Below are 144,179 nucleotides of genomic sequence, written 5' to 3'. Positions count from 1 at the left end.
ATAATCATATGGTGGTTTCGGGACGTTAAACACCACAAATCACTAGCTTCACAAAACTTCACGAAACTTGGTATTACGTGACGCGTATAAATGATGATGGCAAATGACGCGTGCAATATTCAGTCATGACATAGGTTCCATGTCATGGCTACATGCCAAACTCATGATGCGCTGGTGGTCGTTTCACATTCACCAAGTTTGGTAATACGCAACGTGAATTGATGACGAAGATATGTGACTGGTGCAAACATAAATGATGAGATGCGTGTTATGTCACAACATGACTACATTTCACGCTCATGATGGGCTCATGATCGTTTCGCTAGCTTCACGTATACTAAATTTGGTATCACTTGACGCGAATGGGCGACGAAAGTGCGTGACACGTCCAATTAAGATAATCAGGACATGCATGTCTTGTAAAACATGACTACTTGCTACGCTCACAGTGCACTTGCGGCTGTTTCGCTAACTCCACATATAACGTCACGTTATACTAAACTGCGTATAACGGTACATGAAATGAGGACGAAGGTAAGTGACACGACCAAACATGATAATCATGACAAAGAAGTCATGTGCAACATTATTTATGTCCGCCTCGTAACATTGTCCTTATTTTTATGTGACATATAAAGCGTCCTCATTTGTGCTTCACATATCCCCCATTTCCACTGTACGTGGGATCAGCCAATTTTTTTCAAGTAAAACAAGTCTGAATTGGTCTTGTAATAACTGATTCAAAGAGAATTTTACCTGCACTAACTTACTTTTGGCTTACATGTGCATGCTTCGGGCGCATAAACACGCTCTATTTCGGATCTCTGTTGCAATATTGGCATTGAGTTGTTATAAATTGTCAACGACACCCCTCAGACATGGTCGAACCACATCGGAAGCAAGATATCCTGCATCGTACCCGCTTTCGACCTGATCATATACATTATTTTGTCCCACTCGGTGTTTTGCTTCTGTTCTGAAGCAATGCTACTAGGCATTAAGGAGCTCGTTTCGCAAAAATTTTGGTGTTGATGCCGTTGGTTGTGAAGAAATCATCATCTTGTCAATGACCAAAAAATATAGAAAGTTGCAAATATAGAAAGTTGTATTTATGGAATAAATAAATATTTTTGGGCCTGAATGAGAATGGAACCCAGGCAGCCTCAGCGGCAACAAGATTTTATGAAACAAAGCCACGCTATTTCTTGAAACTCTCTTGAAAAAAAAGAACACAAAATGAATGTCATGTAGTAGAACGAAACTCCTTAGCGTGTTTATTGTTTCGGGTCAGATGTTCCAGGGGTTAGGACAAGTAAATTGAGAAACTAGTTTGTATTTTAAGAGCCCTTTCTCCACAAAAAACTCATTCATATTTTGTCGTCATCATAACTAAATGCATCAACCACGTGAAAAACTTCGTAGGTTCACGTGTTTCCTTACAGGCGTGTGGGCCCTTCACTGATTGGTAAAAGGAACACTTATGGCACTCTAGGCAACTAACAAGTGCACCTGCATTAGGCAAGGTAGAATAATTTGAAAGGACCGATGGTGCGCGTAGATTCGTTCGTACCTTTGCAGCATGGTAAAGGCATGAAACGAGAATCGAAGCGAGGCTAGTACATGAAAATGGGATGCGCACGAGCTCCAATTCCGCTGCTGCGTTCTTTTCTTGTGGGGGAAGCTCAAGCGTCCTCCAAGTTTTTTAAGACGTTTGACTTGACTCGCCCAAGCAAGCACGAGGACAAAAAAATGACAGCATATCTACGGAGTAAACGATGATGAGGGGGGCGAAGCGTCTGTCTGTCTATCCGTCCGTCTATGCGTGGCTACGTGCGTCCAAGCATTCGTCCATGCTTTCCTTCGTGCGTCCATCGGTCCGTGTGTGAGTCTGCCTGTACGTCTGTCCATTCATCCTTCCGTCCATCTAGTGAACACTCCTTGTTTCCCTATCTCGCAACTTTTCATCATATATTCATCTTATGCAAGTACCGCCATTCAGCGGTCATTTCAAGGACTAAACGAGAGGTGGCTACCTATTACATATAACTCGGAATTCAGACGCGGAAACGTAAGCATAAGGAGCTTCGCCCCTAAAAGTTTAAAATGAACCATTTCTCCCTAGGGAACCCTGAAGGGATACAAAGCAGCAGTGGTGCGCACAGCGTTTACCTGGTTGAAACAGGCGTCGATGCGGGTGCTAGAACAGCAGTTTGAAGCGAACACAGTGTAACGTTTACTCGAGTAAACGTTTCTTGAAAACTCAGAGACACGTGTTGGTGTTGGGTTTCATGTAAGTTCTATCGCAGGTAAATGAGCCGAAAGAGAACACAGATTATTCACGTGTCTGCGGCAACGGTAGGGATGCAACCTTTTATAGCCATTTGCAATGAGAGGCTACGTCCATACGGCTACTGCGGACGCGCAACTAAATCTGCCTAGTGGTTTCACTCGACGTGCGGACGAGCGTCGCAGGTGGTAGAGAGGGGGAAACGAAAGAGAAAAGTGTGTTTCGAGCGGGTAGAGAAGCCGGCAGCTATTGCGGGTGATTGAGAGAGCGACGTAAGCGCGCTGCTGCGACATGACCTACTTGGCACCGCTCCAACACGTGTGGCAAGGAGGTTGTGCGGAGACATGGTACAGCGGGACACAGGCTAGTCAAAAGCTGCTTTGCAGCTAAAATGATTCAAGGGTAAACAAGCACACAGACCTTGCTGAATGTTGTGCAACCCTGAATCTTAGCTACTTCCCTATCGAAACAACAACCGTTTCCAGTATCTCCTAGTGCACTGCAGCGTGCTGTTTGACACTGAAAACGCTGTACAGTGTGCCCCGGTGTACGACAGCGCACTGGAAGCCACTGGGACACACTGTACAGCGTGACCAGTGTCACCCAGTGCGCTGAAACGCACTGAACCACACTGTACAGCATATCCCAATGTTTTAAAGCACACCGGGAGGCACTGGTCCCGCTTTACGATCTCTACCGCACGCTGGGAACATTAGCGGCACCTCAAAAGAAACCAGACGCGATCGGCGCACTTTTTGTAAGACTTCACATTGTCACAGGGTCGTGACGTCAACAAAGGCAGCTGACAGGAGGTTGAATATAAACTGGTAATTAAGCCGAACTTGTTCCTACGTGTAAAGAAAGTCAGATTACAGCAAGATTCTGCCACTGAAAGCAGCGAGCAGAGCATCAACCATCGCTCAACTGACAATCAGTGAAGGATGTCGGCAATTGTACACTTTTCGTCGAACATTCTAGCATTATCACTAGCAGCGACGTATGTTCCAGAATAATATGAAATGTTTGACAAAGTGGGCGTAATCTGAACAAAACGATCTACTCTAATTGTGAACTTTGTGGAACGAGGTGAAGTTTGCGGTAAGCATTCTATACGGGATTTGTGACCGGACTCCGAGTGAAACAAAATTGTAATTAAGAAACGTTCATGGCATTGTTACGGTCTCAGAAAGCATCATTCCAGTGGTTAAAACGGAACACCAGCGAAAGAACAATAAAATAACGATAAAGCTGGAAAAAATACAAATAATAATAAGTACAAGCATTAAAGTACAAAAGTAGAGAAATATTGATAAAGAACACAGTCATTAGATTCGTTAAAGTACATGAAACGGCTTGAGGCGCACGACATGAACTACTCAAGGTCACACACGCTGCCGTTGAGAGTTCATGATGCTGTCCGAGACAACCTCATAGTCGAGTGTACCGAGACGTCGAACTACCCTGTACGGTGTGAAGTACCGCCGCAGAAGTTTTTCATTGAGGACATGTCTACGTATCAGCGTCCATACCTATACACGGTCACCGGGCTTGTGTTCCATGAAATGTCATTGTAGATTGTGATGGCGGCTGTCGGTCATCTGTTAGTTTTTTGATGCGGAGGCGGGTGAGTATTCGGGCTTGCTCGGCGCTCTGAAGATAGACAGTCACACCAAGGTTTTCTTCGTCAGTGACGTTTGGTAACATGTCGTCGAGCGTCGTGGCCAGGTTCCTTCCATAGACTAACATATATGGCAACATCTGCGTCGTCTCATTTGCCACCATGTTGTATGTGAAGGTCACGAGTGGACGGATGGCGTCCCACGCCTTTTGTTCGACATCGACGTACATGGCCAATATGCCAGCGATTGTATTGTTTAGCCGCTTGGTGAGCCCATTTGTCGGTGGCTAGTGCGCTGTAGTCCGGCGGTGGACTGTCTGGCTGCATGCCAAAATCGCCTGAGTATATTCAGCCCTGAAGTCCGTACCTTTGCCAGTGATAAGGATCTCTGGTGCTCCATAACGCAGGACGATGTCTTCAACGAAAAACTTTGCTACCTCGGTTGCACTGCCTCTAGGCAGGGCACTTGTTTCGGCATAGTGGGTGAGGTAGTTGGTGACGACAACGATTTACTTATTCCCACAAGTTGACGTAGGAAACGGTTCTAGTAGGTCCATACCAATTTGCTGGAACAGTTGGTAAGGTGGCTCGATCGGCTGAAGGAAGCCTGCTGGTCTTTTTGGTGGTGTCGTTCGTCGTTGACAACCTCAGTGTGTCCTGACGTAACGAGTGACATCGGCGACAAGTCGTGGCCAATAGTATTTTTCCTGTATTCTCGCGAGCGTACGGAAACACCGAGGTGTCCAGTCACCGGGTCATCGTGTAGGGCTTGAAGGACCTATGGTCTCACTGCTGAGGGGACCAAAAGAACGTGTTTCGCTCGAAAGGATGAGAAGTTCTTTAGAAAAACTTTTTGCAGAAAGAACGACGCCAGTCCTTTTTTGAAGACCTGTGGAACAGTGGCGCTGTTACCCTTGAGAAATTCCATGAGGATCTTGAGTTCCGAGTCGACTCATTGTCACTCGGCGAAGTCATCAACACTTATGTTTTCCAAGAAGCAGCCATCATTCGGGTCGTCAGACGGAGGTGGTTCGACGGGGGCACGGGTCGGGCAGTCGCCATCAGAATATTTTCTTCTACACTTGTGAACAATGAATACGTCAAGTTCTTAAAGTCTCAGACTACACCGTGTGACGTGACCCAAAGTACCTCCACCAGTTGTCACGTGGTTGTGACGTTGACGACGGGAAGAATAAACTGTTTATTCAGCAGAGCTTGTGGCCACGTAAAAAGAAAGTCAGATTACAGCAAGACATTGGCACTTATAGCGGTGAGCAGAGCGTCGGCTGTTGATCGACTGGCAAGCGGAGAAGCGTGTCGGCATATATACACTTGCCATGAGACATTCCAGCGTTATTGTTAGCAGCGTAGTAGGTTCTACAACAATCAGAAATGTTTCACGAAGTGGGCGTAACATTAGCAAAATGATCTACTGTAATCGGGAACCTTCTGGAACGAGGTACAGTTTGCGATAAGCACTTCTAGATGGGCTTTTTGGCTGGATTTCAAATAAAACATAAGGGTAAATAAGAAACGCGCGTTGCAAAATTGAATCGCGAGATGTCGAGTGTAAAAATTACCGAATATGATATATTATATTATATGTGGTACACCAATCAAGTTTTAGTTTTAGTTAGGATATTGATGTGCGAGTACGCTAAAGCAATCATCTGTCAAGCGCTGGGTCAGGGGCGCAGCCTGGATTTTGCTGATGTGAGGGGGTGGGAGGTGGGAAGACCATTGTGTTCTTACAGAGAGTTAAGGAGGCGCAGAGCCTATGCATCGTTTTTCACTATGCTTTCTCATGGGGGCCAATGTAGTGGGGCAGGCAGTAATTTTGAGAGGGAAGGTTCCAACCCACCTATGCCCCACTGGCGCGGGTACGCTTTCCTTGAAGTGTGATCGACTTTCGTTATTGTATTTCATTAACGGTATCAATAGAACTGGTCACTCACAACACGGTATGACAAAAGTATTAGTCAGGCAGTCAAGACCAACTTACTCTAGCAGTGCGTTGTTCCGGCTCGTACCACAGAAAGCTGAACGTGCCCGGCAGCAGTTGCAAAGTTAGCTGCTGCAATGCCAAATCTAGTGTTTTTAGCTTACGATTTGTGTAATCGAAGGCGAAAATATGACCACTCATGCATCAGTTACGATCGAAACTATGTATACATTTTAACGGTTATGAGGATCTTTCTCAGTGAATATCTGCCATCTTCAGAACAACCATGGCACACTAAGTACGGCCCTAAGCCTAATGGTCGTTACGGCCCTAGAGTAAAGTGCTGCGGCTGTCGTACGCGGAATGTAAACGAAAAAGACAGAAAATACTTTTAAACGAGTGACGAAATGTACAGCGTTCAGTGAGCAGCGAAGAAGTACGCTTTTTATTTACACTTGATATCACTAACCGCATAGTGAGTCACGTCAATTGCCGAAACACATCTGTGGTTACGTTAACAACTTTTGCGGCAGAACGTACCAGACAGATGTGATCTAAGGTGACCTGTAAGAGAAAAAAAACTAAGCTAACAATCACCTGTTCAGTTGGCGCGAGCACGCGTAGAGCCGAAACTCCACGTTTCTAAGTGACAATATTAAAATAATGGATACCTGAATTTGTTCTAACATCAAAAAAAATTACACCTGTTTTCTTCTTTAGGTGTGGTGTAGTGGGCTGCCACTCAAACTCAGGTTGTGTGATGCGTTGAGGTGGTAGTTCCCCCCGACTCTGGCTGACTTTTTTTCAATTTTCTTCTTTTCTTTTTTTACTGCGTTCATGTTTCAGCATGATTTGCGATGTGCGCGTGACCAAAACTTCAAAAAAAACTTTTTAAAAGCCGGTTTTCAGCCTATAATGGGTGTCCCAGTGTGCAGCGCACCAGCGTACCTCAAGCACCGTGCCCTTGCCCCAGTGTACAGCACCGCACTGGTTCAGTAATCACGTGTGGCGCTAGGACAGTGCACTGGGTTTAGCTGTAGGGCTTGATGCGTACAGTAGGTTTCTCAATAAGTTATGTGCACAGTTTTTCTTTGATCAGTACGGATTGTAGTGTACGAAAGCTCCTTAATTTGCAACCGAAAGATCTGCTCTTTTATACGCGTAAAGTTGCAATGAGTGTGCCAAATAATATCAAAATTGTAGGCACCAATCTTTACGCCTCGTGTTTCTTCTTCGAGCTAACTGTTAAGTGTGGGAATTGTTCACTGTAATTGGGTATACCGAAAAAGTCGCAGTGAAGCATTAACGAAATTTGTTTTTTTTTTCACCTCAACAGCCTTTTCAACCAGCTCGCCATGAAAGTAACACAAAAAAACTAGCTACTAACGGTAATAACACTAAATCTCTAGAACAAATGAAGCACGATAAAATAAAACCTCCAGATTTATAGATAATTTCATCTATGTTCAGGACTATAACCTCTGTTCACTTATCGCCAAGAAAATTATGCTCAGAGAGAGCTCAGAGAGAGCAGACCGTAGTATCATGGACTTGCTGTTTCGCTCCCCCGTAGAGTGTGCATTCAAATAACAGGTAGCTTTCTTTTTGGGTTGCGTAAACTGTGCCTTAACGCAGCCATCTAACCCGCTAACTTTTGTGATGCAAGAGATCATCAATATGATTGGCAGCCAGCTACTGCTGATCTCGGCACAAATCTTCGCCGGTGCGCCACGAGAGTGCGCATGGCCATGCTCCGCAGCGGCGCCAGTATGCTACCACCTGTCGCTCGGGAGCAGTCGGCCCAGTATGATCGTCCGTCATTGCAGTTGTGGCTATAGAAGGGCCTAACGCATCATAGACCGCCACACCTTCAGCGACGTCAACAGCCTAGCCGCATATATAAGCACATCTATCAAGCAAGTTTGGATGATGATGATATGTGGGATTTAACGTCCCAAAACCACTATATTGTAGTGAAGAAGAGAGCCTCAGCGGCATTTCTCGGCGCCTCAGCGGCATCTGTCACAAAACGAGCGCTCAAAAAGAGCGCACCGCCAACTCCTCGCGACGAAACGCCAGAGTGACGCCGCGAGGTCAACGATAAAAAAAAAGAAAACAAACATCCAGACTCTCCGGGCACGACTCTCTCCCTCGGAAGCGTAGATTCGCCGACGAACCTCCTCACTCCACAACGGCAGCCCAGCAAGCACTTGAACTTTCTAGATGAAAAGGGGCGTGGTGAGGCCGGGTTGAGTCATCCATCGTGGACGGCCTTCGAGCCGTCTCGTCCTCTCCCCAGCCTTCGCTGCGTATCGCGCCGACGAAATGACGAGAACTTTCTGGAATCTCGCGCGGAGGGTATTTCATCGAGCAGCCGAGGTGGGAGATCAGGAGAAGATGGAAGTTAGCGCCAGAGCGCGTAGGGATTCCGCCGTGTAGTCGGCGAAGGTTTTGTCCGTAGAGACAAAGCATGAAAAGAAGAGGATTTCCACCTGAGGGGTGACGACTTGAGCTACAGGCAAGAGTGTGTGTTTACCGCTATCGAGCGAAGACACGCGGCAACAGCTGCGTGTGAAGCCGACGTGTTTCGGCGAAGAAGTTTGAAGCTTGGAGAGTGGCCTATTGAAGACGTGAGGTTTCCTGGAAGAGAAACTTCGGCGAGGTTTCCTGGAAGAGAAACTTCGGGGGCAGCAGAACGACAACAACGCTGGACTTTGAGTGAGTGATTCTCGGAAGAAAATCATCGTACTTTTGTTCTAAGAACTTTAGACTGAATAGGTTTTCTATCTCTTTTGTCTTTAAGTGTCTTGGTTGTTAAATGCATGCGACTGCATTGTAGTGCGTATTGTTGTCTGTGTCCGTTGTTTCGAGTGTGGCTGATTGTACTGTGTAGCACGTTGTTTGTTTGGTGACATATTGTACTAAACTATTGTGGAGTGTGCATACTTATGTGTTGTTTTCATCTGCCATTATTGAGAATATAATTTCGTTTGTTTATCAACTCTCGGCTCTGACTTGTTCTTTCGACCACAGCCGGCGTCCGCTGGCGCACCAAATAGGACCACTTCTAAATTGTCCACGCTTTCGTGGTGCGGTTTGGGGGGCCGATACCTCGGTCTTTGAAATTAGCCCGGCGATCGCCTCCCTAATGAACGGGACCTGTGTGACAATTAATCTGGCGTCCGCGACAGGACCTTTTGGTGCACAGTGTGTCCAAAGTAGTGAGAAAGAGCCTCGAGTGTTGATAGTGCTATCGGAACGATTTTGTGTGTTGTTCAGTGTTCTCGTTAACGAGTGCAGTGGAGTGTTCCGATAGACTGATTTAGGCAGATACTTTTTGCACGCGGCAAGACTTCATTTGCGAGACACAATGGATCTCGAAAAGTTAGTAGCTCTTGGTGACACGATGGGTCTTTCTGGCGCCAAACTATAGAAATGGGCAAGCCAGAAAGAGAAAGAGGTGGTGGAGAGAGAGAGGTTAGCAGCCGACAGGGCGAGAGAAGAAAGAGAGTCAAAGGAGTGACAGCTGAGAGAAGAAAGAGAGCTGAGATTGATGTTGGAGCTGGAGAGAGAAAGACTGGCAGCTGAGAGGGCGAGAGAAGAAAGAGAGGAAAGGGAACGGCAGCGACAGCACGGGATATAACTAGAGCGACTCCGTTGGCAACAGCGAAGTGAAACTCCGGATCAAGCTAGAGTTGAAAGCAGCGAACGAGAGCACCATGGTTTCCCCTTGAATCCAAGCAAGCTGCTTGTAGCGTTTGATGAAAGGAAGGAAGACCTTGACGCGTACCTTCACCGGTTTGAGACGATCGCGAGGAGCCAGAATTGGCTGGAACATCAATGGGCAACTGCTTTGAGTACTTGCTTGAGTGGTGAAGTGCTCAGTGTGTACGGTAGGCTGACGCCGACTGATGCAGCCAACTATGCATAGGTGAAAGCTGCTTTGCTGAAGCGATTTAGATTTACTGTGGAAGGATTCCGAAACAGATTTCGGACAGGAAAGCCAGCTGATAGGGAGACGGCTACGCAGTATGCCGCCCGACGTTGCCATTATTTCGACAGATGGATTGAACTTTGAGGGACAGCACAGGAGTACGATAAGCTTAGAGAGCTCCTTATTAGAGAACAATTTCTTACTAGTTGCCACCCAAACCTGTCTCTGTACTTGAAAGAGAGGAGAGCTAAGTCACTTGAAGACATGCTTGAATTAGCTGATCAATTCTTGGAAGCGCGAGGTGGCACTAATTCGGCCAAGGTCAAGAAGGAGTGTCTTGAAGATTCGAAGAAATCGGCTCCCGAAGAAAAGAAGCGTGCACCGGAGAGCATTCCGCGATGTTTTCTGTGTAACCGTGTGGGTCACCGTGCTAAAAACTGCCGAACTAACTTCACGAGCCCCACAGTTGTAAAATGTTTCAAGTGTGGTCAGACTGGGCACAAAGCAGACGCATGTCGAAAGGGAGCGAGTCAAACTCACCAGGTATCCTGTGTGCAAGCGGCACCGAAATCCGATAATAATGCCGTCACCGATGGATTCGTAGAGTTGAAAAGTGGGGAGAAAATTCCTATTGTGGGTGCTGTAATGACAAAACAGCCAACCGGTGGCACGAAGGGAATGCCAACGCTGCCTGGAAAAGTTGCGGGCAAGAAGGTTACGGTGTTAAAAGATACCGGCAGCTCCACTGTTATCGTGCGGAGAAATCTGGTGCGGGAAAGTGAGTTAACAGGCAAAACGAAACCGGTTTGCCTAATTGACCGTACGGTTCGGATGCTTCCAGAAGCAGTAATTGAGGTTGAAACCCCGTATTTCAGCGGGAAGGTTACTGCTTTATGCATGACGACCCCCCTGTACGACCTTGTCATCGGAAACATTGACGGCGCGCGGACCAAATGATCCGGAATGTTTGGGAGAGGAGCCTAAAATAGAGCCCTCGCAAACCCAGCGACCGCGAGATACAGTGGAGCAGCAGCCCGTGACGGATCTCACTATAGCCCAAGGTGCAGCCGCTGCGCAAGAGACCGCGAACGAGAAGATGATCGTGCTGATTGAGTTCACGTGCTGGGCAGCTGGACTTACGTCGGCACGACCTCAACCGACCGACAGTGTAAAGGTGACGGAGTCGGCCAGCCAGGCCAAATGTCGGGAAGTGTGAATAACCGGGCAGGATCGGTTGAGCGTCATGACCCGTTAACGGTGTCGCAAGTGAACACGATGGCTGAGACGCCACCTCAGATACCGTCGTTGGGAGGGGCTCACCGAAAAAGAACGAGGAAAAACAAGAAGAGGTCGAGCGAGCACCGCAAGAAAGGGCGCAAGCGCCGCTCAAGGTACACGGGATAAGTGCTGAGGTGGAATCGAATTGTGTTTGGCAGGGCTGAGTACTATATGTTGTGTTAATGTTCTTGTTATCCGGTGTCACAAGTGTCGAAGTGTTTGTGCTGTGACGTGATGTATAGTATTGCACAATTGTGGTAATGAGAGCTTTGTATATTTGTAATGTTTGGAATATGTTATGGAGCATTGTATTCATGTACCTGTGGCTATACTCTATGTGTTGTGAGATTGAATTGCAAAGTACAGTTTTATTGAGTGATCTTTTGTGAATGTGAAGTGTCATGAGCGACGGTTGGTGTTACAGTCTTTCAGAGTGCGTGGAGACTGTTCACGCTCATTTCTGTGGTTTTGAAGATTATGAGATAATATTCTTAATGCAGAGGGCAGTTTCACAAAACGAGTGCTCAAAAGGAGCGCGCCGCCAACCCGCGACGAAACGCCAGAGTGACGCCGCGAAGTCAACAATAAAAAAAAAGAAAACAAACATCCAGACTCCCCGGGCGCGACTCTCTCCCTCGGAAGCGTAGATTCGCTGACGAACCTCCTCACCCCACAACGGCGGCCGAGCAAGCACTCGAACTTTCTAGATGGAAAGGGGCGTGGTGAGGCCGGGTTGAGTCATCCATCGCGGACGGCCTTCGAGCCGTCTCGTCCTGACCCCAGCCTTCGCCTCGTATCGCACCGACGAAATGACGAGAACTTTCTGGAATCTCGCGCGGAGGGTATTTAATCGAGCAGCCGAGGTGGGAGATCAGGAGAAGACGGAAGTTAGCGCCAGAGCGCGTAGGGGTTCCGCCGTGCAGTTGGTGAAGGTTTTGTCCGTTGAGACAAAGCAGGAGAAGAAGAGGATTTCCACCTAAGGGGTGACGACTCGAGCTACAGGCAAGAGTGTGTGTTTACCGCTTTCGAGCCAAGACGAGTGGCAACAGCTGCGTGTGTGAAGCCGACGTGTTCCGGCGAAAAAGTTTGAAGCTTGGAGAGTGGCCTATTGAAGACGGGAGGTTTCCTGGAAGAGAAACTTCGGCGAGGTTTCCTGGAAGAGAAACTTCGGGGGCAGCGGAACGACAACAACGCTGGACTTTGAGTGAGTGATTCTCGGAAGAGTATCATTGTACCTTTGTTCGAAGAACTTTGGACTGAATAGGTTTTCTATCTCTTTAGTCTTTAAGTGTCTTGGTTGTTCAATGCATGCGACTGCATTGTAGTGCGTTTTGTTGTCTGTGTCTGTTGTTTCGAGTGTGGCTGATTGTACTGTGTAGTACGTTGTTTGTTTGGTGACATATTGTACTCAAATATTGTGGAGTGTGCATACTTGCGTGTTGTTTTCATCTGCCATAATTGAGAATATAATTTCGTTTGTTTATCAACTCTCGGCTCTGACTTGTTCTTTGGGCCACAGCCGGCGTCCGCTGGCGCGCCAAATAGGACCACTTCTAAATTGTCCACGCTTTCGTGGCGCGGTTCGGGGGGCCGATACCTCGGCCCTTAGAATTAGCCCGGCGATCGCCTCCCTAATTAACAGGACCTGTGTGACAGCACCGCCATCAATATAAGCTCGTGCTTGCTGCGCTTGACCGGACGCTGCTGACTGCTTTGCCTTCTGCGTTCTGCTCTGCAAATATACCCCGTTTCTAGTGGTAGAGTCTGATAGGTTTCGATCACTCTGAAGCTTCGGAATCGCATTTTACGGTCCATTATGCCTACCGACGCAAGCGCAGCTCCAACGCCTCCTCCGGCACTGCCTACTGATCTCTTTGCCGGTTCTCTGCGTCTGCGAGATCACCCTGTTTTTTCAGGTACTGGAGACAAGAACGTTGATGACTGCATTTCAATGTACGAGCAAGTGAGTATTCACAACAAATGGGATGACGCGGCCAAGTTGGTCAACGTCTCCTTCTACCTGTCGGACGTGGCCAAGATGTGGTTTATAAACCATGAAGTAGAACTTCCTACGTGGTCTGTCTTCAAAACGAGCCTCACACAAGTTTTCGGATGGCCTGAGGTACGCAAACGCCGTGCCGAACAACGCTTGCATACTCGGTCCCAGCAGCTTGCTGAGAATTTCACAAGCTATATTGAGGACGTTCTGGACCTTTGCAAGCGAGTCGACGAGTCAATGTCCGAAGAGCTTAAGATCAAGCACATCATAAAGGGCATTAAAGATGACGCTTTCCAAATGTTGCTTTCTAAGAGTACTCACACTGTCCTAGAACTGACCGAGTTATGCCAGAGTTTTGACGAGTTGCGCAGGCAACGGCTGCTGACCCGCAGGCCACGGGATCGAATCCCAGCTGCGGCGGCTGCATTTTTGATGGAGTCGGAAATGTTTTAGGCCCGTGTGCTCAGATTTGTGTGCACGTTAATGAATCCCACGTGGTCAAAATATCCGCAGCCCTCTACTACTGCGTCTCTCATAATCATATGATGGTTTTGGAACGTAAAACCCTGCATATCAATCAATATTAAGGCTTGTTTGTCACGCTCCTCCCATAATGGTGCTCTTTGGCGTTTGTTATAGACCACCTCCGACTGGATCTGACATCTACATGTAGACACCTGAACAATAGCCTAAGACAATTTGTTGCCACTTACCCCGACGCTCACATTCTTCTCCTTGGTGACTTTATATACCCGGACATCGAATGGCATAATCTAGGCATTTCCTCTTTACCACGCCATGCTGAGGCTAAAACCAGCATTGATGTATGTTTAAATTTTAACCATAGTCAGTTAGTCACGAAACCAACACGCGTTGCACAAAAAACAGCAAACATACTAGACCTAACACTTACCAACTGTCCTGAACACGTTTCATCCATCACTTACCTGCCAGAAATCAGTGACCATAAAATCATACATGCCCTATTCTCATTCATTTTTGCTCCAAAGTTTACATCCACCAAAACAATATGCCTTTACGACAGGCGAAACTACGATGCAAATAATGAAGACCCTAACACATTTATTTCGCAATGCAGATCGGTTTTTCGTGCTTGAACAATACACAAGCATTCGTCAATATCCAAAAGCAAATTGAATGTACCTATATTATATTCGTTCCGAGGGTTACTTTTCGCACTAATAACGGAAATACAAGACCTTCTGTACATTTAAACAGCTAGAAAATAAAAACGCGTTTGGAAAAGCGTTCGGTGAAACGCTGTGACACTCAAACCGATTGGGAAAGTTTTATTGACGTAGAAAAAAATTTATCTGGCAGAGATCCGGGACACCTAGCATGAACATTGTAATGACTTACTGCACCTACTAATCAGTAGTCCAAGGCTATTTGAGCAAGTTTGAAATCAAAAGCACACCAGCGATATCCCACAGAATAATGAAGCACACAAACCAGTCACATACCATGGGCATTGGTAAATATTTACCAGCTCACTTGCATCCGTCTTTACAAATGAGCTTGACGCACATTCACATTCGTGATCAGTCAACATCGATCAATTTATGCAAGCCATCAGGATTTTTGATGAAATAATCACATCCATAATTATTAACTTTAAGCTTTCGTCATCAGTTGGTAAGAGCTAAATTAATTCTTAAGTACTGAAGAATGTAAATCAATTTGTACCACATTATTCTGTTCCATTTTTTTCACTTTCATTCACCTCGCGAATCATTCCAGATAACTAGAAAAGGCAAAGGTCATTCCAGTGTAAAAATCAGTGAACAGAGACCCAACCTTGATTTACCACTCTATTTAGTTAACTAGGGTACCTTGCAAAATCATGACACACGTCATTCACTCTCACATAGTAATTTTTTAGATTCCTGTTAGTTCTGTCCATCACAACACGAATTTCAAAAAGGGCTCTTTTGCGAAACGCAGTTAACGCTCTTTCTTCACGACTTGCACAATAATCTTGACGGTAACTAGCAGACTAATCTAATCAATCTATACTGTGCTAAAACCTTTAACAAAGTTTCTCACCACCACCGTTTACAGAAACTTTCGCAGCTGCACCTACACCCTAATATTCTTTATTAGAATAAACAATATCCAATCGTTCACAGTTAATCTCTGTTAATGGTAATCTATCTAACCTCCTCATAGTCACATTAGGTGTTCAAGGATGTGTATGATATTTCAGACGCTGACCACGTGCGAGCCCAGAACCACCACATGGTGTCGCGCTGCCAAGCAAGAACGCCTCCTCACGCGCTATACACAGGTGTGGTCGCGGCTGTACGTTTCGATCCTGTTCGATATAGAGGGCGGAATGAATAATGTCGCATGTGAAGTGAAGGTGTAGCCATGGTTGCCTGAAAGATTCCGCAACATTATATTTTTTTTTTACAGCGACACCTGTATATGGCTAGGATAGACGAAAAACCATTCAGCATTGGTGTTACGAGTGGTCTCCTTCGGCTGTAGTATCTGTTAAGTCGTTCTTACCGTCCTGCCCAAGCAAGTGCGTCATTCGCTGCGTTCTGAGGGACGTCGTTCATCTCGTCACAGAAGGGGCGCCGAGCGCGTATGCATCAGTTTTTACTGAAACATTCCACATGGGTAAGCCACGGACAACTCTAGGTGAGCGCTGAGTGACAGTAGAAACGTGAGAGGGCTCGCATTCGTCGGGCGGATAGAACAGTTAGGGCCCAAAATAGGCCTGGGAGGCTGAACGCCGGCTGAAACTGCGTAACGATGATCGAGCAGTCTACCAAGCTGCGCTGAATCGCGACATGAAATGCAAGTGCTGATGGCGGGCGATTCTTGCAAACCACGCCACCGATTTAACTCGCAATGTCAAACGCTCGCCTTAACGCCTCGCCGAAGCACCGTTGCGAAGCACCCCGACCGCATCAACTTGACCTTTGCAGGAGCACGTTAACCAAGATAAACCAATGTCGTCTAGATCTAGGTGGCATTAGGCGAAGGTCCGCTTTCTCCGAGAATATTTGCAGCAGCACGTTAGGTTCTGCTGCGATGTCTATCACCGCCTATAAATTGAACAACCTGTAAGGTTAACACAATGCAAAACATCTTTAACCGCTCACAACAACTTTTCATTACCATGATTGTGCAAGGCAAATGTACGCGGGATCGAATCCCGGCCGCGGCGGCTGCATTTCCGATGGAGGCGGAAATGTTGTAGGCCCGTGTGCTCAGATTTGGGTGCACGTTAAAGATCCCCAGGTGATCGCAATTTCCGGAGCCCTCCACTACGGCCTCTCTCATAAACATATGGTGGTTTTGGGACGTTAAACCCACATATCAATCATCAATGCAAATTTGCGGTATGGTAAATAAACACCTTGGTAAACTCAAGTCAAACATGGGTCTAACATCATTTAAAACGCGCACGAACACGTAACCAATTTTTGTTAAAGGCTCCAATGCTGCATCAGTTGAACCTACGGCTAAACACGAAGGCCGCGCGTTTCGGCTTTCGCTGGTCAATCATTTGTACAGGTCGGTTCACTGTTAACAGAATATGCGAGCGCGTGGCCAGCACTGTGCGCCAGCTGCCTACAGCACCATAAGCCGACAGCTAAGAAAAACACGTTCGCTTTCGCCGTTATCTATTGCCAGTCACAATAAGGGATCATGCCCGGTTTACAAGCGCTGCTACAATACACTCCACTCCGTCACCACTTGCGCGGCCAGCAATGTCGGGTAATGCCTGCAGCTTGCGCTGTGCTCACTCAATACGTTCACTTTGTTGGCAGAAAACGACGCACTTCAGGTATCACCCTCTAACAGTTGACCTAACTGTACGTAGTACTTGGGCGGTGACTTCTTAACTGCATTAATTCGGAAGTTTGAAACAAATCGGTTACCAAGAAATCATTTTATATTTTCTGAGTGGCCGTGCATAACGATGTATTTTCCGCAAGACAGCTTTTATCAGACATCGCGAAAAAGATGCGCTTTCACTCGACAAGGATCACACGCGTGACGGCTGCAGTGCGCCGTGTTTTCACGGTAGATCGTCACGTATTTAGACAAAGCGGAATGCCGGCAGCGTAAACAAAAGGTCACCTAAAGACGCAAACACGACGCGAGACGCTGACTTGAAGCGGCTACGCTCTATCGCTGACAAGCCCGAACACTCGTAATCCTCATGTTCAGGTTATGATTCGCGGCGCATCTGCGAAATATAGTGCAACGGAACGACTGTGGGCAGCCAATGTGCACGAAATAAAAATGCCCAGCTCGGTGTGTAAACTTGCCCTACGCGTTCATTCCGAGATTTCCGTAAATGCTGTGATTTTGTGCTCTCACTTCGCACTACGCTTCAAAAAGTACATTTAAGCACGAATAAGCCCATAAGGGCGTTTAGGCAGGTTATGTGCACTTTTTTCACCGTGCCAGAAATACGAACGCCCTTGAAAGGAGGGAAATGGGCTGAAACAGCAGTTTTACCATGATCATCAAAAATCAGAAAAAATGGAAGTTGAGCCAGCCTAAACAAAGAGTGACTAATAAAATCGGCATTGGGCAGAATGGTGTCAAATACGTCCATTTATACAAGAACAACCCGCTAAGATAAGAAGCCGCAATTGAATCCCGGCTGCGGCTGCTGCATTTTCAAAGCAGGCAAAAATGTTTGAGGCCCATGTACATAAGCTGAGGTGCACGTTAAGCAGCCCCGAATGGACATTATTCATGGAGCCCTCCAATACGGTGTCTATTATATTGTGGTTTTGGGACGTGAAACCCTAGATAATGGCATTCAAGAAAATAATTGCTTTATTATGTCGGTGTAGTGCAGGGATCAAAATGCAACACAAAAATTCGACTTAGCCCGTACAGCATTGCCCCACTTGCACTTGAAGCAGCTTCGCCTCGCATATTGCTTCACAAGAATAAATTATAACAGTTCATTTTTAACGGCACGAGCTATACACATCATCAGGAAGTTGAACTCACTGCAAGTCAGCCTCTCACCTCGAAGATGTCGAGCGTGTGAATAACAAGGCTAAAGCAGCTAAAGCGCAGTCCCGCTTCGTGCATACAAAGGGAGGGCAAGTCGATAAGGGGGAAGTAACGGTAGACGGATCAGTGACGACCGTGGTGCGCCCTCATGCGGCTGACAGAGAGAATGGAGTCCTCTTTTCGTGGTGCCCAACTCAATTTCTGCTGTGGGTCCAAACATAGTTTGTACAATAAAAGCTGTGCAAAACTAGTTGTCACAGTGATGTCATGTGACGACAAGTTTACTATGAATTTCGGGAGGGTTATCAGCCCTGCAGGTGACTACTTGCTTTCGTTTTTTGTGTGGTTGTCTGTGATAGAGCATTCGTTTGTGTTTTCAAATACTCAGCCAGAAGTTATTCTTTTAAGTGGCATGTGTTCACGATATTTGCCATCAACTGAAGTTTATCTGCTTTATAGATGCTGTGACTACGTTGAAGCCGGAGAAATAAGGAATTTTTTGCGGTTTGTGGCAGTGTAGGCACAGTCTTATCATGATATCTATCGCAACATCATACAAGTGGGCGTAAGCTTTCAGTCAGACACACTGCTTCCTTTCTAGGGCAATTCCCCTTGGCGTTGCTTTTTTGTGGTTCTGCTACGATTTCGCATTGGCATCTTCAGTCATTAGTACGGCCCTATGGTATGTACTGTCCTCTATCTCAAATCCAGCATCTGAACCATTTCTCAAGGTACAGTGTCCTACACTCTCCGCAACATGTCTACGCGCAAGATCATTTCACTTCGCAACTTGGCGCGCAAAGTGGTCGAGAACCTATTGGCATAAAGATCAGAGCACTCAGTACGATTGAAGCGCGTCTGGTTAGGTATAGGCCGACATATCTAGAATAAAAACTCAATGTAGTTACGTTGAAATAGTGTCACAGGGTCGTGACCTAAACAAAGACTGCAGCTGGTGTTGAGTGCAAGCTGCAAATTTATTTTACGGGCAGTCTGACACGTCACAAAATACCTTACTGCCTACTTTTTTATTTTTTGCTCATGTGTCAGGTATGGGGGGCGTGCGTTGGCAGTCCGAAGCATACGAGACCTGGTAGCGAAACCTCCGCAGGCAGACATGGGTCATGCAGTTGGCTACCGTCGCGATCTACGTTTTTCAAGGGCAATTACACGTCATCAACAAAAAAAACCTTAAAAACATGACGTCACAACTTGAAGTGGTAACAACGTCACCTATTTGCAGTGCGTGGCGTGATAATGTGAATAAAAAGTGCTGCTCTTTTACATATTTGCGTCCTAAATGATTTATTGCGTCTTCGTGGCTCACTAGTAGTCGATGCGAGAGAAAAAGGTTGACAAGAATGATATGAGAAAGAAACTTAATTTATTAATCGGATATTTTTCTTACGATATACATCAAAATATTCCACTGATGAAGAAGCATTCTGGAGCTCCGCACTCCAACACCAACAAAATCCAGTCTAGAGGGCCCAAGAACTGTCTGAACATCACCACGCTTCCACCTTCGACCCGGGCGTCGCCTACAGTAGCGGCTGCTAGGATGTCTGTCTTGAACCCCCTTCTGGCTAGCACTCCTAAGGGTCTCCTAATAACGTTCTTGACTGGCTGACTGATCAAAGATTATGATGATCGGTCTCACAAGCTGAACAGTGCAATCGCTATTAAAACTCCCGTTACGCTCAAGAAAAACAACTGGAACGAGACAGTAGCCGTAAAAGTGTCACACAGGCAGCCTTACACAGCACAGTGTTTCTTCGCTTAGCAAGCCGCATTCATCACTGCGAAAGGCCGCAAAACGACGTCGGCCGTGGTCCAGCGAAAGCATTCTGAAGTCACAAGAGCGGTTGTCTCCAATTCTGTGAGCTACTCCGGCTTCTCTAAGGGTCACACCTGTAATATATATGCAATTGAGTAAAAAAAAGATAATAATAATAATAATAATAATAACCTACAAAAGCTGTGCGCGCTATCACTGCACCGAAGTGAGCGATTCTTCGACAGCCCGAACATGTGCTTAACTAAGCAAAGGCACACATTAGTGAACTGCTTGCAGACGCCCCCCTTCGTGACACTCGACTGCAAAACAAAATAGTGTGTAAGTTCTTTCAGCAAGTTCTAGATAAAACGTATTGTAAGTTGCTAGCTTACATCGGGAGTCTAAAATTAAAAATATTCGAAAAACAACAGCCAAGTATGCACTAAGCCACCCAAGCCTCAAAACATCGAAACTGAACGATTACGACAGCTAATCAGCTTTCGCTAGAGCTTTAGCTAGAACGAACAAACGCCAGGTTGTAAAAAGGTGGCAAAGTGATACTCTTGCGGCTGCAGTATCACACCCATGGTATTCTTCGATTGCTGGAAGTGAGTTTTAGAGATATTGCGTTGTTCGTCTGTGCCCTTGATCACATTCTTTTTTTACAAGGTATTTAAATATACCTTGTAATTACGTGATTAGGCTGATAAAATAGGCTTGGTGCCAAAAATTTTTTATCGATGTTCCACTTGCACACACATTAGTGTACCAGAAAAACTTAACGAAATCGCCTAACTATCAAGGTCATACAAAAAAGAGGCAATTTAAGAGAATGACAATATCGCTTCAGTAACGCACATTCGCGACGTCACTACCACTTCGATTGTGACGTAATTGCATTTTTATTTTTTCTTGCTTTTAGTTCTACGCGCGATACGCAGATGGCGATGGTGTCAATGAGCTATCAAAGCTTGTGACACGGGCTTCTACGAAAGCGTGACTACCAGTTCCCGCACAAGTTGGTTATTGCTTGCGCGTCATTGTTCAGCATTCGGTTTACTGTGCATCTGGCATCATTATCGAACAAGTGCATCGGTCCAACTACTCTCCAGAGTGTCGTGGAATGGCCTGCCAACCAGCGCCGATACAGGAATGCGCAGGGCCCAACGACGAAATACGGGAGAAAATCGTCAAGCAGTTGGAGTATTACTTCGGCGACTTGAACTTGTCTCGCGACAAATTTCTTCGAGAGAAGATCAAATCCGGTTTTGGTTGGGTGGATATTGACGTGCTGCTGACATTCAAGAAGCTCAGGAGCCTCACTGAAAACAAAGAAGACATTGCTGACGCAATCCTCAACTCAGCGAGCTCGCTTTTGGAAGTGCACAAGGATGGGACGTTGGTGCGTCGTTGTCGCGAACATCCGTTGCCCACAAATAGCGAAGAAGTTTGGAAGAAAACGGATGAGCGAACGGTCTTTGTCAAGGGCTTCCCGCTCACGATTTCCATCGATGAGCTGCTGGAATTTTTCGGTCAGTTTGGCCAGTGCATCGACGTGTACATGAGACGCCGTAAAAAGAAGTTCATTGGCTCTGTGTTCGCGACCTTTGCGACCAAAGATGAAGCTGATGCTTTTCTTGCCAGGGATAGCGTAAAATTTGAAGAGCAGAAGCTGATGAGAGCCCCCAAGCAAACGCACCACGCCCTTCGACTCCTGGAAGATGCCAAGTTCGAAGCACTAGCTGTATGCTCCAAAGAGCTCAAGTTCGTGCCCGGCTGTTTGATGCGCGTCACGGGAATTGATAAAGCCACGAAGTGGAAAACCTTGAAAGAAGCGCTCACGCCCTATGCCGAGGTGGCTTTCGTTGATTACTGTAGAAGCGAAGGCGAAGCCGTGCTTCGTTTCGTCGAGAAAGGCTCTGCCCGTGCCGTACTTGCCAAGCTTGAGGAGCAGGGCGAACGCTTGTCTATCGACGGTCAATCCGTCACCGCCAATGCCCTTGAAGGAGGTGAGGAGGTCGAGTACTGGAAGAAGCTAGCCGCCATAAAGCAAAAGCTGAGGGGCCGTCGGGGTCGAAGCCGAAGCAAGAGCGTCCAGAGCGGCAAGAAACGCAAAATTGAGAAAACAAGCGCCTGAATGGATAACAGGATGGTATAACTGGTAATAAAGTGTTCTTGTTCTAAAACTTGTTAGTTTATATTTCGGATACATGTTGCAGCGCTATGTTCTTGCTAACAAGCTTGGCAACAGAAACCATTGCAACGACGTGCCGAACGTGAAGCGATATATCCGAGAACTGTGCCATCTGTTTTACTTAGAGCATCGAGTTGCTGCGCTTCAATTTTCAGCCTGATGAAGAGCTTTTTTCGCGCACATTCTCGCTCTCGGTGGCGCATGTTGTGAGCTAGACGTAGGCCTTGTCAATGAGGCTAAATTCGAAATTGTTGCCATAAACAATAAAAAGTATTGGTGCAAATGAAAATTGAACTCGGGGCTTTTGCGTGGCGATTGGGTGTTCCACGTGGTCGACAAGTGCCACGCCAATGCTTCAAGTTGATAAGGAAGAAAGCCGTACACAAATAGCGTTTGGGGCGAGGAGTCTCATTAACGCATGTATTATTGAGTGACGGCAGTTCAAAATTGTAGCATCCCACAAGGCATCGAGACAGGCGAGCAGCGCAAATAGCAAGTGATTTAAAGGCCGATAGGCGGATTGAATTGGTATTACTAGCACCAGTATATCAACAAAGTTCGCACCTGCAGCAGGAACTTTACGCTAGAAGATACTGGTAGGATTGCAGAGCATATGAAGAATAAAAGGCAATGGGCACCTAAAACTCTTACTGGCCGTAAGCATGTTAACGACCCGTGTTAAAATGTTTAGTGATCCGATGATCCTTTTCTTGTGGCAAGGTTTAGGTATTCAGCGAGAAGCGAATCCAGGCTCTTGATTCAGACGATGATGTGAAAAAAAGCCCTATGGGGCTAGCGCGTTTAATTAAAGACGATAATGCACCGTCCTCCAAATTTCTTAATGCTATTTTGCGAGAATACGTGCAAAAAGTAACGATATCAGTAGCACGACAATCAGCGGTAATCTGGTTTTTTGAAGACATGATCACACAGATAAGCCTGGTCTTGTATGTGAAACAGCGTAGCAGAGGGCGTAGGCACGCAAGTGTGCTGTTCGCGCTGGCGCATGAGGTATACGGAATCTGGTTACTTCTCGACTCTTGTATGCGGTAACACCTCAGCATCCATTGTCGCGCAATAGAGGTAAAGCTTTTGAAGGTTTATGCTGTGAACTGTTTTGTGCTGTAAAGGTTGCGATGACTCTAATTACACCCTTGACACCGCCACAATGTCTGACATTTGTAAGTAGTGTATTGTCGCGTTTGCACCTTCCCTACACGCGCATTTATTTCGAGGGTGGGCGAAAGGCATCTACGGCTTAGTCAAGTTGGTTTATCTTCAAAAGAAGTGGAACTGGTAAATACAACTTCAAAAAAGGAGTAAGAGCGTTTCTACCAATGTTACACCTATTATATTGCTGTGAAACGTTCATACGTATCACCTGCCGAAGGATACAATTACCACGCGAGTACATTGCAATCTTTCGGTGAAGAAATATTGATGTTTGAACTTTTGTTTTCGTTTCAGTGATCACTAGTCGAGATACATCATGCTATGTGCTGTGCTTCATTAATATACCGCACCACCGTTCTTTGCAGTATATATATATATATATATATATATATATATATATATATATATATATATATATATATATATATATATATATATATATATATATATATATATATATATATATATATATATATATATATATATATATATATATATATATACAACCCTAACTTCAGAGCGCTTCAGAGCTAAGCGCTCTGAAGTTAGGGTTGTCTTTTCGGCTCCCAAGAAGTTGGTCAGCCTTTGTGGCCTTCATGACCGTGACAGAAAACCCATAGAGTGTAGTAAGAAGCATCGAACTGTTTATGTTTCCTGCATCATATGCGTTGTTTATCGTATCCCGCTTTCTTGTGGTAAATAGTATATTGGACAGACGGGCCGTTGCCTTAATGATCGATTAAGAGAACATTGTAATAATGTGAAAAACGGCCAGGGGAGTTGGTTGGCCATACGTTGTAAATCCTGCGGCTGCGCGCCGATATTCAATGCATGCACAGTTATCAAGAGAATGTTTGATAAGCTTACTAGAGAGATTATTGAGGCTGAGGCTATCGCTTCACTGGGGTCTAAGTGCGTCAGCACTCACTCTCTTACGCTTAGTGATAAAGAATTGTATTTTCTAAGACTTTAATTTTATGTGCGCATCATTGATGTCATGTGATATATTTTTGGTGATATAGGCGAGCGTGCGGTGGTAATAAACATTATGTTGGAAGTTAGCGCCTGTGCCGTGTGTCCTCTTCTTGTGTCCCCGTTTCTTAGCGCTATTTTCAGTCGTCACAATGCACCAACAAGCCCAAATTTCGACAGTGTTGACCAAACACACTACCAGTCTTTTTCTGACGTTGATATTCCAGCATTCTCTCTCCACAGAATCAATACATTTTGACTAGAAAGTTGGCAAGATCATTCCCATTTTGAAAAAGGCAACCAAACTCCCCGTCCTTGCTCCTTCCTTGCTCCTCCTCCTCATGCAAATCCTAGTACCTACTGCCTAATTTCTCTCACCAGCGTCTGTTGAAAACTAATGGAGCCTATTTTACACTCACACATTGCCAATTGTCTGCCATCTGTCAACTTCTTTCATCCTAGTCAGCACGGATTTCACAAAGCTCACTCTTTCAACACTGAAGTTGATTTATTCATGCATGATTTACATTCCGACCTGGCTCAAGACATTGTCACTGATACTTCCTTCTGGGACTCCAAAAGCTACTTCGATAAAGTATCGCACATTCTTGTCATGCAAAAAGTTTCGAACCTAAGCCTAGACCCCAACACAGTTAAGTGTCTACGTGAATTCCTGGACGATCACCGTCAATTTGTTTTCACCAGCTCATATTCCTTCTTTCAATCCTCTCTTTTATCTAGTGTGCCGCGAGGCTCTGTAATTGGACCGCTACTTTTTTTGCATATAATAATGACCTTCCAGTACATGTATCATCAAATACACGAGCGATAACAAGCTCCATAGATTCCTTCTCTCTCCAGGATGATCTTCTCGAAATCCAGACATGGTGAAACCGAATAGTATGTGTTCTCTACCTTAATTAAGTGCTGCCACATATCCTTTCTATCACCGCCGTAACTACGCAACGTCTTCCTACTGCCTGAACAACAACACTTTGAAATAATGACGGAGATTTAGGTACCTAGGAGTACGTGTATCTAGCGATCTGTCCTGGACCCATCGAATACACCAACTAACCAATTTCTGCAATCGCTTATTAGGTTACCTACGCCGTAACTTATCGTCAGCACCCCTACAGCCAAAGTACTTGCATATAAAACGTTGATCCGATCGAAACTAGAATATGCCTCTACTATCTATGACAACCACGAAGTTAATATAACTAATTCTAATGGATCGGCTCAGAACCATGCTTCCAGGTTTATTCTTTCAGACTATTCCTACAGGACAAGTGTATTCGTCCTAAAAACCTAGCTATGCATCCACTCACTTTTTTTTTCTCACCGCAAGACTGCTCGTCTAATCTTACTTTTAGATGTTTTAATTCGTTATCTCCAGGAAACCAAATCGTCATTTCCGCAGATCGCTACTCTAACCACTCGCACCCAAATGCTGTGTATCTGGCACGTGCACACATGACCGCCTATCAACGTTCATTTTTTCGGCATACTGCAGGAGAATGGAATACCTTTCCTTCACATATCGCCCTCATCACTGTCATTGCTGAATTCTAAGCCTGCCGTTGAAGACCATATTTCAAGTCATCAAATCTCACGGGACCCGCCAGTTTTTTTTTGTTTCACTCACCCCTCATGAAATGTCCTATGTGGTACTTTCGAAGTATTATGAATGAATGAATTAATAAGCGACGCAACATGACAGAAGTGTAACGTGACATGTGGCATGGTGACTGGCAGCCTTATATCTGCGTCAAAGTGCACAGAGATATCACACGTTCGTATGGCCGCACGCAATTTAATACACGAAATGAAATCGTGTGTTAATAAAATCCTGCAACAGAAAAAAGTGCACATTTTCTTAGGTGTTACCAGCGATCGCCGAGGGCAGCTATATGTCATAACCACGTTGTAATAATACACAAAAACAGGTACTGACACTCTCCTCACAACGCGTTGAAAAGCGCGATCCCAGCGCATCGACATAATGTTCGGACCGTTATCAATTATCTTGCAGAGTCATCAGTTCCTTCTTAGCTGACGCTGCAACGAGCGGGGCAAGCCGTCTCAGCAGCACGCTTGAAAGAAACGCGCGTGCTGCTGATTCTGTGTCTCTTTGCTGGCCTGTGCTTATTGCCAAACTGCCATTCTGGCTATCGGACTAATGCGCAGCGTGTGCCTCTCTTCGAAATGCCGTCTGACAGTGATCGTCTGGAGAAGTGGCACCGTGCGATTTCAATGGCAGATCAAACTATAAAGCCTATGGCCCATGCCTGCGTCAGGAGTTTTCAGAGGACATGATTTCAACCGAATTTCAAGTGGAGTTAAAAGTAAGAGTGTTACTCGATGCCCCAAAGTGGCCTGTTTTGTCGATAAAGGTCTTTCTGACATCATTTCTGAACTGCCTCAAGTACCTCACCTAGTCAAGTACAGCTGGAGCTATGTGGTGGTACAGCTATGTGGTGATTGCCTCTCCCCTGGCCAGGGAGAGGCAATCTTCTGTACAAGCACACGCATTTTGTCCGGAGGAAGTCGACAGCCCCGAAGTGACGCAACTGTGCGTGTGTACTCAGAAACTTGGTGTCTGTCGGCCCGGTAACAGCCTTACAACCTCCGGGGAAGCAACAGTATCCTGAACCAGCCGCAGTGACATCCGGAGCTGTTTAACATTCACCTGCATCTAAGCACGTGGGAGTTCCATGCATTTTTCCCCAACGGGAAATATTTTGAAGGAGAGATAGCACGCTGGCTAACGTTATTTTGTAAGATTTTTTCTTTGCACTGAGAAATGTCGTGAAGAATAGAAAATACTAGTGCGCGTGAACAGAACTTAGCTTTGAATACTCCATGATTCATTCGTGTGGACGAAGTCAAACCCCTGCAGAATGCTTTTTCTTCGTAATGAATCAATAAACATCGTAAACTTCTATCTTTTATTCTGAAATAACAAATTAATTTCGCCCTTTAAGTGTTAATCCCACCGCTTGAAACGAAAACATCGGGGAGGCAAATGAATTTCAATGCGTCAGCGCCACTTCGCTGGGTACGTTGGCTGCGACGTCTGACGGCTCGCAGGAGAATGCTCCCGTGAGACGAACATGATCTGGCCGCGCAGGCGTGCTTAGTGTTGACGCCTAATTATCCTTACACCGTGTTCATAACGAAAAAGGGGGAATTCTATTTAAAACAAAGGGATGGCAAAGCTGGAGCGTGGACAGGATTTTATTATTCGGGCGAAGGGAAGGAGGTTCGAGCCTTTTTTTGTGGAGGGTCCCCGTTTCTCAATATGATCACGACGCAGCGTGTCAACGCTATGCCGTGCGCCGGCTATCACGGTGCGGCCTCGCATAGAAGCTAAACAGCACAGGCGTACAGGAGCGACATATTCTTTATCTGAGTGCTGGAATGAAGTGCTTGCTTTGCTGTGACGCCCACCTAACTACTATCATGCTCGTCGTGACTGAGCAAGCAGCAATTGTGGGAAAGCGCGTTTTCTTTATTGCTGTCAATTGCGCAGTTTTCGTCAAAAGACAACTGGGCGATTCTTTTTTTTTCCACGAGAATTCATTGCGTGAATTTTAGGGGCAAAGCTCCTCTCAGTCCAGCCTTGTCCTGCGCCAGGTGACACCGAGAGAAGAAGCGACGAAAAAAAAAATGGAATTCAGTATCCACCAAACAGTATAATATACGGCGCTGTCTCATGGAAGTACAAACAATCTGCAATTAAGTGAGCATATTCTAGATTACATTGTACCGCTACTTTCCGATAAGCTGCTGCGCAGGTTTTGCCTGGGTGCGCGAGGAAGGAGCACCTCTCTCAGTCTCCTGGGTTGTCACCATACGTGGCGGATCGTTGGCGGGGCATGGACGAAGCAGAGGGGTGGGCGTGGAGCGCTGCGGTGGCTCGTGCTTGTCGCCAGACATACAAAAGAACATACATACATACATACATACATACATACATACATACATACATACATACATACATACATACATACATACATACATACATACATACATACATACATACATACATACATACATACATACATACATACATACATACATACATACATACATACATACATACATACATACATACATACAGATGGACGAATGGATAAATGGATGCAAGCAAGGATGGACGGATGGATGGATGGACAAACGGACAGACGGTGCACGCACGAACGAATGGACAGTTACTTCGCCCCAGTGGTCGTCATTCATTCCGTCTATATGCTGTGACTTTTCCCCAATCATACAGTTCCTTTTACTTTTCCCTTCTGTCTTTAAGAAGCTCCCCTCCACCAGAAACAATTCCTACGAGTACAACACCGCCAATGGAGGAGACCGCGTCTGTCTATTCATCTCTCGCTTTGTCACCGACGGCTAATAGAGGTGAACCAACATCGCTACGGAAGTAGCCTCCTCCGAACCTCACGTACTTCATATGCAAACTGCCCCAACTGGTGAAAACGCTGCCCAGTCAAAGAAGATATTTCTGTGCCGCCTCCCAGCTTCACAAACCGTCTTCGCGGGAGCAACTAAACAGTGTTTTATTTTTGTTTTATTTTTCAGCCTCTCGTGTCTGTTTCGGTTTACGCTATTTAACAACGAAAAACACCATATCCTGTTAGAGAAATACTGTGAAAGGCGGCACGGAACACTTTCGACCCACTTCTTGGTTATTTCGTGCACTGACATAACGTAACAGCGCGCTCTGTCGACGAAATAGAAAGAGCCCGACACACATAATAAATCCTCATAGTGTGAGGATAGGTCAGTCGATGAAACAAAAGAGAGAGAGAAATAATTAAAAGGAAGAGGCAGGGAGGTTAACCTAGACGACCTGGTTTGCTACCCTGTACGGGGGTGGGGAAAAGGGTCGGAAAGAGGATAGATATAGAGAGATATAAAATAAATTAGAAAAAAACAACATGCGCACACATTCATGGAGTTCCGATCACAGTTGTTTGGACAGGCCGGTTGAACGAAAGAAGCGCAGGAGCGCCTTCACAGCCTTTTTCTGCGACATAAAGTCCTGTCGGCCGCGCAGGAGTCTTTCTTTCGAAAGAGGCTGGTTGTCCAGTTCACCTAGTGCACCGCAGAGTGACTGTCTCTGCGAGCAGTATTGTGGGCATTCACACAGAATGTGCCAAGTTGTTTCATCACTGCCACAATGGTCCCATGCAGCAGTGTCAGCCATTCCTATGCGGAACGTGGACGCATTGGTAAATGCGACGCCCAACCATAATCTGCACAGCATAGTGGCGTCTCGTCGGCGTAATTCCGGAGGAATTCGAAGACTAAGAGTTGGGTCTAAAGTATCTAACCGTGCATGGATGAAATGTGACTCGTTCCATTGCGACGTGGTGCGCTTGCGAGCAAGCATGCGGAGTCTCCGTGCAGCGTCAGTTCTTGAAAGCGGAATTGATATTTCATCGCTTTCAGTATGGGCAGAACGGGCAGCTCGATCGGCCCGTTCATTGTCAATTATTCCACAATGACTTGGAAGCAATTGAATGACTATTTCATGACCTTCCTCAATGAATTGGTGAGTCTTTTCTGCAATCTCAAATACCAGCTGTTCGTACGGGCTGTGCCGTAAAGGTGAGAGAAGGGATTGCAATGCCACCTTTGAGTCACTGAAAATTGTCCATTTTTGTGGCTGTTGATCGCTGATGAATTGCAATGCGGCACGAAGAGCTGTGAGCTCTGCTCCCGTTGATGTCGAAAGGTAGGAGGTCTTGAATTTTCTCGTCGTGTCTTTTATCGGTATAACAAATGATGCCGTTGAACTCTTCTGTAAAACAGAGCCGTCGGTGTATACGTGTATAGAGCCTTGATACGTCTCGTATAACAAGAGCAGAGCAAGCTGTCTGAGAGCAGGTGACGACATATCTGCTTTTTTCTTGAAGCCAGGTATAGTTAGCCTGATATTAGCCTGAGTCAGGCACCAGGGAGAAGTGGAAGGCCTGGTGGCGGGTGTGAAGCATGTTGGCAAAGAATCGCGGTATGTGGTGACCGTTTGGCGAAATGACGAACGTGGTCTGTCTTCTGGTAAAGAGGCTAGGTGGTGGCAGGGTGTCCGAGCAATATGCCTTATATGTGTCCTGAGTGCCTCAATGTTGACATGTGTCGTGATGAGGTGGTCACCAGCGATAGCTATAGTAGCCATTGTTGACGCACTACGAGGCAAGCCGAGGCAAATCCGGAGTGCCTGGGACTGAACACTCTGTAGCGTTAGAAGGCTTGTTTTGCTTGCATTGGTCAGTGCCGGTAAACTGTACCGCAGGAAACCGAGAAAAAGTACTCTGTACAGCTGTAGCATTGCACTGGGAGACATTCCCCAAGTCTTCTCTGCAAAGAACTTCAGTATATTACAGATGTCCAATAACCGTTTCTTCATGTATGAAACGTGATCGCTGCATGATAAATTCCTGTCAATTATGACGCCCAAAAACTTGTGCGATCGAACGTATATTACAGTTTGACCATTGATGTTTATAGTGTACTTATCCATAGGCTTTCGTGTAAAAGCTACGAGGGCGCATTTCTCAGAAGAAATTTCCAAGCCTCGATTTCGGAGGTAGCGTAATGTTTCAGTGGCAGCTTTTTGAATTCTCCCTCGTAACTGCAGGCGTGTTACAGCCGATGCCCAAACACAGACATCATATGCGTACATTGATAGCCTAACCGTGCTTGGCAGATGCTCAGTGAAAGCAATTAACGTAAGATTGAACAGCACAGGGCTGAGTACGCCACCCTGGGGAACGCCACGGGGGCTGTAATGATGAGAGGTTGGACCGTCTTCAGTGCTCACAAAGAAAGATCGCATTGACAAATAATTCCGTACCCAGCGATACATCTGACCACTTACTCCTATATCTTCGAGAGTGGTGAGAACAGCTTTATGCGTAACGGTGTCATACGCCCCTTTGACGTCTAGGAACAAAGATGCGCAGAGACGCTTACGGCCTTTCTCGTGTTGGACATAAGTGACAAGGTCAACTACGTTGTCGATCGATGCTCGACCACGCCGAAATCCTGCCATGGCATCTGAGTAGATGTTGTTACACTCCAAGAACCACTCCAGGCGTCCCAGGATCATCCTCTCCATAACTTTGCCTACACAACTGGCCAATGCGATCGGACGATAAGATGAGAGGTCCCACGGTGACTTGCCTGGCTTCAGTAGTGGAACTAGGCGACTTGTCTTCCAGCTTGTCGGAAGCGTTCCATCTTGCCAGGATTTGTTGTACAACTCCAAAAAGAGGATTCTCGCGCGTTCACCCAGATGACACAAGGCCCTATAAAACTTATATCGGGCCCTGGTGCCGACGTGCGTCCACACAAAGCTAGTGCTGCTCTGAGCTCCACGATGGAAAAAAGGCATATCCATGCAGGAATCCAGTGTTTGTGGACAGTTAGTCGAGGGAAATAGGCTATTTGGCACTGCGAGTGGCCCAGATACTGTGGCACAGAAGTCTTCTGCCACGTCAATGCCGCGTCTCTGTTCAGAAAGTGCGAGAGCCCTGAATGGTGACCACTGAGTGGGTTTTGTGCGGAGACCTCGTACCGTCTTCTACAATTGGGATAAAGGTTTTCGTGGGTCAAGTGACTCACAAAAAGCAGTCCAACGTTGTGACTCGAGTTTATTTATCCGGCGCTGAATCTTCTTTTGTATACGTCGAGCAATCCGTCAGTCTTCTATATCCTCCGTGCGTCGGTATCTTCGTTCAGCACGCCGTCGGATTGCTGGAAGTCGTTCTAGCTCGATGTCAAATTCTGTTACTTTGGGAGAGCAGGTGAGGGTACACGTAGTATTGTGTATTGTGCTTTTAATTATCTCCTCTAAGTCGAGGGACATGTTTGCTTCACATTGTTCTTCCATGCGAGACTGGAACTTCAACCAGTCCACTCTCTGAACACTATCGCGTATCTTAGCATGGGACAATCCTTCGATTTTGACGTAAGTGGGAATGTGGTCACTTCCAAGCGTTTCTATGTCTGGAAACCACTCAGCATGCCTGAGGAAGCCTTGTGAGACAAAGGCTAGGTCAAGGCAGCTGCTATACCTTGAACCACGTAGGAACGTTGGACTGCCATCATTTAGCAAGAAAAGTATGTTGTCCGAGGCGAAGGACACCAACTTTCTCCCTTTAACATCGGTCTTAGAACTGCCCCAGATTGTATAATGGGCGTTGAAGTCGCCAATTATAATGCATGGGTGAGAAGTTGCTGACAGGATACCTTGTAGTCTAGTATGGTCGAAACGGCTTGACGGAGAGAGGTAGGCACCCACAACCGTGATGGTAAGTCTCCTTTCACTGTTCTACTTATATATTGATTGTCGTTGTGGGGTGACACCGGATGATTAATGTAGGTGAGGTCGCCGCGAATAAACATCAGAACTTTGCTATTGTCCGCAGTTGTAGACGACATGAATAACTCATAACCAGAAAGTTTGATTTCTTTCTGCAAATTTGGCTCGCAGGTGACAAGGATGGCGAACTTATTGGTGTACACGAACCGAAGGAAATCGGCGATGCGTAACCTCCGTCCCCGGGCATTCCATTGAATAATCGCTGTTTTCGGACCTCTTCTCTGAAAGACAGTGGCTGGTGAGCCATTATTTACTCAAGCGCTGGGAGTTCTAGACTCAAAGCGTCCAGTAATTGCAACGCACTTCTTGCTGATGGTGTGTGCAAGTTGCTTAACAACAAGCGGATGGCGTTAAATAAAGGTCGCAGAAGAGCTATCACTTGCTGATCTGTGTTCCGAAAGTCCTCCATTGCAGCAGCTTGCTCTGAAGAAGGCGGCTTCTGCTGCGGCTCTTCTGAGCGTTTGTACGTGTAAGTGGAGGCCACTCTTCTGTAGAGACTGGTCTGTCCCTTTGCTCTTTTCCAACGGCTGTGTTTGCCGTGCTGTAAACTGCAGCTGGCAATCTTTCCTGATGCGCCGACTTATCGCCTGAAGTTGGCGCTCTCCGACGTGAAGACCTTCGACGGCGACGTCGTCTTCGCCGGATTTCCTCGGCAGCTTCTTTGTGGGTTGAGCTGTCTCGTACCATTCGCTTCAGAATAGAAAATTCTTTCTTTATGTGCGGACATTCTTTCGAAGAATCCTTGTGAGCACCCTGACAGTTAGGACACTTCAGTGTGGTAGCGCTACAGTTGTCTTCCGCGTGTGGTTGGGCGCACCGGGGGCACGCTGCGGAGCTCCTGCAAACTCCCTTTACATGGCCGATCTTCTGACAATTGAAGCATTGCACGGGTTTAGGAATGAACGGTCGAACTTGTTGACGAAAGTGGCCAACCTTCACATATGCGGGAAGACAGTCACCTTTGAACGTTACTCTCACACAGTGTGTGTTACCAAGCCGTCCAATGCTGACAATGACGTTGTCTTGACTCGCTGGTTTTATAAGTATTGGAAGGTCTGCGTTTGGGATTTCCGTGTTAATGTCGTAAATGACTCCTGATGTGGTCACACCATCGGCTGGTATGATGGACCTAACTGCAATGTTTTCCAGTTGTGTTACTTGTTGCAGCTTGCTCAGCGCACTCGGGTGCCGCACATCGACAGCCAGGATGTTTCTTCTTGTATTAAGTCGTAGGTCCTTAATCTCGTTCAGCACAGTGTTCTCAAAATAGAGCGAAAGCGCTTGCCTGTTCAAAACACGCAGACTTTCGGTAGCGTTCTTTGCCACAAACAGGATGGAATGGGGCCATCGCTGGGGCGCCGTTTTCATGGTGGCTGTACTTGACACCGGCGATGGATGAAAAAAAAATGCCCACAAAAGTACGTGAGGTGGTTTGAGCGTTTCATGTAGTATCCTCGTGTTGGGAACGTAGAGCCCAAAACTATGCATTCTTATAAGAACAACAGACAGAGGGCGGGAGCTTATCCTGTGTCGCTACTTTTTCTAATCGTTTGGTTCAGCGCTCTTATGCTTTGAAAAGTGGATTTGTTTAGTTAATCGCTTTCATCCTTATTTTGATGAAAACACAACATACCTTTTTTTATTGCGATAAACACTTGTCTTCAGAGCATACTATTTTTGCGAGTATGTCTAAGTCATTCGTATTTTTTTAACATTGTCACAAGAAAAAAAAACGGAGTGCCACAGCTATGCTAGCACCTAGCACTGTAGCTTTAGAGATGAGCTTGGCAGGGCGCGATACAACAGCTAGGGAGGAGAGGTGGCGACAGAATATTTTATGGGAAACGGGAGATGGAGGGGGGGGGCAATGAAAGTCCAGTCTTCTTTAATGGATTTTCTCGGTCATGAACTCAAGCATGCCCGTAATGCCAATGAAGGCTATGTGCTGTATGTGGTTTCTAATTCAATTACTTTTCATCCTGGGTCACTGTTTCGACTTGTTTTCTTTTGTGTTTTTTTACTGCGAAACCTATAGAAACGTACAAGCGAAGTGGATAATATAAAGCTCAATCTCCACATAACAAGGCAGTTGAAACAGAGCAGGGCATACCCCGAGTGATCGAATGTATCCAGAACCCTGTTTCGCAGCTTGTGCAGAATAGGCGGCGTCTCTCTGCGGTGTGATATTCCCTGCACCGAACAGTCTTGAGCGATGTGCGAAAAAAGCATCCAATTTACACAGATTGGGGCTGTGTAAAAGTAACCACTCAGTTGCAAGCAGTAAAATTTGCCAAAAGTGGGGCTTCTTTATCGTTTTTTGCGACCTGTGTATTTCCTTGACACCATTTCTATCTAGAGTAACTTGTGTGTTTCCTATATCCTAATGTTTTCTGTGTTTCACACGCTGTAAATACTGTTCATTACATATTTCACATTTGCTTCACAGTTATGTTTCAATCTCTTTTTGACAGTTTGTTCTACACTTTCTATCGGTTAAACCACCCCTTCTTTGGCTTTCATAGCAAGCTGGCCGTATGAAATAAATAAAAAATGGCCCCGTATTTGCATGTTACACTGCAAATGTCGTCAAAAGACGATAGTCTTTCGTCTGGAGAGAGAGAACAAAACGTTTATTTGATGTTCTGCGCAAGAAAATTGGTGAACCGTATTCTGGACGCGCTGCGTTAGAGTGTCTCGAGCGTGCGGCGAAGGCGAACGAGCACACGTCACGTCACACGTGAGACATGAGAGCTATCTGGCAGTTATCTTGGAAAATGAAGCGCGCGGCGTGCGTGCCTGTCTCCGGGATGATAAGGGGTAGAACGCAAGGCGACGGATAGGTGCCACCACCGTGTCGTCTTAGCAAAGCGTTGGAAACACTTGCCTTTTCGTGCAAGCGTTGCATCGTCACTGAAGCGTGATAAGCGCTACGGTCCTTAGAAAAACTTATGTATGTCTTTTCTTGTAAATAGACAGACATACAGAATATTGAACTGCTTTTGTGGTGCCTCATATATGCGTAATAATTGCTTTCTAATTGACAATCTCACAAGTATGAACGCTGAATCTTGAGCGATATTGGTGGGTGCTGCGGATGGGGTCAGCCGCTAAGGGGATCGTTAAGTGCCGTTTGAAGTTTCGTATGGGCAGATAAACAGACAAAAGTACAGACCAACAGGCAAACATTTACGCGTCGAAGGTCCCCAAGAAAGACTATCGCCTTTAAAATCTGCACAAAGCGCTGCAGCAAGTGAAGAGTTCTTTTCCGGAATCCCTTCGCTGGGCGCTGAATCGCTACAGGCAAGCTGACAGGTGTGTTACACAGCAAGGCAAGCACGCTGTATCTGCGCTTCAAGTGAGCACACGCCAGCCCTGTGCACATTCCCCGCAAAGCATCAATGCACGGCGGCACCGTGTCCGGTGGCGTTCAGCCAGGGTGGCGACTCCGCGTGAAGTTCGCATTGGTTGTTGAGGACCCTTTCGTTTTTTCGTGATTTCATAAGTGTGCATTTACAAACAAACATCGAAAGAGCGAAACTACCTAGTAAGGGTGGGGTGGAGTCCAGCTCCCAATCCTTCCACAAACCTCACCTTCCACTGCCTATGTGTATTTTGCACAGAAAAGATAATTCTGTTCCTGAATTCTCAAAAAGACCTTCAAGACCAGCCTAATCTAGAAAAGAAAAATGCACATCTCAAAGACGATGCAGTCACTATCTGCGGTCCCAGTACAAAAATTAAAAGACGCTATGAAAATTTTGGTAGTCTAAAGGCAGCTGATCAAGCCTTAAAACATTTCTGGCTTGTTTTTCTGGCATTGTATGCCGCGGTGGTGTATAGCTGTTATGGTGCTCGGCTCCTTACACGAAGGTCGCGGGTTCAATCCTGGCTGTGGCAGTCGCATTTAGATGGAAGCAAAACGGTAAACGATGGTCTACTCTGCGATGTCAGCGCAAGTCAAAGGTGCACCAGATGGTTGAAATTTCCGGACCCTTCAACTACACCATCTCTCACATACATATTGTGGTTTTGGGGCGTTCAACCCTTGATGTTATCTTCTGTCTTTGGAGCCTTGCGTTATGAGCACTGACGAAAAGCCACGCTGCTGAGGTATGCACAACCGGCATTATGATACCGATCTGAAAGACAGTGCATTGCCGTCAGGCGCTGCGATAGGACCAGTACGCTGGTCAACGGCGCACCAATTTTGTCATCAACACGTGACCAAAGGTCAATTCATATCAGAGGCCAAAGGTGGAAAAAAAAGTGGTCGAAAACGTATTGCACCCCGCCGCGGTGGTCTAGTGACTAATCTACTCGGCTGCAGACCTGCAGGTCGTGGGTTCAAATTCCGGCTGCGGCGGCTGCATTTCCGATGGAGGCGGAAATGTCGTAGGCCCGTGTGCTCAGGTTTGGGTGCACGTTAAAGAACCCCAGGTGGTCAAAATTTCCGGAGTCCTCCACTACGGCGTCTCTCATAATCATATGGTGGTTTTGGGACGTTAAACCCCACAGATCATCAAAACGTATTGCACCGAACACCTGAATCTCGTACGTATGAAGCGTGGAAAGGTGAGATTGGAACAAACAATTATAGCCAAACATGATTGATATGTGCAGTTTAACGTCCTAAAACTCCATATGATGAGAGACGCCGTAGTGGAGGGTTCCGGAAATTTCGACTACCTGGGGTTCTTTAACGTGCACCCAAATCTGAGCACACAGGCCTACAACATTTCCGCCTCCATCAGAAATGCAGCCACCACAGCCAGGATTCGATCCCGCAACCTGCAGATCAGCAGCCTAGTATTTTAGTCTCTATAGGCAACCGCGGTGGGGCATGCGAAAAAACCAAACTTGAAGGAAAGTTGCTTCCACAACTTTTTATTTTAAACTTGACAAGATACACAAGCAAATCGCTTTACTTCTCACCTGACACTTCGCTAAATAGCTTGCGGTCTTTTGTTTCTCTAGTGCACCACCAGAAAGGGGAAAGTGGGATTTGCAAGCAGTATGCTATATACTTTGGGCTTGCGTCTGGTCCGGATTTCTGTGGGGTAAAGAAATCATCGCTCGCTTTTTGGAGTGACCTTAAGTGTATAATCCGTAGGCTATTTCATTTCTTAAGTGTGCTTTCATTTATAGCAGCTAAATTAGCTGAAATGAGGCTTAGATGATCATTTCTTTTAGCGTAGAATGTTTTGACTGGCGCACCACTGCTAGCGTGCCCTCACCTTTTCCTGACACTGCCCGTGACCCTTTCAATAAAAGGACGCTGTGCTGTGTAATACGCTGCCAAGGTAATACGTTTATGGCTACTGTCTCACTCCGGCGGCTTTCTTCGATTACTGAACGTTAGTTTTTGATTTATTGCACTTGTGAATCGTTATTACCCTGATATTTTTTTGCTCTATATTGCAAGCACTCATTTCAGCAGCATACCGCTAGTTTGTTTTTAAAAACCTTCTTGTTCATCCTCTTTTTCTTTCGCATACGACTGTTAGCGAACAATAAAGATGCGAAAAAAAAAATCCGTGGTTTTAGAAACTAAGTATAAAAAGCAAAACTTGTAAAAAATTTTTTTGGCGTGCTTCATAACTGAGTGACGCCGCAACCACTTGGGATTAATAGCGTGCAATCCTAATTTCATTTTTATTATGCTGTTGTCCCCGTTATAGGCAGATGGAGACGGTGGCAACAAACCGCCAAGTTCTTGACGCTTTTGTTTCTATGGAAGCTTCTCTGCCTGTTCAAATATAATTTGTCCGCGCGGCCGCATTCAGCCGAGGGTCATTGCATCCGCTGCACCCGAGCACCAAATCGATGCGGCATAGGTACACACAAGATCGCAGCCCTTGATGTAGTATAGTAGTACAGCTAAGCAAGAGCGGCCACACAGCCACGGTGCCCAATACGGAGCGGCATGCTCGTGTGCTGAAGCGTACGAGGCGTAGTATGTTCCGTGGTACCTGGGTGCGTACAACGCTACGCTATGATGCGTGGCCCCGCCTGGTGCGCCGGCGCTCAGCGGAGTCGCATCCACGCTGAGCCGTGCTATCCTGATAGTTAATATAATATCTGGCTTTACGTTCCAAACCACGATATCATTATGAGATACACCATAGTGGAGGGCTCCGAAAGTTTGGCCATCTGGTGTTCTCAAACGTGCGCTGACAACGCACAGCACAGGGGACTCGAGCTTTTGGCGTCCACTGTATTATGACGACCACGTCTAGGATCGAACCTATGACAGCAGCCGAGCACCTTAGGACAACGCCTCCTAGAAAAACTATGCCTTGAACGCGGCTTTCTCTTCAATTGAGAGGTTTCTGCCAGCACAAAATCTGGGAGGCCATGCCTCCTACCGCGTGTTGCGACCGTCCGCCGTGTGGGACCTCTCACCTCCGTACCGCTCTGTCATGTGACATCACAGCCAGCTGCTCAGAGGCAACCGTGAGAGCATTGCTGTGTTGGCAAGGGGCGAGCGCCACAGGCGTTGGAGGGGGAGGGTAAAATCCGAGGGTAGGGCGGCACGTTCGCGGCTCACGCTCTAGATATGATTTTTCTAGGAGTCGTTGCTTAGGCGCATACTGTGAGAAAGTGTTGAACAGTAAATAATAGTGTAGTAAATAACTTAATAGCATATAATCTATACAGATGCGCACTAACCACAATTAATGAAGCCTTAGACATGAATTCTGGCAATACGCCTCTGTTGTGAATCGCTGTAGTAAAAACATGATTGCCCGAGAGCAAGCTGGTGTAAGGGTAAGCATGATTGAAAAAAAAGGAAAAAAAGGGGGGGGGGCAGAGCTCGGCCTAGCTACGAACATGCAAATTAGCAAATTAAACCTGCTTAGTATTTGTTTTTACGAAGACCGCTATGTCGCCAGAACAGATTTGTGGCACGATAACCTGTGGAAGGAGCGCAGTGTGCCTGGCCCCCGCGTCTGAATCCACCCGTACATACACGGTGCCATATCACCGCAACTAGTTTGTGAATCGTGTATTATTAGGAAGTGTCCGATGGGTTCATAATTTTCGTGCATGCACTTACGGCCTCAATTAAAAGTGCTTGACTGTTAGCTGTCGGGCTGTCCTGTGTCAACTCATTGAAGTTACAAAGAATGAATTGACGCGAAAACATTCGCAAGAATGAAATGAGTGTCGGAAAAAGTTCGTTAGGCAGCTGTAGCGGAGAAGCGGTGCAGTGATCTGGCAAAGTAAGCAGCAAACATGGTAAAGCGAAAAATGCCCTCAATAACAGAACAGTACACCTGCCGTATGAGTTTTACGCGTTTGTTTTTTTCTTTTTTACTGGCGGAAACAGGCGCCCATGTAGTGCGAGCACCGATGGCCGTGACACACGTGGCAAACAGTAGTTTCTTCATACAAGCGTCCAGGGGGCGGCACTGTGTCTTTTAAAATTCCTCTTTGAAGGACAACATATCGCTCGGTTGCGATTGCAATTAGTTCGGTGGAGTGACGTCGAAGAGTGAGGTAGCAGAGCATCATGCCCGTAGAGCTGTATCTCTTTCAGGGTAGCGCCCCTTGCACATTTGTGCAAATGGTAGCTAAGCACATTGGCGTTGACCTCTGTCTTAAGGAACTTGATTTTCTGAAACGAGAGCACGAGGCACCGGAGTTCACCAAGGTACGTCTTGCTGCTCTGTGAAACGATTACAATAGCTTGATACTTAATGCTGCAAAAACTGCTGTTTTTAGGGAAGCTATCAAATAATAATGAGCACTAACTGAATACTCCCAATCTAGCTTGGGCGCGAACGTGTAATATTGTGTAGTATACAATATATTTACCGTTTATGATGATACCTTTTCTGCGTAAGCTTATAGAAACCAGCTTTGCATTTAGGAAAGCAATGTAAGGTGTTTAAGTGTGGGTCAAATTGTTTTGCATTGTTTATATTGCGTGGTATTGGATGTTTCTCTGTGTATTTATTCACATGATAAACCAGAGATGTAGCATGACCCACCTAGCCTGCATACGTCTGGGGAATCTGTATTGTGATTTGGTGCCCGATGCCTTTTTGCCGCAGTAGCGTTCACTCAATTCACCACTTCACCGCACACTGTGCTTCCATATCAAATATCACGTTGATGTCTACGTGTGTTTGGAAGTGTTTATATACATAGTAAGGTGTACTTTCTATGACAGTATTTTCGCACCTCCACTTGCTTGGGAATCGGTCTTAATTTGAACATTTAAAGTCTTGAAGGCTGAGAACTTGTTTTTTTTTGTCGAAGTAGCGTCGTTCAACTAAACGATAACAGTAATGGAAGACAGGTAAATATACACTTGTGAAAACGCCACCGGTGTACTGGTAGGCAAAAAATCTATGTAAAAAAGTTTTACAGAAGGTAGCCTTTGATAGACTAAAACGCGAACTCCTGGGGTTCGAATTATTCTTTATATCGAAAAGTGCTCCAAAGTGGCACAACATGTTTGCACATCAACGCGCGAGACAGTGTACGGCTACATCGAACAAAAACAGCCGAGGTACTAGGTTTGTCGAACAATAGGAGCAAGCAATTTCCTTTTCTTCACAAAATCAGACATTCCTGCATGCAATCAAGATAACCAGCGGAAGGGATAAGGGCAGCGCCGCGTGGAGCAGGTTGAAACTACTGCTTGTCGTGCCATGCTTTTCCCTATTAACCCTCATCGCGGCACCGCCTACCTGTCGTGTGCGTTCGCTTCTTCGTTAGTTTCGTCAACGCAATGGATTCTGTAACACAGAGGAACCCATGGTTCTCCGCAAATGTCATGATAGCATGTACTTTCGGATTTGGAGAAAAGAAGCCTTACGTCACCGCTACGTACCGCATCCCAGCAAAGCAGCTCAGTGCCTCTTGGGAAGGAAACATCTAAACCAAGGCAGACGTTTCTGGCACTGGATGAGAGCGCACAGCTCTCATCCAGCGTGTACCACAATTTCTCGTTTAAAACTCACCCTCGCACAAATCTTTTTTGTAGTGAGCAGGGCCGTGAAGGCAGTGCGCACCGAAATTCGCATTCAACACAATATATTTCAATAACATTGCATGTTAAGTAATCCTGTATATGTAATAAACTCGTGTATTTTCACAAGGTAAATATAAGCGGATTTGACTGTTGGATACCAGTTTCTGAATTGCATAACACCAATTAGGTCAAGCTCCCAGCATGCGTTTTTTTGCTAAAAACAATATAAAAACGTGGGAAGCTAACAGCTAAAATGTGCCAAGTTTGACGAAACATTAGGTTATAAAAGAGCGTCAACCTACGGGTAAAACATGATATGAAAATATAAAGAGAAAAATCCGAAAAGCGAACTTTTTTGTGAAAAGCTTGTGCCACCTTTTTATTATTCATGAATACCTCGAAGTTCACGTTTCCGAAACACAGATGTATAGGTGCGCGAGACAGTTATAACCAATCTAGAGTGTCTTTATTACTTCCTTTGATCTTTTTTTTTCTAACTGGTGACGCTTCCTGAAAATTTCGTGTTAAATTTTAATCGTTTTCTCCTTCCCTTCAGATCAACCCGTTTCAAAAGGTTCCGACAATAAACGACTCTGGATTCATTCTCTACGAGAGGTGAGTTGGAGGAGGCCTGCACTAGTCAAGAGATTTGAATTTATTAGAGAGGGCGAAAAGAACAAAACTTAAAAAACACAAATTGCACAGCTTTCTCTAATTAGAGCAAATCTGGGTCACAGAAGAGCTGGTGGGCACGTTTCCACTTTTCTTGTCAACCATCTCTACCGAATGCTTAAGTAGTCATGGAGCGCGTGTTGGTTCGTGATTGTTACAAGTTTCTGCTTCAGGCTGCAGGCCTCGATCATAGCATCTTTGGCGTGAAATGCCTATTGTTGTTCGGCCACTGCAGCGCTACTTTTTGACAAGCTCCTGCCGATCGGACTGTTACCCGTCAGTGAGATTCATAAAGCGCGCAAGTGCCACAGAAATTGGGGAAATCACACTTTGTTTCAGCATCTATAGCAAATTATCTATTGAAGTTGTTTGGTTAAGGATTGAACACATGTCTGTTCAAGATGACTAGAACTCTCTGTTCATTAGACATGGCACTCTGGGAACATAATGGTTGTGCAGTGAAAAAGCGCCGAAATAATCGTTACTGCAGTGCACATGTGGTTTTGGGATAATAGCAAAAATTTTTGCCGTAATAGCAAAAAATTACCGGATATTTTTGTGGTAAGTTGTCATTCCTGAACTCTGTACAATGCTTTACAACTTGCACAATCTTCCAACTGCTGCACACAAAGCGCCCTTTATAGTTTGTTTTCTTGTTATCATCGCCTGCTTGCTTGCTTGTTCCTTTCTTTTGTGGCTCTCACCCACTAAGGGGGATTGGCCAAGAAGCCGGTGGTTAATGCAAGTCAATACCTATAGATTTTCTAGATTAGGGGAATATGATTACTGTGTTTTGACTGTGAAATTAATTTGGCGCAATGTCAAATTGTTTCAATAACTCATCCTCTTTCTTTTATATATATGATGATAACTAGGGCTTAACGTATGAAAACCACCATATGATTAAGAGAGACGCCGTAGTGGAGGACTCCGGAAATTTCGACCACCTGGGGTTCTTTAACGTGCACCCAAATAAGCACGCGGGCCTACAGCGTTCCCGCCTTTATCCGAAATGCAGCCGCCGCAGCGGGGATTCAATACCGCGACCTGCGGCTCAGCAGCCGAGTACCTCAGCCACTCACCACCACGGCGGGGCCTTCGTTTATATATAGTATATAGATGATATTCTGCAGTGGGCGGGCAATGGCACTTGTTTGTCCTCAGCCTCAATCCCGTCTCTTGTGTATCTATCCCATTTTCTCCGTCCACTCTCCTGTTCATTAAACGAAGAAATTCCTAATGTTTTTCACACAACCCACTTTTACGTTTGTAGGTGAACGACTATAGATGCTACATCGGCTTCCGATTCAGTATACCACAGGATAGAATTTCACTGGTACAAACTCAATACACGTGCCAGTATTGCTGTATATGCCAGCTGTTGATAACATTGTATTATCATAATGCATCTAACTGGCATTACATTTCTTAAAGAACGCATACTCATTCAGGCATTTTTCGGAGTGTATAAGTCGCAGAAAAGCCAAAAGCATTTTACCAGGAATAACGTGTAGCGCGGTAGATGCGGCCTCTCGCTTAGAAAACTCTGTGAAGTGCGGCACAATGGAAGAATCACTTGTACGCAGAAGGTACGCTCGGCCTGCTGTGGTTTGCCTCTTGTTTAAGAAATATGTCATGCGCCCTATATGCTTTGCCCTATGTGTTTATTCATTTTGTGATAGAAATATGTCCCTGCCTCTCCAATTACCTGCAGCTCTGCCATCGCTTACTACCTGGTGAACAAATACGCACCAACGTCGGATCTCTACCCGAAGGACGTCAAGAAAAGAGCACGCGTTGATCAAGTCCTTTCTGTAGTGTCGACACACATTCAGCCAAAGTTCTCGGCATTTTCGGTAAGAATTACGATTGGCAGTTCCAATTCTGCAATAAGCTTATATAAACGTCTTATTTTTCGGAGCGCCTAACAAAACGTTCTTCGAAAACTGTGGCTTACACTTAGCTGTGAAAACATGTTCTCTGGTGCCGGGTTATAATCAGAGTGTTTTTCGGGAGGGAGGGGGAAGGGGGCGGTGGACACTTTTTTTATTTTTTGCGCTTTAGTAAGCCGTAACGAAAAGAAAATAGGGAAAAGTGGGGCATGGGCCTAGTGTGCCATCCCTGGTGTCTGCACAACTGCAAAATTCGCATCAATTAAAGCACATCTTGTACACTTTCTCTCAGGTACGATGGTTGTGCAGACACCCCTGTAGCATTGTGGTCCAACGATACTGCGAGCCGCAGTACGGCTTCCATACTTCCCAATGGGCATGCTAAGTAGGCTTACATCGTAAAGCGAACTCAATACTCGTAGCCTTGACATCAGAGCAACAAGACTTTCCGCCACTCACAATCTGCTGACATACACCTCGCACCTTTCTCTTTCTTTCAACAACTGCCAGCCGAAAAGGCGACCACGTGCTACGTGGTGATGTGGCAACAAAAGAATGCAGGATGTATTCGGAGGGCCAAATTCAAAAATAACTTTCGTTCTTAAGAAAAAGTATGATTTAAAGTAGCCTTCTTAATTTGAAATGGCCTATAACACCGGATCGTGGGAAATTTTTCTTTGACAACATCAGTACTAAATTTATGGTCAAATATGAAACAAATTGCATATTTTCGCTGATATAATTTTTTTCTGGAACATTTGAGGCCTATTTGTAACCCAAGCACGTCTGTACAAAAATAAACATTCCTGTACACTACACTGATACTAAGATAGCTTAGAGAAAGTTCCAGCTAGCGTAACAAAGGTGAAATTTGATGGTGATTGTTGTTTTTGAAGAGGCCTAGCTGGTAAGTAAACACAAAACTTTCAAAATTGTTTGGTTGCGAAACTAAACAAAACCTCTTTATTAGCTCAAGTGCCGCTTTGAAGTGGCGCAAGCATATATATAATTTATGTACATTTCTCCTGTTGTGCACACTTTAGCAAAAGCAAGCGACCTTTGAGAGGGGGCCAAGGTCCTGAAAATATTTATCGAGCAAAAATGTTTCGCGGTCATACTTCACGAGGTATACGAAAAACACGTAAATGTTATCGGCACAATCTGAGATGGTCTAGCGCCACGTCTGGGACACTTGTCATGACATAACCAACAGACAGACAGACAGACACACACACTTTTATATATATATATATATATATATATATATATATATTCGAAGGTCACAGGTTCGGATCTTGCCCACGGCATGTTATCTTTTCACCCACACTTCTTTCTTCACCTTTACGTTACCATTGGCCTATTAACTACCCCTATACTTTCCTTGGCATTATTGTCTCTTAGATCTCATTAATACTTAATACTGTGTGAAGACGAAAAAAAGAGCCCTTAGGTATACACTTGTTTCTCTTATTCATTAACGAGGGTCTCGTACTGGCAGACTTGGTGCATTTAGGCTGTATACGAGGGACTATTGGTCAGCTGCCAGTTAGTACTAAGATCACGTCTACGTGACGCCAAACAGGCTAATAAAAAGTGTGCCACACTCGTCGCCATGGCTACTAGCGGCGCTGACTTACACTCCCACGTTTATATTCACATAGATACCCAATAAAGTGGCGGGGGGGGGGGGGGTAGCTGTCGTGGTAGCTCAGTGGTAGAGCATCGAACGCGTTATTCAAGGTCGCAGGTTCGGATCCTGCTAACGGCAAGTTATCTTTTCACCCACTTTTCTTTCTTCACATTTACATTACAATTGGCCTAGTAGTTAATAAAAAGGTTGATGGTCGCGTAATAATGGTGTTGGTATCCGCACCAGTTCACAGCTTCCTCCTCTTCTCCTCTCTCGGCTCATACACGTAGCAGTATATATATATATATATATATATATATATATATATATATATATATATATATATATATATATATATATATATATATATATATATATATATATATATATATATATATATATATATATATATATATATTGTAGGCATCTAATATGCGCTTCATCCTCATCTGAATAGCAGTCAATCATCATCATACGTTCTGGCTGACAATCATCATCTTCTTTGAATGTGCGCTTCATTATCGGGTCTGTTGCGCTTGTTCGTTCCCGAGTTCACGGCCAATAAACCTCGTTACAACCGAGTCGTCATACGTGGTGGAGGTGGATTGACAATCCCAGTACTTCTCCTTACAACGCCTATTCGCTGGAGCTCCGTTCACGCCGCCGCTTGGACCCTCAGTCCGCCAACATGTCTCACAGTGAGTGGGTGGATGCCCTTTCAGCTCCTGTCTCTGTGCCGCAAGCCCCTCCTCTTTACATCGTAAACCACCAACGTGACCCTCCGATCTTCGCTGGTCTCCGCGGCGAAGATGTGGAGGACTGGCTCGATAACTACGAGCGAGTAAGCGCAACTAATCACTGGGACGACTCTAACAACCTCCGCCGAGTATCGCTTTATCTGACGGGCGTTGCCAAGACATGGTTCTTGAACCATGAGATCAACGTCACCGACTATCCTGCCTTCAAGCAGCAGCTTCGCCAAGTATTCGGCACGCCAGCCGTTCGATCCGCTCTAGCGAGGAGGGCCCTAGATACTCGCCAACAACATCCAGGCGAGTCATACATATCTTACATCGAGGATGTCCTTGCGCTTTGCCGGCGCGTCAATTCTTCGATGTCCGAGTCGGACAAACTGCGCCACATCCTGAAGGGCATCGGAAGCATTGCCTACAATGCCCTTGTTGCCCAGAATTCTTCTACTGTTGCTGACGTCGTCTCTACATGTCAGCGTCTCGACGAACTTGATTCTGTTTGCCTTCAGTCGGGCAATAGTGAACACCGTACAGCAGACTGGGACCTGCGTGACATGATACGGGAGATCATACGCGAAGAACTTCGATCAAAGGGCATCTCACCACCTTCTCCATCTGTCACACAATCTTCAAGCATGGCCCTGCATGACATCGTAAGGGAGGAACTAACATCATTTACCGGTCCAGCCTACGTACAGCCACTTCCGTCTAGCCCTCCAATGTACGCACAAGTTGCGGCCGCGCCTCCTCGCAACGTAAACTCTACTTCGCCGCTGCCATCATTCACGCCGGTTGCTGCTGCCTCACCGGTCCACTTCTGGCCAATGCCACCCGACCCTCCGTCTGTCCACTTGAGTGCGCTATCTCCCGGTGTGCCGGACGCCCCCTACTACCTGCCTTGGCGCCCGTCTCACCCAACATGCTTTTACTGTGGATATCGTGGCTATACATCGCGTTTCTTCCGCAAGCGCCAGCAAGACGAGCGTCACGAGTACGACATGCGCGAACGGGACTTGTCCAGTGGGGATTCTTACGCTTGGCGTTATTCATCTGGACAACACAACAGCGGTCTCCATCTCAACCCGCGTCGACTGAGACGTGGAACACTTACCGTTCAAGCCGACGCCGATCACCTTCGCCCTTCTGTCGCTCCTCCTCTCCTCTTCGGCCAGCCTCGTTTACGACTGACAACCGGTCGGAAAACTAAATGATGCAGTTTTCGGAGGAGAAACTGCATGTAACAGTAGAACTCATATTCCTCCAGCACGCCCATTCAAAATGGTTTCTGTTACGGTGGAAGGAGTTCTCGTGGACGCTTTGGTGGACACTGGTGCTACAGTTTCTGTGATTAGGCATGATTTATGCAAAGCCTAAAAAAAGTAATGACACCTTTTAATGGACCCAATCTAGTCGAAGCCCAGGGGAAAACTATCCGCCCTTTTGCTCTTTGTACTGCTCGTGTGTTTATTGATGACATTTTGCATTACATCGAGTTCACTGTGCTTACCCGGTGCTCTCACCAGCTAATTCTAGGGTGGGACTTCCTATCTTCTTCTTCAGCCGCTATATGTTGTGGTGAACGGATTCTGCACCTAACTAATACGGACTCCATGTTCGACGAAGGCGTCTACAAGCCACTACGCCTGTTCGCTCGCGAAGATCTCGAACTACCGCCACATCAAGAACGAATTGTGACACTGACCTCTAAGGACATCGACCACGGTGACGTCTTGGTGTGCCCTTCGTCGACTTGCGTCGCTAAAGGCGTAGCCCTTGCATCAGGTGTCGTACGCTTTCACCATGGCTCCGCGCTCGTCATTGCTACGAATGAAACGCCAGAGAAAGTTCTCCTACCAGAAAGCACTGCAGTAGCCTGTGTTGTGGATGCTGAGCCTGTCAGCGTCACGCCACTTAAACCTGCCTCTACCAACGACCGTTCTATGAGTAAGCCTGGATCATCCTCTCCCTTCACAGCCCTTATGAGTGATGACTTAACAGCTCTGCAGGCGCAGCAGTTGCTTGCGTTATTAACGAAACACGCCGATTCTTTCAACATCTGCTCCTCAACGTTGGGCTGAACTACCACTGCAGCGCATCGCATTCAGACGGAGGAAAAATCTATTGTACATCGCCGCCCGTACCGCGTGTCTCTCGCTGAGCGAAAAATCATCGAGGAAAACGTCGCTGACATGCTCCTACAAGAAATAATTCGTCCATCAACTAGCCCTTGGTCATCCCCTGTTGTTTTGGTACGAAAAAAAGATGGCTCCGTGCGCTTTTGCGTTAATTACCGGGCACTTAACAACATCACACGCAAGAACGTATACCCCATGCCACGCATCGACGATGCTCTTGATTCACTGCAAGGCGCCGAATACTTTTCAAGCCTTGATTTGCGTTCGTGATATTGGCAAATTCCCACGCACGATGACGACAAAGTAAAAACGGCATTTGCAACCCCCGATGGCCTATACGAATTTAACGTGATGCCTTTCGGGCTCTGCAATGCACCCGCGACGTTTGAACGGATGATCGACACCGTCCTGCGGAGTCTCAAATGGAAGACGTGTCTCTGCTACCTTGATGACATTATAATCTTTTCATCAACGTTTTCATAAACCTGAGGCGCTTGGATGACGTCCTAACGTGCCTCGCCGTTGCGGGTCTGCAGCTCAACACTAAGAAATGCCGTTTCGCCACCAAATTCATCAAGGTTCTCGGTCATGTCGTCAGCAAGGACGGTATTCGCCCTGACCCCGATAAGATCGCTGCCGTCCTTCGATTTCCACGCCCCACAAGACTTAAGGATTTGCGAAGTTCTCTTGGCCTCGCATTCTATTTTCGTCGCTTCATACGAAATTTCGCTTCAATAGCTGCGCCACTTCACAAAGTACTTGCTTCTAATGCACTCTTCGTGTGGTCCGAGGAATGTCACTTGGCGTTTGACCTATTGAAGGAAGCTTTGACGTCAGAGCCTGTACTCTGCCATTTTGATGACACCGCCCCAACACTCCTGCATACCGACGCCAGCGGTTGCGGTATAGGTGCTGTTCTCCTCCAACGCGATAACTTTGGACAGGAAAGGGTCATTGCATTTGCTAGCCGAGTGCTTACTTCTACGGAAAAGAACTATACCATCTCTGAGCAAGAGTGCCTCGCTGTGGTTTGGTCCGTACAAAAGTTCCGTCCTTATCTGTACGGCCGTCAATTCACCATCGTAACGGACCACCACGCCTTATGCTGGCTTTCTACAATGAAGAACTTGTCCAAACGCTTGGGTCGTTGGATTTCACGCCTACAGGAGTATCAGTTTGAGATTATTTTTAAATCGGGCAAAAAACATCAAGACGCCGACGCTCTTTCTCTGAGCCCACTACCTACGGCTTCGTTCGACACTCCAGCTGCCACCTCCAACGACACCAGTGCAGACGTGACTCCCACTTTTGTTGCCTTGCTCACCTCGCTGTACCAACCGTCAATCGACGATGAACAACCCTTCAGTTCTCGCCAGCAGGCTGACCCGTATTGTCGGCGCATTATAGACCACCTTTCAGGAGCTACGCGTCCACCCAATGCACGCCTTCGTCGACAACTCGAGCACTTCAAATTTCAGGACGGTGTGCTGTATCGTCACATATATTATCCTGACGGCCAACGCTGGGTGCCCTTTCTGTCACGCGCTCTTCAACATCATGTGCTTAACGCCTTTCATGACGATTTGACTGCTGGCCACCTCGGCTTTCACAAAACCTACGACCGCATTCAAAGCCGCTTTTATTTACTTGGGATTTCTACCAGTGTAGCAAAGTACGTGGGTAACTGCTCTCCGTGCCAACTTCACAAACTTCCGACATCTCCCCCGGCTGGTCAGTTACAGCCAATGACGTGCCCTACAACACCTTTCGAGGTCGTCGGTGTCGATCTTTATGGAACCCTTCCTGTTACTAGCGCTGGAAATAGATGGATAGTCACCGCCGTAGACCATATGACACGCTACGCCGAGACAACTTCAGAAGCTACTAGTTCAGCATCGGATGTTTCTGACTTTATCCTTCAGGCCATAATACTACGTCATGGTGCTCCTCGTGTACTTCTAAGTGACCGTAGAAAGGTGTTCTTATCACAGCTTTTAGGTGAAGCTCTTCGCGTTTCTGCTAATACACACAAGATTGCGTTCAGCTACCATCCTCAAACAAACAGTCTGACCGAGAGATTTCATCGAACCCTTGCCGACATGATCGCCGTATACATTCAACCGGATCACAGAAACTGGGATAAACTTCTACCGTTCCTCACTTTTGCCTATAACACCGCTGTTCAGCGCACAACCGGATTCTCACCGTTTTATCTCGTTTACGGACGTTCACCTACTTTCTTTATCGATGTTATGTTTTCTTCTTCACCAGCAATGGCCCTCCATCACCATCTTCTTGCGAAGATTATACTTCTCGCCTTGCCCAGTGCCGTCAGTGCGCTCGTATGAACACGGAAGCTACGCAACAAGCAAGGAAGGCCATCTACGATACCTCTCATCGTGGGGTATCATTCCGACCGGGTGACGAGGTGCTGCTATTGACACCAATTCGCACACCTGGTCTCTGCGACAAGTTCCAGCCTCAATTCATCGCCCCATATGTTGTTTTATGTGAGACTTCACCTGTCAACTATCGTGTGACGCCTCTTGTCATGCCAACTGACCGCCGTTACCGCAGCACCGAAATTGTACACGTTTCCCACATGAAGCTTTTCCCACGACGTTCTTCGTCACCTTGACTACCCGCCCGCAGCGGCCAGGCTGGCCGCTTCCACGGGGGGGGGGGGGGGGATCAGTGTAGGCATCTATTATGCGCTTCATCCTCATCTGAACAGCAGTCAATCATCATCATATGTTCTGGCTGACAGTCATCATCTTCTTTGAATGTGCGCTTCATTATCGGGTCCGTTGCGCTTGTTCGTTCCCGAGTTCACGGCCAATAAACATAAACCTCGTTACAACCGAGTCGTCATAATATATATATATATATAATCAAGGGCATTCCGACTCCGACCCCTATCGCTTTCACAAACAACTAACTCTGTGCCAAGACGGAAGACCTTTGACCATTTGCAAAAAGCAAAAAATCAGCAAAAACGCCCAAAAGTACACATAACGCGTATCAAAATTGAAGGCCCTTGTCAAGGCGCTGTGGAAACTTGGCACACTGGGGGGGGGGGGGGGGGCACAACTCCGTCAGCAGCTTTACATCATAGCAGAAACCCACGTGCCCAACTTAATGAAAACCACGACGCAAAAGAGTAAGTTACAAACAAATGGCAAGCCATCCCGAATGCCCTAATCAACCACTTATTCTTTGCGTTTGGTGCGTGCAGTGTTTATTTTGGCTTATGCTTCCCCCAAAAAATCGCAGTTCTCACTTTTTATTTCGCTGCAAAGCTTGAAAATAGGTGGCAGCCCCGCAGCACTACCCCTGGTAGAGAAGCAAGTGTTTCTTTCGAGTTTAACAAACAAACCAACAATTACTCAACAGCCATCGCAAAAAAATATACGCTCCAGTAGAATATTTGAAACGGCTACCGTTCTTTCGTTCACATTGTACTGAAACATACCTCTTTTTATTCAATTACGCCACGTGAGTTTCTGATCTGACCGAACCACCTGATTCAAGAAAATCCATTTGCGAAGAGGAAATTGACTCGCCGTACAACTCTTTGCAATAAACAACGGCTCTTAGGTGAAAAATAAAACAAATATTTACAATTTTTTTGCACTCACTCATTGGGGAGCAACTAGGTGCAGCAAAGCTTGTTCACCTTTTCGTAGAAATCATTTGCATAGAGCAGAAGGGTCTCACTCCTATATAATTTTTTTTTGAAAAATCTGCATTTTCTAGAAAAAAAACACCCTGTATGTTGTAATATGAATCAGTGCTTCATATATTCTTTTTTTTTTTAAGTGAAGCAAGGCATTCATGTTTTGCGCACAAATCTGACCTTTCCATCAAAATGACTCGTGATGCACATGACGCACCCATAGAAAACCACAACTTTCCTTTCAAATTTATACTGCATTTTTTTACCTATTTCCGTAGATACCATCGTTCAGGACCAACAAGAAACCGAGCGTTGAGAGCTTCAAAGAATTTGAGGAAGGAGTCGTCAAGGCTTTCCAGCAGGTTATCGGCGACACAGCAACGTTTGTGGCGTGCGATAATCTCACCCTCGCGGATATTCGTCTAATTTCTCTCCTGGCCTGCATTGTTCCGGTGAGCAGTACGCCATGTATAGCCATTTTACTTTGCCAAAAGACTCGCTCTGCCTTAGTTGTAGCCTCACAACTCAACGCTGAGTAAGAATACAACTGACAGGCAGGGGCGATAGTCGTCGGTGTTGCTATTTATTATGACGAAAAAATTGACCAACTATATTGCCCTCAGCAGTATGTCTCCACGATCATTCCTCATTACTTGCAGCGTCTATTTTCACCTGAACTTGAAAAATGTCTGTGCGGAAAATGCTTTCGCTTTGTTGATTAAAACTCTGCACATCTTGCAAAAAAAAAAGTGGGACCGATGGGTCATTTTCACCGATTCCAAGGGAGCACTACATGTATTGTTCAACCTCTCAAAGAAAACAAATTCTCACCCCGTTTTTTTCGACATAGCATACTTACGCTGTCTGGCTATTTACACTCTTAGTTTAGTCCTGGCTAGACTACACGCCTGCAGGCCGGAAATCAAGTCAAATTATCGCCGCTTCTACGCGGCTCCATAGCCGTGTCCCAGAGAAATCAGCCTGATTTCAAGCGGCCTTCCGAATAACCGGGACAAGGATTAGCCGGGATCTTAGGTCGAATTTTTCTGGCAAGATAAGGCCAGTGGTTAGGCGTGACATTTCTGTAGGTGGCCCAGTCCTGACGCAGTGGCGTAAAAATAAAGCAATATTTTATGCTTTAGAGAGCGGTTTGTCGCCGTAATGCGGCGGATTTTATGACGAAATGTAAATAGAAAACCATAAATGTCCCAAATATCTATATTTGCGACATTAAAGTGCAAATCACACATGAGCCCAGAAATCGAACTCGGGACCGCAGACACGTGAAGCAGATGTCTTACGCATTGCACCACAGCGACCCCGCATGTATGCGAGTTTTTTGTGGGGTTTATATATCTACCAAGGGACATTTTGCAAACCATCGGCGGAACCTTGAACTGTTTTTCTGCCATATTCATGCATTTGATGAGCGAATAGATTGTAGGGCTTCATGAACTCGAGGCAACCACGGTGAGCGCTTTCGGCTCCGACTTCGGTTTATGGTGCGCCGTTCCGCAAGAACAATTAACGTGTGTTTATGCGTCGCTTTAGTGTTTTCCCGTGAACAGCGGGTGTTACGCTCACCGAAATTCACATACGAGGCTGTGTTCGGCTGTCCAAACCTGCGTATGTTTCTTGCACGTGCGTGTGCTGTGAGCAATTTCGCCGATTTGTGTCGGGAGGTACACGCGCGTCGGTGACAGCAGCCTATTGTCAGCTGTTTGAGGACAATGCGCTTTTGCACGTAAACGTCACATGGGTGTTTTAGCGTGTCTACTCCAGCATTTGCATTGCGTACGCGCGAACTGCCATGAACTGCACGCCGGGGCAGCAGTGCCTGTTTAGCATTTCGACGATTACTTATTTCTGCAATTATAATTGATGCGCATTACTTCGTAATATACACACTCATTTCTTATTTATGGGGAGTGCTTACTCTTACATTTATCTACCGTCACACCGCTATTGGAGTGAATGCCGAAACGCGCGCCAATGTCAAGTATGACGTACACAAATTAGTGACGGACAGGTCAGTCTCCCTCCAAATAAATAATGCTTCTGCACATCTCCATTGCCAACGTCCGCGTGTAGTTGGGGTCAAGAAATAGTGCAGAACGAACCCCAAAATCTTTATTGTTACTGCATGCAGTTGCTCTTTTGAAAATGGGAATTTGTATAGCTGGTACATTATATCCACAGCAGTACGTTGGTTGTCTTGGTCGTGGTTCACTGTTACAAATCCATGTTGGAATATGAGAACTGTACCTATTATTCAAAACATTGAGCAAATGTTAGTGAAATACGCTCTCCTGCTGACTTCTGCACTTCATGTTCATTATAAAATTACGCAACCACTAATCGAACATCAACCAATCAATTCCTAATATTGATATTTCTCTGTATCACTGCCTTCGGCTTGTTTCTTTTTTGTCATGCATTTCTAAAATCATCAGTTCAATTTGTTTAGTATAACACGATCAGCAACATACATAGGCCGGTGTTTCAGTAAGTGGTCGCGCATGCACTAGTACTCTTCTATTTAGTGCATGACACAATGGCATACCTGGACAACGGATAAACGGAAAGTTGTTTGTACTATTTTATTGAAATCGAAAGAGTAACACTCGGACTGCACATCCCAGTATATGGCCAAATGCAGGGAGATGTAAGATATCTTGAACAAAGTGTGCCGTATGGCATTGGCTTTGAAAAATATTTCCGTCCCAGACCATATTGTAGAAAAATGATCATCACAAGACAGCGGGGCGAAACCGCGGTGCACAAATGCAATGACATGCAGGTGACGGTGCTCGTGATGATAGCGCCGCGCCGTGCTGGCGAGGAGGTGACAAAAAGGGGGGGGGGGGGGGAGGTCGTTTCTTTCTTTTTTTTCCGCGCTCGCGCTTCAGCAGGGCTATAGCCAGCACCTTTTTTTCCTTTCCCAGTGCTGGGGGGAGAGGAGTTTATTAAAGGAGACGGTTAGGTTTCGGGGTTTCACATGAATACCCTTTATATACATATGCTCGTGCGTGGGTTTGCGTCTTCACCCCCTCACCACACGCCCTTCTTTCGCACGTGACTGTTGAGATTGTTGCTACTGTTTTACAAAAAATTAATACGACTTAACACAACATGGTAAAATCAGCCGGAAGTTTCGATGGACGCTCTTTGCTCTCAACTTCTAATTACAACATCAATGACAATATCGTAGTTAAAAGTGAGTTTCTGCGATTCTATTAACTTACGAGGCGATGAGACAGAAAAAATGAGACGATTGGGCACAGAAAGACGAAAAATGAGGGGATCTTTAGGCTCGATATTACATGGTGTGTTGTGAAGTATTTATACAGAACAAGTGTGTTGGTATAACCCCCCCGCGGTGGCCTATCGGCTCGGGTACTCGGCCTCTGCCCTGCAGGTCGCGGGATAAAATTCTGGCTGCGGCAGCTGCATTTTCGACGTAGGTGAAAATGCTGTAGGACCGTGTGCTCAGATTTGGGTTCACGTTAAATAACCTCAAATGGTTGAAATTTCAGGAGTCCTCCACTACGGCGTTTTCCATAATACTGTGGTGGTTTTGGGACATTGAACCCCACACACAAACTAAGGGAAGAGGTGTATTAATGTGTGCGCCTTTTGTAGTTGGTGACCTGCTTTAAACCATGAAGTAAAAATTATAATCACATGTTCTAACACACGATGGCTATGTACGCTAGTACAATGCCTCATACTGCGATATAACGTGTCGTGTTGTGAAGCACGATTACAGGACGAGTGCGCTTGCAGAGCTTGAAAGTTACTTTCACATCATTTTCAGGCAGAGTGTGTTATGTTTACTTTAATTTCAAGCACACACGTAGCTGTGTAGCAGAACACCCATTTGCCACGCAAGTGATCTGGGTTAGAACCTCACGCGCATTCGGAATTTTAGGTTGTTTGTTTCATTTGCATCTTTTTCCAACTTTAGGTCACGCAAGAGATGTTGATTTTTCGCTCACAGCCAATGACGTGGACGCCCAATTTTCAGCGAAAGGAACTCTTTATCACTCTCCGGTTAAAAATTCAGTGCATTTATCAACTCCTTGTTATGCAACTCGGCACGGCGAAACGCCTGCCACTATCATTTTACTGCAAAATGATGGAATGAGTATACTGATGATAGCTTAGGTGTAAGGTTCGTCGTATATGGCTTCCCTATTTTTGTGTATACTCGGTAAGCTACAAGCCGCTGAAGCACAAAGTAGTCGCGCTCAGGAATATAAGGCGCAGTTCACAGAAATTCTTAACTATGAAAAGATATAAGACAAGAAAGAAATTAAGCTACTGAAAATATATGAGAGGCTATTTGTAGTTTTTAGCTGTAATCTTATTCTACAGTCTATTACATTAACGGCTCTTTGATTTATTCAGGTGTGTCTGAGAAAAAAGTGAGCTCTCAGTCGATTGTCCTTGTATTCTCTCTGTTTAGTACCTGCTATTTCTGATGATTCCTTCTAAATTGATCTATTGCAGATTTACTGATATATGAGGTTTAATGTCTCGAAATCACCATATGATTTTCAGAGACGCCATGGTGGAGGGGTTCGCAAATTTTGACCACCTAGGGTTTTCTAACGTGCACCCTGATCTGAGCACACGGGCCTAAAGCATTTTCTCCTCCATCGAAAGTGCAGCCACCGCAGCCGAGATTTGATCACGCGACCTGCGGGTCAGCAGCTGTGTACCTTAGCCACTAGGCCACTGCCGTGGGGCTTCATCGTAAATTGCGGTCTCTTCGTTGTTGTATATAAGCATACACTGTCTGAATTTATATTCTGCACTCGAAGAGCAGCATTGCTTATCAGCCACGCTTCATAGACAGTCTAAGTACCAACATAACGCATGACGTGCTCGGGAAGAATTTTCGGTTAGGGGGGAGGGGGGGGGGCTAATAAAAACTGAAGACATTTAAAACAGGCCGCCGTTGATAAATGCGAAGTGCTTATCGGCGTACTGCAGGCACATTGAACATCCATCCATCTGTACATCCGTTCTTCGTTCGTCCATCCGTCCATTCATCCATTCATCCATCCGTTAATCCATCTGTCCGTCCGTCCATTCATTTATTCGTCCAACCAGTCGCCTACGTCTAGAGGCTTTTGTGAACACCCTCTTAACTTGGGGTAAACCAAAATCAGAGCTGGAGAGTAGGATGGTTTGAAGAATACGACGTGCTGGTTATGACATGAATGCACAATCCTGGCTGATACGTCGTCTACTCTTTTTTGCCGGACGCGTGTGCCACATGTATCCGCATAAAATAAGCTGGTATGTGCCGCGGGTATTCGGGAATGCGCCACAAGTGACTGACAGTTCATGTATACCAATGAACGGTGAGAACAGACATAAGCGATTTTAAAGCACGAGGGTTGAGAAAATCTTAAATCGTAAGCACTTTTCGAATAAACCATGATGTTCATGAAACGTCAGTTGTGGTTCCAGTGCTGGCTATCCACTTTTATAAGCATTATATATGTACACCTAAAATACAGCCGTCATGTCGGGTTAACATCAGTTGTAATTAGGCACCACCCATTGCGGTGCATGTAGGTAGCAGTGCCTAGGGCTACGATCCTCGCGAGCAGAACTGTTACATATAGGCTTCTCCTTCTATTGCTAATACCAATGCTTCTGCTAGCATCATTGCGCAACTGTGAACAGCTGCTTATGTAAAACAATATCTCACAAATGAACAGTTGTCTGTGCGTACAACATTTGTAGATATCTTTACCGTCATTTTGTAACCTTGCGCTCACTAAAAAAATACAACACAATATTTCCCCACCCCACATGCTTTGCATAACATCGATTATCAAGGTGCATAGATCTGCCAAAATTTGTTCAGTTGTTTCAGCTCGCAAAAGGGCAATTTAAATGCTGAACCAGCTGCGTTATCCGTAGGTGAATATTAGGGGCACAATTACTGGCTTAGTTTCTCACTTTCTTCAGTTGTTATGCTTCTTTGCAGCTGAAGGATCTTTTCGATGGGTCGAAGTACCCGAATGTGGCAGCCTACTACGACCGAGTGACCACGAAGATGCCCTATTTTGAAGAGCTTTTGCGACGCCACATTGAAGATCGTTCCAGATTTTGGGCCACCCTTCAGTAAACACCGAAAAAGAAGCCAGCGACGAAGCCTAAAAAATTATAATAAAGTGACAGTCATGTCCACCTCTAAAAAATCTTCCGGAAATAAGAAGGAATTTTCGGATGATAACAGGAGACACACAAAAAAAATTGAGTATATGGCGCGTCTCTACAGGGCCCATTCGGTTTTGTACTTCACAGTTTTACAGCGACAGTAGCACACGCATCTTTTCGCAGTGCATCTCCGCACATGAACTTCTTTGTTAGGCCTATCAGGGTCCACCACGGTGTAACAGTGCTTATGGTGCTCAGCAGCCGATCTGAAAGTTGCGGGCTCGATCCCAGCATCGGTTATCTAATTTAGAGGGACGCGAAACGATGTAGGCACGTATAATGTGCGTTGTAAATAGGCACGTTAATGGAGACCAATTTGTCAAAATTTTCAGAGCCCATCATTTCGGATCCTTCCAAGATGATATCGGTGTTTCGAGACGTGAAACTGAAATATATTTATTATTAAACACTTCAGGAGTGTGGCTAAACCAGAAAATCAATCGATGCGCCTTCGGGAAGTTCAAGCTTGTTGGCATGTATCTATTCAAGCGTATAGACCGCGGCATAAGTCCTGCACTTTCGCAGAAAGCACATTAAAATAAGGCGTAAATTATTTGATGCAAGATTGAAATACCGTGAATGCGAAGAGAACGGTGTATTTTTTTCTGGCAGGGCTCTTTTCAGAGTGTCACTTTTGAAAGCTTGCTGTTTCCTCTAGGCGAAAGCATGACCGTGTGGAGGCAGTTCTGGCCGAAAATTTGATCGCCATAGGATTTCGCTTCGCGGTTTCTATAAGCGTAGCCACGTTTTTTCTGAGAACGAGACCACTAACTTTCAGGGCAATACTTGTGGTGTGCCACCAGTCGCTTCAAAAACCGCAGCGTGCTTGTGCCTATTTGAGTATCCTCATTCGGAACCTTCCGGCAGCAAGGCCTCGTTTTGATGTCTAAACCAACCTGTTATGACACAATTTTAGAACAGGACTATGCCTTTTAGCTGCCGTATGATTGCGCAGTACTGCTACTTGTTTGAGTTCGCGCTTATCATGCATAACAGTAATGTTTTATAGTCGTCAGTGACACGCATGAGAACAGATATACCAATACCTCTTTATTTAAAAAAAATATAAGTGGCGGAAAGCCAATCATTTCGTTTGGACCAATGCAATGGGAACTTTCTAATGGTATTCAAAGCTATCGTGCCGACACACACAGTGCCGTAAGCAGGCTAAGGCCTTATCACCCTCCTTCTCTCGCCTCCGCACATTTTTGCAAACATTTTAGGCCCTCCTCGAATGCAGAATACACAATATAGATGGATCAAAGCAATATACAATGGTGGGCAATTAGTTTCAGTAAAACTGCCAACCGCAGAAAAAAAGCTACTGGGAATTCTTTTCCCGATTGCTAATACTTGCCAATTTTTCAAGTCAATCAATAATTATTTGTGTAACTTCTGCTACATGTAAGACAGGTTGGCCAATCAATGACGTTCAAAGTGAAGTACTGAAGTGTAAACTTAGAGACACTATTTCTTTGTTAGGCGCAGTCAGTAGTAAAAACTAACATACAATGATGCCAAGGAAAGCATAGATGATGTTACTGGAAGTAACTGTAATGTATACAGGAAGCAGCGGCGCTGGCAGTGAAATCCCTCGCAAACTACCTCAAGGCATCAAACCGGCGCAAACTAGACCATTGCTATGTGTGTAAGCAAGAAGTGAAAGCAAAAGAACTAGTTTCCTTTCACCGAAACTGCAGCCTTCAAATTGCACGTTCGATGCTCTACCACCAGGCTACGGGGGCGGTGATCCTTCCGTGCACTAGATAGGTCAACTTTATAGGCCATTTATTTGCACTTACACGTGTGATCACCAGTCACCGCCGCCTACAGCGGGCGTTGGCCCCGGCGAACGCACTCCCGCCGTTGCCCCGTTGAGGCTGTTCTGTCCTCAATGCTGCTTCATCGGCTCGCCGCTTCCATTTGGCTCGGAAGGGTGCCAGATCCTCCGTGCGCAGTTGCTGCCTGTCCTTTTGCCAGGACTGCTGCATCGGCCCGGCGAACATGGTTTCCCTCTCGGATCTGCTGTCGGTGCCGTTCTTCGCATGTTCTGTGCTATATAGGTGTTCCTGCAATCTGTGCCCCCCCTCCCCCCAACGTAGAAATTGTAATTTGAAACTTCTGCATGAGAACTCAGTGGCACAGCTGTAAAGGGTTAAATAAAAATTTATGGCATATCCAATAGCCACATGCACGGATACGACGCAGAAAATGGTGTCACTAACGGCGCCGCCAATGGCGTCCATGCTCACATGCGGCGTACCTAACGACATCACTGAAGGCGCACCCAATATAGGCCGTTAGCCATACTCGTGAAGACCATTTTTTTTGTTTCACGTACCCCTATACAGCTTTCGCTGCAAAAAGTTCCTCGCCATGTTAGATTCAAGTCCGCACTTACCCATAATCCGAAGACGAGCATCGTGGGTACTCGACTATCTGAGAAGACTAGTAAATCAAGAGATTGTCTTCTAAATTATTAAATAGCGATCGGTTTGGTAAAAAAATCTAGGGTGAGAAGCCAATAAAAAGTAGAACATATAGACAGAGAGATAAACATAAATAGTGAGAAAAAAGGGAAGAAACGCTCAATGAAAAGGACAGAGAGAGAGCCATGGGGGCGGTGTATTGTTACTTGTGCGAAGTTCTTTGAAATCTGCTGCCCTCGACATCCAGTGTGATATTGAATCTGTTTGGTGCACGATTACCCTAGATGATAATTCTTCGTTCGCTGTAGGTGCATTTTATCGACCCCCAAACTCGGACTACAAAACACTTCAGTCGTTAAATGAGATTATCTCGGAAGTTTCAAACCGAACATTCCTTCTTGCTGGTGATTTTAATTTGCCAGACTTAGAATGGCATGATGATGGAATATGCGTACGAGGCACTGGGTGCCGCGCAAACATAGAAATGAAAAATATAATAGACAACTACGGCCTTACCCAGTTTGTTACTTGCCCAAGTAGAAATAATAACCTTCTTGACCTTGTGTTCTCAATGTCACTCAGTTTGGTGATTAATGTCAATGTTATTCCAGGAATCAGCGACCACATGGCTGTTGTGGCAGAAATAAAAAAAAATAATGTAAAAACACCTCAAATAGTGCGGCAAGAAAGGTTTTTCTGTTCAGTAGGGGTGACTACAACAGAATAGTCGAAAAGCTAGAAGATTATTTGCCCGTGTTTGAATGCCTAGCTGAACACTACAGTATGAATTATTTATGGCTTAGCTTTAAGGACAAGTTGTTAGCACTCGTAGATAAGTATATACCTGCGAAACAAGCCGGAAAGCTTCGTAAACGCAAGAAGCCATGGATGACGTCAGGTATTTTGAGATTGATCCGGAAAAGGCGATGGGTTTTTGGTAAATTAAAGAAATCTGGAAGCAGTGACCACGTGAAAGAAATACAAGCGTTAACGGAGCAGTATAAATCATGTGTGGAAAGCGCAAAAACGAAATATTTCGAAGGGCTCAGCAATAAAATGAAAACTAATTCAAAGTGTTTCTAGCATTATATCAAAGAGTGTGGGTCTGATCATGTTGGAGTGGCTGAACTAAACTTTAATAAATGGTTGTGGTTGATGAGGAAGCAAAAGCTACCTGTTTAAACAAATATTTCCAGTCTGTGTTCTTGCCCAAGCTTGACGTTCCTTCAAAACCACACCCAACCACGATTCCGCCGAGGCCACCGGTAGAACTGAGTGTCCGTGTCATATGTTCTCTTCTAGAAAACCAAGATGAATCCAAAGCAGTTGGCCCTGATGGCATCTCTCCTCGTATTCTAAAGCGATGTGCACTGCCAATTTCCCTTTACCTTTATATAATTTATTCAAAATCCCTTTCAACAGGAACTCCACCCGAAGATTGGAAAACTTCTCATGTTGTTCCGGTTCATAAGGGTGGCTCAAAAAAAGATGTAACAAATTACCGACCCATTTCATTGACGTCAGTGGCATGCAAAATTTTCGAGCACATTTTATCCAAGCACATATTGACCCATCTTACTGCTGATATTATATTAATAAATGAGCAGCACGGTTTTCGTAAAGGTTTTTTTTGTACGACGCAACTTGTAGAGTTCTTTCACGAGCTGGCTTCCAACGTTAATGAAGGTGGGCAATTGTGTGTTTTTAGATTTTCGAAAGGCCTTTGACACCGTGTCACACTCCCTTCTTCTGGCTAAATTACAGACTCTAAATTTCGACCCAAATGTGTTCATCTGGATAACCAATTACTTGCTGAACAGGCGTCAATGCGTTCTTTTAAATGGGAAGTGTTCATCCTATGTTAACGTTACATCAGGCGTGCCCCAGGACTCTGTCCTTGGGCCCCTCTTCTTATTTTTGTAAATGATATTTCTGTGGGTATTTCGTCGCGCATGCGTTTATTTGCCGACGATTGTGTGTTATATCGACCGGTTCAGAACGAAGGTTACTGTGCTTATTTGCAGAACGATTTGGATTGTATTGTACAGTGGTGCCAGAAGTGGCAAATGACGCTAAACCCCAAAACGTGCGTTCATATGCGTGTTTCCAAAAAAAAAGAAACCAATAGTAATGGCGTACACCATAGATACGCATACTGTTATTACCGAACCAACATGCAAATATCTTGGCGTTGTTTTGTCGCATGACTGCTCATGGAATGCCTATGTTGACCACGTTGCTGGCGAAGCGGCAAGGGCTCTAAACTTCATTCAGAGGAACCTAAGATTGGCACCCCGAACATTAAAAAATACAGCCTATCTCACATGTATTAGACCGATTTTCGAATACGCATGTCCTGTGTGGGACCCGATGCAGACGAACTTGATTGATAAGCTTGAAAAAATACAAAACAGAGCTGCGCGGTTTGTTTTAGGGCGGTACGAGCGAAGAGACAGCTGCAGTGCTATGAAAGCTGAATTGGGTTGAGAATTGCTTTCTTTACGCAGGGAAAAACTGCGTTTGAAGTTTTTCTTTTCTGTTTTTCATGGGCGGACTGGGATTGACCGTCATAACAATTTCAGTGAACCCAGTTACATATCTAGTCGACATGGCCACCAACGCAAAGTGAAAGAGTATCGTGCAAGAACGACCATGTTTTATAATTCCTTTTTTTGTGATGACCATTAGAGATTGGAACCGGCTGCAAGACAAGCAAGTGTGCTGTATAAACGAAGAATTGTTTTATTCCAGTCTGTAACCCCCCTGCTGTAACGCCTTTTTGAGCAAAGCGGGGCACTCACCGAATAAAGAATAAAGAATAAAGAAGAAACAGAAAGGAAGAAAGAGTGAAAGAAAGAGTGAACAAAGAGGGAGACAAAAAGAGCAAGAAAGACAAAAATACATATGTATGGACAGACGCAAGAGAAATCAAAAGTGACAAATAACAAGAAAGACAACAAGCCTAGTCATGCAATGCATTGTATAGCAAATAGTGAGGAACAGGAATTCGATTGAATAATATGTGGAATTTATTGTTCGAAACCCACAATACGAATGTAAGAGATGCCGTAGTGAAGGGCTCCGGAAATTTCGGTCACCTGAGGTTCTTTAACGCGCACCAAAATCTGAGCACACGGGCCTATCATGTTCGCCTGCATCGGAAATGCAGCTGCCGCAGCCGGGATTCCAAACCACGTCCTGCGGGTCAGCAGCCGAGTACCTTAGCCACTATAGATCACCGCGGCGGGGCACAGGGGAGGAAGAAGGTGAGAATATAGAAGCAAGTAGCAGCCATTCACCCACCAGCTATTTTGTGACCAACTTTCGCGCGACATGGTGCGAGCGGCGCATTTTTTTTTTACGATAAAGTTTTTTACTAGTAGTTGAAGAAGTGAGCACTTACCGCGAAACTAACTGTTGATCACTTTTTGTTCTTCGTCTGCCCACGCAGCAATGAAAAAGGCTTGGATTCTTTAAAAGCATAATGAAAGCCATGACATTCCGGACTATTTCACGGAGCTACAGAAAATCATCTGGAAAGCTGTAAGACTAAAAGAGGTCGTTTCATATGGAGGAAAGGCTAAAAAGGTGTTACTAGAAAGCATAACGAAAGCATCAATTCTGCTAGAAAGCATAAACCTCTAACGTACTGTTTAATAACGTGATGCTACAGGCCATATGATATCTGGGTCCAGACTTCTATTATAATTCACGAGACTTTGAGGGTGAATTGGGGCACCTCTACTAATTTAGCGCAGCTATTTTGCAGCACCCCTACTATGCTGGCTTTATCTCGTACAAGAAACGCATCATCATGTCGTTACTACTCTATAAGCAAGCACACACTGGTATAGAGGTGTTCCTTCCGGAGGCTTTTAGAGTTCCTTCCTTATCCTCTCAAGAACACAAGGCTTCGGGTGCGCATTACTTGACATCACCAAACGTTTCGATTCTTGCAAGCACTGGTGGTTACGGTGAAAGATCAACGCAACTCATTAACACTGATCGCGTTAATAGAGAGGCAATCGCCGGGCGGATTCCAAGGACTGACTTATCGGGCCTCCGAAGCACATCATAAAAGTGCGGACTTCAGTGTTGGGCCCTTTTGCGTGTCAGCGAACACCGTTTGTGCTCCAATCATTGAGTCAGAGCCGAGAGTATATCACAAAACGAAATTTATTCTCAGATAAGGCAGTACGACCTACGCACAGACATGCGCGCTCGGCAGGTATCAAGTACCATGCAACTCAGAAGTTACTTCGCTGCATTCAAAACAACGAGCACAAATAACAACTCATGCTACAATGCAATTTGTTGCACCAGTTTTCTAAAAAAACTTATGGACTAGAATGTTCGTCAAACGTATTCAGTCCAAACTTCTTAGAACTAGTCTGGAATGCGTGTCTTCCAGAAAACACGCTCACTATATTCAGTGTTGCTTGTCGTCCAGTTCGTCCGCAGTATTTCTTCCAGAAAATGCTCTCCAAAACTTTCCCACTGACGGGGTCTTCATTCGATTCTGCCAGATCAACTGATCACACGTCAACCTCAAAAATTCTTCACCGACATGACCATCGGCCACTCACGCATTGTCACTGCAGGAGAGGCCTTCGCACGCTGGTGAAGTCACACAGAGAGCCGCACTGCAGTGGTCTAATGGCTAAGAAACTCGACTACTTACCCGCACGTCGCGGGATCAAATCCCGGCTGCGGCGGTTGCATTTCTGATTGACGCGAAAATATTGTAGGCCCGTGTGCTTAGGTTTGGGTGCACTTTAAAGAACCCCAGCTGGTCGAAATTTCCGGAGTTCTTCGCTACGTAGTCTCTCATATTCATATGATGGGTTTTGGACGTGAAACGCCTCATATCAATCAAATCAAGTCACACACAGGCTTCCTGTCTTGTCTGCCCCCTTCCGTCACTGCCTCATATCCACTCATCCCGGTATTCTCGAAGCACCCAGATTTATCCTCAGTGCGCATCACAGCTAACGCTAGGTAAGTGGCAAAATGTTTCTCGTGATCTGCACTCAAGGCGACGTAACCCGGCATTACGTCAACCTTTCTTTCCATGTGGTTTCGGATTTCACTCGGCGTTAGATCCGAGAGAGGCTGTTGTCGGTGTGGTGGCAGTCGTTTCGAGGGAAAGAGGAGCTGCACATGCAGCGTCATTTGATGCTTCTTTCTTCGTTGCGCCTGTTTCTGTCACGTCATGTCAGCGCCTGGTAATAAAGCAGCTATCGGAAATCCGACACGCGTGCATTCTTGAGTGCTCGCCTGTGACAGTCAGCAAGACTCTTCGTCGTTCATTCATTGTTTCAGATAAAAATCGAAGAAAACGCTCTAGCCATTTCTGTAATACCATGATGATTCATAGCCAGCATGAGTGCTTCATGTTCCGCATAGAGCTTTGACGGCCTTTACGGCATGCAAAGAGGTGGACATCGGCATAATGAAATGTCCAGCAGCAACGGCACACGGTGGAGTTGCTTTTAGCCAGTGCTATAGTTAGGATTTTTCCAACTGACTCAAATGATGATCAAAAACTTCCAAACGCTTCAAGCGCTCTATTAGATGCGAAGCGACTCTTTGAATAGCCTGTGTCACGCTGTGCCTTTGTTCGCACTACGCTCCTCTGGCCGCATGTGTTGGGGCGGTGCCAAGTAGGTCACGGCTTTTCTAGCAGTACGTGTACGTTGACGTCACTCTCTCCGTAGCCTGTCGCCGCTCGCCGCGTGTCATTTCACTCGCTTCATCCTCATCCCCGCTCGCAACGTTGGAGGAGTCGATGTTTACGCTAAGAGTCCGCGTGAGCTACGAGCGTTTAATGTCGACCTGGAAGCACAATCTGCAACCTCTCGAAAACGCTCCTGCTCCGAGTGCGTCACCGTGCGTGTCGGCAACGTCACCATCCTCGCTCTGTACTTCGCTCCCAACCTGCAAAAGGAACAGCTTCAGCACTGTCTGGAGGAGACACTGACTGATTGCGGCGAGGCGTGTGAAATCTCACCTATTATAGTCGTGGGAGACTTCAACGTTGGCTTCAGTGGAGAAAAAGAAGAATGACTCATCGATTACAAGGGTGACGTGCACTCGCTGAAATGGGTGTCGGTGCAACAAAAACTGTCCACCTTGATAAGGGGAACGTGCATCGATCTGGTTTTTGCCGACCTCCACGTCGGATGTCTGCAGGAACCTCTCAGCGTGCACTTCACCGACCACAAGCCCGTAGTAGCCAAGGGGAAACGTGCGCCAGCTCCGGTCCAGTGCCAGTGTCCACTCTGAAGAAACCACAAAACCTACGCCAGCCATAGCATCAAACGAATCTTCCAGCACTCACCACAGCACCCGCGTTAGCGCCATTCAACCCGTGACGCCACCCGTGTGCAACGCTGCTGCTTCGCATCTCATCAGGGTTCAATTTGGGGAGATGTCGTTATTTTTTTTGTGTTACTACAAGTTGTATGACCTATCAGCCTTTTTTACCCGTAATTTGTCAGCGTTGACCACGTTCTTTTTACGGCAGACAAAGCGGATTAACTGTGATGTAGTTAGCAGAAGGTGAACTTTATCCAGCGTCAAGACTACTACTTTTCAAAGTTTAAATTCGGGAAACACTTGAGACACATAAACTTCTTGGAAATACCTGCATCTAAACTTTTTGAAAGCAATTTCGAAAACGCCAAAATTGTGGCTACACTGAAATAAATGTTTAGAGATGCCAAAAATTTGACTATCTCTCAATGTTCACATTTCCGTGATAAAGTTCCGTGCCGTAATAAGCACTGAAGCTAGCGATCACAACATTGTAAACCGCGCGTATATAAGGACACTGCTTATTCAAATAAAGAAATTCCACCAGACAGAAATAACAAAACGAAAGCACAAAAATATACTGAGAAAATTGGTTATGAATCGGAACTAAGCCGCACAACCGTGCACTCTGATAATTTCAAACTGATACTGAGAAAGTATTCGAAAGTACTCCTTTTTTTCAATATGTTTTTTGTTTGGATCACCTCGAACCCCATACAAACAATAGAGCCACGCCCTTCAGATAGTGAAAAATCAGATAAACCTGAAAACCAGATAATACTCACAGTAGTTTTGGCCTCCCATCACAGACGCGTTTTATAATGAATAACAGAACTGTCGCATTAATTAGGATATCATCGCCATAATGCGTGTGAATTGAGAAAATTGCCTTTGATGCTTTTCCTGCACTGTGTTCTTGAAGCAACCAAGGATATCATTCTTCTAACTACGCAACCATAGGTGTATACGTTAGTTCTAGTGGCACTTTGACAATTCCACCGCTCTTTCTAATATATCTCATTACAATATCAAATTCGCTGATAAAATTGTGGCTACGCTGTTAATAACAGATTCTGCACTGAAGCATGTGTACCTGCACATGCCAAGTGCTTATTCCACATCCGGCTGAATGAGTAACAACAGCCAGACAATGAAAGCACCCGAGAACGCTTTTGACACGTGCCATGCGGTGAGATGACTCACTCGAGCGTGCCATGCGGTGAGATGACTCACTCTGATCGGGGTTGAATCACTTTAGGAAGAACATGTGTGCACAAGTGGTGCGTATGACAACCTGTACAGATTTCTTTTATTTCGCTTGGAGTATAACACGCTTGTAAATAAGAAACTGCACCAGCTAACCAAATTAATTGTCCTTTTTTCTTCTTTAGTAAGATTTATTGAGCACATTCGTGTATCTTGTTTTGTTATATGTTCAGTTCAAGTACTTCGTGCGACCTGGTGTAACCAGAAACACGGCTGGGGAAAGCGATTGTATCAGAAGCAGCGGGACAAATTTGTCACATCCTTTACTAAGAGTTATATTTGCAAAGCTGTCAAACGAAATGCCTCCTAAAAGATTTACGAATAACTCATAAATCGATATATAGTAATCTGATGGACAGTATAACCTACAGCTGCCAAAAATATGCTGCACATGGAAAAACTTTAAACTATTGGCGTCGTTTGTGGTATACCCCTTTTGGTATTGTACAACAGTACTCAATCATTGTATAATTGTTTGTAGAACACAGGTCAGTTCAGTTCAGTTCAGGTTATTACCTTGAAGGCCCCCCTTTCTAGGAGGGGCATTAAATAGGGGGTGGGGCTTTATTTAGGTTAACGATAAGCAGTAAAAGTTGTTTTAGCATTGAAGATGATCAATTATACGATCTTGAAAGGAAGAAGATGAGGCGATGTTGGCGATGTCCCGGGGGAGGCCGTTCCAGTCCATGGCTGCTCGAAAAAAGAACGAGGCAGAAAAAGCAGTGGTGCGCGATGATGGGCGGGCAACCTCAAATGGATGACTGGTTCAATGAGATATGCGTGCTGCGGCTGCTATATAAGGTGGCTGATTGAGGGAAGAAAGAAATAATTTGTGATAAAGCACGAGAGTTGCAGTGCGGCGGCGCAACGAAAGGGGTGGCAGTCCAGATTTCGCTTTCAAAGATGAACTACTGATATCGTATGAGTAAGATGAGTGAATGAATCTGGCAGTACGGTTTTGTGCCGCTTCTAATGAGTAGAATAAATACGCTTGATGTGGGCTCCTTATGGCATATGCATATTCTGATTTCGGTCTGATTTTAGATTCTTACGCAAGTAACTTTACATGTAGGGGGCTAGGCGGAGATGGCGTTTGAGAAAACCAAGTGCTTTATTAGATGCTGAACTACATTAGCGATGTGGGTACGCCATGATAAATCATAGGACAAGGTTATTCCAAGATATTTATAAGATGATACTGATTCAATTGCGGCGTTGACGATGGACTACTGGAAGTGATGTGGGCTGTGGCGACAGCAAAATGACTCAAGTTTACATTTAGAAAGATTAAGGGTCATTAAGCATGTGTTACACCAATTAAGCACGCTGTTAGGATTGGTTTGCAGATACAGGTGATCATGCTGGTTACTGATAGTGTGATAAATGGCACAGTCGTCCGCGAACATGTGGATTCTGCAACATATATGATCGGGCAAGTCGTTAATATATATTAGGAATAGAATGGAACGAAGTACAGATCCTTGGGGAACGCCTGATGTGACTGGGAGAGAGTTAGATAGGTGACCATTAACAAAGACTGACTGAGAACGGTTAGTGAGAATTGATTGATATGTGGGGTTTAACGTTCCAAAACTACCATATGATTATGAGAGACGCCGTAGTGGAGGACTCCAGAAATTCTGACCACCTGGGGTTCTTTAACGTGCACCCGAATCTGAGCACACGGGCCTACAAAATTTCGGCTTCCATCGGAAACGCAGTGCCGCAACCAAGATTCGAACCCGCAACCTGCGGGTCAGCAGCCGAGTACCTCAGCCACTAGACCACCGCTGTGGAGCAACGGTTAGTGAAAAACTGTTCAATCCAACGAAGAATGTTAGGGTCTAGGTACAGGTGTGAAAGTTTTAGCAAAATGCGGCGGTAAAAAACTTTATCGAAAGCTTTCGCATAGTTTGGAAAAATTACATCAGTCTGCATGTTATGGTCCAGGTTAGTGTGTAAGTCGTGAAGAAAGAGCGCTACTTGTGTTTCGCAGGAGAGACCTCTAAAAAAACCGTGTTGTGATCGATGACAATAAATACATGAGTCCAAGAAACTTGCGATTTGAGAGTAAATGACGTGTTGCATGATTTTACAGGTTACATTAGTTAATGAAATGGGGTGGTAGTTCAAGGGTGAGTCTTTGTTACCTGATTTGTACACTGAAACGACCTTCCACGTTTTTCAGTCATCTGAAATGATTCGTGAGGCGAGTGACTGTGAAAAAATCAAAGATAAATAGGTGGCACAAATTCATTTACCATTCTTCAGTAGTTTAGAATTGATTGAGCTCATACCGGCTGATGATGAAAGCTTCATGTTGTCGATTACGGACGCAATGCCATCATCGAAAAACGAGATAGTTGGCATGAATGCTTCGATGTTAATTGATGGTGACTGTGAAGGTTCGTCAAGTTCTTGAGTAAAGACAGATGCGAATGCAGTGTTAAATATTTCCCCACTTTCATGGTCTGTCACTGGTTCGTGCGCGTGGTTGGTCAGTGTGATGCCGTGAGTCTGCTTTAGATTTAGAAGTAGCCAAAGTTTCCTGTGGTTGCTGGTTAATAGTTTTGGTAAGTCATCGTGATAACATGTATGCTTGGCGTTTCAGATCTCAACTATATATGATTTTTTAACTTCGAAGTATTCATCCCCGTCACTCCGGGTGTCACGGCGTTTGGCAGAACGGAACAGCCGTTTCTTTTTATTTTCCAGCCGGTTTAAACATACAGAAAACCATGGCTCTTTGTGATTAGTATGAAAGGTGACCCTCGGAATGAACATGTTAGTGAGCACACTTAATGTATTTGTGAATATTGACCAGTTTTTAGGTATTGTGCTAGTGGGAAACACTGATTTGTACTTAGAAAAAAAGGTGTTATGGTCTTCAGTTATTGCATCGTAGTTTCCCCGGTCGTAAAGGCATATTGTTTTTGCGGATATGTACTTTGGAGCGGAACTAATTGAGAATAGGGCATGTATGATTTCATGGTCGCTGATTTCCGGGAGATAACTGATAGATGAAAGGTTTTCAGGACTGTTAGTTAGTAATAGGTCTAGGATGTTTGCTGTTTCTGGCGTAACGCGTGTTGGTTCCGAGACTTACTGACTCAGGTTAAAATTTAAACATACGTCAATGAAGTTTTTAGCCTCTGCATGGCATAATAATGAGGAAATGCCTAGGTTAGGCTATTCGATGTTCGGGTAATTGAAGTCACCAAAGAGAAGGATGCCAGCATTGGGGTAAGTGGCAACAAGTTGCCTTAGGCTATTGTTCTGAAGTTCTGTCAATACGGCATCGTTTCCGCTAGGGCCAGGGTTAGTTTCCACATCTCCTGACAACATCAATAAGGAATGAATAACGGAAACACATTCGGCGGCAATGGCAAGACAGCACCATGGGCTCGGCAACTGCACCAAGACGTAATTGCTACATTTTTTTTTGCAAACAGCACGTAAGATTTACTAACCTGCATGGCAAAGATTAGCGGGTTAGATGGCTGCGTTGAGGTGCAGTCACCGAGCCCACGGGTTGGTGCCGGCGGCGGGTGCGCTTTTATATGCAGCGAAGCTGTTGACGTGGATGATGATGTGGCCGTCCACAATGCCTTTGGTTCCGGTAGCAACTGCTCCCCTGGCGGCACGGTCGTCCCGGGTCAGCTGTTGACGAGCGACAGGTGGTAGCATCCCGACGCCGCTGCGAAGCATGGCAGTGCGCACCCCAATGACGCACCGGCAAAGATGCACACCGAGGTCAGCAGTAGCTGGCTGGTGATCATACGCAAGATCGTCTGCATCGCAACAATTAGCGGGTTAAATGGCTGCGTAGAGGTGCAGTTACAAAGCCCACCAGGTGCAGTCACAGAGTCACACAGACGGCCACATGGAATTTCGACGACAAATATGTCATTGCTTGTGCATTTTCACGCTATCTTATGGTGCGTTCATACCTTCTAGCTGCCCCGCCGTGGTGGTCTAGTGGCTAAGGTACTCGGCTGCTGACCCGCAGGTCACGGGATCAAATCCCGGCTGTGGCGGCTGCATTTTTGATGGAGGCAGCAATGTGTGCTTAGATTTGGGTGAACGTTAAAGAACCCCAGGTGGTCGAACTTTCTGGAGTCCTTCACTACGGCGTCTCCCATAATCATATATGGTGGTTTTGGGACAATAAACCCCACAAATCAATCATCAATCAATCAAAAACCTTTTAGCTCAGGTTTCCTTACTACTGTATGCGAACAACAGTGAATTTCGCCGTTGATCTAACAGAGTATTTACTATGAATTTCATGAACAATGGCGCCTGTGGGATGGACATGAGCAAAGTACGACAGATGCCAAATTGTGCCATCTTGGAAGTACATCGAAAATCTTCGGTCACATTTTGCGGTTGGTGTGCAGCTTATAATGACTTGCGGGTTTATCAAGTGAGTTTGAACACCTCAACTGTCCTGACTGTTTTAATATATTTCTCCTAAACTTGGGAGACATGACCCTAAGAAAATTAGAAGCTGGTTTTAAGAAGTTCAGTAAATGCATCATCAAAGACGCAAAATTTTGATCAATGTCGCGTCAAATCATTCTTTTTTCGCGGAGCAATGATATTGCAACCTCCTTACAGAGCGTATTCAGCGTTGTTAGTGGTACTTAATTCTTCCTAGGTCTGGAAGAAATTTATCTGAATGTACGCAAAACATTTCGCGTGCTTTTCATTATTTTTTTGAAAGACACTTCGTGGCTAATGATTCAGAAAATATACAAGAAGTCTGTCGATTTAGAAAGACTCTGCGTTTTTAGAATAAATTATTATCTTGTTAACAAGTTGAAGCAATGTGACAGTGTCATTATACCTGTATTTTTGTATTATCATATTATTTGTGAGAACTAACAGGTATCATCTCAAAATGAAAGATAGGGGATGCTGTTAGTAGTAAATGCGTGCGAAGAAAAAAAGAAGTGGACTGAAAGGTTATTTGCCATCCAACGCATCCAATGCTCCAACAACTGAGCCACCATAATGGTCATCCCTCGTCCACGTTTCTGTAGTATATATCTGCATTTGAGATGGGGGCGCTGAATGCCCATTTACTACTGGCAAAGTCAGTTCATTAAATGACAGAAAACGAGCCCCAATAATTTTCACTCATTTTCTTCTTTCTAAGATCTTTCCACTTTAGTATCATTTTATTGGTGCACAGTACAATCAGATCAAGTGCAGGCTCATGTATGAAATCATGTTTTCTTTTCTCGATGCCAGTGCTGCTTTTGAGGGCCCGAAGAAACGAAGCCTACTTGGCACAACATGCTACAGCGACATTTTATTGTTATTATTTTTCTCCCATAGCATGGCAAATATGGCAAACAAAGTTTGAATAATATCCAGCACAAGCTTCTGGACATTGCTGTCTCGTTGTAGTTTCTTTCAAGATATTATTTCCTTTCTTTTTTAAATCGACAGCAACTTAACAAGAATACGCGCATTTACTTGTTCGCTATCAAATGAAGAGCCGCCGATACAGCAAACCAAACCAACATTTAAGGCGAAAGCATGACGTGCCCTGTGGAGGGCCCCCAGAGTGTAACGCGGTTCTAGAAAAACCTTCTTGGCCCCGCCGCGGTAGTCTACTGGCTAAGGTACTCGGCTGCTTACCCGCAGGTCGCGGGTTCGAATCCCGGCTGTGGCGGCTGCATTTCCGATGGAGGCGGAAACGTTGTAGGCCCGTGTGCTGAGGTATGGGTGCACGTTAAAGAACCCCAGGTGGTCGAAATTTCCGGAGCCCCCTACTACGGCGTCTCTCATAATCATATGGTGACTTTGGAACGTTAAATCCCATATATCAATCATCAGAAAAACCTTCTTGGGCAACGCAACTGATGACGCCACGTTGAGACGTCATCATGACGCCACAGATACCACCCACGTCTGACGTCATCACATGACGTCACATCATGGCCCCGTCGCATGGCTTGATCAAAGGCGGACTGATACCGGGGTTTCCACGAAAGCAAATGCGGTGCAGAAAGCTTTACGAGAAGAGCTAGAATGCAATCGAGACAAAAAAAAACATCATGTTAAAAGCACATTTTTGTCCCGTTGAGGCTTGTTTTGTGTTTTAAAAATTCGGCTTCATTTGACTGCTGATGAGTTTACTAAAAACCCATCTTAACGTCTCGTGCATACTTCTGCTTCTGACAGGTAAATAGGTTTACTGGACAATAATAAAATGATTTACAATAACGAAGGGCTCACTGATGCCTCCTGGGAAGCCGAAGAGGAAGCAAAGATAGTCTATCCCGAGGAAGTTTGCGATGTTGCTTCTGAACGGGCTGGCATGCTTTGTAGCTGACGTAGTTAACATAATGTCTAAGTTCGTTTAATTTCTCCCGTTTTCTCTGCTTTTCTGTCATCGTTTTGGCCCGTAACCTTGAAGAATTACACAATCACCCACTAAATATAATCATGCGAGGATGCGAAGCAAAGCTGTTCAGGTTCCTGTCCAGGTTTGCGCCTGTCCAGGTTCCAGGTACTTTGCACCAGTGGCATGTGGCGAGCTTCCCGTCCGGGCCTTTAGGTTCACATCAAAACAGCGCATCATGTCATAGGTAAACAAAACTGAACGAAACCTTTTTTTTTTCGACAATTTTATTCACAAGATTTGAGAATGGTAAGTATAAAAACCATTTCTCATTTATTTGAAGCATTCAGAAGCATGCATAGTGTGAACACCTAAAAGATTTGAAAGTGACGCACTTTAGGTCACAACACTGACCAGAAAACGAACATTCGCACCGCACTGCTCCTCAAAGGCACACGGATATGTTGATACCAAATAAAGAAAGTTTACTGAATACTGTCAACGAGGTGTTGCGAAATGCCGAGCTACACAAGTGCGGGGACGTTAGTGGTATACCTTTACTTACACCAGCGAAGGTTTCGTGCAGTTCGATGTGAAAATCAGCCAGCACTAGACAGCTTCTGTGCTCCGGACATCTTGCAAGGCGCTATGCGTAGTATGTACCTTGTTTGCACATGAAAGCTGATGCGTGCATATTGTTCACTGCTGAACATGCTAAAACACTACTTACGTGGCTTTTACTTTATGTACGCATCGATCGATTGACTCGCAATAAAACGAATTATTGCTGCAAGCTTTTGGAATCAGCCTTGTCATTTCGTTCGGCATGTATGTGGCATCACAACTTTGTAAAGTAAGTATGCAAGATACTTGTGAGCTTGTAAGTAGTTTACTTCAATCTACTATATGGAAACGAGAGAAATTGAGAAAGGGCGCTGCTGCTGTGAGTGGGGGCAGCCATGACATAGAAGCATACAACAATGGTGCCGTTTGCAATTAGGTATGCCAGCCGCCTTATCAAAACGCCCTTGTGCTTTCGGAAACTATTTCATGTTAGTAGACACTTCCTCTGTGGGTGCTGTGAAGCGAGAGGGGGAGCGTGGGAGAAGAAAGACGTTGCGCATGCGTAGTGTGAGTGTGGGCGGATATGCCGCGGGACATATACAAGAGCAAGAGATGCTTTGCATCTAAATATTTTATCTAGGGACTTCAACCCGTAAAGACACGTCCCACCACTTCATATTGTACCGTGAAAAGTTGAATTGGTGGCGTTTTCAAACTTACGATTCTAAAAGCGTGCGCTTCGCTTTTCACATCACCTTGTGCTTCTTGATCACGTGACCTAGTTCACATTGGCAGCCACGTGAGCGCATCCGTGCTAGTACCCGTAGCGATCGGCCTGCTAGTCTTTCACAACACGCTGTAGTCTTTTGTTCAGTACTTCTCGTTAAAGAATCGCATTTGACAGTTGCATGAAGGACGCGAGGCGTTGCGCTTGAAACACGTTCACCTTCTCTTTAGAATCGCTGTGGGTTTCAGGCCTCTTGTACGCTCCAGAGAGTATCAGTGCAAGTACGATGAACGTCAGCGCTTCCATAAGCGCTAGGGTGCGCGTCGCCGTCGAGGCAGTGGCACCGAAGACGATGAAGCTAGTGCAGCTAAACGCACGCAGGAGGAACGCTTCACATCTCTGCTTATCTTCTATCTTTAAAAACAGTCGGGCCCCGCCGCGGTGGTCTAGTGGCTAAGGTACTCGGCTGCTTACCCGCAGGTCGCGGGATAAAATCCCGGCTGCGGCGGCTGCATTTCCGATGGAGGCGGAAATGTTGTAGGCCCGTGTGCTCTGATTTGGGTGCACGTTAAAGAACCCCAGGTGGTCAAAATTTCCGGAGCCCTCCACTACGGCGTCTCTCATAATCATATGGTGGTTTTGGGACGTTAAACCCCACAAATCAATCAATTAAAAACAGCCGGAAGGGCTCTCAACTTGTAAAATTTTGAGTCGACAATAAAACTTTCACTCAGGATCATGTTCTCATGAGGCTGATGCACTAGGATTATCGTCAAGTAGACACACGCTTAATGCGTGTCAAAATATTTCACTATGCAAGCCCACTAGAAGATCTACACGTTGCTTATCAACACATCTTTGCGCATTTTTTTTCCTGTGCCGTGAATGCTGCTGATGATGATGGAGATGGCCTAAATGCATGACTTACACCCACTCAGGAGGATTGGTCAAGAAATGAGTGCACGCTTGCGCTAAAGAAATAATGTTGATTGCGCATATATATTGATAGATGGATTGATATGTGGGGTTTAACGCCCCAAAAGCGCCAATATGATTATGAGAGACGCCGTAGTGGAGGGCTCCACAAATTTCGACCACCTGGAGTTCTTTAGCGTGCAGCCAGTTAATTGTGCATATAAATGAAAGACAAGCGGTACGACATGAAGCCATCTTCTCTAGTCTCTCGGTGTAAATGGGACAATTGAAAACAGGAACAATAACTAATAAAATACAACAACTAGGAAGGCGGAAAAATACAACGATGCAGGAATCGGCAACAAGCTTCCTGGGATTTTGCTTACACAATCAATTGTCCTTGGGAATTTCATTGAGATCTTGAAATTGCATGCATTTTCAAAAACTTTTCACTTTGACTACTTTCTCGTTCTCTACTGATTGCGTCTCTTCAGCCCTAAGCATTTATATGTCAGGCAGCTCCCATGTTTGTCGCCCATCACAAGTCATCGTTCTTCTGCCACTTTATTTACGTTTAAAATGCCAAGTGCCGCTAATATGCAAATGTTATACGCATCTCACATGAAGTTTAATGGTAAATTAGAATTTATGTTTGGTAAGTGCGTGCCAAATCTTCTCCTCCCCATTGTTATCCTTAAGACCCCTGGTTAAGATTTCCGGACAATATGAGCCCAATGTAGATATATTCCCTTATCACTTCCAGTGCCTCGCTGCCTATACCACAATACATTGTGATATTCTGAAAATTGCCTTGCTGAGTAACTGAGGTGACGATTGCTAAGTCATGATTAATAATTAAAGGGACAGGGACAGTGAAAAGTAGATTTCAAGTTACTTTGCAGAAAGGAAATAAGTACTGTTTAACACTCAGAAGAAGTCCGGGCTATATAGGCAGACGTCTTCTTTTTACTTTAAGCCAAGCATGACTGCTGGGCCGTAGGTAAATAAAACATAATTTTAGGCTTCGACATCAAGAATTAGCCACCGCTCAGCCTTTTCCTGTCAATATTTGCTTATAGTTGACCGCGTGCCACAAAACAAAATTACATAGTATAGAGCCCTCCAACCACCAATAGAGCCGAACGCGGTGTCTTTTTCGTCTTCCGTCTTCATCGACCTCGCTCTCTACTCCAAAATGTAGCGTGTAATTTACTTGCCACAATGAGAGATGGTTCGCGTTCGTGCGTTGGCGCGAGCAGCGCACTTGGTGGCAGCGAGGTTTCATGGTAGTATAAAGATGAGCGATCGTGAGTTTTACGGTTCGGCGTGGTGACCAACGGGTAGCTCCGGGAGAATTCGTAAGTGCGAACGAAACTCGTTCCCACGGGACTGTCGTGATGAGTCTGACGTCAGTAACACCGCAAGCGTGGTACCCATCCTGCCTCACGTTTATTTGTGTAAGTGATGTCCTCTCGGTGTCTCTTTATTGGTAAGGTATCTGGTTGTTTAGCGTGTTACTAGTTATGTATAATGTTCGACAGGCGAGTTCGCCTTTTTTAGGGTAGTTAGTAAATGAACACTCTTTTGTGGATCTGTGGTAAAATCGGCAAGGAAATGTACGCGGGCAAGTTCATTGCCCGATGGCGTCACTGTGGCCATATGTTCCGCGAGCGCGGCTATTTCTATCCCCACACTGTAAGCTTATGTTATTCGTGACCTGCTGATACTATTCAACATTTAGCCAACACGTGCCATCATTACTTAACAAAATGTGACACTTGACTATGTGTTGATGTTGTCTTACGAAACGCTTCTGTCACGTAACGCATTTCTTGCCGTTTAGGTTTGTCACGTATGTCCTCATATCACAGCAAGATATACGGCTATGATAAGCTCCTATTTACGCCATTCATAATACAACATGTCCAGAATCGCACCATGTTTGTCATGTGGGCGTACATATTATTTCATATATGAAATTGACGAAATGACAAAGATCGATCCACAACTAATGCTTCATGTAAGCTGCACATACTTCACTATGACATAGAAGAGCTGCACATCCTGTCACTCATATTTTGGTGAAAATAAACAGAGAATGTCACTGAAGCAATCGTTTCGATCAGTTGACTTGTATTTGTCAAAGTGGCAAGCACCTTGATAACACCTTGCATGGTATCACGTCGCGATGTCATTCAGGTGTCTCATGCACGTTATGTCATGCTCATTCTGGTATACAAAGTAGTGAAAGGACTACTACGGCATGACAATGACTTTTTTTAATTTACGCCATGTATTACATCGCGTGTATATCAATATTTTTTATTGACTTGGAATTACAGCTTTTCTACAATCGTGCATACCATTTCAAGACAGAGAATGAAAGGATAAGTGAAATTCAGGCAATAAAAGCTCTGACATACACAGACAATCTGGAAACTCAGAGGATAATGTGTCCACCTGATGGCTTGAAAGACCAGTGTGCCATCTCCGCAAATTATGGATGCAATACACATTAGGAACACCAGATGAATTGTTCGGCCATTGTTAGACTACCACGCTAGTTAGCTCAATGCCGATAGGCGGAACTATTAGCAAAATAAGTGACCGTAATTTTCTATCATTTCATCTGCACCATGTCACTGTTGCCTCTTTATATCGTGCACAAATATCTTCAATGCATACCACCTGCCTTAATTTGTCGACGTTTCTAAAGACAAACATTCATTATTCCTTCGATTTCGTTATGGATTTCACCTGTCGTTCATCTGTTGTGAATACAAGCACATAGAGACATCGCAAGAATGTGTATGAAGATCTTTTCATTCGAATGCTTTGTTGAAAATTGCTGTACTAGTAACGTGTATACGCATGCAAGTGTAGATGTTCTAGTTTTAATTTCTTTTAGTTCTCCTATACATAATTCGTTGCAGATGCTATTGGAACGGTCACAGGTTACTTTCAAGTCTTAGGTACGAATGATCCTTGTATACGCAATTCGCGTTCATTAAATCAAGCTACATTGATAAATAAAAACAAACGACATGCATGCGATTGACTACTACAGACAAGTGAAAAGTTTTGGCACTTTATTCTACACACATTAGCGTCACACAAAAATGAATTTCGAGTGCACGACTAAATGACATATATACAATGAAATTTGTGCGTATGTTATAAAAGCCGTAAAGATACAGTATGCATGAAATATGATTTCACCTGACACAGAACAATATCTGACACAAACCACGGTCGGATACCATGTTGTAAATTATTAGCGCCTAACATTGTGTCAAGAAAATAAAAAAGCTGAAAATGAAAGTTCTTCTAAACACAATAAAAGGGGCTAACGACACTAATCATGATAATCATATATTGCAGGAAAATGTCTTACTCAATTGAGCTTTCCCGGGATATCCGTTTTTTCTAAAGTGAGTTCGCGCGCTCATATTTCTCTCCATTATATCACTGTTTCGCAATGGTAACATTGCCATTATTTTGTCAAAGCATATAAAAGGATCTTCTTAGGCATAATTTATTTCCTAAGCTGGTAGAGGTATCGCTAAATGTTTCCACAGAAAGGAACCCTGTAGAACACATTGTGGCCGTACTTGAACGATGCGTAGTCGCAATGTCTAGCGTCACTTCATAGTAATGATTGTACTGGACGAATTTAATATATGTTGGTAGCAGGATAATGAAACGTGCACCTAATTATTTAAAGTGCAGTACCTTCTGAAGCAGCTACAGTCCTTGTGACGTGTGCAGACAACGATACCAGTGGACAACATACCACGCAAGCACTGTCATATGCATTCTGTCTCCAGAACGATGAAGTAAGTACGTGGCTTGCACCACCTTTTGATATAAAGTATAATGGTACCATCGTTTCACATACCAATAGTGTTCCGTCGAAGACCACATGACCACAAAGTCTACGTGGTCATGTGGTCTTCATGGTCAGGAGATCACGGCTAAGTATTAGTGCTGCAGGGCATGCAAAATTCATTAAAGCGTCAGGAGTATTTTTGTTTTTTTATGAAGTGATGCTGAATGATCACAAACACCCGTAAACGTTATTCCTTGCATTCACAATAATGTATCGAAATGGCGTTGAATGTCCTCCTGGTTTGACTATATTGGCCCAGCCAAATTTCTTGGCAAATGTTATCAACAGGTGTCTCAGCTTAGACTTAATAGCATCATGCTGTGAAAACAATGTGTTTCCTTGGTTGGTAGTTCAGCATAACAATAACACTATGACGAAACCGAAAAAAGATTGCAAGAGTGTGGTTGTGGTCTATCATTAAAAACTAAAAATTTTCCCTCAGATTGAAAATCGGGGCTGTATAAAATGATCAGGTGACCATGATTTACGTATTTTTGCATATAGAAGTCATCGCAGGCAAAAACCAGCACCAGAAACTTTCACGCGAGCGGGGAGGGAGGGCAGTGCACCCACGACTAGAGAATTTGTTCAAGGGGGCTGATGGGCTGGTGACTAATCTGCTATATTTAGGCTATTGTTGTTTGACGGGGAGGGGGGGGGGGCAAAAGATGAGAATCGACGAAAACTTCAGGTGGGCCACAGACTTCTGCCCGCCTCCTTTCTTGTTCCTTGCTGGCACCGCTTCTGACCGTAGACACTATAGCGCTCCTACTTGTGTAGTGACTTCTAGAATCCAAATACTGTTAGGTAGTGGACCACGCACCCCTATTAACTGAATAATATGTTTTTTGTATTTTCTTTTTTATGAATTCTATATTCCTCTTTCGCTCCTAAGTGAGCACCATAGCAAATGAAAACATCTTTGGTCTACTTCATCATACTCAATTAAAGAAAGGTGGGTTCAATCTCACCAGACTTTCGTAAGATCACCAGTCAACATACATATGTGAAAATATGGGTGCTATATACGGTAATATATACGTTCTCTGAGAACAGCCTAAGGTTGTGAAGAATACTTCCTCTATCTAGCCTTGTTCTTTTAAATTGTGTCGCATGACAGCCATCGAGAACAAATGTAATAATTATGAGCACTACTAATTAGGCCACCTGGCCTGCGTCACGATGGATGATGAAAATTATGGTTGTTAGCAATGGCCTGCCACCTGCCAATGAGATCACAAATTACGCAGTGATGGCACTAGATCGTCCACGCAAGAACAACACACCACGCAAGTGTTTCTTCACAGCGGGTGTCACAAGTTCTGAAGAATTCTGACCACAGCCAGTCTTCGCTTCTTCCTTTTCCACGAGTCGCTTACGTGCCACTCATACGCGACCACTACGAGCCAGGAGAATCCCAACAGAAACAATATCACAGACATCATCTGGAATAGGCCATCGTAGGACTTCTGGTAGTCCCGGAAGTAACCTGAAAAGAAAAGGTGTAAGGAAGATTCAGTATATCGCATGAAGATTGCTCGTAGAAAAAACTGTTTTCTGCTTAATGTTGGATCCATTTAGGCACGCTATAAGAAGGATCACAGATTACATGAGCAAAAAACCAGAGATTTTGCATAGTTAAGAGAGCTGAGCAAAAAGTTTTACTCTTTCGTTGCCGCTATAGCCCCTTCATATTTATTTGTACCGAGGTACGAGCCCGAACAAAGATAAACTGTAATGCAAATAGAACGTGAATTCGTGAAATAAAAAGTTCACTGCACGACATAATTTTACTCATCTCAGAATTTGCGCAAAAATATTGATAAGGTACAGGGACCATGTGTCTGTACGCCGATTTCTTTGGGTAACAATTCCACGGGCATCGTACGAGAACAGAAGTTATGGAATCAGCGACACACTTCTAGCTGTAATGCATGCCTCTAGCACTATTTGTATTAGCCCAATACAGCCAAAGTTTTGTCCATAACAATGCGTATTGCTAGGAGTATGTACATGTTTCTACACACAGGCCAATAGTAAGTTGGGAAACTTCAGACAGTTGCGCTAGCGTGAACAATTCCCATTTGACAAAAAATCTCGTCTTCCGTTTAAAAAACCCACTTCATCTTCTCATATGACTTTTCCTTCTCAAAGTGCTATGCTGCTGCTGGAATGCACACATTCAAGAATGACTATCGTCAGGGGTAATGTGACTCTTATCTCGCACTTTGTGTGTGATCCTAAAAATACCACACTACAACTATGCACGCAGAGGGTGAAATAACTTTGCTTTACATCTTTACGAAATATACTTACCGATGACAAATGGCTTGGCGATGAGCAGGACTCCCGCGACGAATCCCGCAGTGCCGTACGAAACCGGCAGTCGATCTTGACGAATGTAGTCAGCCTGCAGCACGCCGTACATGGCATTGCCACAGCCCATGAACATGCTCAGCAAGAGGCACATGCCCACAAATGGAAGGAAGGCTGTCATCACAGGCAGGAGGGCCGTAGTGACTCCGAGGCCGAGGTAGGCAGTGCTGAGAAGAGCGCTTCGGCTAAGCAACCCTTTGTCTACCAGGGCTGGGAGACCAACGCCACCGAAAATGTCCGTGGTAGACAGAATGGGCAGGATAGACATTTTCTTAAGAAAGCCCATTCGTTTGTCTGTTGCGTAGTCGTCGATAGTGCCAATGAAAACGTCGAAGCAGTAGTTGAACAGTATCCACGTGATCACTATGACATAGTACATCGGGAGGCGGAACACCCTGCCTTCTCGAAGAATAATGTTTGTGTGCGAGAGTGCCCCTACACTGGGCAGTGCGTTCTCCACGTTGACAACGCTTGGAAAAGATGACGTTCTCGCATCACTGGTAGACTTGTAAAGACTCCCCCTGGGTCCACGCCTAGAGAAACAGTGGAAGACATGCGTCAAATTAGTGCACCGGCTCTTTCATTTCACCAATTGTGTGGCTTTAAAGGAGCTCCAGCCAGGATAACAAAAAATCTTGTTTCTAGGCCTCACTTATCTATTTATTTAGGCATCCTTACCACTAGCTGAACCTTCTCTAGCTGGAAGCTATGAGTCGTATAAGTCACCAATGAGAATAAACTATGTAGGTATATAGTTTTAAAGTCTGACATTCGCTCCCTAAAGGCAGATGCAAGCGAGCCTCCGTAAATGGGCGGGCGCTGCGGACAGACTTCACGGCCAGTGATTGCGCCATAAGAGCGCACTTTAGCGGTGCGCGAGTGGAGCTGTAAACCTATAAAGTGATTTTTCCTGGCCACCACACTTCGTTCATCAGAGTGGGGCCACACAATACTTCTTAAACTGTATGCAATTGTGGCAGAGTAGCGTTGCGAGGTGGCGTGATTTTACTGAACCAACGTCCTGTGCCACTGTAGACTCATATTGACTTAACTTGGTTTTACTCGCATCAGCTTATTGTATACTGTGTTCATAACTAATTTAACGGTTCGAAAAAGCACAACCTTAAAAGAGGGTATGGGACAGATGCTCTGCCTCGTATTTCCTCTTTTGTTTTGTTATTTCGCGCCTTAAAACAAGTATATCAACATGCACCAACTCTCCCAGTAAAGAGTTGTTTGAAGAGATTGTGAGCGAGACACTTCTTGAGTGAGCAGTGACGTATATTCAGCAGCAAATAAACGCTCAGACACCGCGAGTAATGCCAGACGAACATTCGCAATCACGGTATCTGTCTACACCGATATATTTGTTTGTGGCACGTATCGTCGATTCGCTTCTTGACGATTCAGTGACGATTGTGTGCAAAACGTTCTATCACATTACATTTTATGTTTGCGCTCTGGCACTCTTCTGATATCACGTGTCATGGTTCGTCGCGAGCTCACACTATAGCGCATGGTCGGGGTAACAAGTCTTTCCAATTCTCCAACTGTTTCGAGGTTGCGATAGGCTTACATACTGTTTGCTGTGTAAACGCAATTTTTCCTCTGATCAACCTGATGTCACATTGTACCACGATACATATCTGTATTGTTTCGGTGCTGGTTTTTAATAATAAAACGTTGTTACATCGTTGGAAGTTGTTTTTGTGAAAGAAATCTCACTTTTTGTGAAAGAAATTTCACAAAGCAGCTTGGTGAATACAAAAACTCGCATGGTACCTCACTGGCATCGACTCATCTTCCACGCAAAGCTTTTATAGCTAACTAACTTCAGCGGCTGCAACCCAGCGAGGAAGCCCAAGCCGGCGAGCGTACCAGAATGTCGCTATTAAAGTGCGCATTTTTCAAGCGTATCACTAAGCCTACTTTCCAACAATTGATGCGATTGCGGCCATGTAGGTGATCCGCCGTTTCTGAAAGGCTAACCTGATATGTTATGAGGGCGACTTGTGGCTTCACGTTGCCCAATTTAATTATTGCCTGGATATAAACGCAAGGCCATCGTTCTTGCTTTTAGCAATTGTGTCGTGCATGAAGTTTGTATTTCCATCCCTGACGAGGGAGCATGACGCAATACAAAGAAACAAAGAAAGAAAGAAACAAAATAAAGAAAGAAGGAAAGTAAGAAGGAAACACAGAACGAAGAAACGATAGGCTAATACGCAAAATATCTCTTGCTTCCAGATGTGCTATGTAGCAAGGGTTTCGCAATTTTTCTGTCAGACGTGGTGGCCTGCTCCAACAAATATACTGCGACTATAGGCCCTTCTATTTGCAACAATCTATTGAATAGGAGGACACTGTTGTTAACATCATGAACGGACACGTTCGATATTCAGTAAACTTGTCTTGTGCCTGTTGTAACAGGAGTCGTTTGGGGTCATCTTTCATTACCACGCGTGTGGTAAATCATATTGAAAATTGTGGAAAAATACTGTGACTTTTGCGAGTAAGCAGCAAAAAACTTATAAGTTCACTAAGCAATATGAAAACGAAGCCCGGCACAAAAGGTCGGACGGAAATTAGGCCAGGAGCATAGATAGTCTTCGTCAGTGGTATTTAACGGTTCTGTAAAACTATTCTGCGTTTACTTTCTTTGTAGGCCTATGCAAGGGTAACATCAACAATAAATGCTATTGATTGCGAATTATTATTGAGCGTCAGAAGGAGGAATACACATTAATATAAGAAACCAGCAGGTTTAGGTGGCCGGGCCTAAGCCTTCCATGAGGGGATGCCCGTGAGGTATTGTCGAGGCAAGCCCTTGAGCGTAAGAAGACAATTTTTTTTCGGAGCAAGGTTATGCCTAACTGATTAGTTACAATGCAAGCTGAAATCATTAAACCTAATGGTGGTATGGTCACGGGGAGGCATGCACATTCATCTGAACGAGAAAATTGATCCATTCATCTGCATTTTTCGTTATGTTCCTTGCTGCTGTATCTCAATGAGTGCAACTTTGTAAGCTGTCACTGTGATTACAATACAAACATTCAATACTCAAAATATTCTACAACATCAAGAGCTGTATTTTGCGATCAATCGTCCCACTTTGCACTGTTTTCGCGTTTTATTTTATGCCAAAGCGAATAGTAAAAGACGTTCAGTGCATAAGTAAGTTATCAGAAATAAGATCCCGCTGCCTTTCAACTAAATTGCTATGTCACAAGTCGTTCCTAGGGTTTGTTGAATGAAGTGGTAGCGGTGGAACAGCTGGTGTTACACTCTCAAGTGGAGACGCACAAAATTCAAGGGATTTGGGCATAGACGCTACGAAGTGAGACCCCAGATGTCCCTCTTACCTTTCTGCGGTTCCGTCAGCCCAGGAGTTTCTGTCCAGCAGAAGGGTGATGATGGTGAGGTTGACCAATATGAGGCCGAAGATGACAAGGCAGAGGCGGAAGCCAAACATATGCGTGGTGTACTCAAGTAGATAGGGGAAAACCATTGCGGAGGCTGCTGCCCCGGCGTACATAATCCCATGAGCTGTTCCACGGTATTTGCTGAAATTCTGACTGAGGAACACTTGCAGCGAGCTGAACACCAGCCCAATGCCAACACCTGAACAAGAAATAAAGATTGATAAACTCAATTGAAGTATTCTCGGCTCTAAAGGCGCAGAACATACTTTGACATGACAAACACTCAATCGCAATTCACCACTTTACCTCAAGCAGCACTTCGTCTTACGTCTACATTCTCAGTTTTTCTTTTTGTATATTTTGGTACTATGCAGCTGTAATTATTGGCCTGGCATTGCAGTAGCGAATAACAAATAAATTGCTCGAAGGTAATAATCATTCAACAGCCGGCTAGAAAAGACAATGGATGTAAATGTCACAGCAGAGCATTTGCTTGCTCAGTACGCTTAATTTTTGCACAACTGCATGCTTTTCCATCTGCCATGATGTCCCCTTGATATGATTTGACAGATTGATGCTGAACAATTTTCATGACGCTGCACTTGCAGCTTTGTAAACACCTCGCTAATTTGTTGCAAATCCAAACTGTGCATCATGATTTCGTAAGGATAAATATCATAAGCGTATACTACGTGGTTGTTCTTTCTGCAATGTAGCTCTTTCACAACAAAGTTCAGTGACATTTTTCTAAGTGGACGACTAATGGAAACATTTATAGACATTGTATATTTATACAGTGAATTTGTATTTATAGAAACTAGCTTAGCGAAGAACCACTGCAAGTGGTCTGTGGCGCTTATTATAAGAGACTCAAGTTGCAGTTGAATTTCTCGATGAAAAAAAAACGAAAAAAACCCCTCATGATTGGCAGTGAACTCTAATGTTCGTTTTGTCAAGCACTGCTGTAAATGTATGGGCGTACATCGTAGTGGCAATAAATCACTATGTATGCAATAATTATCGGTACGACATAATGACAGAGTCGTCGCTGGCGAAGAAATGATAATCATTATAATGAGGCTAAAGTGAGGACATAGAGTGATGAGAAATGTGTACACCGCTAGACCGCTGTACCATAACATCTCCGGAATTTCGTTGTGTCCCTGTTCACAACGTTGTACACTCCACGCTTACGCATACCAGACAGTTTACTTTTTGGTGTCACTTGTTGCATGGTGCTTTCAGCTCATGATTTCCCAGCGCACGTTGCTGCGACAGTGGCTCCTATACGAAAGCCGGTGAACTCTATTGAAATCTTTAGCTGATCCACTTCGTGAAGTTGGGTGACTATCAAAGCTGGGTAGCTCACAAAGTAATTTTGTCATTGTTTCAGTTGTTTATTTCTACATTTACTTGTAACTTTTAAACTTGGCGTATGATGTTTCAAAGTATTATCACCGCGGTTTTGTTAAGCCAAATGTGTAACACGCTGGTTATTCATTTATGGGCAGTTTAAACTCGTAACATCAAAGCCTGATATGAAAAATTGTCGGTTATATTCAACATGATACGGACTTGAAAAAATACAAAACAACCGTGTGCCGTTGTACTGTTGCCTATATTGATGAAAAATTTTGCTTCCATGAGGCTAGAAACTTGAGATATAGCCTAATAGGCGAAATATATAATTGCACATTGCTCATCGTCATATTTTAGGTGAGAATATGGCACCATAATTTCGCCTCAAGTGAGGAAGTATTCGTCTTTAAAGAAGTGGTAATGTAGGCCTCTTTTATTAGACGAACTTTGTTATGTTGTAATGTCAACCAGTACTTCGGTATGTTGAGTTTGAAACCACACAGATACATATTCCTGGGGGCTTCAAAGCCAAAAATACTTTTCAATGTAAAGTTTCCGCTCGAGCCTAACTGCCAGTTGCTTGGTGCCCATTTGTTTCTCGGCTCTTGCAACGAATGTCGCATATAACGTACTAATTTATTGTCGCCTGGCCTCTTTCCTATTGCGTGGATTGTCTGTATTGACTCAGTATTTCAACAGTGAATAGTTTATTCTTTATTCATTTACTATTATGTTACGGATGCATTCATTTGCTTCTGTTCTTTTCTGGTGAGGCTTGGTCAATTTTTGGAGCACATATCACTACGCTTTTCTTTGTAGTGGACGTAGGTTTTCAGTTGGTCTTCCCCAAGTTTCAAAATAAGTGGTTACAGAAGGATTCGATCTGAAAACCAGTGTTGATTGCTAAGCTTCCTTGCACATGGCATATCAATTGCATATCATGAGGCAAAGGGTACTAGGGCCCCATGAAAAGTAAAAGTTGACTTCCACTTTTTGTAGCAGAAAGTGTGGTGCAGATTCATGCATACAATTATAAAACACTTTTACTGGCTTTGTTATTCACTGCGCTTTTAAAGAAAGCGCACAAAAAGCGCGTTAATTTCATTTAACAATTACCGATCAGGAGAATTTCGCTTCAGTGGAGGTGTTACTGAAAAATTCATGCAAACTACATTTTCAGTTGCTCCAGTAGACAGGTGAGTGAATTTTCTTTTGCTATCTCTGTTCGCTTAGGTGACAACCCCTTGCAAACTTCATATTCCCACGAATAAGGTTTAGGGTTCACTAATAAGTAGGGCTCAGTAATTGTTTTCGCTTTTCCTCATTCATGATGCCACAGGAAATGAATGTGTCCTCAGATTACGTTGCGAAGCATGAAATCTTGAAATCTGAATGAAAAGCATGGCATACGCCTTAACCCACTATATTCTTGGCACACACCAGTGCTGAATAACGTCTGTGTAACGTCGTGACTTATTTTTTTCACGGTAAAGGTATGACTCAAGCGTTTTGCGTAGGTATTTTAAACTCTACTACAGGCGGTATGAAGAGTTGGCGTCCTAAAAGAAACCCTTTTATGTATTTAAATGCCACTGATGATGAAAGCAGTACATTATAATTTTTTAAATGGCTCCAATACTAGCCCTTTCGGCTAAAAGGCGATACAGCGCTTTCAATCCATTTGTATTTATCTCATACTAATAAACTTCAGACTTGAAAAAAAAACGTACTTGAAGCAGTCTTTCACCAAATTTAGCCATCTGTCTTATTAAAGGGTATATGCACAAGCCATGTCATGGTGTAACAGATATACGTGGTATACTATGAGTCCTACTTTTACATTTAGTCCTACTTCTACATTTAGGTGCTGGATTGAAAAAAAAAGCTCATTCCAAATGAGAAAAGCCATGAAAACATCAAGTCCTACCGTGAGCAACGCCTAGCGTGAGTGATATCCAGACGATACTGGGTGCCAAGGCAGAGCACATCACACCCGCCCAGGCAAAAATGCTGCCGACTGTCATGACGCTCAAAGGGTTGACGTGCTCGAAAAATACCGCCACGAGAAGACCTGAAAGAAATACAGATTAACACCATTCATCTACGGCACGGCCGCCATTACAAGTGTCTCGAGCACAAGCTGAAATAAAATGTTTGATTATTTAATTCTACCTTGAAGCGTTGAAGAGAGTGAAGGCGCAGAAAGAACTGCACATCCTAAACAACTTGACAGAAGCATGCCGCATTTCGCTTGGCAGTCACTTCCCAGGAAGGCATACAAAATTTATCTGCTAAACATAAGTCGGCCTTAATAAACTTATGACTCACAATACGTCTAGTTAGTCTCATGTAGTATCACGTTGTTCTTGATTGATATGATTCATATGTTGAGTTGAACGTCCTAAAACCACCATATGATATCACGTTGTTCTAATCTCATAAACGAATGTATGGGCACAAGCTAGTTCAGAGGGCACGCAATGGCCGCAGTCACAAGTTCGTGTCACGGGACATCCCCTTACTAAGAATGTTTCTACCTTAATATCAATGCGTAAAAAAAAATAAAGTGAAATCTGCTTTCTCTGGCAGGAGGTTTTCGCTTAGGATGATAAGAACAGATTACACGGGTGAGTGTTTCCATGCGGCTGGCAGCTACCTTCACTGCGTTTGCTTGTAGCGCCAAGTAACAAGTTGGGAGGCTTGTTGATTTTTTCGTCTTCTCGTTCTCCTCAATGTATTCTCGTTCAAGTTTCCTCACTTATTACTCAATGTGCACTGTAAGCCACTTAGCTCACGCTGAGTGCCCGCACAGCCAACCGCGTTGAATTTACTGAGCACACTTGAAATTTGTGAATGCATTGCCAGCCTGACGGTTCCATAGTTACAATGAAAACCGCAGCAGCTATTACCTAATTTGCCGACCCAACTAAATTAATGAATGCATATTAAAACAGAATTGATTTTGGAATCTAAATTCATCCTGCATATGGAAAATTGCTATAAGAACTAAATTGAAGATAACAGCAGTTGCTTTGTCACTATCAGTTTCAGATACCCTAAATCAATGACAGCATAAAAAAAAGAAAATCTGGCAGAAATTCTCTGAACATTCTGTCATAAATACCAGTGGAGACAATAATTGAACTCCAGGGTTCATGCCAATAGTGTACTTGTAATGACGTGAGTTATTTTGAAGCACTACCAGAGATGCATAAAATATAGTACTCATATTTTTCATTGAACGCATCTCGCCTTGTACGGTAAGTGCATTGGTAATGAGAAATGTTAAAATGCTGCAGCCCTCGGCTTTTTTATGTCCATATTTTCTGTATATTCATTGTTTGTTTCTGTAAATGTGATACGTACTTCCAGGAGTGCAAGCAGAACAATGACTTACCGGCCATTTCACTGGTTGCGTCGATGAGCGTGTCTGGCCACGACGCTGTGGCTCGACATACCCGAAACTCTTCCATGATGCTGACATAGAAGATGCCAGAGGAGCGAATGGATGCCGAGCCGAAGAAGAAGGCAGCCGCCGCAATGATAGTCACATGCCAGTCCTTGTCGGTTTCGTACATGTGCCCTTGCAGGGGAGCCTGCTCGCAACATAAAAAGAAATTTGAGAAAAACGGTTGTTCTTCTGCATGACAGTGGCACTTCTGAAATAAACAGAGTGGTGCCAGGAGCCATTTTACCCTAGGAGTGCGCATGACTTCCACGTTCATTTCCAAAAAAAAATGCTTGCAGTTCACCTGCGAGCAAGTACATAAGACTACTCAACCCCTTACGTTATCATTCATTTGAAGCGGATTCACCCACGTGAGAGTCACACAAGATGAAGGAAAGCAATCACTGCTCGACAGCAGTGAAACTACGCGAGTGAGCATTGAAAGTAGTTTCTCTGCTACGCTCCCTTTTACTCATGCTACGTATGCCGCCTCCATATTGCAGCTTTTGCGTTGCGTCCAGAAATTCGCGAATAAAGGTTTTCGTCATGAGTAGCAACAGAGCGCTTTCTGTCATTCATTGCGCCACAGCTATGTGTCACTCGCAACTGCCGTAATATGGAGTCACTTATTCTATGAAAAAGCATACCGGCCTCCTGCTATTGAAAAAGGCTCTGTAATTTTACCACGACCTTGTTATGCAGCGGTTTTTGTAAGAAAAGTAACAGTGATATTCTTACGCAGGCAGCTGTTTGTTTATAGGAAATGCCTCAAGTACTGCAGGTTATTTACCTAAGCCGTCATGCTGCAAAAGTAAAATAAAAGTTGTCTTGGAAAACTTGCAAAACATCTAGAGTATTTATCCAGGCTAGAAGAGTGTCCCCGGCACATTTAAACAACACTTGCGCTAGTCTTTATTTGAGCGTAATTCGGAAACTCGCGATATAGTTTAAAGAAGCTGTTGTTATCGGTACTTGATACTGGCACACTCCTTTCTCAAGTTTTCTTATCGTCTTATTTCACGTCCAAGTGCTCTCTTGTGCAATCACACCGATTGACTAAAGAACCATGAAGATAACCGTAGCACCTTCTGATGTGAATACACGCACATCGGGAACATTTCAGATCGTTTTTTTAAAATTACATGGCCGCTAGCATTATCACTGGAATTTTCAACTGCACATGTACAAATGCCGACACGCGTCATCGCTAGTCATTAGCTTGACAGCCGATGCCCTGTTCACCGCTATCAATGCGAGTGTGTTTCGCTGTAAGCTGGCTTTCCGTTTCGTTTTGAGCCCCACCGTGGTGGTCTAGTGGCTAAGGTACTCGGCTGCTGACCCGCAGGTCGCGGGTGCAAATCCCGGCTATGGCAGCTGTGTTTCCGATGGAGGCGGAAATGTTGTAGGCCCGTGTGCTAAGATTTGGGTGCAGGTTAAAGAACCCCAGGTGGTCAAAATCTACGGAGCCCTCCACTACGGCGTCACTACGGCGTCATAATCATATGGTGGTTTTGGGACGTTAAACCACATATATCAATCAATCAATCAGTTTCGTTTTGCAGAAGTCCCTGCCATCGTCGACATCACGACCCCGTGACAATACACTCACAGTCCACAATACAAACCGAAGCTGTCGAGGATTATTTCTGCGTGCGGCTGCCCTACTAAACAATTCGCGACAATTTAAGCTAGCTAACAAAATAATATGCGCACAGGCATGTACCAAGTAATGCTCATACATACGTAGCAAATATCTGGACAGCATATGACACGTCGATTGGAAACATACTATATGACAACTACTCTGTTATATACTAAAGCTATTCAGACGCTGTAGACATCTAACCTGCCGGACGATGCTTTTAAGTGCGGAGCACTGTAGTGTACTTTGTGCGTTTCTCCCTTTCGTTCGTTTGCCTTTTCTGAGAATCTAGTCAGTAATCCTTAATGACCAGTAGTTATCCTGCTTACGTACTACGTTCCTCACCCATGTTCATTTTGTCTGCGTGATTTCAACTGTGATATCCTTAAGCCCACTTTCTTTAGGCCTGTGTGCTCAGATTTGTGTGCACGTTAAAGAACCCCAGGTGGTCGAAATCTCCGGAGCCCTCCACTACGGCGTCTCTCATAATCATATGGTGGTTTTGGGACGTTAAACACCACATATCAATCAATAAGCCCGCTTTCTTCCCTCGCTCAATCTGGTGTCGTTTCTTAAGGTCACACCTCTCATTTTCTTTTTCATTGCTCGCTGTGTCGTCCTCAATTTCAGCTGAACCCTTTCGGTAGGCTTCGAGGTTTCTGCATTATAGGTAAGTACCTGGAAGACGCCGCTGTTATATAACTTCAACAGGGTTAAAGGCAGATTACTATTCATGATATGAAAAGGGTTGCTGAACATGATACACCCCATCCTTATTCGTCTAGTTACTTAAATAGCATGGTTCAGCTCCGTGGTAAGCAGGCAAACTCACGTACAAAAATAGAAAATAAATGTGCGCAATCAAGGAATAGAGAGTGAAAGAATAGAAAAAACTATAAAAAAGTACTGAAATAAATGAAACAAAGAAAGAACCAGACAGAAGAACTGGGAAGATTACTGCAGATCCACAAAATGGTGGTGATGGAGGGAACTTAGGTCGTAAGATCCTTGTCTACGTTGAAGTCGCCGACTAGTATAAAGGAAAGAACGAACAGATGGACGGACGGTCGGATGGACGCAGGGATAGACGGATTCACGGACGGGCAGTTGCACGAGCAGATCACGGTCTATGTTTAAACTATACGCACGGTATGTACGATCTGGAGACGGCCTAACGAACAGATGTTTCGCACCTGTGCTTCGACTGGGGACGACGGCAACGGTCGGACATCATAAGCTAGCCTAAGAAGCTTCACTGCAAAGAGAGCATAAGCAGGAGAGAGAGGAGGAAACAGAAATTGGAAGAGAAAGAAGGCTGCCCAGCTCCAAACTTTTGTCCGCCTTTCTACCAAAAATGTGAAGCTGCCTTCATTTTTGTTTTTGTCCTTCACTCGTAAGTTTTGCTGGTCCCGAACGACTGCGTTCGTTTTAACGGCGAGCGATGCGCTACAAAAATTCTTGTCTTTTATCGTCCGCGGAAAGACGTCATTGTGGAGTCTCCAGCAACTAATCACCAAGCTCTGCATACCAGCCCTTACCACTCCGTGAATAGTTCAATCCACGTATAGCTCTAATTTCCTGGTCACGTCAATTTTCAGCGAATTCCGTAGTTTGTCACACTGGGCTGGGTCCAAGCGGAGGACGTCTGTTGCGTGCTCGATAACGTTGATGAGCTCTTAGCTGCTGGCACTTTCAATCAAAATATGAGACACAGCACGTCTGTTCCAATGAATTGGCGTTGTTACTTGTATGCCTGGATTACCCCATAGGAATGCCGTGTGGATTGCAGTTTTAGTTAAAAGCACTGCAGCGTATGTCTATGCTAAAGTAACGTAAATACGAAACGAATGTAAATGGGCAATAATTTTTTGACTAATCAACGCAAGCATCATTTTTGTTTTAAAAGCTTGTGTTAGTACATCGCTGCAATCACTCAGCTTCCGACCTACGCTTTCATACAATCTCAAGAGTTATGGTACCATGAGCCTGTCATTCGATAAAACTGCATGCACCGATTTGGGGTGAGATAAACGCGGGAAGTGCGCACAAAGAATGCCTCCTGTATTTTATCAATGCCAGCTAGATGCACCTGATTCAGCCGTTCAACACCATCTCCTGTAATATTTTCCTTCTCTCGATCATCACCTATCCTTCACGTGTATTTTGCGGTCATAGGAGTGAGAGCCTCTAATGCAGTGCCTCATGACAGAAATTATGCGAAGTAATTTTCGATCATTTTTGTACAGATCCGTGGGGCAGCCTCTTGCATGCCTCGTGTTCACAATATTGGTTGTCACGCTGACTCGGTAAACACTATGTTTTTTTGTGTCACCGTTCGTTGCGCTATGCGGCCAACCAATGGGGAAGCGTCGCTGCAACGCTCCTGCGTGCGCCGACTTCAAGAGCGTTGTGATGCGGTGGCAGCACGTCTTCGAGCCACATAAAAGAAGCATGAAGGAACGTATCTGACAGACGTGTGACATTGCAGAGGGAAACACGTCTACCGCATCTCCAGGGAAAAGGGATCGGACACGCGTGTCACGAAGGCAGCGCTACACATCATCTATAGCATCGCATCGCGACCACACTCTGAACCAAGACGGACCGACGGTTTTCGTTTAGAAGCGCGTGTTTGCATTGGCATTGAAATAACTGAAGGAGGTGCCAGTACTAATAATGTATCTGGCCACTTAACGATACTTCAATGGCAGGTTGTTCATCTGATTGCGCCAGTCACTTTGCCTTGCAAGAGAAGTGTCATCACACTAATACGTTTTGCAGTAGTGCAAAATGAAGAATCGTGCTATTCCAGCAATACGCCTTATTTTTAAACTTCTCAAGTCACGGAGATAATTAGAGCAGTCAAAGAGTGAACGATACTCACTCCCCGATAGCACCAACTATAGTAATAAAATATAGCAAGTGCGTCACATCCGTCGGTTATTTAAATCTCGCTTGTCCTAAAAGGAGGTGATAACCCTTATTTTCACGTGAGCAAATTTTGCGATGTGCACCCATTTTCGTGACGCGTATGTAGCGTCACCACGAGATTATATCTCAGCACCGCGGGGCACAAAAAAAAACAATCACCCAAAAGCAGTACGTACAGAACGGGGCAGGGGGTCATAAGTTCTTGGACCACTCTCCCATGTATTCCTGTTTAGGCATGGCCTAGGAACTTTTAACCCAGACTTTACATCACGAGATCATATCTTGGTGGCAAAAGATCTGGGAAAGTTTTCAAAATATTGAGTGCACTCTGAAAAAGTCTCACCATTAGCGATGGCATCGTCGCCGCAGTGACGGGTTTAACAAAGACTGGCGTTAAACATGTAGGTTTGTGGGTTATTTATGACCCAAGCACAATATTATTTATGCTGTGACGGCTCCTAAAATCTCTTTATATTCAACCCTTTCCTCATAGAAATCATACTCCGACTATTCCATCCTCACTAAAAGCAAACCGCACGCGGACTCACTGGGTTCAATGGCTATGTAAGCTGCAGCGGCCGCTCTGAGGGACGCCGCAGTTGGAGGCTGAAATTACATTCGGACCAGCTGGTGTTCGCCGACGTATACTGCAAGCGAAGCTGTAGACCAACTTTCTCTCTCTCTTTATTTTGCATTCCTCCTGCAACAGAGTTCCTTTGCCACTGTCCCAGCATTGGCATGGCGACCACGCGTTTGACATAACAGTCGTCAGCAAACTTAACGCGAGCATTCCACAGCGTGTCCTGAAACAGTTTGATTGACGCTAGCGCCACATAACTTTTGGTTCTGTGGAAGAAATGTTACCCACGCATGCCCACATATAAATAAAACTGTAGGCATAGATAGAGGATGAGGGGGTGCTGGAGGAACTGCAGAATGGGTTTCGGAAACACAGGAGGTTGGAAGACAATCTGTTCTCACTGACGCAGTGCATCGAAATAGCAGAAAAGGAACACAGGCCACTGCGGCTAGCATTTTTGGATATCAAGGGAGCTTACGATAGCGTGGTTCAAGAAACCTTGTGAAGAATATTGGGCACACTAGGTGTGGAAGATGGAGTCACTAATCTTTTAAAGGATATTTATAAAGGTAACAAGGTAGTTTAAAGTGGAAAAACAGGTATCCAAGCCCACGGAGGTGAAACGGGGGCTTAGGCAGGGGCGTCCTCTGTCGCCCTTGTTATTCGTGATGTACCTACAAGGAGTAGAGACCAAATTAGAGGGAAGTGGACTGGGCTTCAACCTCTCTTTCGTCAAACAAGGAAAACTCATTGAACAGGCACTACCAGCATTGATGTACGCAAATGATATAGTGCTAGTGGCCGACAGTAAAGGAAAATTTACAGACATTGATGGACATCTGCGGTAATAGGGGAGATAGGTTAGATTTCAGATTCAGTAAGGAAAAATCAGCAGTCATGATTTTTAATAATAATGAAGCTAGTGAGCTTAGAATACATGAGGTCACACTAGAGATAACAGATAAATGCCAATATCTAGGCGTATGAATAAGCAATGTGGCCGAGTACCTAAGGGAACACGAAATATACGAGACAACTAAAGGTAACAGGAATGCAACAGTGATGAAAAGCAGGGCACTGTGGAGTTACAATAGGTATGATGTGGTGAAGGGAATATGAAAAGCGGTCATGGTTCCTGGTCTGACATTCGGCAATGCGGTCTTGTGCATGAGATCAGAAGTTCAAGCAAGATTAGAAATTAAGCAACGTGGAATAGGTAGGCTTGCCCTAGGAGCTCACTGGAATACACCAAATCAGGGAGTACAAGGTGTTATGGAATGGACATCATTTGAGGGCAGGGAAGCTAGCAGCAAGATGAAATTTGACAAGCGATTGAGAGAAATGGGGGAGGAGCGTTCGGCTAGGAAGGTATTCAGCTACTTGTACGAAAAGATTGTCGATACAAAATGGAGGAAGCGAACCAGATTTTACTGGTGAATACTTAGAGAACAGCAGGGGACCAAACTAAAAAGAATTATCAGTTAAGAAGAAGGTGAAGGTAGCTGAGACCAATACGTGGAGAATCGGCATGATTAAAAAGTCCGCTCTAGAGATCTATCAAACTTTAAAGCAGGAAATTGCCAAGGAAAAGATCTATGATAATACTCAGGGTACATTTTTTTCTGTTTGAGGCCAGGACGGGAGTATTGTGAACAAAGACATGTCGGGCGAAATACGAAAGGGTAGACACGGTATGCAGTGCGTGTGGAGAGGAAGAGGGAACCGCCGAATATTTGATGATGTTCTGTAAAGGGCTTTACCCAATAGTTCAGGATGATGGCGCAGAGTTTTTCAAAGCACTGGGGTTTAGAGACAGGGAGGGCAAAATAGACTTTAAGTGGGTAGAATTAACTAGAAGGAGGTTATCTTATTGGTTGCTGAAGTCAAGGCACAAGTGAAAATTAAACCCTTCACCGCAAATTGGTTCACTAAGTATTACGGCTTGATGGCGTTAGCCACCGCCCGATCTAAAGGGTACAGCCATATCAACCCATTCATCCATCCATTTGGAAATACTACCACTGGATGACGTTAGTAGTTTCCGTTTAGTTGACGAATAAAGAGGACAGATGGCTCTGTTTTATTTAGAAATTCATAGCATATCCACGGAGTGACTGATGATAAGTGGAGCGAAGCACCCGTCCGTCCAACGCGCCATATTGAGAGCAACCGGATTGACGGATGGATGGACAGACAGACACTACGTTCCACTCATCACTTTTTACTCAGTCATTATGGTGCGACTTTTTTCCCCTTCCTTTTGGGCTATCAACTGCTCCCCTAAAGCCGTGATCGTTTCACACATAACCAGAGATGCCACGAAGCCTTGCTTAATAATTAAGTCGCAACATACAGCACACGCATATTATGTCGGAGATATTCTGTGTTAAAACAACTTCTCATCAAATGAATGCAGCAGTGACTAATGCCTTATCTGTCATCTAAGATGTCCAAAGCCAAACAGGGTCTTCGCAAAAGGAAATCAGAAAGAACAGAAAAAAAATACGTGGCTAATCCGTCCGTCTAAGAATCGGTATAGCACGAAAGTGAAACTTGTCTTCACAGAGGTAGTTTACCGTTTATTGAACATGGTTTTGTGAATAGGCTGAGGGAATTAACGCTGCAGTGACGACTGGTATTGTAACGTGAGGAACGGCAAGCAGCTTGTAGGTTGCAGCGGGCACCTCAAGGAGAAAGCACGCACGACTTGCGCATACGCATAGGCTGGATAAACAACTGTCACAGCATGGCACTTCAAGCGCACTGTTCAAGCAGAAAGAACTACGCGCAAAACGAATACACAAGTGTACGCAATGGGTGCGCAAAACTGTCACAATTCGATTTGTGAGAGCATTGCGCTCCTTTTGTAAACGCAGCCGTGTCAGCGAGTGAAGTGACCTTCGTGCTCCCTTACCCCACTGTAAATTCATAGCAAACTTGCCGTGAAGTACAAGATGTACACAGTGCCCGAACCACGAGATAAGCGCGCGCGCTCGGTAAACGGCCTGTGGAGACGTGCGCATCGCACTGCTCGGGACGACGCCCTTCAGAACGCACCCAACGTGCGCCTTTCGGGCCATCTTCCTAATGTTGATGAAAACTCTTATGTTGCTGAGCTCTGAAGACTGCCAACGCAGCCCCGCTGCGGTGGTCTAGTGGCTAAGGTACTCGGCTGCTGACCCGCAGGTCGCGGGTTTGAATCCCGGCTGCCTTTCCGATGGAGGCGGAAATGTTGTAGGCCCATGTGCTCAGATTTCGGTGCACGTTAAAGAACCCCAGGTGGTCTAAATTTCCGGAGCCCTCCACTACGGCGTCTCTCATAATCATATGGTGGTTTTGGGACGTTAAGCCCCACATATCAATCATTCTGCCAACGTTATATGGTGTACATAAATGGCTCGCCGTTTGCGAGCTGGATATCATACGCTGCGTGGCCAATTGGTTACGCGCTGTGGAGCAAGGTGTAATCAAACTGTTTCTACTCGTTTTTTGCAAGCTGTTATATATATTACAACGTCATATCAGTCACAGAAATACGTTCGCGGAGCCGTAGTGGACTCCGGCGTAAAATTCCTGCCTGAAAGCGCACCGAGAGCAAACAAGAAAGTTTGTTATTTTGGTAACCATGGCTGTATGCTGTGTTTCAAGCTATATGTGCAAACTGAAATTGTGAGCAAAGTCACTGACCTAGTGCCGGTCATATGCATGCATCATGTATTTCGCCACCACATACACATATTAGTATAACGCTTTATTAGAAAACTTCGCTAAATCACGAATCACTTTTAAGCAGAAATATTTAATAAGTCGAACTGCTTTCATTATATAGGAAAGACAGAACATTGACTGATGCAAACCGAGTGGTGAGCACGCAACTTGACCCTTTTATTGTTCTTGTCAGGCTGGTGATGTCGTAAACGCTCGTTAACACAGCGAGCTGTAAGAGTGAGCTTGTGAGGTGGTTAAAGAAGTGATATTTCTAAATTAATACGAAATAAGACACACACGCCTCACATACTTACATCCTATATATATTCGTCACTATTGGAAGCAAGAGCGTCTTTCTGTTTTGATTTGCAGGCGACTACGCATTTCAACTACCGTGTACTTCATATATCACCTAACCTTAATTTAAGGTTGTAGCACATGCGAGTGTGTTTGTATTGTGGCATATTGTTTCACGATCTACCAATTCAGAAAGCAATAGTGGACCTAAAATAAGCAGACCCTCACGACACTCACTTTCACTTCGAGTAACAGACTGGCGTATTACACTTTTAAATGTGCGTGACTAGACGTGGAGAGTGTAAAACATGCACACGCAGAAATAGCGCTGATGATGTTGATGATGCTCTCATATTGCTGGCAGTCGCCCACAAAGGGTTATCGGCCAAGAGCCGAGTGCAGGATCTTTAAGTTAATCAGTTATGTATCTAAAAGCATGCTATATAATTTTAGTTTAAAGAAAACAAAAGAAATATTAAAAAGTGCATGAAAATTCTACATGAGCAAACGGTCAGGCAATCAGATAGTCTCGGAGCAGAAAGTAATTTTAACAATCGAGTAACAAGACCATCTTTTATGTTACGTTATGTACGCAAACACAGCAGAGCAAACCTACATGTGGCTATAACCTAACGTAATTCCTCCAAAAAATAAAATTACTGCGACGTGTACTCCTAAACCTAGCTTCTCAATTCGCTCGACAAGGTATAGACTTTCTTTTAGTAAGAATATCGGTGACAACATAAACTGTCAACTGGAAATAATTATTTTGATATGCACGTGACGCATATGCGAGCTGGTGAAAAGGAAACAAAAAATAGATGCCGAACAAGGACCCAAACGCCCATGTTTGTTGACATCCCTTTCCTACCAAAGTAGGCTGACCATTTATTAATTCTCACTTGCTCGTTTAAATTAATCTTTTGTTTGAATTACAAACTTGCGCGTTTGAACAGCGTACATGGCGAACTGCATGAGCAGCACGCCGGTCAGCCGTCTGCCAACATGCTCGCAACTTCGCGAAGCCGCATTTGAAGGTTAACCGCATGTTTTTTTTGTTTTTTGTGTCTCAATGCGCACCAGCCTTCTAGTATCGGAAAAAAACGCCCCATTCATCGGCTGACACGTGACACATACGTATCAACTGTATTTGCTCTGCAAGTAATAAGAGAAATGGCTGTTTAGTGCACCAAAGCACAAGTTCCAAAGCAGTCAGTAAGTAGGCATATCGCCATGCTGAAGTGTTGGTTGCCATGGCATGTCACCATGCTGAAGTGTTGGTTGACAGACAGGGTCGTATGCAGCTAACTTGGTGCAAAGTAGCCACAAATGGCAATATTTACTCCAACACCCCGGAGTACACAGGACCAGTGTTGGTGTTGCATAACAGATATGTCTAAGGGCCGTATGGCTACTGGTACACGAGCATCTTTCAATATGTCAAGGTTGCTCAGGACTGCCACAGCTGAGTATGACTAAATTATGTAGGCTTCCTTGCCTTTCACTTACGTCCATTGTTATTTTTAAATTTTCTTCATTATGACTTAATACGTACGAGATGTTGGAGGTTTCACACGAGATCATGTACAAAAGCTATACTGCCAAACAAAGCACAGAACTGGATGAGGGAGAGAGTTTAACAGTTGATGCTAGGCGTGGCTTAACCAGCAGAACGCGCCTATAGTTTGCATGGACCAACGCTAACGCTGAACGAATTTTCCATATCCAGTAATGTGCATACGACAACGCACAGTCGACAGCAAAACTTTTCGGGATGTGCAGCGGGAGGCGGAGCGGCGGTAAACTGCATTGCTGCGCCGTCTATCGTGACGAGAACCATGGTGTTGAGGTTATCGGTCATGGTTTCCAAGATTAGATGCAGCAGGAGTGCGTTGCCTAAACGCGCTGTTGCAAATCACCGAGGCCGCGTACGGTAGCCTCGACACCACGCCGCATCACAGTAAGCAGCGCAGCCATGCAATTTTCCGCCGCTCCGCCACGCGCTGCACATTCCACAAACTTTTGCTGTCGACTTCACATTAACAATGTCACGACAATAAGCACGTGTCATGGCATGGCGCCAGGTTCTCTCGTTCATTTGAAGCAAACTACAGACAGCGAGAAGTTGTAATAAACTTTCATGATGCATTGCGTTAGGATATGAAAACCGTGAAAAAGCAGACATGATGCTTTTGCAAAGCCGAGGTCAAAAAAAAAAAAAACGCCACGTTCGAACGTAACAAGCAGCCCAAACACAGTGTAAGCTGAAGCGATAGACTTCAAAGCCTATAACTTTGTTAAGTGGGGTAGTGGAACTGTAGTTGCAAAGTACTAACTGTGGGGTATTCGCAATCATTTTTCTCTATTATACTATGCGTCTGCAAGCAATGTGGCGCCCTCTCACATCATATTACTCTCTGATGATGTTCTTGGTAAAGCTGAGGATGATGGTGAATAAGAATTGTAAACGTAAAATTAACGTCTTCATTTGGACCCTCCACCCAACATGACGCCTGTATATGTTGGCCATGTCATATTTAGCGCGTGGGCACGCACCGCCGTGCCCACACCATTAAAACATCTAGGGATGAGCAGGGGAATGATAGAGCGGCAATTTCAGGTGTAATGGCACGAAGGAAAAGTCAAGAACGGCAAACATTAGGGAATAAATAAATATAAGCATAGTGTACAACTAGTGCATCACAACGTTCTTAGTGTCCGTTTCGTTTTATTTCTTAGGTTTGTATGCATTTGAGTGAGGGATAGAGCACTGGAACGCGCCGGTTATCGGTGCTTCTGTAGACTCGACATCGCCTAACACGATTATGTGGGTTTGTGCGTTCATTTTATGCGATCGATGACAGACAGAGTTTGAACGTGGGAGTTGAAAAATATACTTACGCTCCCCATCGCAATATCTCTCGTGGTTTACGAATTACGATGATAGCCCCCTTAACATTACGCTTCCACGTAAGCTGGGGATCCGGATAGCATAGATATACCAGAAACCTGCGCATACAGTTATCCAGTCACAGTGCCTCTACCACTCACCCAAAAGTTCATGCGTCATATAATTGAATTTAGGTACCCATTAAAGACCCACACGTGGTAGAAATTGCTAAGCCCTCCACTACAGCGTCGGTAATAATATTGGGACTTAAAACCACAATAACTATCATACCGAATCTCGGAATAGGACAGAACACGCACGAACGCAGGAAAAAGGCTTCTCAGGCGAAGTTTCATCCTTAAAAAAAATAGAAAGACAAAAACTCATTGTCGTGAACTTTTTAGACGTGGGCAAAGCTGCATTTCAGAATTATTATGAAGTTCACAGCTTCTGGAAGTGCAAAAAAAGGTAATGGAAATAAACTGCGCCTCACCGAAGAACAGAAATCTAGTGCTCTTTTTTTTTCGCTTTCAGGAGCTATGAATCAGTACCAGCAAGCCCGATCTTAGCGCTTGTTAGGTCACAAATAGCAGCATCTTTGCTGAAACGCGTATACACTTTTTTAGTTGCACTCGACCGTGGCAGATATGCAAATACACAGGTAAAACGCCACATGGCGTTTAGGGGTCTTTGAAAATTGCGCCAAATCGCTGCTCATCGTCCGAAACACCAGCTGTGCTCACTCACCCTCGCCCGCTCTCTTTGGAGGTGGTTGTTAGGATCCGGCATTGCTTTCCAGGCGAAGACGCTGTCACTGAGCCCGTGTTCGATTCGGGTTGATTGGCATTCCGGCTTGTCGCCTTTTCAGTTTTTGTCGCCCGACGTTAATCGTGGACGTCGGGGGACATTGCTGACGCTGACGCCGTTGCTGTGAGCGCTGTCGGCATTGATGCGCTGCGTGCGCGGTCGCCGCCACTCGTGTCTGTTGTGTTCTGCTCTTCTGCCAGCTGCTTTAAAACAGCATCGAGAAAGCGGCGTGAAAAGCGAACCCTTTCGCAATGGCGGCGTTATGTTTTCGAATGCGCGGCCATACCGAGCATAAAACTAATAATAACCAGTGAAATGCAGTAGTTCGCAACAACTGTGCCGCATAGCAGATTGCGCATTCAGTTCTGATTGGCACTTGCACTCAAATCGGGAACAAAGTGGATATGCGAAAGGCGTTTGCTAACCATATCTTTATGAGCAGGTGAAAAAAAAAATACTGAGGGAGATAACAGCGGTGGCAGGTATGCATCTGTCGTCGTGACGGTGCTTTAGAATTTTAGAAAGGAGTTGAGGGAGCAGGTTACGCACCGACTTTGTTTAAATATCACGATAACCGAGTGGACATATTGTTCTCTCATGCTTATTCAACCTGCTCGACCAAGTGACGCCGGTCGCACGCAGTATGTCTACTGTATACTGATATCGCTTGGTTTCAGGTATCAAAGCGTGTGTCAACACACTAATAAATTCAGCATTGTATTTTCCTTTTACAGCATATCCGTAATCATAGCAGCAATCATCCGTGTTTACCAGCAATGACGCCGCATTGATCGCTGAGGAATCTTCGAAGAGGTGCTGTTGTAGTCTGCATTTCAAAAGTATATTTTATTTGTTTATGAGTAGCATCAGCCCATATGTTAAAAGAATTCGACGTGTTACTGATATAGGAGCGTTGTCATGCAGTAATCACTGAAAAAACTTGCACGTTAACTTGATGCAATTATCGTTGAAATAGCGCTAAAGTTATCATAATGTAATATTAACGAGAAACTATGTAGCGTGTCTAAGTTGGGTCCACCATTTTGTAATTGCAGTCACCTCACAGCAAATTTTTTATCACTCTGTAACTTTTAGAGCAGTGAAGAACATCGATTCACTTGCAAGAAACATACGGCCCAGTATCCTGCTGTGCATTGCACCAGTGCTGACTGGTGCATGCTGCTAATGATTTTTGTCACTCCACAGCACGCTGAACCAAACATATTATGCCCTACGTGTGAGATCGTTGGAGGCGCATCGGCGAAGCGGGTGACCGCGGCGGCTGGTGGTGGATGCCAGACAAACAGACAGACATACAAAAAAAAACAGACAGCAAACAGACAGACAGACACGCAGATAGACGGAAGCACGGATGGACAGACAAACGGACGCACGGATATGTGGACGGATGGATGCTTCGCTCCACTCATCATCATTCACTCCATGAATATCCTGTGAGATTTTATTGGCGGGCTTAGTTTAGCAAAAGCCTACTTCCCTTTTCTGCAGAATTACTGTTAACTTCTTAGCAGTTTTCGTACCGCCGTCATAGCTTTTTTAGCCCCTCTGCATAAAAGATTGCCACCTGGGAATTGAACCTGCAGCATGTTGCCGACCGTGATCTTGAATTTCTCACAGCCTTCAAAACATTCTTCCCAGAGCCACTGTTTCAAGTGAAAGAAGGGGAAATAATCAAATGGTGCTCTGTCAGTACCGTAGGGTGGGAAATCATTGTTGCCGAACAAAGTTTTGGGTATACCCATTGTTCTGGATTTGGTGCAAGGATGCACGTCGTTATGAAGAAGGACGATTCCGGATGAGAATTTGCTAGTCATCAATGTTTATCGTACTTTCTGTTCAGATGAGCATTTCATAGTACAGATCAGCCGTGACTGTGGCCCACATTTCATAAAATCAAACACAAGAAATGCCATTTTTGAGTTGAAAAACGGCAGCCCTCATTTTCTAACAAGGGTAAGGCAATTGCTTTAGATTAGTCCAGTTTTGTGAAGAAATATGATGGCATAACTGTTCTGATTGCCTTGTTTCTGCAATTGCGTGCACTGTCAAGTGCCGTCACTTGTACAACAATGTGTGCAAACAACATATGTCTGTCTTATCGGTAGTACTTCAAAAAGGTCCTCAACATGACATCCTTCGTTGTTTGAGTTGGTCTTACCGATCATCGCATTTTTGATACCCAACTCTACCAATCTCTGGGATAAACTTGCATATCAGTTACTAATGTGCCAATTGTAGTAATACCAACAAGCGAAACATTGTCTTACAGGCAAATAACTATTTGTTGTTAATCTAAATGCAATATCCAGTCCACTTGAATAGTTAAATTCGTATAGATGCTTTGCGTGGCGCGCTACTCTTTGTCTTACACAATTGAGGAGCCATTCCAGAAGTCTCAACACAATGTTCTACAACTTGTTTCACTCGTCCCAGTTGGCACATACTCTAGGCACAGCTCCCCATAAATTGTAGAAGCAAGAAAATATTTTTCATATAAAACTTTCACTACGTTGCGTGCCCCAACACAGGCTGGTGGAACAACAATCACCAACGTTTTCTTCTTCGATCCGACAATCAGATGACAATGGAGCTGAAGCAAACACTTTACTACTTTCGCGAAGAAGTAACAGATTGTGCTGTGCATATATCTGTTTAGTCTGAGGTGCAAATATCCAAAGATTAGAAAATGACCAGTTCTTTATAAATATTCATCGTGAAAAATTTCGTTATACAGATCTGACTGCCATGATTACACAATCTCGTTTTTTTTGAACATTGCTACCGCGACTTCCAGCACTTCTCAGCTGTCTTGTGTGACGTTACTAATGTTCCATATGGTCCCTATCGTAGGCGTCTATGTAATGCGCAGTGTATTGCGAGTGCTGACCATTAGCGCATAATGTATTTTTTTACAAGTGAGTGCTTTTGGGAACACCCACAGGCATCCTCCATCTAGTGCGTCAGCTGATAAACAGCGGGCGAGCAAGAGCAAGAGTTGCTCATTCTCTGAATTTGTCATCTGTGGTAGTTTTCACACGAATGTTCCCTTGCCGAAATGTTTCACTCAGGCTAAGACTTTCATTTTTTGCCAACTGTTACTCAATTGAAGTGTCTGTCCCTGCAACCTTTTTTTTACTTCTTTTCAAACATAACTTTCTTTTTCGACGTGACCTTGTAAAGTATGTTTTTCCAGGCTTAGCACAATTGAAAGTTCGTCTTGTTGGACGGAATCGTTCATAAAAAGATCGGACGTGCAGGCACGAACACATAGATGTAAAACACAATGTCAAGAACAATGTTATATGCAAGGATACCTCGCACAACAGCGTGGGGTCATTTTTTATACAACGTGATGTGCACCCATGGCCAATTTATTGTCAAAAACATTGCGGCTCAGGCTAATCTTACTGACACTACACGTTTAGAAGGCATCTGTAGTGAGAATGAAAACGGGCAGCATGGTACGAAGTACTGTATAAGAGCCACCCGGCGTGACGAGAGACAAAGTTGCACAATTTCAGTGGGTATATTTTAATAAATTGAAGGATATTACTGTTTTGGTATGTTTTACTCAACTCCGTGGCTGGCAGTGTTCCTTGTTCACATTTATACTGCTACATTCACGATTGTCAATAAACTATGGAAGCTTACTTGCTTGGCCTGTTTTTTACCAATTGAGGCCTCTCGGTCACATGACGACATAGCGGAAATATTTATAATAACGTTAGGTGGTCGTGCACATGAATACCACCTCGCAACAGCAGTGAGGAAACGCCTATAAGCCTGCGGGCGCGCACAGGAACCATCCGCTGGGCCACAGCCGCCACCAATGTGGCCGCTATTTTGACCCAACGCAATGATGATGATAGCTTTAGCAGCAGCATCTCGAGGTCGGAAAGTTAGCTCACAACGCCATCACTACTGTTATATCCGTTGCACTCTCAAAGGTGCAGTTTACCTTCTTTAAACGTAGGTATATAGGTGTTCTGTGATGGCGCTCGCAGCACCGTCCCTTCTGCACTTTTTCCGCCACTCTTCTACGTTTGGCGCTCGCTTGCGTCCGTCTGTAGTCACTTAGTGGGATCCCACAGTACTACATGCATTTGCACTGGCTTGCTTCCCCCCAGAGCGTGTGGAAATAAATGCTCTAAACCAGGATTTGGCAGACTGTGTCCGTTCACACATCCCATAACATTACATAAAGTGTTCTGAACGCTTGCCGGAGCACTGCACACCACTCGCAAGACGAAAAAAAATTGTTGCGAGCAACTTAAACGAAGACGGAGAAGAAATGGAAGAGAAGAAACAAATGCTCGTCTGTGTATTCTGCGTCGTGGCCTAGCTTCCACAGGAAAAAAAATCAAAGTGTATCCGCGAGGTGAATGATGACGAAGGTGCTCCCTACAGCACGGCGATGGCGTTGGCATGGGGCTACTCTTTGCGCATGGTTGAGATTGTGGTGAGATTTTTGTCAAACCAAAAGCGGTCACACACTTTGCAGCTGCGGCGGAAACTGTGGTCTAGGAAACAGCGCTTAAAGCGTGCAGTAGTGGCGCCACCAACTTCTGGTGGCGACCGCTGCAGTTGCTTGGCCGCTGCATCCCGCACACGTGGTGATTCGATGTTCACATTCCGAGGCTTCCGCACTGCTTCTGCTGCGTGGGCCCTCAGCTCGGCATCTTCCTGTCTTTGCACCCACATTGCTACGACCTCGAGGACCCGTGCCGCTTCCGGGTCCGCTTGCCGATGAGCCCTTTTGGCTTCGGCATCGCGAGCCCTCCCGCTGCCGCCGCCTCGGTGCTGGGAACCGAGGTGGCGGCAGCCGGTGAGCGCTCCTGTTGCCTAAAGCTCTTTTACTTGAGAGACTTTACTGCCACCAAGAAAGCGTTCCCTTCTAGTGAGCGCTCTTGAAATCAAAGCAACTGCTGCGCCTCTAACGGAAGCAATGACAACCAGCGTACACGGTGGGAGGGACAAGAGGCAACACCTCACAAAAAAACAGCAAGCTCCTAAATGTTTTTGCTTGCTACTTAGCCCCCCCCCCCTCCCTTAAAGGGCCCGTAAACCATGTCCAATAATTTTTCAAGCATTACAAGTAAATGCGCGCATCGTGTGCAGAATAACGTCGCGATCAATTATTCCGCACGTGGCAGCGCTACGAGCCACCGGTGCTCCACAAATTCCAAGAAACAATCCTTCATCCTTTCCGGGCCTTTTGGGCCTCTGCGTGACATCTATGGCGCACTGAGTCAAATACACCAAATACGCTGTCGAGCAACAGACTACGACATCCGGCCAGTCAAGCAGCTGTCCGCGCTGCTTGTTGTTCGTCGTGTTGCTGCGTGCGTGTGATACGTGTGGGGCATTGCGTGTCCCCGTGCGAGTTAATCGCGTTGGCAATTCTTTGAAGGCATGTGCGCAACGCGGCTAGATTACATACCGGCTCGATTACGGCAGCCACGGTTCGCCAACAAGCACGCAACGGACGAAGTCGACGGTTAAATTAGCTGCAACCGGAAGTAGACAGTGTTTCAAGCAGCGCGTCAGCGATGGCGTATGCCACCCCAGATTGGGAGGGGCGCTCGGCGAGACGGAAAGACGGCGTGGCAGAGGATGCCAGCGGAGAGAAGCGCAGGAAAGAGCGAAAGGTGTGGTCGTCACAGTTTCGATAATCAAACGCGTCTAAATACGCTATTACTGCACCGTTTCAAAAAATACTCACGGCTTCGTGCTAGTCGTACACGCCTGCACAATTTCCCCACAACAACTGAATTTCGACCTCTGGATGGTTTACGGGCCCTTTAAAGGAAATATTGATTGATATGTGTGTTTTAACTCCCGAAAAACACCATATGATTATGAGAACCGCCCTAGTGAACGGGCTCTGGAAATTTCGACCAGCAGGGGTTCTTTAACATGCACCGAAATCTGAGCACACGGGCCTACAACATTTTCGCCTCCATCAGAAATGCAGCCGCCACAGCCGGGATTCGATCCCGCGACCTGTGGGTCAGCAGCCGAGTACCTTAGCCACTATAGACTACCGCGGCGGGGCCCTTGAAAGAAAATAACCAACCAGTTTGAAAAATATTTGGAGTTTATGTATTTTCTCTCTGGTGGATAGAGCATGGAAGTTTTTCTAAACCGTGAGTCAGGTTGTCCAGCAGCAACGTTCATTAAGCATATTCTAAACACCACAAAAAGCGGCAATCATAGAAAGTTTACTTAGTCAGCATTATTACGTCCATTATTTTCAGTTAAGAACAGCTTGATTTCATTTTTCTTTAAATGCTGCGCTATTATTAAAATTATTTGCTAAGTATTCAAATACTTGTAAAATCACGAAGCTTTCTCGATTGCAATTGATAAGAACAATTTCACGCATCATGATAAAAAATGTTCGCCTCTCAACGTTACTTTCATTTTCCTGTGGTTCAAGTTTGTAGCAAAAACAGTGCCAGTACAGATGCGGGGGAAGTGATCCCCCGCGCGAAACACGTAAAATGTTCTAAACCAAGTGTAATAATGTGTTCTAGTTCTAGCTAGCATAAAAGAAAGTCTGTGCTAATTGCACTTTCCCGCACAGGCTATCTGAATAAAGAAAATTCGTTCGATGATAGAGGTAAGACGTAATGCCTCCTGGTGTCCACAAAAACAAGTGAAAGGAAATGAAAGAATTAATATTTTGGAAACATGAAATTATCAGAGTAGCATACAGTGAGCACACAAGCAAGCATTTCATTGTGTACAGGCGGCCACGCCACCTTATTACCACAACCAACTGACATTCAAGTTTGTCTTCGAGGCTATTTCCGCGTATCTTTGCTCTCCGTGCTACAACACACCAGCCGCAGTGGTTGCCCAATGGTTATCATGCTCGACTGCTCAACTTTAGGAAGTAGTTAGGCCCTAGTTACTGTGGTCACATTTCCATGAAGGTGAACTAATAGAGGCACCCTTACTGCGATATTTCTGGTCAAATTATCCGACGTCCTCCCCTACGGTGTATATAATAGCCTGATTCGCTTTGATACATTTCATTAAGCGGCACAAACCTACCGTAACACACAAAGTTTGCTGGAATCATCACACAAGTATGCAAGGGTACCTTTCATGCTTACGTCGTGCACCATTATGAATAACAACAATAGCCGGACGAAACAGAATGAAAAGCTCTTTAGGCTTTGTAACTCACCTGTGTGCGTATAACCGACAGTACAGCAACACTTTTTATCATCCTGGGACGCCACTTTGTCGCGAGTGAATCCATTGCTATTGGAGCACTTTGACGACCATGCAGTAGCCGGGCGACGACCATCGCTCTTGGTATAACTTTTTCAAGCAGCGCACACCGTGGTAGGTAATCGGGGCGCCGTGTCAGTGATATTGCGAAATGCTCATGTTAAACCATGCAACGCGCATAGACTGAAGTCGGGGCGAGACACAGGTGCGCGGCATCACAAAATGATAACATGAAACACAAGTCGCCGTAGCATGTAAACTGGAGGCTGTGGCACAGCTGTAGCGAGAAATCCGAAGCTCGCGCTTGAAGCAGCCCCGATAGTTTCTGCGCTGTGTGGCTGTCTATGTCACCCTCTATACGTATATATGTGTTTGTGAGTGTGTCTTTGTTCTTTATTTGAGCTGCAAACGTGTTGGTTTCCGGACTAGGCACGTGGGGGGACGTTCTTTACCGCCGGATTTCAGGTGCTGCGCACACACGAGATCGCGCAGATCAGAGCACTGCCGTCGCCGGCTCAGCTAAGACAGGTAGAATGCGGTACAGGCATCGGCAGCGACTACCACGCATTGGAAATATCGAGTGGCAGCCCCTACGCAAACGCTATTAAGCCGAAGCCTGGTTGTACGTCCAGGAAATGTCCAACCCTCTTTCCCGCCTTTATAAAAAGATGCCGTCATTCCACATGGTTCCACTTTATGCCAGACAGACCTATAAAGTTATTGTTCTTTCTCCATGGCCCTGTATGAGACAGGGATGGACGATTAATCTTAAAGATATCATAGTAGGAAACAAGAAGAAGGAATCAACGTGGGCTGGACACGTATTACGTAAGTAGGACAACCACTTGCCAATAGGGGAACTGAGTGGATTCCCATAGAAGGCTAACGCACGAGGGGAGACAGAAATATAGGTGGTAGATGAGATTCAAAAAATCGCAGGTATAACGTGGCACCAGAAAGCACAAGACCGGGGGTTGATTAGCGGATCATGGAAGAAGCCTTTGCCCAGCAGTGGGCGTAGCCGGTCTGCTGCTTCTGATGATGAAGAATAATCTTCTAATCAATTCGCTATTATTGTTCCCCACCGTAGCCATCAATCTACGAAGATTTGCAGACGTTATCTGAAGAAATGGTGGAACAAAGGTGGAAAAATTCTGAGCCTTCCCCTTCTACGACGATAAAAGTATGCGAAGCTGTCTTAACAGTGGTTAACGTATATTTCTATAGTAAAATTCAAAGTTATCGTTACTGAATGTTTATAAAGGAATAAAAGAAAAATCACTGAAACGTTCGCCCTTTCTCCCTCGTATGACGCAGATTACGTTATCACCAGAGGCCAACGACGCCCTAAAATAAAATCCTGTAGCACATCAGAAAACCCGCTGACAGTAATAAAATGACACCAACCACGGGAAAATATACATATATGGTCTTTTTGACCCCCCCAACGGGGGCCTAGATTAAAATGAAGGCGTGAACGAGTGAGGCGATCTTTATTTGTTCTTTGAAATGTCACGTAAGCCACGGGTGCAAATTAGAAAAAGAGCTCCGACATTTCTGTTCAATTGGTCGTTTGAGTCCGGATGAATTTTATGTGGTGCCTTGAAGGCAGTTTTTCAGAGCAAAAACTGTTGCTTCCCGACCAGGCGTGCTTTCGTCTAAACTTCGACTTCAAGAAACCCCGGCTCCATGCCTCTGGCGTCTCAGCGATGGGGGCGTGGGGAAGTTGCACCCCTGTTCCCCCGTAATTTTTCAACTTTGGTAATGTTTACGTAGATACACGCTTACAAATACACGAACAAATGTACACAAAGAAAGGCTCCAAACCCACATCCTCACCTCCCTCGGAAAAAAAAAAGAGTCTATATACTTGCCCACATGGGGACACGCTACGATCTTCAAGCGTGCATGGGTTTTACGTTGGGGTATTGTACGACAATGCCGTATTCACGCAGAAGGAAAGCAGGACAATACTGTTGATGACTGGCTGAAACATCATGCTTTGCAGCTTCTGTGAAAACTAGTGCCAAATCGCCATTTTTTGTTTTAACATGAAACTCCGTGGCTACTGCCGTGGCCTTCGAGATTGCGCATCGGCTGGTTTCTCTTCGGATGTCCCATTCACTGTGCTCGCCAGCACACACACAAAAAAAAATGTATGGCACCTCACGCACCCGGTTACCACGAGGGGGCACGTTCAACGTGGATTCAGGGGCACCGGATACACCAGCGTGCACATTGGGTGGTATTTTTTGTATGCAAGAGATAATCAGTAATCATAATGTCTGAATAAATTCTAGGCAAGTATTTGTTTTCTGTTGCTGCAAATATTTTGACCTGATTTTTGAACGAGAGAACGGCAACTACTCAGCCTTCCTGAAATAGATATCTGTAAGAGCGGAACAATTCGTTTCTGGTAGGAAACCCTTACACTGTCTGTTTGATCTCGGTGCGAAATGCGTCAACTTACAAAATATGGGGCTGTCTTAGCGTTCTTTCTTTCTCGAGATGTGTATGGCTAGAAAATCTGCTAATTTTAGTCGGTGAATTATACTGTTCCTTATATAGGATGACACATTGTTTTGATTTTATTCATGGGTAGATATTTATAATGTGTTCACCCAAGCATGGTTACAGTCAATGGAGGAATCCTAAAGACAACTCTGTGCCCAATCCAAGTCGTTGAAAAAGGGTCCCAAGTAATTTTACCATAATATGGCTTGAGGCTTTGATGCAGCCGACCTACGTTAACAACTAACGCCTTTCACAAGGAATGCCTCAGTTGTCATCGTCTCATTTTGCAGCGAAGCTGATATGAGAGAAAAACTCGGGTCACGCGTGGCACCGTAGTTGCCCGCTACCGCCACCGCTGCCGCCCCAGGTGTCCGTAATCACTATCGCAGAAATAAGAAAGAAAAATACTAGTATCAAGGACACAGCAGGGCTCGAATGTGGGCCCGCTAAGTGCCAGCCCAGTATTCTACAACTGAGCCACGCTGGTGCTTAGGACTCGTTCGTTAGGCAGGCGTGATGTCGGGAAAAGAATCGCGGTAATATGAGTAATAAAGGGTTTTAGAACAACCAAAGAACAACAAGGCGTCACACAATGCGAACAGCTTCACAAGTGGGTCGTCTAATGTCCCAACTCTCTACAAAAGTTTGTTCTTGATCACCCATTACCTGTAGCGAATTCCCACTTCAGGCAGAATTCCTCATCGTTGTCAGCCAATGCATGAAAAATTGGCACAAAATTCCTTGCAGGTGTTTAGCGGATCCAACACTTCTCAGAAGAATGGCGAATGATAGCATAGCGAATGCGAGACTACTACCCAGGAATTGATAATATTATTGCCGTAGTGGGTACCCAGCAAGTGTTCTTGCAAATGTTACCCAATGAGTGTTCTCTGAAAGGCCGCTCTTATAGTTTTCGCCGTGGCTGTGCTGTGCCTTCCGTGAAGGCCGGACGTTTTTTTTTTTTTTTTCATTCGTCAGAAAGGCAGACTTCTCTTCGAAACGTTGCCCATTCGTACTTGTTCTGTTTTGTTTTGCTTCCCAACGTGTGGCTATCAATTCATTTTTTTTAATATTAGAGGCGAAGCTCTTTATAGTGGCACCCGTTCATCCCTCGTAGTCGCCGTAGTAGTGTGTAACCAGTCTTACATTTTGACCTCCAAGGTGGTGCCGGTGGGAGATTTCTTCTGTGCGTTGCTGAGCAATAAAAAATTCAAAGAGTGCGCGTTAACTAAAAGCCGAATTCCTCTGTGTCTCCGTCCCCCTTAGCAGCCATTGGCATGTACATTGAGCACTATCTGCCAGGAAAGTGTTGCTACGATTTACTCGCTGGGCGTGACCTCCTCGGTTTCAGGAAGGTTTAGCGAGCGTTGGGCCGCTGTGACATGAATACAGTGAACTAGTATGTAACATGAACTCGAGGTGGTTACTGGTGGGATGTAGACACGAAGTGCAAGCCACAAGAAAGTGTGCGTGTGCCTCTTCTTGTTCAGTCCTCGGCATGTCCGCTGGATGGCATGCTTCTATAAGAGAAATATATGATGAAAAGATGCGAGATGGTGGTACTTGGAATGTTGAATAGATGGACAAATGGACACACAGACAGATGCATGGACGGACACTCGGATGGCTGCACGGACGGATGGACGGATGGACGCATGGACGGACGCAGGAGTGGGTGCATGGACGAACGCAGGGATGCACGAATGCAGGGACGGACGCACAGATGGACGTGTGGGCGCATGAACATACGCACGCATGGACGGCCGGATGGACGCACGGGCAGCCACACAGACGCACGAATGAACGGACAGAAGCAAGAATGAATGGACGGACGGATGCTTCGCCCCACTGTGCATCGTTCACTGCGTGGATATGCAGCTATTTTTTTTATAAATAACAGCTATTCGCTAAGGCGGACAAGTGGTCAGGGTGCTCGGCTGCTGATCCGAAGGTCCACTGGTTCGATTCCGGCAGCAGCAGTCACGATTGAATGAATGCGAAATGATAGAGGCCCACGTACTGTGCGATGTCAGCCCACCTAAACAAACCCGGGATGGTGGCGGTTGTGATAGCCTGCACAGCGGCATGTTTAGTTGTGATATCATTGCTTTAGGAACTAATGCCTCACAAATAATATTTCCATTTCACTGCATTTCCAAGCAGACGCGATTATTTTAACTGTTTCTGAAAAGACGCTAGGCTGCATGGGAGAACACCTTTTTGCCACGCAAACGACCTGGGTTCGATCATCACTCGCACCCGGAATTTTTCGTTACTTATTTCATTTGCATCTTGATTTCTTGGTCATGTACAAGAAGGTGGTTTTTCACTCATACCTAACGACACTCACGCCAGCGTTTCGCGCTATCGCAATATTATAATCTACGTTTATTGTACTATTGGCTGCATACAAGGTCACACGGGACACAGGGTGGTTTTATTCTTTAATTCCACCTTCCCACCCCTAAAAGGGCAAAGCCATGTCCCCGCAACGGGAGGTCTAAAACAACGTCATTTCTATTGCTTCAACTTTCATTAAAAAAAGAAAGGAAAGGATGCCAATATAAGCATCGCAATAAATATGTTGAGTGTGCACAGCCGGTTGTTTACAGAGTGCCCTTGTTATGTGGTCTTGTTATGTGGGAACCACTGAAAGTTGCATAAATGAGAGGTTAAAGAGCACCACAATGAAGTGCAAAAGGGTACCGATTGTCACTTGGCGATCCACTGTAAGGAGTGCGGTTGTGTGCCTTATTTCGATAACACGTGTGTGTTATATCGGGACAGAGATTTATTAACCCGTTTGATAGTAGAAGCTGTGGAAATGGCACGTGATGACTTTGAGTGTGTTAGTGCACCCTTTATCTCGCTCACGCGGAAATAACTTTGTTTTTTGGATGGGGTGATATATATTAACGGATAGATAATGTGCGGGGCACGTGTGCTTTTTGTTGTCTGCCTTTGATTATTCTTTTTTCTCTTTCACCCCTTTTATAAACTCTGACGTTTGCAATAAACGCTTAGTTGAAGTTAAGCCCTTGTGTTGTGCGTTCTTTGTAATAGTGGTTGCGCTTCCTACCAAGATGGATTCAGACCAACTGGCCCAATACAATTGTTTCTTGAAATATTTTGGCTTGAAAACTTAGAGTTCTCATTTGCACCTGACCAGTCTTGAATTGTCTCTGTGATCGACTAAGCTGTGACCATGCGACAACTTCATGTGACGATGTATTCATGTGCAGTCATAGTGGAGTCATAGTGACGTCAATAATTCTGGTAATCTGTGACGTCCTTGAGGAATGATTGTCTCAATACTCATGTGTACGTGAATGGTGAAGTTTAGCGTTTGGCGAGTCATGTAAGGCTTTCGGCCTGACACATTAATACCTAATAACTACACACGCACAAATGCGGTTATTGTCATGCTGCATTCATACTAATTCGTATCGTTTAATTGCGGATCACGGTTTAGGGGTGACACCCTAAATTTAGAAGAGGCTCAGTTTTTATTGTCTTGTTAGCATAGAAGAGTAGCCCTATGCAATTACTGTTCGTATCCAGTATATAATAATGTTTAGGTATGACCTCTGCTCTGCTCATGTGAAACATGTTAGGATGTAGGTACTATGCAGCTTTGATGAAAAGTTTCTTGCCTCTAAATTACAAAGCAGCTGAATGAGTTAGCTAAAATTGAATTGTGAATAGTTTATATCGAACTTAAGTACTAAAATGTGCAAATACAGATGGTTTTCATTCTCTTCTGTTTTAGCAAGCTTGCTGTTTAACAAATAAGCTCCACTTCAAAGTAGACAAATACGTGGCTGCCAATTGCTGTCGTTGACACTCAGCACTAATCCTTTGTCCTAAAAGTTATTATCACATCTCTTTTTATTTTGTCATGGTTACAGCCTTGAGATCACATGCTCTTTGTCGGGTTGCCATTTATGAGAACTTTTTCATCAGCTAAACAAACTGACAACCACGGAATGGCAACGATGAAGATGCAGATCGAGAGGACCACGAACATGCTGTCGTATGAGCCACGTTCATTCCTGAAGAATCCTGCAAATGGGAACAGCAACATCGCTGGTAAGTAACGTGTGCAGGCTATAGGGCGATCTACAGCTATGCAGCCAATTTTTGTTCACTTCATCTCAAGCCAGAACAGCAAGTTAGATTCAAGCAGATTCTTGCTAGGAATTGTTTAAACGCACGCCAAGGTAGACTTGAGGAGACAGTGGACAAATGTCATGTCATGCTCTGTAGTGAAAAACTATGACTATGTTGGACTACATTGCCTTGATTCTTGAGCTACACATGCACTTAGAACTCAAGTCGTCAATAGCTGATACAGGTGAGAAAATGTCAACGTAATATGCACTGCAATATCAGACGAAAAACCACGCTGAGAATTGATGGAAGTTGTTTGGGTGGTCCAGAAAGCGCACCATAGAAATAATCAGCAGCGTGTGTATTTTTAAAGTAAAAAAAGACAATACAGCAGTGAATACACATAAACACAACATATATATGTTTACAATACCTATACCTCTTTGTCGCACATCAGCTCTTTGTAATGCTTATTTAGGCATAGTGGACACTCTCAATGCTGAAAATGCACGATAGGTGTTTAAAGAGATGTCTTGAGCAAATGACTTTCGAAAACATTGACAATGTTTCTGTCAGTAAACTGTAATGATGACGCCATGAAGCTTTCGCAGGTAAGCTCACATTATTGATATGCGAAAATTGGGTGATATGTATGGGCTATGAAGACGAATATGAAATACATTGCTACGCTGCGTTGATGGCCCAAGAGTGCGAAGAAGTGAGTGGCTGCTGTGGATGAGTAAAAAGTCATTCACTTCGAGATGCTGTCTATTGTTTCCTCTCACAACAGACTGGTGGAGAAGCTGGCTATCAATACCAGTACATCTCGCCTCGCACACGGAATCCAACACGCCTCGCTCCCCGAACCAATTCCACGGTGATTTCGATGGGGATATCTAAGACTGGCTTGACCAGTTCGACCGGGTTGCTGCCATCAACGACTGGGACAATCACCGTAAATTGAAGAACGTGTACATTTGTCTCTTAAACGCGGCAAGAGTGTGGTACGAAAACCACGAAGCTTCGTTCACGAGTTGGAAGGAATTCCATCGGCAGCTTCGCGAGGCGTTCAGTAACCCGAAACGGAAACAGAGAGTGCAAAAGGCACTTTCTTCGTGGTTTCAAATGCCGAACGAGAGCGTCACCGTGTTTGTCGAATAGATGTCGTGATTGTTTCGACGGGCTGGCCCCCACATGCCAGAAGACAAGAAGGTGCGCCTGCTCATGCGAAGGGTAAAGGAGACACTTTTCGTGGGCCTTGCGCGCAACCCTTTTACGATGGTGTCGGAGTTCATACGTTAACTCACAATTATGGAGCGCATGCTTCGGCAACGGTTGTCGCAGTATGAGCGTCAGACTGCCATGTCCGCTGCGTGCTCGCTTGTACCAGGAGGTGTAATAAGGAGGTCCTCACAGGCCTCACACGGCAGGTTGTACGCGAAGAACTTCGGAAATCCCAGGCAGCGTCCCTTTCGAGTATTGCTGCTCTTACGGACGACATTCATAATGAAATCAGGCAGTTCTTTCATTCCTCACCACCATCGCAAATCAAACCTCCCACGCTTTCCTACGCGGATGCCCTAAACGTCTCTACGCCGTCGATGGCACATTTTGCTCATCCACCTGCTAGGACCCACGGACGCTTTCCAGGTCCAGCCCATCGCCCGCCTTCTCAGGCTGATTGTCGTCCTGGCCCGCGGAAGTCCGCTGTCTGGCGTGCACCCTATAGTCGTCCTTTGTGCTTTCAATGTGACAAAGTTTGACACAGGTACCGCGAATGTTGCTACCGATGAATAGGCCTAAGCGGATTCCACTCGTATGCCCGTTGTACACGCTATGGTGAGCCCCTGGATGAAATTGCCGATCATACTTGGAAGGTCGCCATTCCATTCCTGTCCCGCCGCGACAACAGTCACGGTCACCATCACCCCGTCCGTCCGCATCAAAGCACCGCGCCCGACCGACCGTTGGGTCCCCTGGTGTCAGTGGCGCAAGGCCACGCCGGAGAAACGGAAAACGGCGACCTCCGGAGGTGAGGCCGCTGTCGCAGGAACCGACCAATACCCTCTGCCGCTGCCTTACGACGTACCATTAAAGCTTGTATTTGAAACCGCACCCGGAACGTCCGGTGCCGTTACCGTATTCGTCGACTGTTATCCGTTAACTGCGCTTGTCGACACGGCAGCTGATTACTCGGTGATGAGTATTTCATTGGCCACCCGTCCACACAAGGTGCTGACAACGTGAGAAGGCCCTCAACTAATCACCGCTGGAGGACACCTCGTAGCCCTATAGGAAGGTGCACCGCCAGACTTGAGATTTGTGCGTCGGCTTTTGTAGCGTCATTTCTTGTACTGCCCGATTGTTCTCGACCGGTCATTTTACTATTGCAGAAAATACTATTGGCGGATACTTACAAAACCCGTCCATCAGTACGTCAAGACATGTAGAGCTTGTCAGCGCCACGGAAATCCAAGGACGAAACCAGGTGGTGTGCTTCAGCCTTTGTGACCCACTCACGCACCTCTTGAAAAGGTCTAGATAGATATACTCGGCCCATTTCCAAATTTCACGACTGGTAACTGCTGAATTGTGGCGACTTGACTACTTGACCGACTACGGGACCAAGTACTGCAATACTCAAGCCGCACAGCAAGCAACTGCTTTCGATGTGGCTGACTTTTTTTGTCAAGAACATCGTTCTCCACCATGGTGCTCCCACTGTCCTTATCACAGACCATGGTACTGCTTTACGGTACAGTTGCTCCGAGAGATGCTGTTGCTGAGTGGCAGGATGCACCGAACAGCAACTGCGTACCACCTGCAGACTGACGGGTTAACCCAACGCCTTAACAAAACAATTGCGGATATGCTTTCGATGCATGTCGCCAAGGATCGCAAGAATTGGGACGAAATTCTCCCATGTATATCAATTGCATTATTAATACTGATCTGCAGAAAACCACTGACTTTGCTCTTTTTCGTCTGGCTTATGGCCGCGACGTCACCGCAATGCTTGACACCTTGTTGTAACCAAGTCTACCGGACATGATTACATCGGACGCAGATATATTTTTTCAGCCTGCTGAAGACACTGGGCAGCTGGCGCACTTCCACAATTTATTGCGGCAAAATCAAGATGCTCGCTGGTACAACACCCACCACAGAGCATTTATATACGAATCAGGTGACCTGGTCTGAATTCGGACTCCCATAAGTCAACTTGGACGCTCAGAAAAATTGCTGTCTCGGTAGTTCAAGTCCTAGCAAGTTCATCGGCTCGAGAAAGTGAACTACATTGTCCCAGCAGACACGTCGCACCGTTTTCGTAGACCATGCTCCTCAGATGTGGTTCACGTCAGCAGGATGAATTACTATTCGCGTTGACTGTATGGCAAGCCATCAGCGTCTCGGAAAAGAAGTTGTGCCGCAGCTGCTCCACGTGTTCAAGCCAGCACGAGAGAAGACGCCAGCTAGACCGACAGCCTTTGTGGACGTCCATGCGAAAGCAGGGATAAATAAAATATATAGGAAACCAGACGCCGCACGTCTTCCTGCAAGCGGTGACCCGGACTTCGAGTGGTGGTGCGCACCTAATCATCCATTCGTCAACGCACCGAGCGTCATGGCCAACTATGCTTCTTCAGCCCCGTTCATTTCGGCTGATTATGAACACCACACCCAACAGTGACGCCACGCCGAATGCCCCGGTACCTGACCCTGTCGTCCCTACTCTCAAACGCCCGGAGTTTCGGCAGGTGAACTCTGAACTCTGGTTTCAGAGCATCGAGCCACAAGTCCAACGATACCGGGTATCGTCGCATACAGCGAGGCATGATTATGTCATCGGCGCTTTAACACTTGCTGTTATCGCCATTGTAAGAGACATTCTGTGTTCTCCACCTCCTGAAAACTCCTACGGCACCTTTGAAGACGAGCTCTTACGCCGGACAACTGTGTCGGTACAGCATAGGCTGCAGCGACTTCTCACTTTGGAAGAACTCGGTGACCAAACACCTAGGGCACTTCTGCGTTGCTTGCGACACCTGATCGGGGAACACTGCTGCATTAGACACCTCCATCCTACGCGAACTCTTCTTACAGCGACTGCCACACCAAATGCGAATGATTTTGAGTGAATCGTCTACAAAAACCCTCGGCTCACTAGTGCGGATGGCCGATAAGAATAGGGATATCGGTGCCCCGTCCGTATCTGCGATCGAAAGACCACGTGAATTTACCCTCTCTGTGCTGGTGCGCGACGACCGCTTGGACCGCCTTCTTCAAGCTAACAAGGAGCTCAACCACAAACGGAATTGATCACGTTAAAGGTAGTTTACCGCCACAACGCGTCACAACAACAGCATCAAAGCCACAAAAGCTTGCCAAGTCTGCTTCTAAGCGTCTGCTGGTACCACCACCAATATTGAGCTCGAGCTCGTTAGTGCAAAGAGTGATGCCAGTTTGTGGGACTCGCACGGGCCACGCACTGATCGCGGTCAGTGTTTCAGGCCCCACATACAGCCGCCTATTCCACGTCACGGACCACGTCACCTAAGTTTGCTACCTCATCAACACAGGTACCAAAGTGTGCAGTCTACCTCCTACCTTTAAGGACCGTCGACAACGTTAGACCTAGCCGCCTGTCTCCGCGGTCAATGGTTCAGCCATACGGACCTACAGACAGATGTCTGTTACGCTTGACATTGGCCTGAGGCGCACGTTTTGGTGGATTTTCTTTACAGCCGTGCGTGTGCCTATCATCGGTGCAGATTTTATTTGGCATTTTTAAGCTTGTGGCAAACATTTGGCAAAGCCGTCTCGCGCATTCTGAGACCATGCTTGAAGTTTTAGGGGTGACATCAATTTAGCCACCCTTGTGTCTCGTGATAGCCCATGCCAAATATCCCCGCCGTGGTCAATGCCAGTGCAAGAAATTCCCGACCTTTTTCGTGCTCCATCTCTTGAAGACCCGATACGCCACATTGTCACTCATCGCATAGTGACAGTAAGAGTGCCGGTATTTGCACGTGCTCGTCGTCTCGCTCCTGACCGCTACAAGACAGCACGCCAGAAATTTGAGCGCATGCTTGAACTGAGATACGTGTACCCCTCTTCCTGTACCTAGTCGTCACCACTACACATAGTTCCCAAGCCCTCAGGTGACTGGAGACCATGCGGTGACTACCGCGCTTTCAACAAAGTGGCGGTACCGGACCGCTATCTCATACCACACATCCAGAATGCCATCGCTGCATGGTTTCACCATATTCAGCAAAACTGACTTAGTGAAGGCATATGACCAAATACCTGTCGAGTGCTCCTACGTACAGAAGACTGCTATGATAACACCTTTTGGCATGTTTTAATATATGCGTATGCTCTTCGGTCAGCGAAACGCCGCACAAACCTTTAGTGGTTCATGGACCAGGTACTTCGTGGTTTGACTTCCTGCTTCACGTACATCGACGACATGCTTGTTTTCAGCACCACTGCAGAAGATCACGAACTTCACCTGCGTCAGGTATTCACACGACACTTCAAATATTGACTAGTCGTCAATGGACCAGTGAGTTCGGCTTTTCTTCACTGAGCTTTCTCATGCCATCACTAGGGTTCACGTGGGATCTCTCCACCAGCCTCGCGTGTTGAACCTATGTTGCAGTTTCCACGACCAACAACTACGAAGAAACTACGTGAATTCTTCGGAGAGGCCAATTATTACTTGCGGTTTATTCCCTGTTGCACTGCCATTTCGAAACCACTCCATGTACTTCTAACCGGTCAAACGAGGCTCAACGCTTCCATCTTTTGGATGGGTGATGCAGAAACAGCTTTCAGTTCCATCGAAGAAGCTCTGGCTAACGCAACGCTCCTCGCGCATCCAAAGAGCGACGCCATCACGTCACTCACAGTGGACACCTCGAACGTCACCATAGGAGCAGTCTTGCAGCAGTTCGTCGACGGAGTTAGGCAGCTGGTCGCTTCCTTCTCATGAAAGCTCTCACAGAGCGAGTGTCGGTATAGCACATTTGGTCGCGAACTGCTCTCGGCCTATTTGGCTGTTAAGCACTTGCCACACTTCCTAGAAGGTCGGCAGTTCCATATAATCACTGATCACAAGCCGCTTACGTGTCAATTGACCGCTACCAACCCTGTCCCACGTGAGATCCGCCAGCTTGCCTACATATCGAATTTCACGAGTGATATACGGCATATCAGTGGCATAGACAACTCCGTCGCTTACGCGTTTTCCCGAATAGAAATCAACGCAACTATAGATGAGCGCCCACCAGTTGATTTTACAGCCATGGCTACTGCACAACAGGACGACAGCGAGCTTCAGGTATTGCGACTACAAGAGAATTTCCTCAAGTTCGAAGATGTCCAACTTCCAGGCTGCGAGACTCTTCTTGTTAGTGACATCTCTACCAGTTCTCCTAGCCCTTACATTCAAGCATCATTTCGTCACAGAGTCTTCGACGCCTTGCATTTTTGTCGCACCCTAATATACGTGCGACTCAGCGCATCATCACAGGGCGATATCTATGGCCTCGAATGAACATTGACGTGCACCGCTGGACACGTGGTTGCCTCAAGTTCTACCTAACCAAAGTGCAGCGCAACATGGTCAGCCTGCTGGGTACCTTCACGCCTTCTAACTCATCGTTCAGTCACATGCACCTTGACCTCGTTGGCCATTTGCCCCCATCACAAAACAGTCAGTATATTGCCACGTTCCATTTTCACAAGTTTTTGTTATCGTTTCGAAACACTACACGATTCTCGGCGCAAACCTTGCCTGCAGGTTTCGAGAAGGTTCCGGACTGTAGTAGATCATTTCGATAAGATCACGCCCACTGTGCGAACGGTACAGATTGTTCTGGAACCTACGCCACCGCCAGCGATAACGCTAGAACATTCGACGGCAAGGGTATAAATGCCGACGCGCTTCGCCGCTTGTCAGTTGCTGATGGAAGGCCGACGCTGCGTTCGCCGCTATCAGTCCAAGACTGCTATCTGTGGAAGACTGCTGCTGTAATTAGACTTTCCCGTTACCGGGCACAGGTTCGCCCAAAATAAACAGTTAAATCCCAACACGAAGTTTCCTGTCTTTGGCCACGTCACGACCCCGTAACATCTGGTGGAGGTGCTGCTTCGTTCATGTACCGGACACCCCCGTCAAGCCGTGAACCCAGCCCCCGTCGCGGAGAAGACACCGACGCTAACCAAGAGCAGCGAACGAGCCGCCGACAGCAAGGTCTCCCACCGGAGTACGGCCTTCTACAAGACAAGGCACGGAAGACCAAGACCATGACCTCGACTGCAGCGACAATGACAACCGGAGCGTCCTAGCCCGCGATCGTCATTCATCAACCCAGGGAACCACCAACGTTCCATGGCTCATCGTTTGAAGACCCGGAAACCTGGCTAGAAACATACGACCGTGTGGCCGCCCTCAACCACTGGGACAACGAAGAAAAGCTCCGTCGTGTGTACTTCTACCTGGAGGACACCGCAAGGACCTGGCTAGAGAATCGGGAGTCCACGCTCCGAACGTGGGATGTCTTCTGCGGCGCATTTCTGCAAACGTTCGCAAGCGTCGCTCGCAAAGAGAGGGCCGCTGCTCTACTCGAGACCCGGGTTCAGCTACCAAATGAAAAGGTTGGAATTTTCACAGAGGAGATGACCCGTCTATTCCGTCACGCTGACCCAGACATGCCTGAGGAAAAGAAAGTTCGTTTCCTCATGCGAGGGGTCAAACAGGAGCTCATCGCGGGACTAATGAGGAATCCATCGAACACCATCCAAGAATTTGTATCCGAGGCGACCACACTCGAAAAAACGCTGGACATGCGCACCATACAGTACAATCGTCGCCTGACTCCAGAATGCGCTGCTGCTCAAGCCAGTGACTCCGACGACCTGCGTGAAACGATCCGAGCGATCGTGCGGGAAGAGCTGCGCAAAGTGTTGCCTTCGGCGCAGCCTCAAGTGGATTCGATCGCCGACATTGTGCGAGAAGAAGTCCGGCAATCGCTTCGAATTCCGGAAACACCGCCGCCCGAGCCAGAAACTATGAGTTACGCCGCTGCAGTGCGCCACAACGCTCCTACCCGTCCACGCCAAAACGTCGCCCCGTCACACTTCCGTCGCCAGACGCCTCCGTTACTTGCCCATTTCGACGAATTCGCCGAGACAGAAATACATACTGACGCCAGCAGCGTAGGTCTTGGCGCCGTTCTTGTGCAGAGGGCTGACGGACTTGAAAGGGTTATTAGTTACGCCAGCCGATCGCTATCCAAAGCAGAAGCAAATTATTCCACAACAGAAAAGGAGTGCCTCGCCATCATGTGGGCTACGTCGAAATTTCGTCCCTACCTCTATGGCAGGCCCTTCAAAGTTGTGAGCGACCACCACGCCTTGTGTTGGCTAGCCACCTTGAAGGACCCTTCAGGTCGCCTCGCACGATGGAGCCTGAGACTTCAAGAATATGACATTACTGTCATTTACAAGTCCGGCAAAAAACACTCCGACGCTGACTGTCTCTCTCGTGCGCCTGTCGACCAACCGCTACCCGACGACTCGGATGACGACTACTTCTTGGGAACGATAACTACCGACGACTTCGCTGAACGACAGCGGGCCGACCCGGAACTTAAAGCCCTAATAGAATACCTCGAAGGCAGGACCGCCGAAGTCCCGAAGGTATTCAAGCGCGCACTTGCGTCGTTCTTTCTACGAAACGGTCTTCTACAAAAGAAAAACTTTTCACCGCTTCGAGCAAAGAACCTCCTTGTGGTGCCTTCAGCTCTGCGACCAGAACTCCTGCAGGCCCTGCACGACGATCCGACGGCAGGGCATCTCGGTGTTTCCCGCACGCTCGCGAGGATACAAGAAAGGTACTACTGGCCACGTCTTACCACCGACGTCACTCGTTATGTGAGGACATGCCGGGACTGTCAGCGACGCAAGACACCGCCGACAAGGCCAGCGGGACTTCTGCAGCCAATTGATCCACCTTGCCGACCTTTCCAGCAGATTGGTATGGACCTACTGGGGCCGTTCCCGACGTCATCTTTCGGAAACAAGTGGATCGTGGTAGCTACCGACTACCTCACCCGCTACGCCGAGACAAAAGCCCTGCCAAAAGGCAGTGCATCCGAGGTAGCTAAGTTCTTCGTCGAAAATATCGTCCTACGTCACGGCGCCCCGGAGGTCCTTATCACCGACAGAGGAACGGCATTCACTGCCGACTTAACTCAAGCGATCTTGGCATACAGCCAAACAAACCACCGCCGGACGACAGCGTACCACCCACAGACCAACGGCCTCACCGAGCGGCTTAACAAGACGATCGCCGACATGCTTTCAATGTACGTCGATGTCGAACACAAGACGTGGGACGCCATTCTTCCGTATGTGACCTTTGCATACAACACGGCGGTGCAGGAGACGACGCAGATATCTCCATACAAATTGGTCTACGGAAGGAGCCCGGCAACGACGCTCGATGCCATGTTACCCAACGTCACCGACGAAGAAAACCTCGATGTGAGCGAGTACCTTCAACGCGCTAAAGAAGCCCGACAACTTGCGCGTCTCCGTATCAATTAAGAATCAACAGACGACCGACAGCCACCGTTACAACCTTCGACGACGCTTCGTGGAATACCAGCCCGGTGAACGTGTTTGGGTTTGGACGCCGATACGCCGACGTGGACTAAGTGAAAAGCTTCTGCGACGGTACTTCGGACCGTACAAGGTGGTTCGACGTCTCGGCCCACTTGATTACGAGGTTGTCCCCGAAGGCATCACGAACTCTCAACGACACCGATCGCGACCTAAAGTCGTCCATGTCGCGCGCCTCAAGCCGTTTCATGCACGTTAACAAACTGAAACAGTGTTTTTTGTATTATTGTTGTATTGTAATTTATTCATTGTACTTTCTTGCATTATTATTGTACCTTCCTCTTGAGTTAAAGCATCGGGACGATGCTTTTTTTCAGAGGGGGGCAATGCCACGTTCCATTTTCACAAGTTTTTGTTATCGTTCCGAAACACTACACGATTCTCGGCGCAAACCGTGCCTGCAGGTTTCGAGAAGGTTCCGGACTGTAGTAGATCATTTCGATAAGATCACGTCCACTGTGCGAACGGTACAGATTGTTCTGGAACCTATGCCACCGCCAGCGATAACGCTAGAACATTCGACGGCAAGGGTATAAATGCCGACGCGCTTCGCCGCTTGTCAGTTGCTGATCGAAGGCCGACGCTGCGTTCGCCGCTATCAGTCCGAGACTGCTATCTGTGGAAGACTGCTGCTGTAATTAGACTTTCTTTTTACCGGGCACAGGTTCGCCCAAAATAAACAGTTAAATCCCAACACGAAGTTTCCTGTCTTTGGCCACGTCACGACCCCGTGACAATACGTAGCCTGCGTAGTAACCAGTAACCTGCGTGGACCGCTTCATGCCCTGGCCTGAGGCACTACTCCACACCGACATCACAATAGTGTCAGTCGCCTGCGAACTCATCACCGTATGAATAAGCCACTACAAAGTTCCAAGACCATCACAACAGATTTAGGTCGTCAATTTGACTCCGCACTTTTCCGCACCTTGTCCGGAATGCTTGGTGTCAACCACATCAAGACGACGGCCTACCACCCGATGTTGAATGGCATAGTTGAGCGATTTCTCCGCCAACTCAGAGCTTCGTTCATAGCCTACCAATCACTGATACCCTGGACGGAGCGACTACCGCTTGTCTTCCTCACCCTGCACAGCACGATACGTACGGGCGCGTCCTGCTCCTCAGCTGAGCTCGTATTCGGCACTACCCTAAGGCTTTCTGGACAGTTTTTCGACACGACACAGGTATCACCATTGGGCATAGCTGAATATGCTAGTCGCCTCAAAAATGCCATGAGAGATGTGTAACTTATTCCATAACATCAACACTCACGCCCAAGTTTCGTCAGTCGTGTGCTCCGTGAGTGCATCCTGGTCTTCGTATGGCAAGACGCAATCAGACCACCACTGCAACCTCTTCACTACGGACCTTTTAGGGTCGTCAAGCGTTGCCCGAAGCATTTCGTTTTGTTGCTTAATGGACGCGAAGACAGTGTCTCCATCGACCGCATAAAGTCGGCTTTTCTCATCGCTGACGCCGTTCTTGACGACTACATGCCATCCGCGAAAACCAGACTAACGCGCTTCGCAACAGCAGAACCTACAACATGCTCATAGGGGTCACTCCTTCGCTTACGGGCTACCTCACTAGAGGGGGGAGGGTTGTGGGAAGCCGTCTGCGTCTCGTATTAGGCGAAGAAGTTGTGCTGCAGCTGCTCCACGTGTTCGAGTCAGCAGGACAGAAGAAGACGCCAGCAAGATTGACAGCGTCTGTGGGCGTCCATGCCAGAGCAGGGGTAAATAATGTATGTAAGAAACCAAACGCCGCAAGTCCTTCTAAAACTGTACGCAAGAACTTTGTCAAGTGACACTTGCCTTCAAGACAATTGTACATTTCGTTCTCGCATCTTTTTAGGGGCGAAGCTCTTTAAGGCCTCGGTCTGTCCATTCCTTGTATAATATGTAGTAGTACATAGCCACCGGTGAGACATACCCGCTCTAGAGCGGGTATGTGCCACAGGGGATGCGAGATGGGAAAGGGCGCTACTTGGAGTGTTCACTAGATTGACGCACGGACGGACAGACAGTAAGACAAGCAAACGCGCGAATGGATGGATAGACGCGCGGACGTACGGATGGATTGACGCAAGAACAGATGGACAGATGGATGGACGGACTCACGGACGGCCGCACGTACAGACGGATGCACGCCTGGATAAACGCACGAATGGTTGCGCAGAAGGATGGAAGCAAGAATGAACGGACGGACAGAAGCACGGAAGGGTTGATGAAGGCTTCGCCCCACTCATCATCATTGTTTGTGTAAATATGCTGCGATTTTTTTCATCTCACCTGTTTTCTTCTGAAGGACCTGGGCATTTTTGACTACCTTGCCTTGTTTTTTGGAGCCACCGCATTCATGCGATGCTTCTTCTTTTTTCGTTCTTTGGGTACAGGGGAACGCCATGCTGTGTAGGTGGCAGAAGAAGAGAGCGAAGAAGAAAGTGGCTGCTGTGGCTGAGTCGCTCACTTTGAGTTCCTATCTATTGTTTCTTCTTGCGACAATATCTTTCATGCAATGGCCAAGAAGTTTGAAAAAGATGTGACGTATTTTTATTTCACTTGTTTTGTATAGCTTCAACGCATATGAATAATGTTTTTAAAAACACTGCCTCAGGTAAGCCTATATGCAGTTCAGTAGACAGATATCTTTTCTTTAAAAGCGTTCAGGTCATTTGTTTAGTAATAGCTGTGCGTGTAGAGTTCTAAACATCCTCACACTGTGTTAACATGCTTCGAATAATTGAAATGATAACTTAAAAGGAAAGACATACGGCAGCTTCGTACTAAGGACTTCAAGCCCGAAAAAAGTGTAAACGAAGCTGGGCACTCTTCTTTGTTTTCTCTTTCGTTTTATTTGTCCTTCCTGTTCTCTTTTTCTCATTTTAGGTCTTTCTTTTTTTGTCATTTGTTTCTATCTTTTTACATATATACTCACGGCACTTTATGTTGCTTTTCTATGTGTCTTTCTATTTTCTACTTCTCCAATTTTTATGCCATACTTGCGTCTCTTTTTTTCTGTAGTTTCTTTTGCATGCTTTTGCCTACGTTAAGCCAATCACCCCAGTCGGTTTTTTTGTTGCTGATCATAAATGATCATCCTCGAGGCGGTCGAAGAAAAAGAGAAGGCAAACATTTTCTTGATGCGAGCACGAGCTAAATTTGTTACCCACAGATTGTTATGTACATCAAGCAATTACCACATCATGTACAGCGTATGGGCGAGGCGCTACGGTCGCCAGTGGGAACAAACGCTTGTCACATAGGCTCCGTCAATTTTTTAATGTTTCCGAAGGTTTTTCGAGCTCTACTCTTGAAAGTGGCACATCATCGGACAGAGCAAGTCATCGCGAACCCACGGACACCAGGTTTTTGGGTGAGCGTGAGCTTTACGAGCTTTAGGGCTCGTCAACTGCAAGAACTATACGAGTGAGATTCTAGGCCTAACGGTGGTTGGGCCTTAGGCATACCGCGTCGAACTCAATGCCTGAAAGAACAGCCGAGATGAATGCAGATGAGGCAGGAACAGGGGAAGCCACGGACCACACAACTGAACAAACAAAAAACGTTTCCACGAGTGAAGACAAAGACGCTGACAGCGTTGCAGATGACTGGATTGAAATTGCACACAAAAAAGAGGACGCACGAGCCAGAACAAGGTGGTGAGACAAGAAGACGCCCGTCCACCAAGCCCAATGCACCAAGGCCGCTGAAGCATTGTCAGCAAGGTTCTACGAGCAAGCAAGGTGCCCAGACTGCCCAGGGACGATATCAAGGTAATTGTTCGACCAAGGGACGGGCTGAATATAAGGAGCACGTGCGGTGCGAGTCTCGATGAGGAGATACGCAACGGAGCAGGAATGGGCGATGTCGAGGTTATCACAATCTGCCCCTACCCCACGAAAAACATTTTGGTGATAAGCACACCGGAGAAAAGTACAGCGATGAAAATCGCCAAGATTAAGGTTTTGACTATCAACGGAAAGAGTTACAAAACAAACGCATATGTTTTGGCACCTGAGAATATGACAAAAAGAATTATACGCATTGTACCTCCTAAATATAATGGAGATCAGCTCGTGGAAACACTCGTAAACACAAGAAACCCCTCTCTAACGTATGCGAAGAGGCTCGGTAGTACGACCAACGTGATACTGCTCTATGAAGAAAACGTGAGTTTACTTCAACAGCGTTAAGATAAGAGTTTCTCTACACCGTACCCAGATAGACTTCTGCAAGGAATCTGGCAGACTCGTCCACAGAATTGTCGTGTGTCCAAGACCAGATATCAAACTCTGCCCAATTTGTGGATTAAAGAATCCCATCAGTGGACACGAGCGTACGCCCCAGTGCCGAATATGTGGTGAGGTGCACGCCACAGCCGAAGCCAAATACAAGGTGCCGCACATACTGAAGCAGAAAAGGTGGAAGGCCCGGTTCAGAGACTTTCAAGAGCGAACCCCGTCACCATCGGATAGCAATGCTGGTGTGGTGGAAGGAGGCCGCCCTAGTCGCTCGAGATCGAGAACCCGCTCCCAACAGGTCACGGGTCTTCCGATCAGATCCGGATCCCTCTCGCCGGTAAAAAGACGGAGCAAACGTCATAGTACGAGCAGAAGTCGGAGTCGGAGCAGAAACCGCAGCGAGAACCGACACCATCGCCAACAAGGCATAGGAGGTGCCACATCTTGCGGGAAACAAAAAGGGCTGCGCTAAATCACCTGGCGCGACACAGGCACGGGAACAAAGGCGGACTCCGCTCAGGGGCACCTTCTCTCCAGCCGCCCATGGGCAGCCGCCGACCCCGGCCTGGCGGCGAAGACGGAAAAGATGGAGAAAGAGAATACGGAGCTTAGACAAGAGTTGGACAGTGCCAGAAAGCAAAATGAAAATTCAACGCGGAAAATTGAAGAGCTAGAAGAGACACTGAACGAAATACTCAAGCGAATGGGAAGACACCCCGCTGAGACCTCATCCTCTGGCGCCTCCTCGTCCCATGGAGCTGCCGATAAACGCGACACAACTTCAGCAGTAGGAGACGGGGACACGGACATGGGCTGTGGAGGTGAATATGAAGCATCGGTGGCGGTGGGCTTTAAGCGTAAGAGTGCAAGCGATTATCAACAATTTGAAGGCGCTGAAAATCCCACGCAAGAACCGAAAGGGGCACGACCAGCAGGCTGAAAGATAGACGTGATCGAAGAAATGATAGACATACTAACAAACCAGACAGAGCGACTGTTTGAGACGCTCCTCATTCGGCTGAACGAGTCTGACGCCGAAAGGAACGCACAGTATGCCGCGGTCAATAACCAACTTGCGGCCGTGAATAAACGCATCGAATATCTGAAACGCGGTACGGCGCAGTTGCAGCAACAGGGGCAAGGCCACGACGAATACGGAGGAGACGCATCGACAATTCTCAACAGAAGCAGCAATGTGAACGCAACCCACGCTGAAAGAGGAGGGACGCACGGACAGTCGCGTTCCCCCAACGCCTTGAAATAGCAACCATGGCTGCGTCCCACAAGTTTTTCGGCAGACGCACCGTCTGGCAATGGAACTGTAGGGGCTTCAAAAACAAAAATAGCTACACTTGTGCAATATATGAAAACTCTCTCGAAAAGCGAACTTCCCGACGTGATTGCTTCGCAAGAACCTTTCGACCGGGCTCAGCTACCGGGCTATGTGACATGTGGTTCTCCGTGCGAATGCACCGGGAAGGACATAAAGGTGTGTACCCTGGTTAAAAGAGGGACGGCCTTTATCGACCATTCACTTGATATCAGCGAGGAGTCGGACATAGACCACAACCTGATTGAGGTCGTGCTCTGCATTGGAAACAGGAAGACCAGCCTATCCATGATCAACATGTACAGCCCCCCTTCAAAAAGGGGCCTCACGCACAACTTTGGCACCCTTGTTCGTGAAGCAATGGCGAAGGCCGCCTCCAGTCCCCTCCTAATCTTCGGAGACTTCAATGCAACGCACACGCAATGAGGACATGGAGTTGACTCGCCCAAAGGGAAGAGGCTAGCCGAAATGATGGACGAGCTTGGCTTGGTTCTACTCAATGAAGCGGAATCGCACACCCAGATCGGACAGGGCGCGTGCCGCGACACGTCCCCCGATGTCTCCATTTGGCCAGACGCGGACGCGATCACGTGGTAGAACACCTTTGAGGATCTGGGGAGCGACCACAGAGTCCTGTGCAGGACAATGGGAGAGGATAAAAACAAGATTGATGGCTGCCAAAAAGCTAGAGTGGTGGACGGGGCAACTTTTGAGAGCAAAGAGAACGAGAGAAGCTGGAAGGGCTGATCGAGGATATCAGGGAATGCGTGCAGGGAACTACTCGCGGACGTAGAAAAAGCTACAAAGGAAATAGATTGGCCAGACAGGCGAAAAGAACGTGAAGGTGGTGACAGGCCCTTCGGAAGCGTCGACGACATCGTAACGGAGTCGTCCAGAGTGGACAGCCGGCTTGGGTATCTTGTAGATGCCAAGAAATCTATGGAGCGAAAAACGAGTCAGCAAAAACTGAACAGGACTATACGCAAGAAGATAGCCGAGATCAACCGAGAGATTGAGGCCCACTGCGGTCGACTGTGCGAACAAGAATGGCAGGAGTTGTGCGATACGATGGACGGAAACATGAGTGCAGGGCGCACATTGAAGATTCTCAGGAACCTGCTGGATCCAACCAGCACGAGAACGGCGACTGGTGTCCAGATGGCCAAGCTGCGACACATGTACAGAGACGACCCGCAGGCCTTCCTGGAGGAGATCATCCAAACGCACCTCACTCACCCGGCAGGCGAGAGTCACATGGAATACTGCGGGGCGTCCAACGAGAAACTAGACGCGGAACTTTCCATGCAGGAAATTAGAGCCGTCCTCCAGGTACTGAAGACTAAATCGGTGCCCGGTCCTGACAAGATCACCAACCGAATTCTGAGAAACCTGAACAATCACGTCATCGAGAAGCTACATCAGTATGTCAAAGCATGCTGGAAGGAAGGCCGTATTCCACAAGAATGGAAGTCCGTGGATAACATACTAATACCGAAACCAGGTAAACCACTTGAGGTTCGAAATATGAGGCCAATATCTCTGACATTTTGCGTCGAGAAAGTCATCGAGCACGCCTCCCTCAACAGGGTGACAACGATCCTCGGGAAGCGGGATGCCTTCGGCACTCACCTCATCGGCTTCCGCAGAGGACTTTCGACGCAGGATTCTATGCTGCAAATCAAGGAACAGGTCATTAACGCACCAAGCACGCACGCACGCCCTGCTCGGATTAGACCTCAAAAGCGCCTTCGATACAATAAAACATGCTGCCATTTTGGACAAGATCAGCCAACTAGGTCTTGGTTCAAGGTTCCACTGATACGTCAGCAGCAGACGCAAGGCGACGGTGAACGTCGACGGTGCCCCACCACGAACAGTTGACATGGGGGGTGCGGGTACGCCGCAGGGCTTAGTGCTCTCTCCCATGCTTTTCAACCTCATCACGACCAGACTACCGGAGCGTCTCGACGCAATAGTGAGCATCACTCCCACGATCTACGCAGACGACGTGACCATGTGGACCTCAGCGAATACGGGCGTTGGTGGAATGCAAAAAAAGTGCAGCAGGCCGTCCGGGCCGTGGAGTGGCACCTCGAAGGCACGGGACTCGTCTGCTCTTCCGATAAATCGGAAATACTCCTGCATAGACCACGCAAGAAAAGACCTCAACCGCGAGGCTGTACTGGGCGCCCGTGGCTTGGGCATCCGCGTCATGACGAAGGAGTGGACCAAGTACCAACGGTGTCCAAAATACGAGTGTTCGGCCTGCGGCCGGAAGAGAACGGTGCGAACCATGAGCTGGTAGCGCGACTGCAAAAGAAAGTGGGCGCTGCAACGCACCTTGTGCATCGTGTAGCAAAAAAAGAAAAGGGCTGAAGGAACACGTGACGAATTCAATACAAGCGTACGCGCTCAGCCACTTAGCCTATGTCGCTGCGTATGCCGACTGGAACAGAAGCGAAACCGAGAAGCTGAACACGGCGATTCGTCGAGCGTTCGAGGTGGCCGTGGGTGTGCACCACTATATGGAAACCCGTAGGCTTCTGGAGCTCGGTGTGCACAACACCCTCGACGAGATAGCAGAAGCGCAGAGGATCGCGCAACTCGAGAGGTTGTCTGGCACAAGAACGAAAAGACGCATTCTCGACCTGCTCGGGATTCGATATCATCAGGCGCGTGGACTGAAGGAAGCATTGCGACCGGAAGTCAGGGACGGCATACTGACAGAAAACATCCCCAGGAACATGCACCCCGTTCACGACTTGCAACGACGCAAATGCAGAGCTGCAGCAATCCTGAAGGCGCATGGAAGCCAACAGGGTGTCCTCTTCATTGATGCGGACACGTATCCACTGTCAGCCGGCGGTGGCAATGGGGGACGCTCGGAACCCCCGCCGCCACCCGTGAACGAGCAAGGCAAAGTCGAGGCGCTAACACTACCACCACTGCTACTGCTACGACAACAATGACTGCAGCGACAGCGGCAACATCAATAGCAACTCTGGTCAGTGGCGGTGGGACCTGCTTTCTCTATGGTGGTCTTGGATACAACAGGAAAGGTTTGGGTCACGGCATCAGCACGGCTGCCATCATCCGAAGCTGCAAAAGAAATGGCCATAGCTTTAGCGGTACTCCTGAGCGGTGCAGACGACAACCTGTTTATAAGCGATTCTAAATCAGCGATTCGGAGCTATATTAAAGGCTGGGTGTCCGAGGAGGTGGCACGCATGCTTAACGCCAGAGCTGGGGACTTCGCGTCAGGCAAGAATACTGACAAGGCCCTCAAGTAGTTTCCCGCTCACATGGGTGACAGTGGAACTATCAACAACAACAGCCATAAAACTAGCCGCAAGAACGTCAGCAGCCAAAGACTAACCGGCATCCTGCCCAACCATAACAAGTGCGCCCACCTCGTTGCGAGGCAACTTACCCGCCGCGACGCGGCCACATAGGGAGTAGCCGCCCCCATGGTTGGGAGGAGCACCGGAAGAGGCACTGTGGTGGCCACAGGCACTGGAAATGCCCAACTTACCACCCCCATTACGTCCGTTGCTGCGGCAACTGAAGTTGGTGCAGAAGAGGCGAGGCAACAGAGGTGCGCCGGTTGCTATGGAGAAGAATTTCCTGCCACGTGCCACGACGTGCTTGCGCACTACAGAAAAGACCGGAAGAAATTTCCGCAGCCTTACGTGCGCCTGAACAGGTCTTTGGTGGTGGACCTTAGAAGGCTGCAGACGAGCAAGTTCACGAACCCCTACCATCTGCACCGCTTATGGCCCACGCTGCACCCATCGCCTGGCTGCCCGTAGTGCGCGCATGAACGAGCCGATATTGCACATATACTTTGCCAATGCGAAAGAGATGAAGAAAGGCCACGAGAAAGGATGACGTCAACTGAGGGACTCACCGAAACGGGGTGCCATGCTGAGCGATGGCAAGCCGCCCTTCTCAGCGAGACCCTGAAAGACGAGGTGTGGGCTGTCTAGCGGGCCAGGGCCGTCGCCGAGGACCTGAAAAGATGTTCCTCGTATGATATGTCACTGGCAGCCTAGCCTCGGGCACAGCAACAACCGTTGGGCAAAGAAAGTTTATTCAACTCAACTCAACAACTGCAGCGTATGACAGCCCAGCCCCCGAAAGTGCTCTTCGGCTAATGTACACGAAATAACGCTTGAACGAGCGTCAGTTAAACGAACTGTGTAGTTGTACAAACTGTTGTGCAATCGGTCATCGCAATATGGTTGGACGTATTGCTAACACAATAAAGTATAATGAAATTGGCGCAGAGCGTATTTTAATTTTACAAAGAAATTTCGGAACGCCATTCCATGCCTATCGCGCAGTTTTGAAAAGACGTTGTCTGAAAAGTCAGCGTTTTGCGTTTTGAGGACTATGACACATGTGATTCTTGCGTTCAGATGTGCGCCACACTGTGTACAAAAAATTAATAGCGAGCGTCCTACTGGACGAAGAAGAAGAGGAGACGAAAGAAGAGACCCTTGTAGAGGAAGCCCCAAGAGCGTCGAGTACAGAAGCACTGATGTACTTGGAAAAAAGGCAGTTCGCTGCCCAGCAGAGTGTTGCATCGGTGTACTCTTATGATTGATTGCACGCAGTAACTCAATGCATGAAAACTGCAGTCTTAAGTGCACAAAAGCCTGAAAATATTACTGTGCTATTTAAAATATGCCAAACAAGCATAAATTTACATTCATCTCGGTAGCATTGCAAAAAAAATGATTCCGATCCCACTTTAACAACTGATGCTTTATTTAGCTCCTAATGAGAAGGTGTGTTCGCGAATTGAACAATTGCAATAGGAGCTTCAAATTTCTCTACCAAACCGCGATAAAGTGCGTGCTGATTTACTCGACAGAAAGACGGTGAAAACAAGAGCTGATGCAACAACTCCGCGCTTTACGAAGAAAGACTTGTGTACACATATGGTGGTTTTTAGACGTTAGACCCCTCATATCAATCAAATACAAAAAACGCCACGTTACAAACCCGCTTGCACGTCAGTGCGCACGATGATTGTAGTGCTCCCTAACGTTCCTCGAACGAACGACCCACTTCCCTCGCACCAGTTCACGACAGCGATAAGCAGTTGCAGCGCTTATGTTTTTTTGTGGCCGATAGAAAAACGTGTTCATCGTAAAGCCACCACCATCGTCACAATGGGGCAAATGCTACGGCACAATGGGACAAGACAGCACAATGGGGCAAATGCTACGGGCATTCGTACGCGAAACAATAGGAAGCACTAAAATCATTGCGAGCACTGGCGCACGAGCGGGTTTATCACGTGGTATTTTTTGTATTTGATATACGTGTGGGGTTTAACGTCCCAAAACTACCATATTATTATGAGAGACGCCGTAGTGAAGGGCTCCAAAAATTTCGACCACGTTGGGTTCTTTAACATGCGGCCGAATCTGAAAAAACGGGCCTAAAACGTTTCCACTTCCATCGGAAATGCAGCCGCCGCAGCCGGGGTTCGAACCCACGACCTGCGGGTCAGCAGCCGAATTTTTTGGTATTTCAGAGGCATTTGTAGTTAGAAGAAAAACACTGATACCTAACCGATATAAAGATCAAAACTGTCTAATCGGACGTTTTGCAAACCGATCTAATACTTTCTCATTTAAAATGTTGTCTATCTTCGATTTTGAAAAGTTAGGTAATTAAACTTATCAAATAAATAATATTTGAGAACACAAGAAATAGTCCGATGAACTCCAGGCAACGGTGAGCAACATGCATTTAGTCGCGTCGTGATTGTGTGTTCCGGCATATTTTTATACTCTGGCTAAAGTTACGTGGAACAGCCTATATATATATAAATATTTATTTATTTATTTATATTGAGCGTTATTTATACGCATCATCTTATCCCTTCTACACAGCCGTCGTCATCAGTTTGACCTGTGTTGTGGGGCAGGGCTCATCAAGAAAAGAAGTGTCTTGCAGCCAAAACGTTGCCAAACAAGTGGTGGACAGTACTTTCCGGTCACCTGGGCCTCTCCCTGCAGCAATTTTTCGTTATCTTCGACTACAAACCATCCCTGGAGCTCCGGTCTGGTCGCCGTCTGCGCAGTCAGCCTACGGTCTTGTCGCCAGACAAGCATAACAACACGGCTCCATCCACCCCGCCTGCACCCCTGGGCATGCCTTCTTGGACTGTCGCCGCCCCTCAAAAAGATCCCCCGATGTTCGCCGGCCTTCGCGGTGAAGACGTTGAAGACTGGTTGGATGAGTACGACCGTGTGAGTGCGCTTAACTAATGACACCATTCTGTGAAGCTGTCTCGCGTACTGTTCTATCTGATGGGGGTCACTAAGACATGATGGGGGTCGCTCAACCATCAGCTGCATTTCCCAGACTGGCCTACTTTTATGCAGCAGCTCCGTCAGATATTTGCCAACCTTTCTGTCTGTGCAGACTTAGCCAAACGGAAGCTTGCTGAACGTGTGCAGCACTTCGGCGAGTCTTATACCTCGTACATTCAAGATGTCCTCGCCTTATGCCGTCGTGTCGACAGCTCGACGGCGGAGCATAACCGCGTTCGCCACCTGCTCAAGGGCATAGGCGCCGGCGCATTTAACGCTTTAGCGGCAAAGAATCCCACCACGGTCGCGTATGCCATCAGTAGGTGTCAGCGACTCGATGACCTTCAATTTCTTGCCGCTAAAGCGTTACCTGACACAGCAGATCTCAGGTCAACGCATGGCAATGAGCTCCATGTATTGATACGGTCCATGATCCGCGAGGAGCTGCAACTCGAGGGCACCTCGTCGTCTTATGAGCTCCGCATGACACCTTCTGCAGGCAGCCTCCGCAACATCGTGAGAAAGTAACTAGCGTTCATGACGTGTGAGCAAGTCCTGAGCTCGCATACCACTCCAAAGCCGACGTGTGCTCAGGTGGGTGCAGCGTCACCTTCTCAGCAATCACCACAGTAAGGGTCAACTACGCAGCATTCACTGAATGTCCTCGTCCCAAGGGCAACGCCTCCTTCTTTCCATGCCTCGCATCCATCTCGACCAATTTGCTATTATTGCGGAATACGCGGCCACATCTCACGGTTCTGTCGTCGACATCAACAAGACGAAAGGCGCGGCTATGGTGAGGTCTGGAGGGATGAGTTTGCCCCTGCTCCACAACATCGCCACACATACAAACTGTACCAACACCACTCACCATCTCCACAGCGCTTCGATGAAGGCAGTAACTTCCGCTCCTCGTGCCGTCGTTCCCCGTCGCATATGCGCCGTTCCTCGTCACCACTTCGTTCCTCGTCACCACTTCGTTCCTCGTCACTATCACGGCGTCTGATCATCGCCCGGAAAACTAAACAGTGCAGCTGCAGGAGGGAAAACTGCATTTTGCGGACTGCATCTAATCTCTCCGCAACGCCCCTCAAATGTACTTTCAGTGTATGTTGAGGATATATCGACTGAAGCCTTGGTGGACACAGGTGCATCGTTCTCAGTTATTAGTGTACTCTTGTGTTCCCGTTTGCGCAAAGTGAAGGCACCATATGATGGCCCTCCCCTTCGCTGTGCTAATTCGGGTTTTGTTCAGCCTTCTGGTGTTTGCACAGCACGAGTTTTCATTTAGGCATCCTTCCCCTATACAGTTCCTAGTTCTGTCATCGTGTACTAATGCACTCATTTTAGGATGGCACTTTCTCTCCTAGGCTTCAGCCGTGATATCTTGCCGTCAGAAGGTCGTTTGCGTGTAAGATACAGCGCTTTCGTCTGTTAACGATGCTCAGAGCCAGCGCTTCGTCACCGCTGATGACTGTTTTATTCCTCCAGGTTATGAGCATATTCTGACCCTGACATCAGATATGATCAGTACTGGTGATGTGTTCCTAGCACCGTTGGGACGCTACATCTCTGGTGGACATACCATCTCTCCTAGCCTGGTGCGCCTTCGTGATGGCAAAGCACTAGTTACGGCAGTTAACTCTACTTTGTTTTTTGCACTGCCCCAGGGCGCCAGCGTGGTTAGCTTCACAGATACCAAACCACTTTTTCTGGTGCCCCTTCACGCAGACTCTCCATCTTTCTCTACGAGAACTGATGACGATGCTACAACTGCTGCTTTAACAGCCACAATAAAACTTGATCTCACGCCAGCGCAAAAGCAAGAATGTTTGGGTATGCTTCAAAAGCACAGCGCTTCATTTGATGTCAATTCCAAGCTTTTGAGTCGCACTTACGTTGCCGTGCATCGAAATAAAACGGAAGACATTGCAATTGTATGCCGTCGCCCATATCATGTGTTGTCCGCAGAGCGAGAAATCATCGAGGTCAACGTTGCTGATATGCTCAAACGAGTTGTTATCTGGCCTTTGCCCAGCTCCTGCTCCTCACCTCTAGTGCTAGTCCAAAAGATGGATGTTCGGTGCAATTCTGCGTCGATTATCGAGCACTAAACAAAATCACGCGCAAAGAAGTATACCCGATGCCCCTAGTCGACGACGTACTTGACTCTCACCAAGATGCTGAATTTTTGTCCAGCCTTGATTTACTGTCTGGTTATTGGTAAATACCTATGCGTGAAGCGGGCAAAGAAAAAACTGCCTTTGCAACACCAGACGGCCTCCTACAACCCATCCCGTGCCCCGAGACTCCTTTCGTCTTCGTTGACATAGACCTACTCGCACCTCTCCCCATCACGCCAGCAGGTAATCTTTGGATTGTGACTGCTGTCGATCACCTGACACGGCACGCAGAGACTGCTGCACTACGCACAAGTTCTACTTCAGACGCCGCAGACTTTTTTCTCAACACCATCGTATTGCGTCATGGTGCTCCTCGCGCCCTCCCGAGTGATCGAGGCAAGACGCTCATGTTTACATTATCGAAACACTGCTTCAAACCTGTGGCACAGTACATAAGACGACGCCAGCATACCACCCCCTAACTAATGGGCTGACAGAGGGATTTCATCCGACACTAACAGACATGTTATCTATGTACATCACACCAAACCACGACAACTGGGATACAATTTTGCCTTTTGTGACGTTTTCCCACAACACCATTGTTCAAAAAACCACTGGCAACTCGCCCTTGTACCTCGTGTACGGCCGTTTTTTTGTTTTTTGAATATGTACGGCCGTTCACCAACGTTCACCATCGACGTCTCTTTCGTAAATGTTCGGGTTCGAATCCCGGCTGCGGCGGCTGCATTTCCTATGGAAGCGGAAATATTGTAGACCCGTGTGCTCAGATTTGGGTGCACGTTAAAGAACCTCAGGTGGTCGAAATTTTCAGAGCCCTCAACTACGGTGTCTCTCATAATCATATGGTAGTTTTTGGACGTGAAACCCCACATATCATCTTTCGTAAATGTTCCAACTGACGCCTCAGCAACCGTATCAGAGCAGTTCATCACAAGGTTCGATGCATGTCGGCAACGCGCTCGCCCTAATACAGAAGCCGAATTGCAAGACCGCAAGCAACGCTACGACAGCTCTCATCACGACGTCTCCTTCAGTCAGGGGATGAAGTGTTGCTTTGGACGCCCATTCATTCTCCAAGATTGTGTGAGAGGTTTCAGTCACGCATCATTGGACCCTATACAATCAATGAACAAACGTCACCAGTGAACTATCATGTTACTCCTAGCGACCTTTCTTCAGATTGTCACTGTCGTGGTTTGGAGATTGTCCACGTACTGCGTTTAAAGCCATTCGCTCGACGTTCCGTTTCCGTTTTAAACGTGTCCTAGCTGGCCGCTCGCGCGTGGGGGAAAAATAACTGTGAGCGTTATTCATACGCTTCATCTTATTATATGTACATAGTTATTATCATCATTCTCACCTGTGTTTTGGGGCAGAGGCTCGCAAGAAAAAGAAGTGTGTTGCAGAAAAACGTTGCCTTACAATATATATTGTTATGGTTAAATTGAGTTTAACTTTGTTTATTTACAGGGGAGATCAGGCGACGTTCAGCGATGATGGCAAACATAGGCCGAACCAAGTTACTTTCTCATCCTCTACCTTTGTCCCCAAAACATGGCCCGGCTCATACCGTATCCTTCCCCGCTTCACAGACGAAGCCCGCTGAGCAAGGCGAATCGTTGGCGTAGTGTGGTATGGAACTGCTTTAGACGAGCTACATGCGCCAACTGTGTTTGGCTTGACCGACGACCAGCTGACGTCAAGCCTGCCACCACGTAGGTCAAGTCACTCAGGCGATTTACGATAACGAATAAACCGACATAGTGCGCTAAAAATTTCTGGCAAAGTCCAGGTTTCCGCTGAGGGGTTCACTTCCACTAGATGTGCCTTTTTCGAATGAAATGGTGTCGTGGCGTTCATCATACCTCTGCTTGGAGCGAACTTGCGATGCCAGTGTGCGAATATGGGCAATTTGGCGGGCTTCCTAAGCTCAGCAGAATGTTTGAGCAACTGAATCGTTCGTATGGAGCTCGAATGAAAGTATTGTATTGATGCACCTGCACGATGGTCGAGCGTAGAGTAGGTAGAACGAAGAAAAGTCCGTGGTGTT

The 144,179-nt window shown here is 46.0% G+C and overlaps 4 protein-coding genes and 1 long non-coding RNA gene across 9 annotated transcripts; 3 read left to right on the top strand and 2 right to left on the bottom strand.

Annotated features, from left to right (window-relative positions):
* Positions 1-19,439: 19,439 nt before the first annotated feature.
* On the bottom strand, positions 19,440-68,429 carry LOC142803994 (uncharacterized). Of its 5 annotated transcripts, XR_012894403.1 has the most exons (5): positions 68,104-68,429; positions 64,407-64,474; positions 61,520-61,632; positions 60,377-60,650; positions 19,440-19,985 (listed from the first exon to the last, which is right to left on the bottom strand). XR_012894403.1 is itself a non-coding variant. In XM_075890441.1 (3 exons), the coding sequence occupies exons 1-3, from the start codon at positions 68,120-68,122 to the stop codon at positions 66,796-66,798; spliced, it is 453 nt and encodes a 150-aa protein (XP_075746556.1). In that variant the 5' UTR covers positions 68,123-68,429; the 3' UTR covers positions 65,374-66,795. The 5 variants fall into 5 exon arrangements, 1 of the variants encoding a protein (XP_075746556.1); XR_012894405.1 differs by lacking the exon at positions 64,407-64,474; XR_012894404.1 differs by lacking the exons at positions 64,407-64,474; positions 68,104-68,429 and adding an exon at positions 62,178-63,207.
* On the top strand, positions 20,810-22,037 carry LOC119159926 (la protein homolog). The gene has a single exon (XM_037412721.2). It carries the CDS (start codon positions 20,975-20,977, stop codon positions 21,986-21,988), a length of 1,014 nt encoding a protein of 337 aa, XP_037268618.2. The 5' UTR covers positions 20,810-20,974; the 3' UTR covers positions 21,989-22,037.
* Positions 40,034-58,555, top strand: LOC119170576 (glutathione S-transferase 1). The gene is made up of 5 exons (XM_037421784.2): positions 40,034-40,248; positions 42,134-42,192; positions 43,964-44,105; positions 52,613-52,786; positions 58,342-58,555. Exons 1-5 carry the CDS (start codon positions 40,108-40,110, stop codon positions 58,480-58,482), a joined length of 657 nt encoding a protein of 218 aa, XP_037277681.2. The 5' UTR covers positions 40,034-40,107; the 3' UTR covers positions 58,483-58,555.
* An 11,788-nt stretch (positions 68,430-80,217) lies between the features above and the next one.
* On the bottom strand, positions 80,218-91,829 carry LOC119170569 (monocarboxylate transporter 5-like). Its single transcript, XM_075890440.1, has 5 exons — positions 91,592-91,829; positions 90,122-90,265; positions 86,776-87,034; positions 83,351-83,943; positions 80,218-82,523 (listed from the first exon to the last, which is right to left on the bottom strand). Exons 1-5 carry the CDS (start codon positions 91,770-91,772, stop codon positions 82,348-82,350), a joined length of 1,353 nt encoding a protein of 450 aa, XP_075746555.1. The 5' UTR covers positions 91,773-91,829; the 3' UTR covers positions 80,218-82,347.
* A 20,476-nt stretch (positions 91,830-112,305) lies between these two features.
* On the top strand, positions 112,306-143,904 carry LOC142803421 (uncharacterized). Its single transcript, XR_012894107.1, has 3 exons — positions 112,306-112,588; positions 118,238-118,363; positions 143,600-143,904. It is a non-coding gene; the product is annotated as an uncharacterized LOC142803421 (long non-coding RNA).
* Positions 143,905-144,179: the final 275 nt, after the last annotated feature.

Source organism: Rhipicephalus microplus, chromosome 3 (assembly GCF_043290135.1).
Source record: "Rhipicephalus microplus isolate Deutch F79 chromosome 3, USDA_Rmic, whole genome shotgun sequence".
Lineage (NCBI taxonomy): Eukaryota > Metazoa > Arthropoda > Arachnida > Ixodida > Ixodidae > Rhipicephalus > Rhipicephalus microplus.
This window is presented reverse-complemented; position numbering and strand designations above follow the sequence as displayed.

Coding starts and splice junctions, on each gene's coding strand:
- LOC119159926 (XM_037412721.2), top strand. CDS start 20,975: ATGGCCTGCCAACCAGCGCCGATACAGGAATGCGCAGGGCCCAACGAC.
- LOC119170576 (XM_037421784.2), top strand. CDS start 40,108: ATGCCCGTAGAGCTGTATCTCTTTCAGGGTAGCGCCCCTTGCACATTT. Junction 44,106..52,612: donor CAAAGTTCTCGGCATTTTCG/GTAAGAATTACG, acceptor CTATTTCCGTAG/ATACCATCGTTCAGGACCAA. Junction 52,787..58,341: donor TCCTGGCCTGCATTGTTCCG/GTGAGCAGTACG, acceptor GCTTCTTTGCAG/CTGAAGGATCTTTTCGATGG.
- LOC142803994 (XM_075890441.1), bottom strand. Junction 66,941..67,013: donor GTCTCCCACGACTATAATAG/GTGAGATTTCAC, acceptor TTCCTTTTGCAG/GTTGGGAGCGAAGTACAGAG.
- LOC119170569 (XM_075890440.1), bottom strand. CDS start 91,772: ATGTACGAAACCGACAAGGACTGGCATGTGACTATCATTGCGGCGGCT. Junction 87,035..90,121: donor CACGCTAGGCGTTGCTCACG/GTAGGACTTGAT, acceptor TTTCTTGTTCAG/GTGTTGGCATTGGGCTGGTG. Junction 82,524..83,350: donor CGCCAAGCCATTTGTCATCG/GTAAGTATATTT, acceptor TTTTCTTTTCAG/GTTACTTCCGGGACTACCAG.